The sequence below is a fragment of the Galleria mellonella genome, unplaced genomic scaffold (assembly GCF_026898425.1).
Source record: "Galleria mellonella isolate WM207_F2 unplaced genomic scaffold, CSIRO_AGI_GalMel_v1 utg90, whole genome shotgun sequence".
Lineage (NCBI taxonomy): Eukaryota > Metazoa > Arthropoda > Insecta > Lepidoptera > Pyralidae > Galleria > Galleria mellonella.
In genome coordinates, this window is record NW_026442172.1 from 2,442,949 (window position 1) to 2,564,844 (window position 121,896).

The 121,896-nt window shown below is 31.1% G+C and overlaps 4 protein-coding genes and 1 long non-coding RNA gene across 8 annotated transcripts; 3 read left to right on the forward strand and 2 right to left on the reverse strand.

Annotated features, from left to right (window-relative positions):
• Window positions 1–48,421: 48,421 nt before the first annotated feature.
• On the reverse strand, window positions 48,422–88,908 carry LOC113523526 (leucine-rich repeat-containing protein 15). Of its 4 annotated transcripts, none has more exons than XM_031907588.2 (5): window positions 88,544–88,908; window positions 85,099–85,278; window positions 51,890–51,983; window positions 51,143–51,269; window positions 48,422–49,606 (listed from the first exon to the last, which is right to left on the reverse strand). In XM_031907588.2, exons 3-5 carry the CDS (start codon window positions 51,910–51,912, stop codon window positions 48,542–48,544), a joined length of 1,215 nt encoding a protein of 404 aa, XP_031763448.1. In that variant the 5' UTR covers window positions 51,913–51,983; window positions 85,099–85,278; window positions 88,544–88,908; the 3' UTR covers window positions 48,422–48,541. The 4 variants fall into 4 exon arrangements, with proteins under 4 accessions (XP_031763448.1, XP_031763449.1, XP_031763446.1 ...); XM_031907589.2 differs by having other exon boundaries at window positions 88,744–88,900; XM_031907586.2 differs by lacking the exon at window positions 85,099–85,278.
• On the forward strand, window positions 51,151–62,028 carry LOC128202333 (uncharacterized). The gene is made up of 3 exons (XR_008253719.1): window positions 51,151–51,288; window positions 52,845–52,982; window positions 61,805–62,028. It is a non-coding gene; the product is annotated as an uncharacterized LOC128202333 (long non-coding RNA).
• A 4,567-nt stretch (window positions 88,909–93,475) lies between the features above and the next one.
• On the forward strand, window positions 93,476–99,443 carry LOC113523312 (N-acetylglucosamine-6-phosphate deacetylase). Its single transcript, XM_026909229.3, has 6 exons — window positions 93,476–93,826; window positions 94,043–94,317; window positions 95,779–95,997; window positions 96,634–96,769; window positions 97,814–97,990; window positions 98,153–99,443. The coding sequence occupies exons 1-6, from the start codon at window positions 93,622–93,624 to the stop codon at window positions 98,344–98,346; spliced, it is 1,206 nt and encodes a 401-aa protein (XP_026765030.2). The 5' UTR covers window positions 93,476–93,621; the 3' UTR covers window positions 98,347–99,443.
• A 686-nt stretch (window positions 99,444–100,129) lies between these two features.
• Window positions 100,130–114,624, reverse strand: LOC113523352 (brain tumor protein). The gene is made up of 9 exons (XM_026909286.3): window positions 114,377–114,624; window positions 111,773–111,941; window positions 111,513–111,657; window positions 110,042–111,428; window positions 109,130–109,410; window positions 108,861–109,049; window positions 108,617–108,785; window positions 107,439–107,671; window positions 100,130–107,074 (listed from the first exon to the last, which is right to left on the reverse strand). The coding sequence occupies exons 2-9, from the start codon at window positions 111,883–111,885 to the stop codon at window positions 106,970–106,972; spliced, it is 2,622 nt and encodes an 873-aa protein (XP_026765087.1). The 5' UTR covers window positions 111,886–111,941; window positions 114,377–114,624; the 3' UTR covers window positions 100,130–106,969.
• Window positions 114,625–116,184: 1,560 nt separating this feature from the next.
• Window positions 116,185–116,999, forward strand: LOC113509150 (signal recognition particle 9 kDa protein). Its single transcript, XM_026892456.3, has 2 exons — window positions 116,185–116,563; window positions 116,880–116,999. Exons 1-2 carry the CDS (start codon window positions 116,423–116,425, stop codon window positions 116,970–116,972), a joined length of 234 nt encoding a protein of 77 aa, XP_026748257.1. The 5' UTR covers window positions 116,185–116,422; the 3' UTR covers window positions 116,973–116,999.
• The last annotated feature ends 4,897 nt before the right edge of the window (window positions 117,000–121,896 follow it).

Sequence of the window (121,896 nt, forward strand, 5' to 3'; positions counted from 1 at the left end):
AAAATAATCTAATAACACAACAGACTCGAAGGATTAAAGCACTGAAATACACAAGAAATTTATGACATTGTTATCTCATAGGAAATGCTTACTATAGTGTATAGACATTGCGTCACATCACTAAGGATTATTGGGTTATAATTATTAACACTACAAAATTTTAATTATACTTATACTAACTTTACTGTGTTTTACTTGCTATATTTTATAGTACATAACTATGAATAGAGCTTTTATAGCTGTAATACTATTGTGCTTAATTTTTCAATTATAAAGTTTGCCTGCTTGTAGTTTTATATTTTTAAATTAAATTATATAAAAAAAATTGTGCAAATTTGTCACCAAGTCGCGTGGTCAAGAGATCAACATGCCTTTCTAATTCCTCAGTACCGTATTACCTCTAATACGGGATTTCTCATCGACACTAAAGTTTGCAGATTGAGTTATCGCAGATGAACTAAGCGTAAATTTAATTATATTTGACTGCAGAGGTTCCACTCAATTGATTCGTTTATGAATACTCTACAGTCATAGACTAACCAACGTTCAAAGACCCGGGGAATAGCAAATTTTTTTAAATGCAGTTTACTTGAAAATCGTCATCATCACTTAGAATATACTATGCAAGAAATAATAACCTCATTAAGACTTCTAAAATTAGTCGTACACTAAACTTAAATGTTATCCTTTTACATCTCAATACACACAGTCTTATAACATTACAATGTATTTCACACTTACAATTCTCACCTTTATTACTTTATTCTTAATTAAACTTTTAAATTCAAAATATTTTTGTAATAAATTATCTCACCTTTATTAAAGTAGGAAAAATATTTTTCTATAATTACCTAAAACTTACCTTTATCGTTAGTTTGAAGTTTTTTTTGAAACAATATAAATAATAACTACCCTGAGTCGTACTGTACTATAATTATATGTGAACCACGTTCAGGAACAAGCGTTACTATTGAGTTCGAAACTAATCGAGCATCCTTGAATTTAAAACGTAAGTAAAACCGAAATGTATTATTAGGATACAACTTAAATACTTTCTCATTTTGTTACATTGTAATTAGGTATAATGTCCATACCGTATCCATCTAGGCTCTCTTATAAGATACACATATGTAACTACTTAGTAGGGCTAAGGCCAATTATTATCACAGTGCAGTGGGTTCTCAAAAGTTTCCCGCCCACTTCTCTATAGCAGCGTTATCCCGTATCCCCGTCTCTCGTGTCTAAGTGTTTAATTACTCCGCCTTTGTTGTTATAAACAGTGCCACAAGCCGGCGCTATGCTACCGACCACATCTGTGGCGGCATACCGACATAAATTGCTGACCAAATGCCGTACCCGCCTAAGCAAATTCACCCGACCCCCTCTAATCTGACACTTTTAAATGGATTACTTGCAAAGTTAGTGCGAACACAGATGGCGACGGAGCTCTTGCCTGAGACTAAATGTTCCCGACTTGACAGTCAATAGAACTAAGAACGGCGCTAAGTTTCTTCGTCACGTAACTGCATTAAGCCTCGTTTGCTCGTTTCGAGACTACGAATGGCGGTAATCGCCGAATAACAGATTTCAGGTTTGTAATATTTTCGCAATTCCTACACATCTAATATTATGTTAAGGGAAAAAAATATGTTTCAATAGATTTTTTTTTTATTTTCATTTCATTAAATATAATATCGACTATAGTTAGTGATATTTTATAAAAAAAAAAAAAACAAAAAACAAAATAATTATATACAAAAAAATATAACTAGTCAAATAACAGTTATTTGCTTCTAAACAACAATTACGCACTCAATTGTAAAAAGAATACTAATTTCAAGCCGTTTTTTAAAAGAAACTTTAGCAGCAGGAATTTTCAATGTAAAGGGACTAAATTTCATTAGCAGTTATGATAACAATACAAATATGTGTATAGTGCACGTATGTACTGAAGCTAACCGCAAAGGATTCTATTCGCAACAGATTGAGAAATACGTAATATTAATGAAGAGGGAATGTAAGAAATTAAATTATTAATTTAAATGAATCCTTCTAATTAATAAATACAAAATTAAAATTTGAAAGATCGAATAAAAACCAACAACTGATGTGAAAGAAAGATTCTTAAGAGACGACCTTATAGAGGTATATACAGTGTAGAATGATCCCAAACAAATGAAGCGATAACCTCAAATGTAAAGAGGGTTAATAGATACGAAAAGTTTAAAATCATTCCTTATGATTGTCTATAGGTGTATATAAGCCACTATCCAACTGTCAATATCTAAAATTTGAAATGAAATTAAAAAAAAATTGTAAAACAATCATATTGGTATAAAATAATAACTGAAATAAAAGACTCACTTTGCTCAGAATAAAGTCAATAATTTAACTTAAACCATTTAACTCAAAACATTCACTAATGTTGATGCGTTAACATGCCCTTTATATGGAATCAGGTTAGATAAATGTGTTCTCAATTTAAAATACTTATAGCTACAGATCATTGTAATAAATACATCCCTAAAATCGTTATACTAAGCCTTGAACAAGTATGAGAATTACTTAAAGTTTGTTCCGGATTAAGCACCTATAGAAAATCTGCTAAGCTCATAAAAACTTTGGTTTCCAATAATAGGAGAAAATAATATTACACAACGATGATATTGTTTTCAACTTTAGTAAAATATAATACTATAAATTACATGTATGCAGCTTCCGTCTTAAAATATCACCAAAACCTAACTGCGGTTGCTAGTCCACCTGCTAAATGTGGCAACTATTAACAAAAACATTGAAATAGATATTTAAAACCAAAACTAAACATTTCATTTCCTTTCAATTCGATTCAGCTTAAGCGTCGTTGCGAATAGGTTATTTTAAGTCGATTACCAATACATTGAGCGCATGTGAAGCGAAGCGTACCTATCGGAGTTTCCATTCATCTATTAGTATGTAGGGCAACAAAAAGTGTCATGTGTCAGCTAACCGGCGACGCGGGGCTCAGCCACTGACTGCGAGGACTAACAGGACTTAACCGGATAATCCCGTGATTAGGAAGGTTGACGCCACTCTCGCTCTCATTTGCTCAAACTTTCTTGTTCTGGATGATATAAAATTTTATACAGTTTTTATTGTACTTCTATTTATGTCAAAATATATCCTACCATAATTATCGATATGAAAATTTTAATGACAATAATATTTGTTAATCAATCACGCTTAAATGACTAAACAGAAAGACCACATTTTATATTAATAATAGCTGCCACTTATAAAGAAAATTGGCCCAAATTTTTCCTCTCATTCACTCGCTTACTTTTTATACGGAGATGTTTAACCCACATTTTTCACTTTTCTCTATAACTTTCCAAAGAGTTTCTTTCATTCAAACCTTATCTTGGATTAAAAAAAAAAACAAAATATGCACTTCTTCTATAGGAAGACGCTTTTAAAAATTCGGCAATTGATTTGTATTAATATACTTTATTTTAAGCCCAGCTGCGGGATTCAACTAGTAAATTATATAGAGCACACATCTTCAAAGGTGAATTACAAATGAATTATTATTAAGATCTATGAATACAAACAACTGTATTATGTTTGAAATAAATACATAATCCTATTTTATTCTTTATAAGTGTAATATATTTTGCATTTTACATATTTTTCTGGCAACAACATCGCTAAGAGGACGTTACTTTGTGTAACCTGCTTTGTTACAAATCGTTCATAAAGTTACAATCTTTGTTGTAACATATTTTAATTATAACCGCTATTAAGTCGAGTCTTACGTCGCGTATGTACATAAAACGCCATGTGCATATCCCCCAATCTTATTACGAACACTTCTTAAAGTCGAATCAGTATCTATAATCTCACGATAAAGCGATGGAGTAAAGAGTTTTATCAGCAATCTTAACCAAAGTCGTTAAAACAGCCGTAAAAATAAAGTTTTAATTTCACCCTCTAAAGGTATTTGTTAGAAATTATAATGGTTTTGAAGATTATGAATACATAGTAACTGTACTCGTATAGTAGAACATATAGAATCCATGTGAAAGAACTACTAAATAATACATATAATTACTATTGATATAGCACTCGCTATTTATATATTCAAACTTTCGACGCACACACGCCCATTGGTTACTCCAACAAGGAAATATTTTTCGTCGTCGACGATTTTAATATATATATATATATTATAAGCATAATAAATATATATATTTAGGTACAGCTTTTTCTTTTTTTATCTAAGCGATTGTAACCAATCTATTAAGATGATCGATGGTTTGAGACAGTTCCTTTCATCTGCACCATAAGATGTCTAATATGAAGGTATTTGATACACAAAAACCCTTGGTCGTGAAGCAGCAGTGCATACATTGTCGAGTTTTCGTCTGAGAGGTAAAATAGGTAGCAAATGTTGGACAATGGATGCAAGACTGCATAGCAATGCACGGCTGGTGACACACGATATACTTAGAATGTCGTTGTTCACATAAGTAACGTTACCATTTATTTACATTTGTTACAAGCCAGTTTACTTACCCTACTTAGTTCCATAAAAAATATAAGATACAGAAATCAATCGATACAGTTGTCAGTATCGTCCAATATATTACTTTAATTCTTTATTGTCCATCCAATACTCACCGAACATAATAAATGTAAATTTTATCAATTTTTATATACAGAAAGAGATTAACTGAATTGTACAGAGATACGAATTAACACAACCGAATGGTTGTATAAAATACATAGCTTGATATGGCGATGGATGACGCGGTTGACGACTACTATGTCTACATCAATCGGACGTCCTTCCTGTTGTTTCATATTGTGTCTGTTCGGAAGCGATCTGATATTGAAAAGGTTTAATTGGCTGTAATCCGAATTCGAACAAATCGGGTAGCCACGCTATTCATCTCTGATCAAAGAATCAGGTTTCTATTGAATTTAACTTCAAAACAAGTAACTGCGTTATGTATCCTGTTAATTTTTCTAATTACATTTACATTAACCTAACTTCAATATTCTTATTTTAATACATAAATTCTTACAAATAAAATCACAGACAGACTAAGAGAGGATTTATAGATATTAGCTTTAAAGTATTTTTATGTAAAATGAGGAATCGTGTGTCAAATGTATCTAGAAATGAGGAACATGACAAGCAGGATTTTGCTCCATAGAAAAAACATGGTTTCAGTTGTTGTTTAAAGACAAAATGAATGTAGAAATTTTGTAGAAAATGAACCTAGAGTTTCACTTCATAGTTATAAAAAATCTAAGATATAATGCAATTAACAAGAAAATACTTCTGTGGTTTTCTTTCGCAAGAAATATTTCTTACGTTTTACATTTTTTTTATTTTAAAAAATAATAAAAATGGCTACATGTTTTTACAAATTATATGCTACATTTTTTTATTAAAAATAATAAAAATGGCTACTTTACAAATTATATGAAAACCCTTTTATACTTACAATCAAGTGCATAAGATAAGTTAGTCTTCCTAAAAGCGACATATTTTGTTAAAAAATAAAACCTCTTACGTCTCTCATATTGACAGTGAAATTGAATTAACTGTCTCGCCAAGGCTTCTAGGTCTTTCTGTAATCCTATTGTGGTCGAGACTCGCGCCAGCTTGCTCCTAAAAGTTTGAGCTTAGGGTAGGCGACGCAACAAAACTGTTAATACTTTGGATTTAACTTTAACTACACACTGGCGAAAGTTCTCATTTTATTCTCAAGATTTACTATGTGTATAATATCAACTTTATTGTCGTAATGGGTATAGCAAATGTGACAGCTGAGAGGTTTATTGCAACGAAAAACCAGGTCTTGAAAAACAATCATCAACAAAATATGATATCAGATATGTCAAACATAATGTATAAAAAAAATTATCAAAATACAATATATGACAATATAGGCTGGTCAAGTTTCCAGCAATACTATTCCAATAACCCAGAAACCCAATAATACTCTTAATATGCGTAAAACTAAACAACTTTCTATAAAAAGCATAGTTGAATTCCCGAAATAATTTATGAAATTTTGCTGAACATGGAATTGAACAATTTAATACACAGATGAACCATATACTGGATAAACACATAAAATACATTCACCTAAATAAACCATGGGTTACAATTATGTAGTAACTATATAAAAATAGAAAACTATGAGTTGCGTGGTGTACATAACACGTAACATATGATGATATCCCTCGAGATAATTATTATTTGATATATTTTCTCGTATAGATCAAATAAAAGTTATTGCTGAAACCTTAAAAACTAGAAGCAGTGTCATGGGATTTGACATGAACGTTAACACGAGTACTTCCTGAAAATTCACAAACAGTATGTAGATAACTTAGAAGAAATCAAATCTAAAAACAAAACTACACATTTATCTCTCTCTTTTTCCATTATATAAAAATATAAACATAAATATAAACACTTAACACAAAATAAAATATTAAGTGACATTTTTTTTTACTAGTTGTGACCAGTATATACATATGTATATAATCCAATAAATATGTCAACATTTTGATTATCACTTAACACAAACACCACACGATGCAGGTTAAGGTCACACTATCCCTTTATTATACTCTATTCTATATACAATTGTTAATAGCTATAATAAATCGATAAGTTTAATATGTAAACTTAGTAGCGTGCATGCTAGCAACAACTGACCTATAAGTTACCCAATATCCTCTCTTGCGTTAACATAATCCCCAAATATGTAGGAGGCCGCTCTTGCTCGGCTACAGCTCCAACAAACTTGAAACTCCTGTTGATACTATCTCAACACCGTCGCTGGTAAACATCTACATAATTATATGGAAATGTGCAAACATACGTGCACACCATACGAAACAAAGTCTTGTCCGTAGCAAAGTTATATTGTATTATGGTGGAGGGAAAACCTTTGGTTCTATTACGAATATAGGATACGCAGCGTACAATTATAATAAATATTTTGAAAAAAAAATTATAAAGTATCTCTTTAAAACTAATAAAAAATTGTAAATGATCTTATTTAGATATATTTATTTAGGTTCTATATAAACGAGAAATTAATAACATACTCGTATGTATATTTCACACACAAATTATGTACACTGTGATAATTACAATCTGTATTAAGAAAATATTAGTGTAATTAATAACAAATTTTTAACAAATTTTATTTAATAAATTAAAAATAACACTCAAAATATTTGTGATCATGAAAATAAAATAATATTGAAAATTGATTATAGAAATATTTTTTCTAATAATCACTGAAAATGGAGTATTTTATTACCTTTAAATATTTTGAAAGAAAAATCTAATTTACGTCTATTCAAGACGGGAATTTTATTTTCCCCAATGGCATTATCCGACTCGAATAAGGAGGAGCGAGTACTCGACATAATTATCACGTCATGCTCGTCGTGCTCACGTGCCAGTGTATTGGAAACCAAATAACAAAATTCTGATATTGAAATATAATCTATACTTTCATGTCTGACAAGCTTATTACAAATCATGTTGTATGTAATTTTTATTATCGAATTTTCGCCCTCCTTCCCAAACAAGATTAAATCCCTAAAGAGAGTTGCCAATGCTGCAACGTCACTTCGTCTCGTATTATAAAATATGCAGATAAGTTACGGGAATTGATTCAAAGCACAAAGGAGGCGAACAAACTGTCTATAGGCGGGCGTCGAGATTTCGGCAGTAATTTCCCGAGAGGCTACACCTTTATCTCATGACACTGAAAATATTGTGAATTACTTACACTAAGTATTAAAATATCTTTTAGTCACTAAACTTAACTTTCATATTTAATATTTAATGGACCCTTTTCACCCTTTCAATTCTTGTCCAATTCTCTGCAAAGTACGAGTAACTATTATAAAAGATCTTTCTAAAACAAAATTTTACTATGAAAATACATATTTAGTTAGTTATTTCTTTAAAAGTGAACAAACAAATCAAAACAATAAGTTTGATAGAGACACATTTACTTTTAATATGATATGAAAACGACAAATCGCCTATTCTACTTAGCTATAATTAAGGTCATTAAAAGTTATATATGAGTATAGGTACCTAATGTCATGAATGTTAAATATGAACAAGAAAACATAGCAGTAATGGGATCCTGCGCTCGCTGCAGTTCTAAAGACCAACTTTTATTCATTAGTAAACGCTCACCAACTATCATTGTCGCCTAAATACTAAAATTGTTACCCGTTACAGCCATCTTTATTTAATACATATACGGAAAATTAAACCTAATAATCTTCTAATTTTCCATAAGATATATTAGTCGAAAATGTTATTTTATATGTATTATTAGTATCTATTCGTGATTTGATTGAATACTGCCATAATTTTAGAGATAGTATCGAGAAGGAATAATTGCCGTCACTGAATGCTATTATTATAGGTATTATTGTAATTGCTGGAATAATAACTCTTAACATTAACATTTGATAGTACATCTATTAGACTAATTATAGTATATTCTTTTTCATCCCTAAATAATAAAAAATAGACACGGTACGTGACGGTTAGGGACATAACAACTTTTACAAAATCAGCTAATAGAATATAATATGAGTAAAATACCTTATCAAATTATTTAACCTTAGATTTGAAAAGTAATTTAAGTTGAAGATTTGTTTACATAGCTCTTTGCTACCGACGACCGAGACGGCTCACTTCAACTTGCGTTTAACTTGGTTTCTTTTGTGAATGACATCACGTACAATTGAATTACATTACTCCTTTTAACTTTTAGCGACCTAAATTGTATGCTTGTTAACGACCAATTATGAGGGCTATTTGGTAAATATAATACATACTCTTCACGCTACCCCAATTTAAAGGGTGCGTTTTAATGTTTATTGTACGTTCTACTTAATTACGAATTAAAAACATTTTTCACTCTGATAATATTCGTCGTTGTCTTTTCTTTATCTATATTATTTGGGGTCGGTGCAGTATGTCTTCCTCTGCTACTGATCCTTATCAGCCGTCATACCTGAGCTCACTTTTCTTTTATTCATATCATCTTTTACTCGTACACAGACCTTATGTCTATTCTTTGGTCGTCCCTTTTCTTTACACCCGCATTCATATTCAGTGCTTTTTTTCAAACTTGACTTTCATTCCTCTACAAGACATGTTCATAAAAAGACAATCAGTGTATATTTTGCAATATTTCTTTTATTCAAATAATATGATGTTAATTAGATATTAAAAAAAATGGAAACATTATCTTAACAATTACAGTTCATATCATAAAATAAAATTGTAGTAAATCTTTAAAAAAATTGTGACAATAAAAGTATTTATTTAAAATATTTTTCTGCAACCTGGAATTATTTATGAATTATTCAATATTACACGATGATTAGGCGTTCAATAAAGCAGCAAATTTTGTATTTACATATACTTAAGTACCTATATATACCACAATTTATTGCATAAAAAATTCATGTATTTTTTCTTTAGAACACGTACATGAAAGGAAATTTTTTAGATGCTGTGAATTTCAGAGTATCCTTTCTTAGTAAATGCCTTCGTCATAAAATAATATCCATTCAATTCAGGAAATCAGTCAGGAAATTATTTTATATACATATATGCCGATGTACCTATACTACAGTCACATAATTGTAATTGACTTAATAGAATATTATCATATATTACAAGAGAACTGTGTAATTTTGACGCGTTTCAAACATTGCAATTCACTGGTAATAAAGTTTAATTAATCTTAGTTCAGATCTAAAACATAACCTTTCAGCGCGAATACCTCCCCGCAAAAGGGGACATTTAATAAGACTATTTCCTCAGAGTTCAGTTATTTGTGATTCCCCGACGATTGACTTTTGGTCCGACAACACGCCGAGATAGGCGGAGTTAAGGCTTGAGGCGACGCATTTCAAACTAGGGTCTACGTCAGCGCACCACTATCGGCTTACCTTAGATCCTTTGCCGACATTATCTATATTCGCAATTCCGATCTGTATATTTATAGTTTATTTAAATAGATGCTGTTTGTTCGCGAATTGAATTTATCCTTTAGAATTTATACCTAAATTGTGCCCAAAGAGAATTGCCTCTTTCATGACTTATCTTTAAAAACTATCGATTACATTTAGAAGTATGAGTACTTATATTATTACAAATTATCAATTTTAAACTCTCGAAGCCTATTTATAGAGATAAGTAATAGACGATTTTATAATTTTATTTATCATAGACATGGTTCTATCATCGTCACTCCATTTTTTTAGTAACTGTCGCCTATAGACATGAGCAGTAGTATGAACATAACAGAGTACTAGTATAGTATTATTTTATCTGTGACAGAGTATACTGTTTGTACATACCCATGATACCCCCCCTGTGTGTCCTTTCCTAAAGACTCAGGTGTTATTCCTCTGTACCCTGTAAACCCATAAAATAATACCTCGTCCGGTATCATGAAAATTAAAAGGTTTTCATAAACTGCAGTCATTGGCTTATAGGTAAGCACAATTTTATTTTATCGCATGATAAAATAAAATTGTGCTTGCTATGCTACAAATAATTATAAGTGCCCAATAGGTATAATTTCGGAACTTATACATATTTAGTAACAATAACCAAAATAACAAATGCAACTCATATTTTTAATAACTGCATTTGACAACATGAAATAAGAACGTTTTATAGAGATATTAAAAATATTAATAGTATTCGTAATCAATAATCTATCCTTCTTTCAACATCATCATTATCATACCAACTTTTAACTGTCCACTGCTGAACATAAGTGTCTCCCTTAGGGGGTTTTGACAGTAGTTACCACGCTTGGCAGGCGCATCGGCAACCGCAGTTAGGCTTTAGAAATGTATTAAGGGAGACGCTGCTGCCCATCCCTCGACCTCCTTAGTCGCCTTTTACGACAGATCCACAGAAAAATATGTATGTATTTAGTTATTAATTATTAATTAATTATTTATATATGTTCTAGTATTAGATACATATTTAACATATATGCATAGGATTATATATTGTAGTATGGTTAGTGATTATATATATATATGTATATATATTTTTATTATTTGATAAAGGTACTTTTTAATTATACAGTACTATCATACCTACTTATACAACAATTAGTTCATTACCTTAAGATTGTCTTGAAAAGATCGCTCTTAGCAATAATACCGCCTTACTGTACTTATACAATTGTATAGTTGTATTTGTAAATTGTCTTGCTTATTTCTTATATTATATAATTCAAATAAAGTATACTCATTCATTCATTCATTCAGAAGGTAAGAGAGGCTCATGCTCTATGCCGGGACCACATGGCACTGTCAAGTTTTTATTTATGTTTTCCATTAAATAATAAATAGTACGTCGGTATTCCACCGCGTAATTCGCACGGCTTACTCGCATGCTAAAACAACTACGGAACCGTTAGCGACGCGACTGCTCATGGAACTCAAACACGGAATACTATAATGAATTAAGTTAGCAACTCTCACGGAGACGAACCCTACCCTCCTCATGTCACACTTGCGCCCTATTCTATGACCGTATAAATTTAGTAACATTGTCACCGACGCTAACCTTTGTCTCACTTTGTGTTACCGTGAATTTTGTATGAGTAAGCACGTCAGATAGGTATATCAAAATTGTGAGTGAAAAGTTTGCAAAGCTCTAATGTAATTAATTTGTTGTTCAATGTTGTTCTCTTGTATTGTAAATATATCGACTATTTACGATCTCGAAATACTATTAATGAGATTGAGTTTGTAAAAAAATATCTTTAAGTATATTTAGGTACATTTTATGTGGAAATGAATTACAATAAAGTTCTCACATTGTTAACAAATTTAGCTATAATTTATCTTTGGAGATAATAATTAAAATTTATGTCCCACAAAAAACCGGACTTGAATTGTAACAAAATTATTTTAATATAAAAACTAAACAACCGAACTAATTTTGTAAAAATGTTTCATGATATTTCTATAGGACCGATCTGGAAGAAAAAAAAATTTCATAAAAGAAAAATAATTCAAATCAGTCTAAAATTGATGAAGTTATGAGATAACGACAAAAAAATACAACCGAATTGAGAACCTCCTTCTTTTTGAAGTAATTTAAAAAGATAACTTACTTTTAATCTATGTGAACTATAAGTTTAAAATACCGCAGTATATGCTATAATATGTAACACAATACAGAGAGTTTCAACTTAGACCATAATTAGGTAAATAATAGATAACTTAATATTTGTTCGTTTACTTCGAATACTACCATTTTACATTCGATATTAGTGCATACAATTTAATACCACATATTACCTGCAACTAATATATACCCATAGCATATAGTCAACACTCTATATATCAGTTCGCTCAAATACTTTAAAATATACAAATAAAAAAGAATAGTATCCACGAGTACATATTTCAGAATGCACTGTTCCGGCTAGATTATTCAAATGTGTGTAGGAAACGATCACATATACAGATTCCTTTACATCAACTTTACATCCTAAAGTATTATCGTGTATTGAAACGTGATTTACATTAACAAATCAGAGAATACCATAGGGAGACTTTGTACAAAATCGTTTGCATGGGTACCTCTCTCTCACTCATGTTTCTCGCGCCAAATAGCTCTGTCTGCATAGCTGTATTCGGTTTAAAGGGTGAGATATAACAAGGAAATTACTGGCTACGGAAACATGCATGTAATGTATTTTTGCCCGAAAAGTCGCCACCCAAATTTCGATTCTATATACCGCCTGAAAAATGCAAACAGTTTAATACTCAGAAACAGAGTTGGTTTTCATTAGAACAAGGCAATAGCCTGTTTTCCAATCCAACATAAATAAAAAAAATACACAAGAACAAGAAGTTAAAAACAAAGCAGTCGCGTTTTATGTTTGTATTCTATTATTTATATTAATTATTGTATATGACTAAATGGTTAAGCGACAAATAAACACCAAAGTCGGTTACACACTAATTTAAAAATCGCTCAATAAAAGTGGACGCAGCCACCTGTACGCGTTTGGTACTATCCACATATATGACATTTATAAACGCATTTGTAACTATTTATTCATTTAAATGAAATATTTTAATAATAAAAATCAACAGAATTTAATAAGTAGACGCGTAATACGATCATCAATTACTCACACGTTGATTGAATGATCGGTCAGATTACGAAGCTGATTGAGACTCTCCCAAACGTGAAATTAAATAACTGCTGAAATCATTTACCGTGCGTGGCTTGGCAATATTGCGTTGTAAATAATATCCATTCAAATAATAATATTTCTGGTAAGACCAGAGGGAGACTTTGTACAAAAGTCGATTGCTTGGGTACCTCTGTCCCATTCATGTTTCTACCGTGAAGCAGTTGTGTTTGCATGGCTGTTTTGATTTGAAGGCTGGGATATGGCGTGAATTTACAGGGTACAAAGGAATAACAGCTGAGTCCTCAGGAATGGCAACGCATGGGGGGTATCATGGGCGAAACAGTATACTCTGTTATGTCCATGGTACTACTCATGTCTATAGGCGACGGTTACCACTTTCCATTATTAGGTGGGCCATCTAGTTTGCCATTCTAAGTTGTATAAAAAAAAAAGTAACTGTAAAAATAAGCTTGCTTACAAGGCGTGTCTTAGGAAAAAATAATATTACATATAATGTAATATTATTACAATACATACAATGTACTGTGATGGAAATGTAGGTCTATAATAATTACATTCTCTTCTAATATTATAAATATAAGAGTTTGTAGAAATATCCAGTTATTTGTTACTCAATGTCGTACAAACAACTGGATGCATTTGAATTAAATTTAGTACATACACACACGTTATTTATTGTAGCGCTCGTTTAATCGCACTAGTTTTTTATAAAAATTTATGTCGAAGACAGAGAACAATCAGGTCTATATATTTTTTTTCTAGATTTAAAATAGAATACTTAAAAATTATCTATTACAAATAACAAGCAATAATATTGACTAAAGAACAGCGAATACAGATTCAGAAATTATCAAAATGTTCCCGCGGGCATGTGTCGTGTGAAATATTGACTATGAGACAATGCTTCGTGGCACAGCTGTTGGACTGATTGCGAGAGTACGGGACCCGCCCAAGCTCCTCAGGACAAAACACGCTGCTTTTCACAACTTTTCAATATTTAACGCTAGGTTTTGAATGGATAAAAAGAAACAAGGAAGGAAAGAGGGAAAATTTTATACTAATTTATTCTTAAAAATATATTGGTATACTTAGAAATGTATTGTTTTTAGTGGAACGAAAGCGACTATTGTTCTTGTTCATGAAATACTGTAAAAACAGAATATTTTTATGGATATAAAAGTGAATTTACATGACAATTGATTTGTTTATTATTACTTAGACTCAACCAATGGAATGTAATTTGATACGCTCATAGTATTTGGAATTGAGAAGAACATTTGCTACTTTATATCTCTATCAATCAATACGTTCCCATGGGATGATAATATAAAATGTACGCAAAAAAAAAAACTCATAGCATAACAGCTAATGGCTTTATTAAATAAAAACAAATAAATTTCAGTACAAATACATATCAAAGATTTTTAAGGAGAAAAACGTAATATAATTTTCCCTGGCATTACTTTTTATTTGAAACTTTTAGATGCGACTAACCACTCGATTATGTTATCAACAAAAACCATTCTCTTTAAGTGTAGCGATTAGCTATAATGATTTATACGCGAGAATGGGAATTCTGATTTGTTCTATAATATAGGAGGGTGAGGGTACTGTTATACCACACATTTTATATACTTATAGCATTATATATACGTTATACTGAAATCTAATTATGAACATCCACACTCAATGAAAATTTAATATTCCAGTGATCCGACCTCTACTAGCTAGCAACCTGTGTCTCGAATAAAATTTATTTCACAGGTCAGGGGAAAACATTGCCTTTTTGTGAGAAGATAACTCAAAATATAACGGATTTGCGTAAAATATGTGAAACCTTTTGTATGCTAATACGATCCCATTGTTCGGAGATTGAATTTTCGGGTTATGATGCTTAAGAATTATTCATGACAGATAGGTTACAATTGTTATGATTTTATGAAAGATCAATGGCAACCGAAATAGGCGAGATGAAATGTTTTATGTTTTCTAAACAATAACAGCTATATAAGTGTGTAACTACGAATTTAATATGAAGTATTAGGAGTGATTTGATAATAAAAGTGGCAGTTCTCCAGATAAAAATGGCTGCGACTGGTCAAACATATATGCAACTTCAAATGTATGCTTTAACTTTAGATGTAAAATATAAATATCAATCATTATCACGATTTCAAAATCAAAATAGATAATTGGCATTTAAAAATAAATTTAACTTACATAAATATAATCGCAAATAATGTACAACCTATTACAGTAAATGAAAAATATTTTAAGGTATTATATAAATACTTACAGGCTGTAGGTAAGTTTGTGGACTTACAGTTTTTGAAATTGTTTTTATAATTATTCTAACCACCTTCGAGTATCTCTGCATTACCTGAAGACAAATTCGTATGTTATAAATTGCAAACTACTGTATTAATTTTTTTTTTTTTTTACATTAAAGTTTAAATAAATAAATAAATATTGATATAAATAATGTTCCGATACATCCATTGCGTAGGTCACTACATGATAATGTACCGATCAAATGTGGAACAAAATACGAAAGGGACAGATCAAAAGGGGCGTTTATTTGGAAAGGCACCGCACGTCGGCCTCGGCCTCGGCCGGGCGACGGGCGGCGAGCGCGGGCAACGGGCTACAGACGGTGGGAAATTGAAACTTTATATTTGAGCGTACTTTATCTGACCGACGAACCTGGACCCTCTCTACCGGAAAATACTTAGTCGAAATAAAATAAAGCGCGAACAAATTTCCTCAATACTATTCTACAGCTGTAACGCGATTTTCACAGCGTCTCGTGAGAAATACTTAGCAATTCTATTATTTTTTTGTGCTGAAAGTGCTTTATTGCGCTTTCAAGTGCAAAACATAATAACAGCGTTTTCATGAGTCACGTTTATATTAATACAATAAAATAAACAATTTTAATACATTAGATTGTAGATAAATACAATTACTATTATAAATATAATTCTGTAGTAACTTCTGCATAATTTTATAATACACATACAAAATAAGAACTTCAGTATAAATAAGCAGACGTGACGAAATGAAAAACCTGACTATTAAATTTAACAAATTATAGCAACGGAGTTTTATTATATTATTAATGAGTATTATATTTGTCATAAACAATATTCATACACTATAATCATCACTATAATTAAAGCAATTTACCAGAGGGAGACTTTGTACAAAAGTCGATTGCTTGAGTACCTCTGTCCCATTCGTGTTTCAACCATGAAGCAGCTGTGTTTGCATGACTGTGTTTCGGTTTGAAGGGTGGGATATGGTGTGAATTTACTGGGTACAGAGGAATAACACCTGAGTCCTCAGGAATGGCAACGCATGGGGGGTATCATGGGCGAAACAGTATACTCTGTTATGTCCATGGTACTGCTCATGTCTATAGGCGACGGTTACCACTTTCCATCAGGTGGGCCGTCAGCTTGTTTGCCATTCTAAGTTGTATAAAAAAAAAGCAAATTTAATATTTCATTTATTATAATACACAGATACATTTATTATAATCTATTAAGCCGTTACGTTTAAAATTAAATATTGAAACTTTGACATTTAAAACAAGCTGAAAGATAAAGTTCACTAAACGGGATATACTTTTAATATCTGAACACTATTAACGTCTACAGTAATGTATATTGAAACACTAGCTATGCCTGCGACTTCGTCTAAAGCCTAATGAAATTTAACCTACATTCTTTTGATTTATATCTATATTCAATTTGATAACGATAGATTAAATAATTATGACATCAAGAAATAAGAAATAAACAAGAAGCATCCTACACCCAAAGGTTGTCTGGAAGAAATTGCTTTAGTGATAAGATCGCCTTTTGTACTTAAATAAATTAAAATAGCTTGTACGTCATACACTACAAAATACAGAAATAGAATATTCTAAAGAATATTCTTGATTAGATTTATTAATAGGTAATTACTTAAATAAGTGTTATTGTAAAATGTATTGATTAGGTACTTTAAAACTTGATAGTATACTTGATAACATTAATAATATTAGTATGTGCATACCCACTACTAGAATCCAAAGGAGAAGTTCATTTTTTAACATTATTACGTAGATCTTTAATATAAGTCGATGACTATGATAATTTACTGTAACATCATCATGACGCTTCATAAATTTTTAACAATTATTTCTTTTTTACGTCTACACTAAATAAAAATATTTATCTAAAGTATAACGTTCCATTTGTGAACAACAGCTTTAATTTTCTATTTTCTGAAAATAAATATTAGTGTTTTTTTTTTTTATTTCTTTTTTTTACCGTAGCCACAGAAATTGAATTTAACGAAACAGCCGAAGCACTCTCTCCATTATTGACATGAGAATTGATCCCTCCCTCATACCTACACGTGGCGTGCATTCCGAGGATTTGCCATAAATATTTACACAAAATTTACGATTGGTTGCTACAAAGGGCCTGCTTTCGTTACAAAATCTTTTTATGTACAAAATCAATTATCATTTTAAAAAATATGTAAATGACTCGGCCATTACAACGTTTATTCTGTCTAAAAATACATACAAAAGTATTTACATGAAAATGAGAAAAGTACCATGATTGGAAAATATTTATTTAACTGTTAACCCTACATTTGAAACCGTACTGTTTTCATTCTTTTTCCTATTAAAGTTCAGTAATTGCTCAAAGATTCTTTTTTATTAACTTATTTCATTAATTAAATATGTAAAAATATGTATAAATATCTATCAACCAAAATGCACCTCTCTATCATAAAGTTAATATAGTAAAATTCACCACGAAATATTTCACACTAAGTTCAAAGATAAAATATAGGGATTTTTCCAAACTGTTTTTCAATATTTCTACTAAACTTGTACAGTTTTAGTTGTGTCAAAATTTAGATTACAATTAACTGTAAAGGAATTTTACTGTAAACATTGTAAATAACACACGACAAGTTATAAGAAAGTTAGTCATAGTTATCGTCGATTGTTACCATTGTGGTGAATGTAACACAGGATTTATCCACATTTGTCGACCATATTTCATATCCAACATAGCAGGAAGCAAGTCTACTGCCATCTCTCGGAATAATTTACTTTCTTAATGGTGCTCTTCATCAACGGGGAGTTGGTCAGAAATTTTAATTGTAGTACAAAGTTTTTGTTGTCTGCCAGATTAGAACTCACGAATTTACGATCTATAAATAGGAGTAATAAACCACGATTATCTCATTTCTTAATGAATTTTTTTTTTATTTTATCACGTAGTAACATTCACTCACATATTTTTTATATTTACTTTACTTATATATTTCATTTTTGAACAAAAAATATAGTCTATGTAAGTCACTGCCAATATAGTTTTCTATAGATGAAAGAATTTTTAAAAACAGTTGAATAGTTTTTAAAAATTCTTTTATTACAAATAAACAAACAAACAATAAAATCTTTCCCTTTTACAATATTAGTATATATAATACATTCACCAAACATTTATGACAATTTTATTTTATTTAATAGGATGTATTCCCACGTTGGTGCGATATAAATTTTTTTGCGATTAAATTCGTTATTTCGCGGAGCATAACTTAAATTACATCTGAAGTTGTTACTATTATAGATACGTTCAGTATTTTGAGCGCATTCCAGATGAACGAGATTGAATTTCCGATAGCAAGGTGAGATAGTACTCTAGCTCTTAGCGTGACCTGCAACGAACTTCACAAACACGAGGCTGAAACTCGTTAGCCGACCTCCCTCAGAGGCTTGGTGTGGCCACACCCCCACTATAATGTCTCACTCCAATTGTTGTTCAACCGTAACTCCAGAGGTTTTGCTTCAGTAGTGTAAACTTTTGTTTATGCACTTCATATAATATAGTTTTTGATTAGCTATATACTGCTATATGGGTACTCCAGAAACATACATCTGTTGTTAATACCAACGCTATAAATATATGTCGTATAATACTAGAAATTCCGTAAAATAACGAAAGGATTAATAAATAAATAATAATAATAAATTAAGGAAGATATCGATTTTTTCTTGATTTCGTGATTCTGTTACAATTATATGTTTTCATTATAATTTTATGATATCCTTTCATAAAATCCCTAACTACATACTGTAAAGCCTTTCTGGTAATAAAGTAAGAAACTGTTAGGCCAATTTTTCATTTTGCGTGTTTTTCTATTGCTTTTAATGTCTTCCCTTCTATACTAACTTGATATTAAATAATTGTACAGTTACCTACATATAAGTATTAATTGTTGGTATTTTCATCATCATCATTAATGGTTTATTTCTGCATATAGAGCTATATTAGTTATATAGCTCTATATTAATTATATAGCTCTATATTCAGAAAGACATCGTCCGTGCATGTAGAAATTCTTGTGAAAACAAAAGAAGGTCTATAATGAATTTTGCTACAACACTATTTAAATTTTTTTAAAAATAATAATGCCACTATCACAAAGATTGCAGTAGTCTGTACCTATGTACTATATAATGTCAGTGTGAGTTATTTTTTTGTCTTAAAAAATTAAACAGAATAGCAGTTTATATAATAATGTTTTGTGTACCAAAATGAGATTTCATACAAAAGTGGTCTACAAAAGTGATACCCAATCCTATGTCCTATTCGTGTTTCGGCTATTAAACAGCTATAATTGTATAGTTGTATTTCGACAATAGCTTGCATGAGATTCCATGGGTATTACAGTACATTCTGTCTAGTCCATAGACCTGTTCGTATTTATAAAAGATGGTTACCATTTTTTAACAAGTTGAGGGTTTATCTGCTCGTTTGCCATTTCATACTATATAAAATGAAATCTAAATTTAATTGGAAATATAACGAAAAACTAATTATAATAAAGTTGCAGCCATACGATGGCTGTATATGGAGATATTTAATAAAAATTAATATGAAGAATCTTAATGAGAGCAATAGGTCATTTATAGCTCCTATATGTAATATATCCTCTATCCTAACATATATATATATATATATATATATATATATATATATATATATATATATATATATATATATATATATATATATATATATCCTGTCCTATATCCTAACATATAGTCTCTCTGTCTGTATGTTTGTTCTGGTATCACACAAAAACTACTACACCAAATTGAATTGCAGGGGGGAGGAGGAATTGTTAATGATACAGAGTACTAGTCCCATTGCCAGCAATATACTCTATCAGGTCGACCTCCGCATGGTCCCCCTGGATACCATCGTGCTGAATTCTAGGTGTATTCATCACGATGGGCTACTGATTTGTCTTTTTATTCTCATCTATCATCTCTCACGCCAGCGTATACCGTTAGCGCAGGCGGGATTACCATTCCATTATTATCCATTAAAAAAAATTTTATTGCGACTTTCACTTAAAATTTGGTTTTTGTCTTAATACGCCATCTAAAAGTGATCTATTTTATTGGTTTTCCTACTTCTGAAATCCAGGCGTACGAAGTAGCGGGCAAATAGCTAGTAATAATAATAATAAATATTCATTTGCGTAAAACATGGTATACAGTGATGTTATAATTATATTTAAGAGTGCTTGCTAAAATCATATAGCATGCAAATTTAGTTTCCTATTATCAGTCATTGTTAGATATACAAAAATTTTTGTTAATACCAAATGTCAAAAACGTCTACCAAGGAAATCTCTTATATCATAAAAATTCTGTTCCTTTAACCAATTATATAATCTTTTTCCAAATAAAGTGACATTCAAATCATTACATTCATTTGGAATTTTATTATATATATGAACGCACAGAAGAGAAGAAGTCTGTCCGGATCTCTTTTTAATCTATAGTTCATATCACTTGCTTTTTTAAACAATGTTCTATGTTTAATTACAAAATTACAAATTTCATAGATATACATTGATGGTAGTGGTAGTAAACCAAGGCTCTTAAATAATGGTTTGCATGATACACCAGGCGGAAAGCCACATATAGCCCTGATGCATTTTTTTTTTTTGAGTAATAAATACACAGTAAAATTACACTAGGATTGCATTCAGATTCTAAATTACATAAAAATGATTTTATTTCAATTGTAAATGTACTTTAATATTTTGTATAGCAGCTCTTGTTACATTTGTATCAATACATTAAACGTGGCATGCCCGCGAGCGTCGAAAAAGGGTAAAACGGGCTAAAGGTACAAAGATCCTGTTATCTTTGCCCTGAAACTTTGACTTCACTGATTTTATCAATCTTGGCATGGTTGAGTTTCTTTTGTTTACAATCACAGTACTTTCGAATACGTTACTTAATTTGTATTGATAATAAAAAGTTTTTTATTTAGCTGTAAACATTAAGAAATAATAAAATTTGTTTGCTTGTATGTTTGACATATTCTCTGTAACTAGATAACTGGTCTAAAAAAAACTAAAAGAATTTTTATATTATGATGCATTTCATTTCATAATACAATTTCCAAGTATTATTATGACGCTAATAGAGGCCGTGTATCCTGACATAGAATCGGTCACCCCTTTCATTCCCGTAGGTATCATATGAGGCGACTAAGGGCGGCTAAATAGTCGAAGTATGGGTAGCAACTTCCTTCTTAAAATATCATCAAAGTCTAATTGCGATTGCCAAACCGCCTGCCAAGCGTAGCAACTACTGACAAAACTCCCCTTATGGAAAAATCCTATGTTTATCAGAGGACAGTTTTTTTTATAGGTGATAATGGAATGATAACCCCGCCTGCGCTAACGGTATACGGTGGCAGGGCACCAGTGAAGGGTGATCGATGAAAATGAAAACAGGTCAGTTAGCTCATCATGATGAATTCATCAGGAATTAACCATGATAGTTTCCAGGGTGAACCGCGCGAAAGTCGACCTGATTAGGTATATAGCTAACAATGGGATTCTTAGTCTCACAATTTCTTTCCCCCCATCAGAGTTAACGGCTAATATGTTGATGATAAGTATGACACTAAATATCTGGGATATATAAGTATTACAATTATAATATTAACTTTTTTTTTACAATACAGGGGGCAAACGAGCATGCGGCTCACCTGATGGTAAGTGACTACCGCCGCCCATGGTCACCCACAACACCTACGGCATTGCAGGTGTGCTGCCGGCCTTTTCAAAAGGAATATGCTCTTTTCTTGAAGGTTATGTTGTCGTATCGTAAATATTAAAAATACTGTAGTAAAATAGGTACAGTATTTTTAAAATTAATATATCTTCTCCATCTAGATACTACATAATTGCTAATTTTGTGGCCTCCAAATATTTTTTCCACATGAACGAATTCATTAGCATTGTTAGCAATATATAAATCTAACTATAAAACTTCAGAATTCTAAATATAATATTTACCAAAAAAATATGACTTCTGAAACTTGATATTATTAAAATAGTAGTCTAACAAGTTATCGCCTTTAAAAGAACTTTGAGACATAAATTGTGAAATCAGATGCCAAACTATTAGTCATAACACATTGATAACTTTAGAGATTCAGGATAGTACTTAGTTAAAATTTATTAATTCCATTTATTTGTAAATTAAATCAGGTAAATTTATAACACTTCTATTTTCTATATTTACTTTCAGATTAAAGAAACTTGGTATGAATGGTAGTTCTATTTGCTCGAATACAGATTAATATATTAGAAGTATTTCATGTTAAATAACAGACTCTCTGCGTTCAACCATGTGGCGTGCAATTATTTCATATATTTATTTTATATATATTTATTTATGTGTGTATTTATTTATTACGTCTGGTTTTGCTCTTACATCATTTAGAAGGTAGCTATTTACAATCATCTTGAAGAGTCCGAGGTCGTTCTTTTTCAAGAATACCGAGCAAGTATTCCATGGCAGCATTCACTTCCAAAATTTATAGCATTTTAATTAATCGTACAGTAGGGACGTCAATCAAAAAATACATCTAAGTAGGTATGTATAATCCGAAATGAAATGAAATTTTTCTGTCTGTTAAGTTCAATTATATTAAAATGTATTAGGCAGTTTGTAATTTTTTTTAAATAATCGATGATAAACCAAAGAATATAATTTCATATATATAGGCAGAATTTATGTTAACAAATGTTACTTGTTTGCTTTTCTGACTTTTCGAGTAACTTTTTCATAATATAAATAAATAAACTTGCTTACATTCCAATAACAAATAATTGTCAGTAAAGTAAATCATTCAGAAAAATTTGTAGCTTTTATATTTTCTTGTAGCGTAAATAGATATCAAAACGCTTAGGACCTTAGACGATAACTTGTAAAAGATGTACGCTATAGCCACATGAATATTTTATTTTATTGGAGAGCAGTTAAACACGAGATTCTAACTTGTGAGTATATAAGCCATAGAATGTTAATAAAATCGAGAAAGTTCTGATCCCTCTGTCCTTAATCCCATCCCAATGTCGCTTCGAATTTTATACAACTTTCATAAGATATGATCTTATACTAACTAATTCCCCGAAATTGACTTGAACTTTAAAACAAATTTGTTTGATTGTGTTTCCATACTTAGGAAGCAATACAAAAGTTTCTTGCAAAGAGTATTACTGACTACATATCTACGAGAAATGGATTTAGATTAGTATCTATTTTTTTATTTAACGGTACTTTATATATTAATATCATCGTCGCATGAAATATACCAAGTTCTTCAAATTTAAATACCCATAGAATGTATGACAATTATGTCATAACAGACATTAAATTCTAATAAACACATAAAATTAAATATATCATTTGTTTGCAAATTTAGTAGATAACTAAATTAACTAACCAAATAAAAAATTGTAAAAACCCACAAAACGTCAACAGCAAATTCACATATTTGATACTAGTTTTTTACTAGTTCCATGCACCGCCTTTTACTTTTTTTTGTTTAGCGTAATAATTAACTGGAATAAAAAATTAACAGGCATCCCGCCGTGCATACATCTTTTATCGTGTGTAAAGAAATAAATATTTTTTTCTTCTAATTTTAAGAGCTTTTACCTTCAGGTATATCAGCCCTATCGTACTCTGAACTTATTTCTTAGATAAGGTTTTATCTACTATCCTTACTCACGGAAAGAGATAAATAAAATAAATATACCAAACAGCCAAATCAATTTACAAAAAAGTTTCTGCCTTTTAGTGGTGGAGAATAACAATTTGATGTGATTAGTTGGTCTTTGTTGTGCCTTATCCTGATAAAGAAAAAGCCTGAACATGATTAGATACCTATAGGGGGAAGAGATTGTTAGTAATGAGAACTAGCTACCCCAATGCTAGCAATATACCATGTCTGATTGACCTCCACGTGGTCACCCCTGGAAACGTCGCGGTTAATTCCTGGTGAATTCATTACGATGAACTACTTAACCTGACTTCATTTTCGGTAACTAATCCCTCACAGGTACCCGTTAGCGTATGTGGTGTTTTTGTTCAATTATAACCCATTAAAAAATAACTTATATCTACCAATACCGTTTGTAGTTATGCTATTGAGTTCCACTGTTTCTTCCTATTAGAGGAGAGTATTAGTCTATACTATTACACTGGCTGGACGGCTTTATATAGTTTTGCATTAGTGTTTGACAGTTCATTCAAATTGCTGGAAACTAACATTATTTTATTTTAATTATATCTGGCAACACTACACACTCAACCGGTAACCATGTCTGGACTGTTTACTCGCTCTCAATAAAATAATAATTATTCGCTCCACAATGTTCTTTATTTATTTCACAACCACAAGCGACACTCTACCAGCTATCCATAGATAATTGGTACACCAGTCTCTTCTAACAATCAATACAGACTCAGTATTCTTACTCCGTCATCACAAGAATAACCGCCAAAATGAACAAAAGATTCTCATACGAGTGCTGTGTTTCCAAAGCTTCAGACGTATATCCTATCTCCATAGGAGTGAGGCACTACTAACCAAATCCAGATTCCAGGTGTCGGAACAACGCAATTCCCAATTGTTGTCGCTCACGGCCGACGTTGTACGGAGCCGCCTGTCCCGCTGCTGAGAACGCGTCGCCTTTCCAATTCAACAGACACAACGGATTACAAACTACAATAGAGAATACTTTATACATGGAAAAGTATAAAAGCTGGAGCGCTCATGTCTACAAACTACGTTTGCATGATTATTAGATGATGCTTTGTAGAGATAATTAGTAATTCTGTAATGCATTCGGCCTATTCACATGGGTACTTACCTACTATGATAATAATTATAAACTTGTAAACACGTAGGTTTTTAAATATACACCATCTGACTTTGTATATATTAATATATACCCTTATAGATTATTGTTGCTGCCAATTGGCAATAAAAGGATTGGGACTACATACAACAGCAAAATATTACGCTTCGACCTGCGCTTATTAGACAAATTGATAAAATACAACTTTAAATAGTTATTTCATTAGTTCATTATTTCATTATTATACCTTGATACATGTTTTAACACTAATTCCTTACAGTTTAAATGTTGAAATAGATATATTGTATATAGTTATATTATAACTTGTAACTAATCTATGTAATTGAATAACTACAAATAAAAGAGAGTGAATCAGTTTATTTCCTCTAAATCCGCATTGAAATCCCTAAGCGAAGTTTCTCTTTAACCCAAATATTCTGTGCTGACAGATTTTACATTACTTCCAAAAGGAACCCCAAAAAATTTAAGTGTAGCGGCCGCGTAACTTTGTTGAGAAGAAATTCAGCAAAAGGGAAAAGAAATAAAAAACTGTTGGCTGACGAATTCGACAGAGATTTATCACCTCCGTAAGATTTTAGCGGTTTCTAATTTACCTAGCTACCCAGTGGAATGATAAAAATATATTACAACGTCTTCTTATCTTAATAATTTGATTAGACATTAAGATTTTTTAATATAATTTAAAGACAATTTAAAATTCCAATCAATACTTATTTAAATTAGACTGAAATGAAATGAAATTTCACTCTTGCAATATGTTTATATTAATTTCAAAACACAAATAAATCAATAGATAAACGCTTTTAGATTTAAAATATCTCTTGATATAAGGATTAAGGTAAGTAATATTTACTTTTTATTATCATGAAATGAATAAACTTTTATTTCAACAATCACAAAATAAAACATGATCAAACAGAGTTTCATAAATCATCAAAATAAATAAATGTAACCGATTTGATACTTGTTTATTGCCAGTGGATAATCAATATTTCCCATTTCACAATACCACGATTTCAATCTTTGTGAAATCAACAAAAATTTGCATACAAAAAGCGCTATCTGTTTTGCATAAATCGATTTACCTATCCTCTTTCAAAAAGCTTTTTCCTTCCCAATTTCAACGCCAAGTTTATTTGTAAACAAAGTAGGAATTGCTCTAGGGTATAACCAAATAAAAGTTGGGAATGTAGCTGAAAATTATTCGCTTTTTAAGTTTTTATGGGTGTCAATAAATAAAAGCGTAATGGGATCATTTTTCACTCTCTTTTGGCGTTGCTGAATAATCATCGGTGTTGTTTTGAATGATGACAGTAAAGTTTAGACTAAGATGCATTTACTCAGATTAGCTGAATAGCAAAATATCTTATCTTCTACTAATTAATCGTATCCCATCCATTTCCAAGATAAAAAAAAATCCTAAAGTACTAAACGTAGATTAAATTTAAATGCTTAAAATTATCATAAAAAAAATAATTGCCTATTACCCTAATACTATTCTAAAATTTCTATATGTAAGTAGATCTGTATGTTTTCTTTTATTTACTCTGAAATTATTTCGTAATTAAAAAAAAACGATACGTTCATTGAAATTTTCAATCCTCGACGAATGAACACGTCACTAATTCCCGAAAATGGCATTAATAATAATTACTAGACAATTTTGTTTACATTTTTATTTTTTACAGGACAATTATAATAATTAAAAATATTAACAATAATTTAAAAAATAATACAAATATATAATAATATGTTAAAAATAATACTATTGTCTTAAACAGTTTTATTTCTTTTACCATTATTACGTAATTGTAATTGCAGCTAAAAACTTAACTTTTTTTTTTACAACACAGGAGGCAAACGAGCTCGCGGCTCACCTGATGGTAAGTGATTACCGCCGCCCATGATCACCCACAACACCAGCGGCATTGCAGATGTGCTAAGTATTAATAGCTTGAAGTATTAATAATGAAAATAAACTCTATTGTATCCAAAAACAATATAAAATTTGGTTCAGAATCAGCATATTAGTGTAACATGCTGAAAATATTCAGACAACCTCGTGTACCTTGTTCTTTCGAAAATTGCTTAAAAATGCTCGACTGATACAAGAAAAACTATATACTCGTAGCTAAGACTGGCCCTTATATTGTTACTTATTACGATTCTCAATTATTTCATTTCTAGCGTCAACATTAATGTACCTGTTCTTAATTACACCATTAACAAGAAAAATAATAGCTTTGGATTCCTAGATATACATACATATAGATATACATTCCTAGATAGACATTACATTCAAACTTTATTAATTAATAAGGCTTGGTACTCCTACAAAAGCTATAATATTATAAATATTATTGTCATATATCATTGTTAAAGCAGAGTTGTATATAAGAGTAAACTAGTGTTTATCAATGACAGTTATTTCTGTCAGATGGATCCCCAGAAATATTTATTATGCAAAGTTATTATGCTTATTTCTATATTTGTAAAATTTATTTAGCTCGCAGTATTCTTAAAAATAAAGTTATTATACTTGTTCTAAATGTAAACTAAATATAAACTAAATTTAAATAACATTTAGCATTAAAAATTTAATATACAATGGCAATCATGTCCTATAGAAGGATCTCTTGCAACTTTGAGAAGCTGAACTTTAAAATATTGTTATTTCACGTGATTATTTATGATAATTTCATAAAAAGATTCATATAAAGTATTGTAGTTTTTATCATTTTTCATCCTAATAATAATATATTATGTCGTGGCGGCCTTTAATTGAGGCAGCATTTTATAATGTAACCTTATTATAATGTATTTTAAGTAGATATAAATGTATGCTTTGTTGGTTGTCCTTAAATAAATAAATAAATAAAAACATAATTAAAACGTATTCCTTTCTTTTAAAGTCAATAGGTAGATATAAATTTACAATTAAAAATAAAGAAATGTTAAAAGAAATCTGACATGTTTGTGTTTTAATCATCTTTCTGTAAAACCAGCTCATCAGACTTTAAAAATTACGCTCGTTAAACAGTAAGCAGCTATTGTTTAAAACCAGCTTTTTCCTTTTTCCAACCCGTTCCTTCTTTTACCCCAACAGCAATCGATCTCTCGGAATATTCGCTATCGACACCTCCGACTCTTTACAATAGACTATACCTGTAAGTGTAGCTTATGTAATTTTTTTTAAACCACTTTAATTTGCACAAAATTTATATAAGACCAACATGGAAGTTAAAAATCATCATCTTCCTGTCCTTTTCTCAAACCTAAACGCGGTCTCCTTTATATTTCTTTCTTTTCTATTAGTCTCTATTTACAGTCTGTTTGCAACTATCACTATAATATATATCATCATCATGTCAGCCTTTAACTGTCCACTGCTAAATGTAAGCCGGGGAGGCTTGGAATATTTTACCAGTAGTCACTAACCTCCCCCTTGGGGTGTTTTATTAGTAGTTGCCATGCTTGGCTGGCGGATTGGCAACCGCAGTTAGTCTTTGGAGATATTTAAAGAGGGACGCTGCTGCCCATACCTCGCCCTCCTTAGTCACCTCTTACGACACCTACAGAAAAGGTATTATATATAAATATCATATATAAACATAGTGGTAGTTATAAGTATTCGCTATGCTATCTTTCTCGCTTTCTTTCTAGTCATATTATTTTTCAAGCAATCCATCTATCTTTATTTAGGTTTTCCTCTAGACTTACAATTATCCATATTCATACTTACCCTGCCAGCATATACCGATAATGCAAGCAGGGTTGCCATTCTATTTTTATCTATAACAAAAAATATAATCATTCTCTTAAAAATTCTTTTTTCAATAAGTAATAATTCTCAATAATAATAAATATACAATTACTAACAAAGATGTTGCATACATGCATGTAATATATACAAAAAATTATAAAATGAATTGAAAGGTTATCATTATGCTGAAGATTATCGGGGCATTTATAGTTTATATATATAATCTGTTCTGCCATAATATGAAATTAAAGAAGAAATTTTATCTAAAATTTTATGAGGGAATCTTAAATTGAATTTATTAAAATGTTTTTGTACTCGCTTTACACCTGTAAGTACGTTGTCGTCTTGAGACATTTTCTTTCTGTAAATACTGACATAATTTGTATTGTAATATTCTCCTTTGCCTATTTTAATTTGAACAACCGCATAAAGTAAATACACTCACATATTATCTACCCTTGCCCATTATTTCCTAATGGAGAATGGCGCATAAAATAAATTGCATAGGTATTCGATGTAACATGCCCGTTAAGCGTAATAATGGATTAACGTGTGTTGTTTACGTACAAATATCTACATAGGGAATGTTGGTCATTTTCATTAAATACCTCTATGTAATTATAACCGTTATATAAGAAAATTGCAACCGCAATTAGGATCTCCTCTAGTTGTTTTGTGCAATAGAAATGGGAAAAGTGGAATTAAATTAAATGTTAATTTGGTGTCCATCTATTTAAAATATCCTTGTTATAAAATAAAAAATAAATGTACTTACGACCATATCCCTAATGGAATAGTCTTCATTTTGCATTTCTGATCTTCTACCGTTGTGGTGAACATAACATTCGACATATCCTTTATAAAAAAAAAATACTTGTAGGATGTTAAGCTGTTTTTATAATAATTGTACACATAAAAATATTATTACCGCCTTGATGGTTTAGCACTCTGCGACGTACTTTACCATAAAGGGGCGCGGAATAATAAGTATATGTCATTTTCAACCAACTTCAAATAGAAGGAATTTTTTCAATTCGGTTTTATTTTTTTAATGTTTATTAACTCATAACTCCATCAATTCTAAGCCAATTTGGAAAATACTTTTTTTTTTTTAAATATACTTACAGATAGGTTGTAGAAATTTAATCGAAATCGGTTCCGTAGTTTAGCTTTAGATCAAAATATCTGGTTTTGTCACAATTGAAGTCGGTTTTTTTTTTTGTTGTGAGACACAATCTTTAATTTTCTCTTTATCATTATTTATCGAAACGAGCTGACAGGTAATTAGGATTCAATATAGATACTACACAGGTTTCTGTGCAAGCGATATTGAAATCAATGATGACCTTTTTTTGAGTCCAATACATAGATAGATATTAGACCCGCTGTATCAGGCGTAGAAGATATTTCACCAACCAGTCGTTGAGTGTTAAAACGCTTAAAGGTTAAAACACACTCACTTTCACATTTATAATATTACAAGGCTTAACCCTCAACTTTGTCCGCGTGACCGCGATATAAAAAGTATAAATCATCGGAGTAAAAAGTAGCCTATGTAATAACATATCACATATATCAGTAACAATAATCTAGTATACAATGTCAAATTTAAAGTATTTAATCCCAAACAGGGCTATATACTAGTTTCTCTAACGACTGCTTGATATAGCACCAAATAGTCGTTGCAAAATTTACACAGACTAGATACAAACAAAAAAACTCACTTTCACATTTATTATATTAATAAAGATGAATAATAAGCTTAACATCCTACAAGTATTTTTTTTTATAAAGGATACTTATTCACCACAACGGTAGAAGATCAGAAATGCAAAATGAAGACTATTCCATTAGATGGGAAAACAATTTTGATTTAAAAACTAAACCACAGAATCGATTTTGATTAATTTTCTGTGGTACCTTTATATAGTATATCATATCAGATAAAAAGGATTTTCTAAATCTGTTTACAATTGATAGAGTTATAAGCTAACAAATAAAAAAAAAATCAACCGAACTGAGACCCTCTTTCTTTTTGAAGTCGGTTGAAAATTAAATCGGACAAATCTGATTCATTTTCCATTTCGGCTATGGTTGTAGTGAATAACTCGTTGTTAACGTTAATTACACAAATAAAAACCTTGAATATTATATAAGTAATAAGTTATGAGATAAATTAGAGGTATATATATATATATATATATATATATATATATATATATATATATATATATATATATATATATATATATATATATATATATATATATATATATATATAATATTTAATATGAAGCTGATAAATAAGGATGGACCATATATAGAATAATAATCAATATTATAATTTTCTATATATATATATATATATATATATATATATATAATTATAACATTCCTTCAACCCTTATGAGATAATAAGTAAGAAGAATTATAATAAACTTCTTAGACTGTCTTCTTTCCATCTGAAATGAAATGGCGATGTCATTTCATTTCAAATGTCATCACTCTCGGCCGAACATAATATTCGAGATATTTTTTCACTTTGGCATGAAAAAACGGTTTTGACTGATGTTGATTACCTCTCTTAGGTCGGAACATTGCCATCTTCCATATATTTTGTATAATTCTCATGTTTTAATAAGAAGAATTATTTTAACCTTTTACGATTCATAGATTTTTTTTTTAATAACCGCATTACTATAATTTTATTACCTTTCTTTACATTATAGTGTAGAGTATGACGTCCAAAAAATAGTTTTAAAAAGGTTGGCATTCTAGCCAGATAGCAGTTCATTAGCTTTATTCAAGGTACCTGGCTCTGTAATAGAAATTTATACTCGAGTGTGCAAAATATCTAATATTTTTAAATTGGTATTAAAATTTAGTATGGGGAATGTTACACGTAATTTCGCTAATGTCGAATAGAATTATTGTTATAATAATAATAACATCATTAATACTACAAATGATATATCTATTTAAATATAATGACAAGTTCCACACAACACTATGTATGAGAACTAATTTATTATGTAAATAGACATCGTAAGCTTCAAAAATGAAAAAGGATAATAGTGTAGTGAAAAATAGAAACTTCAATGAAAATAAAATTATATAATAAAGATGAATAAATTTATTTATAATAGTATTTTACAGTTACCTGCAGTTTATAAATAATTAAACTCGATCACACTACAGGCAATTATAGTTTTCGTACATGTCAAATTATTTGTAATATTTAAATGTTAAAACTAAAGTTTCATCCCAACCATCTGGACGAGTGGCGGTCTTTCACCATGCGTTTTCAAGGCACTTTCTTCCACGCACAACCACTCTCTCTTTGGAAACAACTTCCAGCAGCAGTATTTCCGAACCGATACGACATCATAAACTTCAAGAAAAGAGCATATTCCTTTTTAAAAGGTCGGCAACATACCTACAATGTGCCGTTGATGTTGTGGGTGATCATGAGCGGCGGCAGTCACTTATCGTCAGGTAAGCCGCAATCTTTGCCCAATTTAAATGATCAAAAAAATCAAAATTTTCGGCGATTAAATAGCTGTATCTTTGATAAAATGGTCGTATTTGAGTAAAAAATAGCAATTTAAAGCTTGAAGATTCTAATTTTTGGATGTTGCAAAAAAATCCAAGTAACACGTATCATGCAATCTTAATTAAAGACTGATAAAAGAAACACACGCACTTTAGAGAATGAGAGAACAGACACACATTTTTATCAGATACATTGAAAATGTTGAAAAATCGCTGAAAATTTAGATTTCGTTTTTTGTTTTTTTAATTTTTTCCACTACTGTATTAATAAAGTAATTATAAGAGAACAAGATTATATTTTAATTTTATATAATACTATGCCAATTGTATAATTTATATTATAGCAGTAATTAGAAATAAGATAATACAATATCTAATTCTTTTCTAATAATAATATACATGGTTTAGTGAAGCCAGGAATTTATAAGCTGTGTCGACCAATTCTTCCAGTCTATCGGCAAATGTCTATATGATCCCACTGAATGAGCATATCCCCAATCAAGTGTAGTACACGATTTGTAGATGCGTGAGCAGCTTGCCTCATACAGAGTGTGAGCCGGCGACACGGGACTACCATACCGGATATATCTTGTAGAATACATATAGGCACCAATATCACTATATTTCCAAGAACTCACAAATTATTAACCCACCTTTCTATGCAGTACCGATAAGTAATGTCGTATGAGTATCATTTTTCTCCTTGCCCTAAGTGTTACAGGATCTGTCGTACCTATTACGCACAATGATGGATAAAGATAAGAGTAATGGCCATAGTTCTTGGGTATAAAAGTATAAAAAGGTATAATTATACAATAGTTGATGGATCCCATTCGGAAAAATCTTAGCAAGATTTTCCTGTTTGGACGTTGATGAGAAACGTGTGCGGAAATTTGCGCAAAGAAGGAAACTCCATCGCCGTCGGCGTTCCATGTTAGTGATGAAGAAAGAAGAAAAAGACCAGTGACAAAGTCGTACATCTTTTTGAATATTGATAAATAATGGTTATCTACAAACTATTTTGTATATTTTAGACTGATTGGCAGAGTGACTAATTTATTCTGTTTAAAATCTCTTTTTTTCGAGGCTTCCAGGCATTTTTCTTTTATATTTGAATATGAATAATTTAATTTGGAGTTCATAATGTTGCTTTGGTCTTCATAACACTCGTTGTCAGGACCTTTTTGACCCCGCAGTATTAACTACCGATAGCTTGTAACTACTCGCTGACTCGCTATTAGCAATGATATCTAAATAAAGTTTTTTTTTTTTTGTGATTTCATAAACCTTTTTTAATGTCCTCATTTACATATACACAAACTTAAGTGTTCATACTGTTGATTCATTCCATATTTAGACCGTTCTAGTTTCTAATTCCAGTGTGCGGCGTTCAATATTTCTTAAAGGAACGAGTTCTTGTATAGTTTCCTGCTGTATCTAATTATACAGCCAAGTATTTCTCAACAATTCATATTTTCAACGACAATAAATTTTGAATTAAGTATTCGACATCACAAGGAGACACGGAAGCTTGAATTTACATTTAAAGGGTTAAAGATGCTTTTTGCCAACATAAAATATTGAAATAGTATTCTTGTACTTACCCTTGTTTCCATATCAATATGAAAGAGCCAAGAGTACCTACTTGTAGCTTCGTCAAATGACAAACGACGATCAATGCGAGATCCTGAATAATGTCTATATTTTTATCACACTTAGTACCACCCGGGGCTTTTTCTTTTTATTTCAATAAAACGACCTCCAAATTTTTAGGAGGCACTTTGTTTCCTTACTACAAAATATTGTACTAATAAATATATATACACTGTTGTTAGCTATATATTTATTACAATTGTAACAACCATATAACTAATAAATTGTCTTAATGTGTATCTATAAATATTACCTCACATAAACTTCTTATTCGACCGGTCATAATTTAAAGGTCATAATTTAATAGCCCGACTCACGTGTTTATAAATTATACACAGACCAATTAAGAGAACGTATCTAATCCTACGAAGGATTTAGCTTTATACTATGTATCCGCGGCCTCGTCTAAATAGACATGTGCTTTAAATTATCCCATAACATCTCTGTAACAATACTGTGATGGGAATAAGAATGTATACACTCCTTGATTTTATCCACAGAATTTTGCAAAAAGTAACTTGGGCAAGAAAGCATTTCTGCAAGGAATCTTTAAATAAAATATTCCTTATATTAATTAAAAACTAAGCCTATATAATATAATATATGGCTAACTTCATTAAAACTTAGTCTTTTATGTATAGTCAGCAGTTGCAAATCGACGATAAATTTACACCATTACCAAGTAGATACGTGCAATGTCATTGAAATATCTTATTTAAAACTCGAGTATAGTTATCTCCAACCGCAAGACATTATAAGGCGAATTATTCAAATTTACAAAGTTATAAATAATAGCAAAAAATAACACACAAGATCTCAATGGAACGAGTCGAGCAGAAATTGAACCTGATCCCTAATACCAAAATACGTGTTCAGATAATGGCCTTAAGCCTTCCGCAATATTGAAATTTTCTTGTTCCCTGACTCGACACAAGTATTTCACAGCTGACATAAATATGAAAGCATCGTAGCTTGGTTTCTTATCTTGACACTTCAGACTGAGGTCGTGAGTTCGATCTTGTCCAAATAGAACAATGTATAAGTACCTATATACAAATTTAATTTTTTACTAAGTTATCAGTAATGTTGAATATGTAGTTATTCGGGGTATACTGATATAATTAACTTTGTTTATGTACATTCAGAAGATATATACAATAGAAAACATACCAAGAAATAAAAAAAAATGGAATTATGATAAAAAGAGTGCAGGACGCATGTGTTAGATATTTATTTTCTTAAACATCTTATATTAAAATGTGTACCTACATTTATGAATAAAAATCAGACTAACTACTTTAAATATAATAAAACGTTAAAATTGTTATTATACCAAATTTGGTAATAAATTATTCTTGTAATATGTATAGAACACTAATTTATATTTTAATTAACTTTGTTTATTGTCATGATACTTGAATTAAAAGTAATGAAATTGTAAGAACACGGGGTCTCGCTGACTTGTTCACTCGAATTCGACCCTGTAGATATAAAAGGTTGTTATTTGGGTGAGGAAACACTTCTTGTCCAACCGTTGAACAGAGCGGAGCTCCCTGACGTATCAAGAGTGAACAAGTATAGTAAACCACATGGTTATTATATAAAATATATCACAATTATTGTTGATGGGAGTCCTAAAGAAGCTATAGTTAAATAAGTGTTAATGGATTAACAGAAGTTGGGTATTTATGTTATATTATTTATTATATTTCATATACAAAGTAAAATAAGTAAATATATGATTTAATAGTATGATATCTAAATTAAATGAACTGTGAGAACTTGTGCTTCATTTCTATTTATTACCAAGAGGTTTACAACCTTTATATTGCTAAAGAATATATATCATATGTATATATGTAAAGTTTGTATTATCATTATATATATATATATATATATATATATATATATATATATATATATATATATATATATATATATATATATATATATATATATTAAATATTATAAATAATAAATTGTTTTTCTAATACATGCAATCAAGATAGAATGTCTGAATGATAGAGGTGAGGTAACTATGTATAATTTTATTAGCCTACTTCATGAAACATGAAGTAATGATGTTTGCAAGTAGCTGTGAGATGAATATGTGCTATATTTATTTACAGACGTCACAAATATTAATAGATGTAATTCGCCTATTAAACGATAGTAACAGTTACGTTGGTCCAATTCATCAACGTTGGTTTCTATTTAATTGACATAATTTATTTTAGTCCACCTCAATTTTAACCAAATTAGTTTAGAACCGTCACGATGTTGAAGAGTTTTTATCAAGAAATAATCGGTTTATAATAAAATTATCTAATATATTCCTTAAGTGAAACAAAAAAAGAAAAATAACAGTACCGGATGTGTGAAATATTTTCCAATAAAAAAAAGGAGTTATTTTAAACTAAACCAGCATTTAACTGTTAATGATGAGTTCTGGTTTTGATGTCAGTCCTTAGATTTATTAAAATATATCTTATAAATATTTCAAATAGTTTTCTTTGTCTACTGAATATGTAATAAACATAACATAACCGAGATGATATTACTACGAGTATCATTATAACAGATATTTTCTAAGGAAAAAGTCGAATCTGTTATTTTATTAATACATCATCATTTGAGATTGTGGATATTACAGATAAAGAGTAGGGATTATCTTATAGTCATTGTCTATAGTTTTTACGTACATATATAGTGATTGTCTGTATAGTATAATATTCTAGTCAGTTATGTTAAATAAACTATTACACATGAGTACAAGCACATAAATTTATTTTTAAAGTAGTTAGGGATTTATTTTAATTATAAAATGCTCAAAATAGTAAAGCAATTATCGATAAAATATTTGTATTTTGTGGGGATCGAATCCACAATCGTCGAATGTAAGTCAGAGTGTTAATTTGTTACAACACTGTAGTAATAAGAATGTAATAAAAATTAAATTATGTTCTACCATAACGACTCATGTCTCAATATTGGCAATGAGTTTTTTTATAAACGGAAAATATTAGTTCACTATTCATATATTACCACGCAGGTCAAGTAGCTTTTTGGTATATCTATTTATTTCGAATTTTCCTTCTCTTGCATTTGTGTAATACGCTTTGTTTCTTTCTCTTAAGACATTTAAAGGAGATTAAAAGGACGGGCAAATAATTATATTCTTTCTCGTTTCTGTTACCATGCGGATAATTACGTTCTTATTAATTTTAACCTAAAATACTCTAAAAGATTTTTCAATTTTTCCCCTTTATGTACTCCTAGAATTTATCTTTTATTATATAGAAGTAATATAAAATTAAAATATATACCTACCTATTTTCTTTTTTTTTTGTAATCGATATACTACATATAATACATAAAAAAATTTAATTAGCTTGTATATTTCGATCTCAGTAGGATTCCTGAACAAAGCGTGATGTATTCATTAGTTAGATGCCTACTGTTATAAAAAGAAAAAGACCAACATTGTTTTAACGGGACGGTATGCGTTGTATTTCCTTTATCTTTTGTACAGCTCGTCTGATAGGATTTGGACAAATGAGGAAAATCAAAAGGCTCGTTATGGCCTCGTGAGTAACATGGGTTATGTTACCTAAGCATATCTTTTTTTAAGAAAATCCTATCTAAAGAACATTGTAACTACGTATTTTGTGAATCAAAGAGAAATATTTCTGCAAGATTATTTGACTAAAATAAATAGTAAAGTACGTATTTAACTTATTCCCGATTAATATTAGTATTAATATTATAAATATGAAAGTTTTAAAATACTTCTGGATGTTTGGTACTCAATTACTCCGAAACGGTTGAATGGATTTGAATGAAATTTCATGCACAAATAAATTATATCCTAGATTAATACATAAGACACTAACGAGTGACAGCTAGAATACGAGTATATAAAAATTCAAATGATTCTTTTATAATATATATTTAAACAAACTATAAAAAAGTATGCCTTTGTTTTAAGAAGCAGTTTGTTAAAATCAGAATTGTATCGTCTTGTCTTTATCTCACATTTGTTTTTATATTGTATATGTTATATAATAACTTCAATACAATAACAGTGCATAACACTTTCTGTTTTTAGCATTGTATATAGAATTTAATTATAAAATTCCAAGATAACATATGAATACTCTCTTCAATCTATGGAGTACGTTATTCAATTGTTTCTAAGCCTGGGATAATAGTGTGTTTGACCCATAGACGTAGTATAATATACCACCTACGTATTGACAGTTTGGCAATACAATCATAAAACGACACAAGAAAATGGTTACACTAGTATACATATTTTGTGAATGTGTGCACGTGACGGTTCTAAATTTATATGGAATTAAAGTTGGTAAATAGCAAAAAATTGTTTAGTATTTTTTTTTTTATTTCTTTTTACTTTAAAAATTAGTGAGAAAATACAGTCTAGGAAGTGATAAGTTTTTTTTCCTGTACATATCTACCTAACTAAAATATTATATTAAAGTTTAAAAATTTTGAAGATATTTAAAACCAAAAATATTTACAGTTACCTTATCTGTTGTTTGGGTCTGGCTTTTTCGCAGAAGTATAATAATAATTGTAATAAATAACGGACAAAGATAAATACGGCACACGATAACGATACGATGGTAATCCAGTGAGTAAGATTTGTTGATTTATTGTATGTATCTCTCGACTGTATATTTTGATATTTAATACGTACAAGTAGTAATTCGAAGCTTTGCTTGCTTTTCTTATAATTTTAAATATACACTTCATATGAAAAAACGAATCTTAACAATATTTACTTGCTTTCATTTTTTATTATTACAATTTTATTTCTTTTTGGCACAAAATAAATATTGAAATTAAGTTTTTACAACACGAAAAATATAAGGCGTTAATTATAGGAATGATGAATGACGCTCGCCAAATAAATCTTAAACACTTAAGATGTCTTGAATTTTTTCGTTAAGTAATTAATATTATTGTCCTATGCATTTAAAAAAATTAATTGCATTAAAATGAAAATAAAAATTATTATCTAAGTAAATATTAATATTTTAGTATATCTAATTATTTTTACATAGAATCATCATCAATGCTGAATATAGACCTCCCCCATAACTCGCCTGCTAATCTTCTTCGTGGCGACTTCTGGAGGTTTTGCTAATAGTAGCCATGCTTGGCAGGCGGGTTGGCAACTGCAGTTGAAACTAAAGCTTTTTGGTGATGTTTTAGAAAGCTTATTTATTTCCATACTTTATATTTATATCATCATTCATCATCATTTAAGCCATTATCTGTCCACTGCTGGACATAAGCCTCTCCCATAGACTGCCATAAAGAACACCTGCATCCACTGATTCCCTGCAACGCATTTCAGGTAGTCACTCCATCTAGTGGGGAGTCGTCCTACATTGCGTTTGCCCGTACGTGATCGCCACTCAAGAACTTTTCTTCCCCATCGGTTATCGGTTCTTCGAACTATGTGACCAGCCCATTGTCCCTTCAGCTTGCATATCCTTCGGCATATATCGATTATTATTTTGGTTCTTTTGCGGATATCCTCGTTTCGGATTCTATCACGCAAAGAGACTCCGAGCATAGCCCTCTCTATAGCCCGCTAAATAACTTATAGCTTTTGCATACGGGCAATCGTGTAGGACCACGTTTCGGTTCTGTGAGTCATCACTGGCAAAACGTACGCATATTTATATGTATAATCAATTTTATTGTTAAACGTTTCCAAACCGTTACTACAATTTCGCCAAGAATGGGCCACCCCGTGGGTGTTATAAGAGACGATTAAGGGAGAGCGAGGGATGAGCAGCAGCGTCCCTCTTAAAACTTCTCTGAAGCCCTGACTGCGGTTGCCAACCCGGCTACCAAGCGTAGCAACTACTGACAAAACTGTCCTTATGGAAAATGTCCAACAGTGGACAGTTAACGGCTGAAATAATAATAATAAATTATAATTTTAAATAAAAAATAACTGTATTGATTTGCATATTATATATTAATAAGTAGAGGCTGATATATAAAATTACGTAAGTCGTTGGAATAAATTGAGTAATAAATCGTTATGGATACGTACAGGTCCAATGGCTCATCATTTCTAAAGCCTGCAGCCGACAAGTAGGGCGGATAAATTAATGTTAAAACACTTTTTATAGACTAACGGAAGGGACAAAAAGGTACTTACTTCATTATAAAAATTTGAAATAATAATATTGGAACATAATTTTACATACATACATACATATCTGTCACGCCTGTCTCCCATTAGGGTAGGCAGAAACAATGGAACGCCAAATGCTACGATTCAAACAAACCTCTTTCGCTTCTTCCACATTCATCAATCTTGTCATACACGCTCGTCGGTTACGGGTACTTTTAATTTGGCCCTTCTTCAGCACGTCGCCTATTTGGTCGACATACGTCCGTCTAGGGCGGCCCCTACCGACATCTCCATTCATTCTTGCTCGATAAATCTCTTTCGTAATTCTTCTTTCATCCATCCTCTCCAAATGACCAAACCAACGCAACATTCCTTTTTCGATTTTGGTCACTACATCGACTTTCAGTCCACACTTCTCTCTAATCACACTGTTTCTTACTCTATCTTTTAAAGTAATACCACACATATTTCTCAAAGCTCTCATCTGTACAGCATTTATCTTACTTTCATGCTTCTTCTGCCATACCCACGATTCGCTTCCATACATGAGTGTTGGTGTCAGTACTCCTTGAATTATAGCAAGGCGAGCTTTGCTCGATACATTTTTACTTGACATAATCGAGAGCAATGCACCGTTAACACTGTTTCCCGCTTTTACTCTCCTCTCAATATAATATTTTAAAATACATTTCCAATGAATTGTTACTTGCAAGTTATAAATATATGCAATATAAATATGAATATTGAGAAATACTAAACTATATCCAACTCGATGGTTCAAATTCGTAGTTTTCAACTTAAAATAAAAAATAGCAAACGATTTGCTTCTATTTTATCCCTATCAATCAGTATGTGCCAATATAATTAATATTTTCAATAGATAATATAAAATAGTAATAATATAAAAGCAGAACACTATACCATTAATGGTATACATATATAATATACAATAATGGTTTCTTTAATTCATAACTATGCCATACTTTCAATATATTATGTATCCTTCTAATGATCAAAAATACAATCCTCCCATCGACTTATCAATAAGAAACAAACACAACTATTTCATATTTTATTTATACTACTTACAGTATAGATGGGACAAGACAGATAGGTACAAAGAAAATTTTATCGCTGCAATTCAATGTTTCTTTATATTGTTAGATTTCCTATCACGTAGGTAGTAAATAGAGGATCAAATCGCCAATGATGACAAAAAAGAACGATAAAATAGGGTTTTATCGTAGCATAAAAGCGTCGCTCTTTCCTGAAGGTGCTAAATGTAAAACTTAAGTTATTTAACGCTCTACATGTAGGTTAAAAAATATCAATTCACGGTTGGATAATTTATCATAAATTCCTATTAATATCACCACAGACGTAGATGGACATAGATGACGCAGGTAACTCAATCTATATGAAAATTGAGTTCGTTTTTCTAATTACTGTGATGTAGCTATTTCTTAATAACAAACCCTATTCAGCATCAAGTCCTTTTAAATATACCTGCAATTCTTTTTTAATCATTTTACGTATTTCACCATTTTAGCTGGGTACTCCAAACCGAAATTCAGCCGGAATTCAATACTCTGTTTGGCTTACTTATAGGGGAAACTTTAGCACGCAAAGTAGATAAAGTTGCGCCATCTATTTGAATACATATCTGTGGACTTCACTTTTTGCTGACCTTATTACCATTAGTTGCTATAACTTACTCGACCCTCGTCTCTCATCTTGATTACTTGACGTAACGAAAATAAGTTATGGTTGCGATGATGTCACAAAGATAGATACGTTCTGTACTTACCTATCATATAATAACATCCATAGAATTTGTGGAATAGTTATAAAATCCAACTAATATTATAGATGTGATAGTTTGTAATTTTTTTTTATATTATTGTTACTCAATCACACTAAAACGACCGAACGAATTTTAATGAAATTTGTTGTATAGGTAGGTTATATCCTAACTTAACACTAATTTACGTGGGAAAATCCAGATACAGTATACAATATCGTTATATAGGTAGGAAGATGTATCGAATAATAATAGTTTTTGTATATATATATATATATATATATATATATATATATCAACAAATCAAATAATTAATCCTTTGAAGTGAAACTACTAATGAAACTGAACATTTATCTAAAGAACCACAAGTTGAAAAAGGAGAAACTGTTTGACTAATCAACATGCAGCTACAACAGAAACTATGGAAACATGAAATTTTGCATAGAATTTCCTTATAATAACGAAATTACGGAACCTAGTATTAAAAATGAATTTCAGGAAATTCTCACAGGAACAAGCGTAACTGCGTGAAACAATCAGTAAATAATGACTATATTTGCGAGACAATTTACTATCAATTATCTAGAAGTATACGGTCAATATCTCGATTACATGACACTTTTGAACACAAAGAGGAACTTCCAATGCGGAAACCTTTATTGTCACATATCCAAATGGTTTTCGATGAACAAACTCTACTTTATGCCGTCAATCTCTTTTATTAGATGCCATCACGTATCATTGTTGCTTACATAATCAAACCGACACAATGTTTATGGTGCATTTTTACGAAAACAATAAAATAGACCTTCGCACATACGAAGAACTTTTGTCTGGACAGGAAAATTAACCGTCTAATTTATATAGATCAACGTACGACTTACGTGCCTAGATAAATACATACAACAATACATTGATGAAGAACATTTATTGTATTGGGAAATGAAGGTAGTGCCACTTATAGATATGAACAGTAACGAACAATACAGAATGACGCTTCTGGCAACCTTTAAGTGTCGCCATTCCAGAAGATTATATCTAATGCTTCCATATTTTGCAATTTGACTTTTTTTTTTTAGTATTTGTCTACAACCTGCCAAGACATCTTTACTATACAATAGATAAATAAATAATCTTCATTACCAGTATAATATTAAAGTAATAATATTAAATAAAAAATAATAATAAAAAGAAAAAAAAACAATTTATTTTGCTGGTAATAGGACAATCGTATATACTTATTATAATAAAACAAAAAAGTGACTATTTAAAAGGAAAATGAATAAATCAATTTAAATAAAGATTATTTCTATTCTATTTTGAAGAAGTTTTTCACAAATTGTTCTTATTATCTTAGTCTTGAACAGTTACGAATAATGATAATAAAATTCCATTATCATTCAGTTTTACCAAACAACCGCCACTAGATTAATGAGCACTTTCCTAACAGAATATACCTACTCGTATTTTGATAAACAAAAAATTCACGTCTGTCATTAAAACCTCGTTCACACAGACTATCAATATTGTTTGTATTTTGTTTAATTTATTTTGACACAAAATTTCAACTAAGGCAAGTATTTTAAGTACTTAAAGAAATAGCCATTCTAATAATATTTTCTTTTATTCCGTTATCATTTTTACGTTTCGCAGCCGTCAGCTGCAGGTGAACCCACAGATCATTAAGACGACTTGTGAAAACGTTGTGCCGCGCTGCAAAGACTTAAATCGTTCCTATATAACGTAACAAGCGTAGATCTTTCAATCAGCGCCAATGACACACAAATAAACAGAATTCTCTTCTCTTTTATCACAGGTTTTAATGCTACTCAAATGTCGAATCAAATTATTTAAAAACAGTAACCGCGTAAAATTTATGAAATGTGTACATAGAAATTTCAACCAATAAAAAAGTAATTTCTGCCGAAAGACACACGTATACACCGATGAACAATTACGTATTAGATTGAAAATATTTTAATTTACAGTACAAAATTGCACAAACAAATAGATTTTTCTTTTCAACAAAAAGTTTTTCAGTGAATTTTATTGTCACAAAAATAATATGGGAGTAAACTTTATCGATTGAAAAAATAAATGTCCAAATTGGCAAAGAAATCGCGTAAAGAATTCAAACGAATTAAAAGCCTCCTTCTTTCGGAAGTCGCTTAAAAATATAGACGAGAATACTTTCTAATTTTCTTCACAATGGCATCGATATAACAGGCAGGATTACTATGAAATAGAATGGAAAATTATTTCGATGCCTGAATAATTGAAAGTAAGCCATAAAATTGACAAAGCCGATTGTTGGTGTGCAATCGTGACAAAAAGCTTTTCAGTCAATGTGTATTTTGTTGAGAGTAAATGTTGTGCCGATCGCTGTTGGAGTCACGTAGCGGGCTATGATTTAAATGTCAAACTGGTGATGCAAATTGGAGCGGTGTAGTCCCGGGACGAGGGTCGTAAGTTGTCCATGCTCGTACTGTGAGTGTAGTGAGTGCGCCGATCGATAGCTCACTAATGAGCCGTGACGCGCTGTTCCACCATGTGTGAATAGCGATCAGCCACATGTGGCACGCACCGCCAACTGAACATCACATGTACCTGAATGCCAATGAGCGATCCCCCAAAAATTTATTCTACTTTAATTATCTTTCACCTAACTCCCACAAGCGTGCATAATGAATCACGGAGCTTTCAAAACTTGGTAATTTTCAATTAAATAATCGGTTTCATATTTCCATACCAGCTTGCAGTATGTATGATAATTTAAATCATTGTTTTGTTGCACTAAAGCACATGTGACTGGACTAATTAGTATATAAATAAAGACATAAGTATTACATTTACCATATTAAACTAAAATATAAATAATTTTATTATTTAATCCGCCATCGAGTATCTATGCACATCTTAAATGTTGACTGGAAAAGATTGCCTGTATGCATTTACTCCGCCTTTTGTATCATATTTTATTAATCAATAAAATAAAAATAAAAATAAGTATATAAAACATACAGATGATACTATTTTGAAAACTTTAAATGAATATAATACTTTCCCCATTTGTGAATATTCTGGTACGATATACAAATTTTTGTGATATTGCTACGAGTACTGTTATTACATATATTTGAGGCGAAATATTGATTATGCTCTCTTGTCTGACTTGCTGTCAATAATAACAAAACAATAGCTAATCAGTAACAAATAGCAATGAATACGAAATATATATTCTTTTATATCAAATATACATGCTTAAATCACATTCATTACAATAGTTAACTATCAAAATAAACTTTATGTGCAATTAAATATTCTGTAGCTTAAATATTAGAATTTACGGTCGAGATAGGTAGTACATAAATGGATAAAAAGTAATTCACGTAACTGATATTTTAGTTTTATGTGCTACACATATGGTAGCTAGATACTACCATAGCCACCTTAAAATATGAACGCAGCTAAAGTCGCATCGGTAAAAGTCCATACATTTGAAATCTAAAGAAATACTCATGTTTTACTTTCCTTTTAGTAATATATAAGTAAATTTACATTTTAGATATATTTGCACATATTTTAGATTATTTTGTCTTCTAATTAATAAAAAAATCACGAAATATCTTTTCGAGTTACTACATAGATAAATAGAGAAATAATGAAAAATTATTTTCGTAATCAATAGGAATTACTCTTGTGATAGTCACATGAACTTTGTACCAACAGATGTTACCATTTTTAATTTACGGAGCAAAAGTCGACTCGTTGCGAATGAAAAAAAATTGTAGATGTATCTTTTTTTATATTACAAAGGTAACAAACAAGCATACAGCCCGTCTGATGGTAAATAATCATTGCAACATAGGGACCCCTGCAACACTAGAGGTGTCACGTGCGCGTTGCCGACCCTAAAGAAAATTTAATATACCCTTTTTGAAGAACCGCATACTGTAATCTCTATTTAACTAACGTCTATCTACAGTAATCTTGTAAAACTTCATATTCTTAATTTAAATATTTTAAATCTAATGTTTTTAACAAATATTCCGTTATTTTTCAGTAGTTTTTTGTTTTCATAAATGGTCATTACTTTTTGCGGAACAAAATTATTTATTTAATATCTTAATAAAATTACTCATTACCTTCAACATATTACTCTATAACTGATTACTGCAGAATGTAAGCCTCCACCATGGGGGGGGGGGGTTGCCCGTAGTTGCCACGTTTGGTAGGCGAACCGAAAGAGAGGGCTCTCTTAGTTGCATCTTACGACACCCACGGGAAATGAAGGGCTGACCTATTCTACGCCGGGACCACGCTGTCTCTTAGACAGAGTAGTCAATAAAATTATACATAAATAAATAAAATCGTCGGTTGGCATCGTATTATCAGCTCTTAAAAAATTTATTTATTTCATTTCCATACAAGCAATGGCGTATAACAAACTTACACTTTTCTAAACTCATTGACTAAAACCATATTATGTTGCGAACACGGTGGTATCATAGCACACTCCAATTGTAATTGATAATTTAAATTATTAAAAAATAAAATTTCTTTTACAAAAACAATAATTGGTTGAATATATCGAACGATATTCCAGTTAATAAAATTTAATTTAATGTGCTATTGGATTTATTGGATTAATTATAAAAGGCATTTTGGAATCTGGTACCGAACTGTAGTCAGCGCTCTCGGCCGAACGACGCTCGCCTCCCGCCGCGTACCACATTACTCAACCGCTATCTGATGTCGTCTGCTAATTGACTAGAAATACAGATAAACGCTATTTTTATACCCTCATAAATCTTCAAATAACTGCGATTTGTGATTCTGTGTTTTCAAATGTCAATGATAATACAACTGTAATGCTCGACATTAGTCGTTTACATTACCATATAAACATTAGTTTATATGGTAACAATAAAATACAAATTGAGCAGTAATAATAATATACAAAAATATATGAATATTTTTGTATGCGATACACAACTAAGTAATATGACCTAAAACTGCTATATTAATTCGTAATTTCACTTACGAGAATCAATATACTTTTTATTCAAGTCTATTCAAACATTTAATTATGCTTAAATGCCTAATAACAAACATTCAAATAACCTTACAAACTTTATTACTGCTATTGTTACTTTTAAAATGATCAGTACAATTCTATTAATATAATAAATGAGAAAGTTTGTAATGAGGGAGGGATGGGTTGCTGGTTTATAACTTTTTCACTCAAACACTGCTGAACGAATTGAAATGACATTTGGTAGGCAAAGACGGGCAGGTTATGTCCTGACTTAGCACACCTATGTATAAAATATCCTAATATTTTATATACTAATTTACAAAGGTGTAGCCGCGGAATACAACTAGTGACTAATGACAAATTGCAATATGTGCATACCTAATTGAAAAATTACATGACATTGCTTATTCCTTCTTTTAAGTCGTATATAAATAAGTTACCACATTTCTTATCACCATAGTACTCATAAATGGCAATATAAGAAGGATTCCATAGACGACACAGTATATTTTATTGTGTTCATAATTCTATTCATACAAGCGATGGTTACCACGATCCGTTACTTGGGCCGACAGCTTGTTTGCCATTCCAAATTGTATACAAAAATATAATAATAACTATATACAGCCATGATAGATAGAATAAACCAATTTATGATCAAAAAACGAATGATTCTGATAATATTTTTGGATTCTACATCAAATTCAGATATATCATGATAAATATCTTCTCCAATCCCCTCAGAGTGTAGCTACAGTCATATATATGCTTTCATGACTATTATCATTATATAAGACTTTGTACTGATTTGTTATAAATTATTAATCTAAATATTTTCATACTACGATATATTTCTACTATCATGGTCAAGAAAATAAAACATCTCATTGAAAGGCAAATTTTATTCATGGTCCAACGTATACTCAATGAACGGACCCATTCAATGTAAAACTTCGCATCAACTTGTTTAGATATATTACAATATTTACAAATGGATACAATAATAATTGAACACCGAGGGCGGTTAGCTACTCGCTAAAACTGCGAAGGCGGTCATTGTGAGCGCAAAGTGAGGAATTGCCAGCGCCTCTCCGAGGCGGACTGCGCCAGCGCCGGCGGCTGCGCGAGCGCGCGCATTCCCACCTGACTCGCCACGACATGCCGCTCCTGCAGTCGCTGCACTTGCCAAACTACGCCCACGCACTTTTAATGGCGATATGCAATAATTTTCCTCTGCAAATTCCTGTGTTAGAGCTAATGGATTTGCCAGAGGATCCCGTCCGCACTCACATGGTAAGTGATTACCTCGAATTACAATGTCCTCCACTTCTAACACCACTGATTCTGGTGTCTCTAACATGTGGTTGCCCGTCAATCTGAAAGTTGTGACGCTGTTGTTTTGCACTAGTGACAACTCCTCAACAGCATCTATTTTGTTATTACACATTTCGAGTATCTCAACACGTTGAAGACCATCGAAAGCGCCAACTCTAACAATTCCCAGGTCAGATTCCCGCAAAGCAAGACGTCCGACACGAGTCAAACCGCGAAACGTATCAGATAATACAGCTGGAAGGTCCATATAAGCTAACTCCAAAGTACCGATTCCTTCTAGACCTGCAAACGCCAGCGGTTCGATGGATCTGATTCCTGAAGGAAGTTCTATTTGTACGATATCTTTGAGTCCTGAAAAGGCGTGGGCCAATATGCGTTTTATGGGGTTATTCCTCAGAGAAATTTGTTTAATAAAATTGGTACCGGCGAATGCATATCCCTCAATTTGCGCTATCCTGTTATGGGTAAGAATAATGGAGCTGATATTCTGTAGTGCAGCAAACGCGAACGCATCGACAGTGGCGAGAGGTGTATGTTGTATGTACAGTTCTCGTAGGCGCGGTAAACCACGAAAGGCGAAGGGCCGTATACGTGTTAGGTTGCAAGCGTCAAGTGCAAGCCGCCGCAATTGTCGCAAATGTGCAAACGCGTCCGAACGCAGAACCCGCAGATCTGCACGTGAGAGTGACAACTGTGTGACACTAGGACTCAACGCTGAAGGCACACCGCGCAGTGTCGCACTGTTGCATACCACCTGAAAAATAATATTTTTTTTAGAAAAAGCGCTCTAATCTGTCTTATATTGATTGGAATTCCAAATGAAAACGGTAATAAAAAATCGTTACAAATTTTGTATAATTTAAATTTATATTTTTAAACCTTTATAACATTTTATTATTACAGTTGATAGAAAATTCGAATCACAAATAGAAAAAAATCCTCAGTTTCGCTACGTCACGGACTAACCATCGCTTCCCCCTGTTTGGCCCGTCAATAAAATTGATCCTCAGAATATCCCTGTTGACATACGAGCGCACGTTCATATTTTGATTGAATTGCTTCAAACTTAAGCTTCACAAATAATTGACTAGTACAAATACCAATTTCATCAGCTTATTCATATACAATCTCAATGTTGACAGTATAGGTTCAGGTACAGCTTCGATTCCATTTATTCATTTTCATTACATTTTTACATATAAAAAGAACATGTTTGTGAAGGCTTCGCCTGCACAGAATCTGTTATATCTCATTCCCCAGAAAATTTTCATTGAGTACATAAAAAATCTTAATTACAAGTTGTTAAATTTTTCTTTTTATTTAAAATAATTACAATTTAAAGATCTCGAATCTACCAAAAATATTGTTATTATATTATTATCGAACCATTCCAATTACCACTTAAAAAACTTGATAAGTTCACTCAATTCATCAATAAAATAAATTTACTCGAAATACATTTTTGGATCTGTATAATAGTTTCTAATACGTTTTAAAATAGTAAACGACGATTTGTCGGCCTATAGACCTGAACACCACCTCTATCAAATATCACATAATATTCTGTAACGCCATTAGTAATGCTTCTATAGACGAAATTAACACTTAAAAATAGTTTTAAATACGTAACCCTGTATTTGCAAGTCTTAATACATAAATAGATTGAAAAAATACCAAAAAAGTACAAATATGTGAGGCACAATGACTTTTTAGCCCAAGATCCGCTCTGCTGAATTATGCATATATAATTTTTTGATTGAAACTTCATTTAAGTGAAAGGTAGGCTAAAATATAATACAATACGGGTGAGTTGCCTGCTCTTAGTCAGCTGTGACCAGGTTGCCAGGTGGTAACCCTTACTTTTGGCCATTTTTTATAGGTAATCATATATTACCTTTTATAGAAAAGAATAGACTTCCTATTTGATGTAAATCTTTTCAAAGAGAATAAGAAGTTGACCAAATTAGCCGAGACTTTTAATTATCTTTACCTGGCAACCCTAGATTGCAGCTGAATACAGGAAACCCGAGTACATTATTTTCGCTTATATTTTATTTAAATAAAGTTTTATTAAAAAAATTCATACCAACATTCAGCCGCAGAATCTTAGGTTATTATATATACTATAATATATTAGAAAAAAGTAGTTGAGAATTCCTTCCCTGTTAGGGTGCAACACTCAACCCAGACAGCAGAGTCGAGTCGTTGGAAGGTATGTTTCAATCTATTTATAGCTTAAATTTAAATAAATACTACAGAAATTATTCAATTAAAGATAAGAATGTTAAACCTGTGATTGTGAGAGGCAGATGCAGTGCGTCGGACAAGGTGGCGCCAGTGACGGGGCAAGTGCTATGTGTCCTGCTTCACAGAGGGTGCCCATCATCGCTACCGCCACCAGACACTGCATCATCCATCTGGTGAACACGAACTCATGTAAGAACTTTTAATGTCTTTTAAAATTGCGCCTAAATATCTCATATTAATAAAAAGGTTAAAAATGTAAGTATATATTTAAATACTATAGAGCGATATAAATTTAGAATCGATTCTACTTCCTAAATGACAAACTAAAACAAAATCGAAGTACGTGCAATGTGTGATATTCAGTAATGAAAATACAATCTTTTCCTACAAAGGTTTGACCTCTATAAAAAAAAGAGTATATTTTTATACCACGCCTTTTAACTGCAATACCATCTATATGCACGCACTCTGGTTCAAAAATTCCTAGATAATTTAATATATGTATAGAAGCTGGTTGCTACTCGTATAAGTACTTCGTCATTCAAATTTTCGTATAACCATTTGTCTCTTCATATCTCTAAGATCAGCAATGCATTGATCATAGCTCAAATAAATAAGACCTACTTCTTACATCGCCAATAGTACTTGTATACAAAATTTGATGACAATTGATTTAGGCATAAAAACGTTAAGAGGTAACAAACAAATTCACATTTAGGTATAATATTAACAGGTATAAAAATTGCCAGAATATTCCATCGATAAAAAAGAAAAGACCTATTTTATTTACCTAAGTCTGTAAGCGGGAGCCATGGGCGGGCGCAAGCGAGGCGCGCCGCCCGTCGCGCGCCCTCACCTAAGCACTTCCATCACACCACCACTGCCTGGAAACAAATATCTAGTTACATAATTATGTTTATATAGAATTAAACCTCATCGAGACTCGCTGGCTGGAGCCTTTCCGATTGTTCAATTAAGTGCTACTTGTTTCACGAAAGCTATTAACGGTTGAATTAATCTATAACAATATTTTTCTTTCCCGATGATTAATTGGCATCGAATTGTAAGCAAAAGAGAAATTTTGGCGTAATTGAAACGAACTCAACCCGGAAAGCTATGAGATAGGGCTCCGAGTCCCGTTTGGATGGTGTAAATATTTCAGTCTATAGCAGGAAGTTAAGAAATCTATTTACAGGTAAATACAAAATAAAAATAGTCCCAACTCCCAAGACAAATCAATTTAATAATAAAACCATACTTAAAATTTACTATATAATAAATAAAATTAAAATAAAGCATTATATTTAGTTTAAATTAACATTTCAATTTAAATTACCATAAAACAACTGATGTGTATTATTGATTTAAATCTTGTGTTCCAAAATGTCTATATACGAGTACACATAGTGACATATGAAAGTAATCTGTCTCTAGTAAGAAAAAACAACTTCATATTCAAGTCTGATTCAATTATACTTAGACGGAAATTGAATTCGAAGACTTGGTAGGATATAGCGAGCCTGCCCCATGAGAACATACTCGCTCCACTACAATTTTACTTATAATAGGTTCCAGCATTATAAAGACGTTTGTAAAACAATTTAAGAATTTATTAGGTATTGTAATGTATCATTTATTTTGAATTAGCTAGGATATCATGGAAAAGATATTATTTTTATTTTTTATGTAATAACTACCGGTTTAAGTTACGTGTAATTAGATCGAAAAAGCTCCATTGGTTTCAGAATCAATTCATGATCCTTTGTCATGAGCAACTGTGACGCGAGCACGAGCTTGACTGCGTACCTCGACCTGCTGAACGCGAGCTGTAGGCGCTTGCGGCATCGTCACAAATAAGAAAGACGGCATTTAGAACTCTTTAGGTATGAACAGCTGATCTCCGTAGTCTTCCTCTTCGTCTTCTAGGTAGAATAAGGCAGATGTTGCATTCACCCAAGGACTTGGATGCCCTCAATATACCAGGCAAATATTTACTATGATACCTGACTGCGTATCTAGCAGTCAGACTCGTGCTCAGACTCAGACTAAGAATCACGAATTGATTCCGAAACTAGTTAAACTTTTTCGATCTAATTATATGTAAGTTAAACCAGTAGTAATTACAATAAAATATAATGTGTACTTACGAAATTTTTGACAATTAAAATGTTGTATAATTACATATGATTATAAATTATGACCTTATTATAGATAGAGTATCTCCATAGAAATATATATTATAGATAGAGTATCCCATTACAAATTGCTTCGCTAAAAATAGATCAACTTTTTTATCCATGCTGTGTGAATATTGTTACCATAATATATACTTATTACTAAGTATATGAGAGAAAATAAGGTTAATTAAAAATAAAAACGATACATAATTCTTATAATATATTTAAAAGATACAGATAAACAGTTCATAATTATTCGTAATGATGCTTATCGTTACTGAATACTTTGATTTATATTTAAGTATACACATAAAATATGTTTACCTTTTTTAAATAATTGAAAATGACCGTTACTTTAACTAATACATGCATATTAATTTGTAAGTAATACCCACATTTGCATATTTATATTTTATCAAAAAAATAGTTCCCAATTCTATTTTTTATAGTCCTGATTTGGAGGATTATTAATCTAATTTAACAATAACTTGCAACATTAGAAAAAATTACATTTAAATAAAACGTTAATATTTGGCTCACTAAAAGTTGTCTTATTTTTTACACTTGATACTCTATCTATATAATCTAAGGTTATAACATTCTTCTTGTATATCCTTAATATGTTTTTTATTATTGAAAAATATCTCTAAATGTAATAAAATCGAAGCCGTTTATAAGTACGAGAAGAAACAATTCAATGCTAGAAAGAACAAATTTATAAATAAAACTCTTGATATAATAGTCATTAACTAAGGTAATAATACTCAATTATTCAGTTCTAAGAGGCATTGTAGCAATAAAAGGACAGTAACTTTGAAACGGCTATAAATGGGGGCTTACTGTCACAAACATAGCTTTCTCACAAAACCAAACGTCTTGTTGTTTGGCGTATAACGCTACACACCAAAAACTTAAAATTGCAGGAGTATGTTTATCCCCAGTATGTGGAGATTCCCGACGATGCTACGGCTCCCCAGAGCGCCATTACTTTGCCCGCCTGAGACGCACACGCTTTTAAACTAAACCACGCTTAAATTGCACGCAAAAATATTGTGAATACACTTAATTTTTTCTTATTCTCTCTAGGGAGAGATATGTAATAAGAAAATACACATAAACTTATAGATAATAAGAGTGTTAGTCGCCTAAAACACAACGTCTTTATAATACTCAAGGGAATCTCCGCAGTTGCGCCAATGCGTAACCCATTATTATTTCGTTTTCTTAGTAATACTGATAGATCAATCAGGTTATTTCATTTTATCTTTGAATGCAACCGATATCGATCTTTCCTACAAAGATTCGTCATAGCCTAGTAATTTATCATCCGATTTAGACGGCAAAGATCGTTTGTTTGAATTCGGCCAATGTTAAAAATATGGCATCAATGTAAATTATCGTATAATTTTCTGGTGTTATCAAATTGACAAACCAAATTACATTAAATTATATGACGATAGACGCGTTCCTAGTTACGTTTACCTATTTATTTAAACTGCGACAGTCAAGTGTGAGTAAGAGAAACTATTTCCAATAATATTTTTCAAATATTTTAATAGTAAAACAAGTTATCGAAAGATTTGTACCTGTGTTATAAAAAACAACTTATGATATAGGTGTACAGTTTGCAGTACACAACTTGAATAAAAACATAACAAGGACATTGATCCCAGCGTAGTAGACGCTTTTGTGTGTAAAATGTTTCAGCACAAGTGACACAAAAATTGTAGATAAAAAAACAGTACAAGAAAGTGAAATCTATCTAGTGTATTTTTGAAACTAAACAACTAGATATAAAACATAAGAAAATGTAAGAATGTATGTTTTAATTTTTTTTTAATTAAGTTTATTGCTTTCCTGTAAAATTGTTTGGCTTCATGAATAGTTTCGCAGGGTTTTCCATTATAACCCATATATGATCATACTCTATAATCATGATATCATCAACTATAAATCGATTATACTTGAAAAGCTCAGTACAGTAAGTACTAACATTTGTAGACTGTACTCACACTATTAAGTATTCGCTAACATTTTTCCGAACTGAAAATGATATTGGTTTCACATTAAAAGTTTTATTGAGAGTAAGCATACAGCCAAGTCGAATGTAGGTAGTGGAAAGTTTTTAATATACTTAGTTTAATGTGATCGTTTTGTATAATTTTATTTATTTATTGAAATTCGGGGAATAATAAACAAAGGTCTTCTTCTCCTTTCTTCTATGATTTTTTTTAGAATCCATCCTCCTAGTAATATAGCACTTAATACATATTTTATAGACAGAGTAAGAATATAATGTGTAATAACGGAAAAATTCTTTAGGAGACTCCATGAATATCTGATATAGATAGATCAGCATTATGATATTATTAGGTTAAATCCTCCTCTTATACATAGGAAGGTACATGTACCAATTAGTGCAATATTAATAAGTTGGTGTTACAATAGGTATGGTAGCAGTTGTGATGAAGATGCATGTATAATAGAATATAATATATATCGAAGATATTTCGAAAAGTATACTGCCGATGTCATTATTTAAAAGTACATTCATTGTACAATCATTTTATTTCTACGAAAAAGTTATAAGATGGAAAATATTGAGACAAATACTTTCCAATAAAGTCGATAAATTAAAAACGACAAAGTTTTAACAATCGAATTTAAGATCCTTAAAAGAATAAATTCATATTTATTAATTAATTTGTATCTAATTTTATTTCAAATTTTACGTTGTGCAATGTTGTGAACAAGTTTAATTGGTTCCCGGTAGTTACGGATGATCAATCATAGAAGTAACTTGTTCGTGTCATCGGAGATTTATATGTATAAATCTCCGATGACACATATTATATTGCACTAGAGTATTTAATTTTATGAGACACCAAATTTTAATAAAATAGATAGAAAAATATCACGATACTAAATTTCCAGATAGAAAAAACACAACATGTTAGATATATTCTGTGGTGAAGTCATGAATTAGTATATTCAGCATCCTACTTTATATAAGTATGATGATATATAGGATATATTAAGTTAAAGTATGACCTAACATTATACCAAATTTTATTCAAATCCATTCAATTATTTTTGTGTGAAAAAGTATAAAACATACATCCATACACATATCCTCAGGTCAAACTAAAATGTAGTGGTAATAATGCGTCCATAAAATTTTATGCCGATAAGACCTTATAAGTTGATCTCGAGAACAGCTCAGTCGATTTTTATAAAAAAGCATATTTTATACATAGCTAATTCAAAGCCATGTCAAATTCTAAATGTAGGTCCCCAAAATTATTTTTTCTCTTCCTAAACGAGATTTTGGCTTCAATTCATGATGTACCAGGATATTTTTTTTTTATTTTGATCACATTATTACAATACATAGGATAAGACAACATTTCCTGGAATTGTTAATGTAAGGTAATTGATTATTTTTACTGATAATTTTCAGCCCAATTAAAATGATGATTTTAGTGGCACGCTTCTTTCTATAGTTGCGAATTCTATTTCTATATTATAGTGTACCTTAACATACTAAATGCAATCTGTAATAAAAGATGTAAGCATTAGATTCTAGAGGTCTGTGTAAGAGACACTACGAGAAACAGATCAACAGATTTGATAGATATAATCAAAGACTAACTAGGGATTAAAAAAAACTGTGTGAGCAACATGTTGCAAAATTACAATTTATCTTAACTACTATTACTTACTAGCCACTATTACTAAGTACTGACGTACTTACGTACTCACATATTTTATAGAATACAAAAAATTGTAAAAAAAATTAGTTGCAATAATTCTTCCAAAAACGCAGTTATGAATTTAATTATCCTAAATTAAAATTGTAGATTGCTACAAACGTGCCGTTGTTTCCGACGTAATTCAGAATTTAATAACGTTACAATTAATTTTGGATCTTATCATAATTTAATATCGATTAAATTAGTTAATCTACCGTTCCGTTATATTAACAGCAAATGTAAGTACATTGTAATGTAACTACGTATTAAAATTAATAAAACTATCTAAAATGTGTTTAAAATTTATTTATCAGATTTAGGTTAATTTCTTTTTTGTGACAAATTTAGATAGGCATATGTACATAGATAAGTAGTTCTAACATTAATATTCTTTTTGGATTAAGTTTAAAATTAAAAAAAAAAATATTTAAGGTAAATTCCCTCTACTTAAAAGTGTTTTCTTTTAAGCTGTATATTTAGAACTTTAGTTAGTGGTTGTCGATTCTTCGAGCTATGTGATCGGCCCATTACTACTTCAGCTTATTTATCCTTCGTTTCCTTGATTTTGCTTTACGGATTCTATCATGCAAAGAGACTCCGAGCATATCCGTACCCATATGAGGGAAAGGGATTGTTAGCAATGGGGTCTTACTGACCCATTGGCAGCAATACACCTTAACAGGTCGACCTCCACGCGGTTCCCCTGGAAACTATTGTTGTTAGTTCTAGTGGAATTTCTCACGCTAACTGGCCTGCTTTCATCGTCACCTAACATCCCTTAACGGTGCCCTACCAGCGTATACTGATAATGCAAGCAGTGTTACCATTCTATTAATAAATACCCTACCCAATAAAAAAAAACCCTCCCCATAGCCCGTTGAGTTATTTGAAGCTTTTGCATACGGGCAATCATATAGCAGCATGTTTCGGTTCCATAAGTCATCACTGACAACACGCACTGGTTAAAGACGTTCGTATTCTCTAAAGTTTTTAGATGAAAGATGTGGTGTAGTTTTCCGAACGCTGCCCAGCCGAGTTGAATTCATCAGTTGACCTCTCAGTTGAAGTTAAACTTACCTCAATAGGATGGACAATTTATGCCAGGTATACATACTCGTCAACTTCGAGCGTAGTGTTCTCAATAATAACCGATATAGGTAAGATATGGACGTTAGACATGATTTTAGTTTCGCCCAGGTTCATCTTAAAACCTACCTATTGAGAAACACCACTGAGATCATTAAGCATAGTATTACAATCCTCCAGGGATTCCGCCATGATTACTATATCATCGGCAAATCAAAGGTTAGTGATGTATTCGCCATTGATATTTATACCATATCTTTTCCAGTCCAAGAGTTTGAAAACATCTTCCAATGCAACTGTGAAGAGTTTCGGGGATATGACGTCACCCTGTCTTACATCTTTCTGCACTGGGATGGGTTTCATACTCTGGTTCTGTACTCGAATAGACTAGAATTTAATATTAGTAAGTAAAAAAAAGTAAGAAAAGGAATCATCAAAAGCTAGCCTTTTGGTAATTTTGGTGATTATAATCCTATAAGAGTTTTCTTCCTGCAATCCTGCAAATGATGAGGTGAAAGTTTCTTGTTCTGAATAATAAATTTACAATATTATTTAAGTTCAAAAATAAGAATATATTCGATTTTACCCTGAAAAAGTAACCTTTTGATAAACAAATGTTAAACACATGTTTACAAAAAAACATCTATCTTATTAAAAACGAAAGGTGTTTGAAGTAATGTAGAATTTGGTACATAAAATAAACATTATTTCATGGTCTAAATAATCACTTAAACAGAATTTTTCTTAAACACTGTTTAGATAAGCAACATTTTAAATTATTTTCGTAGTAAAACCGATTAGGTATATTTATTTCCAAATACTTTTCTAACAATTCGTATCAAAAGAATAAAAAAAAATACATATTCATAAAAGTAACAAAATTGTTAAAACATTTATCGACTTTCATTTGATCACAGGGGACAATTCTTGTATCAACATTCTGAAACTCGTTTGTGTCGCGTAAAAAAATATTTGCAAATATACTTCAAAGTGTCTCAATTGAACAACATAAGAGAAAATGTTACGTAGCGGACAAAATAGATATCATAAATATACACGAATACAAGCTTTGTGAGACATATTAAAGCTTTATCGATAAAGTAAAATACGTATTCATCTGATGATACATACTGATTTGAATAGATGTCACAACAGTTTATATGTTCTAGAGACAATTTTTGGCCCTAAAGTAGACTCGAATTTAAACACTTGTTTTCTAAATTATAATATGTTCAGAATAATTATACCATAGCAAATGTATATGCCTTATACCTACATAAACGGTTTTGCAAAGAATGACCTGCATCATCTTGTAGGGGTATGATCTTTGTGGTTGTGAATTGGTTGGTGAAGTTTGTTTGAATCTTACAAATTTTTGTGAGCACTAATAAAGGATTTTTGAAATGAAACGAGAGATAACTATCTCACGCGGATGGAATTACAAGAAACATCTAGCATATGTTATAATAATACAGACAATAGCTTTTGTTACGCAGTGGTGGACACTTTGATACAAAGAGTAGAACTTTTGATATTTCGGCTGCAGTCGTATGACCACTTCATAAATTATGAATTTAATACAGTTCTATAAAATTAGTTTGTGAATAACTAGCTCCTATCCCTCGGCTATTCTGCTCTGTTTGCCCCTCTTTGATGTCATGGCCACTTTATATAAAATCAGGCTCTTTATGAACCACAGTTCAAAGGTCGCTATTTCATTATAATATCTCTATCCAATTTGGCCCTTCTTACATAACAGTGTTGATATACAATGTGACATGGGTCTTTTTAATATTCCGCAAACGAATGACCGAAGTGGAATCCTTACCTATCTAATAAAGTCAAGTTTGTCTGGCTATCTGTCTGTATGTCATAGTATTATAATTTTGCTTAAGGTGGGTATTCAAAAAATTTTAAGAATATATTATACCTATATACTATCTGAAGGTACTTACATTGAATGATGATACTCATAAGATTCGAAATTTAAATAAATCGTAGTTTTAGTTTCTCCAAGCATTTAAAAAGTAAAGTGTGTTAAAATTGTATTATTTTTTAACATTGCATATGAAGTCTTTATTATAACAATTCATTAAGGTAGACGAAAGAATGTTTTAGAAATATCTAATATATATTCGTTATTTTCAAGTGTTTTTTAGCCATATCTTATGAGTCTAGGCATATATATATATATATATATATATATATACGAATAAAGGCAATATAGGTATATTGTCTTATTCATACTAATACAAGTATTTTGACTGGCTTTAACTGGATTTTCTTCATAAACAATTTTACTATTTATTTAAATTTTATATAACAATCCAATTTATGAGACAAACGGTACTTTTATTTATTGTTATTTTTAAATATATCTACACATGTATATATAACACGTTTACATCAACGAAAAAGTAATGACATTATTTTTAAAACAATATTTTTACTATAAATAAATTGTTATAATATCACACAAAATACGCGATATTATTTTACGTTATTTCTATATCTTTCCCCAAACACGCCATTCATAAAGAATAAATATTTGATTTATCGATTCTATGCAAAATCAACATCGCTTTCATCTAAATGATGTTCGTGAATAGAATGCCGGTCATTATCTACAAATAAAACAAAGTGCTGAACAGAACAGACCTGTATAATCTTGCACAGGTGAATATAAGATTGCATGTGTCAACTTATATCTCTCGCGTACGGCCTTCTATTAATGTAAGCGTGGCGAAATTTGCGCGTTGATAATAAATTCGGTGAGAAAAAGACGATCCTGACCTGCGTGAGCTACGTAAATCATTTCAATTTATTATACGCACCGCACGGCCATTGTTACGACACAAAAGAATGCGACACGCAAGTAATCATCGCAAAATTAATAACTAAAATGTTTAACTTCTTAAATACATAACATTTGAAATCCAAAATGTATATATAATATTTTACATTGTACGTTATAACCTACAACTTCCACTAAATAAAAAACTAAGAAGACTAAATATTGCTAAAAACGATTTCCCATAACATGGCGAATAAATGAATCAGATAATAGAGCCATAATGTGAAATATAAATGTATTGCATGGTCAATGGATCTAATTGCTCGAGTTCACTATAATTGTTCTTATTATATGGTAAATATTTTCTCTTCTAAAATATTAAAATCTTAAAAACTGCTACAATAATATGTAAACATCAATAAAAGTAATACACAAAAATTATGTCGACCAAAAATGATTTTTGGTAATATTAATAATCATTCTGAAAAAGCTATTAAAAAAATTCTATTAGAGCAGAGCCTTAGCTACCCATGTTTAAAGTAGGGCAGAAGCCTTAACTGACTTTCTTGGAGCCTTTCATGTTCAGGTAGGGCATCGCCCCTCAATGCCCTCCACCCCTCTAGCTACGGCCATATATTAGAAATAAGAATGTTGTCTATTGCCAAAATGCTTTTTATCATAAACAATCTAAGATTCTCTATCGTCATAAGATTAGACAATACCTACTTCATCACTACTTTTTAAGATAATCATTTCCATCCCAATAAATAAATATAAATTTTATACAAATTAAGATTTATCAAAGAAAGTTGATGAACAATTGTGAATACAAATCTACAAGTTATATAGCAACATCAAAACTTTTCACATACTTCATACTTTCGTATATTTTACAGGCGGACTTGGACTTCTGAATGTGCGAAACTTACGTTCGTATAAAGAAAAGCGTACATACGTAAGTTTACGACACCACTGTCATTGTGAACACAATACAAATTTTGGGGATGGAGACGCGCGATGCTCAGATCTTCGCAACGCACGAACGACGCTTTCGCTTCACATTATCATATAGACCATAAAGTTTTTAAAACATATTATAATTTTATTTGGCACATCTCAAGTTACTTTCTTTATTTGAATTTCAATTGTAATAGCAGAGCATAATATATTTTTTATTGAGTAGTGTGATAATATAGTAAAAGGAACTATTTAACTAAGTCTATTTTTAAACTAGCTATTTCCCGTGTCTATATCTGCGTGCATCTAAGTATCATACATCTTAATATATTACGTACCCGTGCACCAAATTTTATTCAAATCTGTTCAGCTGCCTAAGCATAATTCAGTAACACTTGTACTGAGTATATTTATATGTTTGTTACTCATATGTTTATTTGATAAAATAAAAGTTCTTTTATAATAAAGTATTATGAAATGAAATTAAAGGAAATATAATGAAATTTTATTGCTATCACTAAAATATAAACTTTATATATATAAACTTTTGATGAGAAAAAAGAAGATGCAATATATAAACCTCATTTATAATAAACTATTAATAGTATAAATTTTTATAACATTAATAGGACAAATAATATGATATAATATCTACAATCTATATATAAAAAAGTATGTTTTTCTAGTCTTTTGTCTTTAAAACCTTATTCCTTAGATTGTGTTTGGAATGAAGTATGATCTGAACATTATTCTTTTCACTTTTGTCCATTTGTCAATCTGTTTCCGGCAGTGTCACGTGAAAACGACAGACCAAGCTTCATCCAAAGGTATCTTCATCGTGTAACCAGTTTGACTTAATAACGTCAAAACTTAGTCATCTAATTTGCCGTTTGACTGACTAAATTTTAATATATATATTTTTAAATAAAAATAAACACGCTTTCGTTTAGTGATGCAAGTAATTGGATTAAAAATATTTACAGGTCATGTGATTTTTTTAATTTGATATGGAAACTATTTTTTAAATTATAATATAAATATATAAAGGTTACCTGGAAAAGGTCGCTCTTAACGATAAGGCCTATTGTATTCTGTGTGTAAACTTTTCTTGTAATTGTTTGTATTTATAATAAGTTTATAATAAGTTTCCTATGAAAATATGATATGATTATCATCATATCATATTTTATGTCTATACTCAGATTAAATCGAAGTGATCAGTAAAAATTAGCATAATTACGAATCATAATGATTCGTAATTATGCTAATTTACTACTGTTGTACTGTTTAATTTGTGCTTTTTTGTAAGTTTGTGTTTTTTTTTTTATATTTTAATTTAATATTTAAATATAATTTCTCCAATATACTGAGTAAAAAGTGCACATTATGGTAACCCTATTCACGCACACATGGATAAAAAAGTCAACCTGTTTTCAATCTACTTAAAAAAAGGAGGTTTTAAATACGATTGTATTTTTCATAACTTTTTAAAATTTTGATAACTCTGTGAGTTCTAAACCAAATATTTTCTTAATCGATTTAGAAAATTCTCTTTTTGTCTGAAAAGACATGATTCCAGTTCCATAGAAATTTTATCAAAACACATTTAGTAGTTTAGTTTTTAAATCAAAATATAACGTTTTGTTACTATTGAAGTAGGTTTTTTTGTAAAGCACAAACTTTAATTAGTGGCAAAGCATTTGTATGGAAACACTATATAGTTTAAGTAGGTATGTAGAGTATCTTTCATTTTACTCCACTACTAAAAATTAACGACTAAAAGTCTGGCGCAATTATACTTGATTAATGAAATTATAATCATACAAATCGGATAATGTCAGATTTCTCTCATTTCTATATATAATATATTTATGCAAAACTTCAGTGTGACGGTAATCCTTTATAGAATAAATCTGGTGGCCATAAAGTGACAAAAATGTACGAATACTATTTTATTTGAATACTGTGATAGGGCTTTTTGTAATATTGTCACGTTTACGTCGTATTGAGATCATTTAGTGCATCTTACTCCACCTTCTCAGTGATTCTACAGCAATAGTGGGGTCATGGTCATGATACAAAAAAGATATCAAAAGTATAATAAGGAAGAAAATAGTTGATTAAAAATATTCAATCTCATCACTACATTTATGATATACAACTCCATTTTAAATTGACTTTTCTAAACTAATCCTACATATAAAGCAAATATATTTTATTTATTGTTTCTAATGGATAAATTCAAAAAAATGTATAAGCGATTTTAAAAATTCTTTTATCTAAAATAAGCTACTTTATCACTGAATAAAATAACCTGTCTTTTATTTAAAAAAAGCCGGTCAAATCCGAGTCGGACTCGCGTAGCGGACAAAATCATCAAATTTTTTTTATGAAATAATTACAAATATACGGTTTTTGGATTTTGTTTCTTTATTTGTGCTACATGACGTAGCTTCTTGCCAAATTTCATGATTCTAGGTCATCGAGAAGTACCCTATAGGTTTTGGTTCCCTTTGCGAATGTCTTAATATGTGATATAAATTAAACATATCTCGTGATTGCGTCGATTTAATCGTGATTTTTACTGCTTTAAGAGATTGCAAACCTGAGTATATGATATTAATTTTAACTTGATACCTCCACGCGTTCCTAAGAAAAAGAGTCTTGACAGACGGACTGACGGACGGACGGACGGATGGACAGACAACGAACTGATCCTCTAAGGGTTCCGTTCTTTCCTTTGGAGGTATGGAACCCTAAAAAATAGTACAAAGCTAAAGCAAGTCGCTATTATTTGCTATTTAACTATTATTAAAATAACGCGGCAACAAATATGAAGAAACGTACTTGTCTTACTCGACCTACTGAAACTGCGTAGAGATGTTGCGTCTCTGTGCATCTTCTATCGAATTCATCATGGGGAGTGCTCTGAGGAATTGTTCGGATTGATACCTACTGCTGATTTTCATCATCGTACAACCCGCCATAAACTAAAATTTCATCCCAACTATCTGGACGAGTGGCGGTCCTCCACTGTGCGTTTTTCAAGGCACTTTCTTCCACGCACAACCACTCTTTGGAATCAACTTTCAGCAACAGTATTTCCGAACCAATACGACAACATAACCTTAAAAAAACAGCATATTCCTTTTTTAAAGGCCGGCAGCACACCTGCAATGCCGTCGCTATTGTGCGTGATCATGGGCGGCGGTAGTCACTTACCAAGGTGTGCCGCATGCTCATTTTCCCCCTGTGTTGTAAAAAAAAAACGAAATAACCAAATAAAATGATTTATCAAAAATGAGTTTTGTTTGATGAAAATATTATTGTAGATCCAAAATCGCGTATTGATATTCACAAGCAAGTTGTTGAAATATCAGCCGACAAAACTAGAATTTTCAAGTCAAGATTTAGACAAGTTTTGGTTTGCACGGCGTTCTGAATTCAAAAGCTTAGCAATGGAAACTTAAAATCATTGATTCCTTTGTTCTATCTTCAAAGTTTTTCGTATATTGTAGTTTTAAAAACGAAGTTATACTTACAATAATAATTTACATTTAGAAAAACTAAATTATTTTTTATTTTATATCAACTATCCAATATTTTAACCCCAAACCTAGAAACAACTACTCATCTAAAACTAGTTTCTTACAAACTAGCACTAACTTAGTAGTTAGTTCACAAAGTAGGAATTGCTGTTACCAACCCTTACTATGAGTAAGTGGATGAATAGCGAATATACTGTCAGGGAATACCTATTTCAGAACGCAATTACATTTAAATATTAAATTGGAGAACGTGCCCAGAATAAATTGTACCACCGATAAACAATTAGTTACACAACAAGCAGGTATACAAATAATAGCATCAAAGTAACGGACAAAGGCTACGGGTATGGGCGATAGGGCGCTAAAAGAGTTTCAGGGAGACATCGTTATGACATGAATAACTGATGGACGCCGTCCTTTCCCCTTCATCGCTTGATTAACATTCAGAGTCGCGAGCGACTTCAAGCTCGGTATTCTAGCAACAAAGCCCTCGCACAAAATAAAAGCTTTGCACGTCCACTCGCTGAAAGGCGGACTTCCCGAACTTACGTCATCCAATTTTTATGCCGTGTCAAAGAACTTTTAAGAAAATAAAAACAAAGATCCAACACACCTATTGTTAAAAAGTACATACTCCCATTTGCGGCTTAGAAATGTTTATATCTGAAACAACGCTAATCATTTAAATGTTAGAACAAAGGTGGAGTAAAATAAGATTTATTATTCAGGGTTCAAAGAGCACATCAAGTTGTTTCGAGACACCGCACGTTGTCTTGCATTCAAGGGAAACGCGAAGCGGAAAAGGTAATGCCGCTGAAGCATAAACATTCTGAGTATTTCCTCTCTACTCTGATATTATTGTTAAGTAGTAACAATGTATTATATACAAGGTGTAATGAAAATGGTATAACAATTCGAAATCTAGCAATAGTATTTATTAAATCTCCGATAATATAATACGATCGTAGTAACAAAATTTAACTACCCATACTGTATTCTATGATTCCATGACGCTTTTTATATTTACTATATACATGAGGGTTTTCACTTTCCATCAGGCTAACCATCAACTTGTTTGTTATTCTAAGTTGCATAAAAAACTTTTTCAATTTCTACTTTTTCCATAGACACATAATCGATTTAATATGAAATAATATAAAAAATTTCAAATTTATACCCTAGGAAAAAGTAGTGAAGTTTCATAAATAAGTACTATCGCAGTGTTTCTGTGTAGTACGGTTTGTAGAAAACATTTAAATATTATTTTCATTGTGACCCTCATCTTTATCAGCAAAGGCTTTACCCATATATACTATCATTGGACTTCAACACTTCGTGTTATACAAATACATATGCTCGTATACATAAGAATAGAAACAACACTCGAACCCCCAATTATATAAAGTATTTCATATTACTCTATTATAAACATATTTACAACATGACAGTCTACTATCAAGTTATAATATATATGCATCAATTGTATAAAATGTGTTTTAAATTTGATTGAAATACGTTTTCCACTAGTATCAGTTTTACATTCTTGTTAGAACTGCCCTGATTTTCGTGACGACAGTGGTAAATTGTCAGTTTTTACTTCTTTCATATTTCCAATAGATTACGTTATTTTTCATTATAAATAGATGTAAAATTCTTTATATTTAATATCGATGCTATGTATTCATTTAAAATAAGTATTTAAAATTGAGTATAAATACATTTATATAACTGAAATTAAATAAATTATGATAAATAACTATAATATGTTAAATATTTATCTAAAAAATGGGTGTACTTCATCAGATTATAATGGAACTCATTCCCGTTGACGTCATTATGTTATGGTAACACGGAATAATATTCATAAAATTCGTTTTCGCCAAGTCTCTTGTCCCCCTGTATTCGTGACTTTAACACCGCTATTGTCACCCGAAGGCTTATTAGATGTCATTACCATCCTGTGTTTTCACATTTATATTTTAATTAAGAACATCCTGCCAGAAATGAGCTCTGCATTGAGATTTGATGGTATTTTGTTGATATTAATAATATTCCCATCAACTAACCAGTAGGTTAAAATACCGAATACATTCACAAAAAAACAACATTTATTTAGAAAATGCTACAGTACGGGTAAAGTGTTCCATTGAAGAGAGAGAGGGAATATACCAAATACACTCCGCACCTAGCATCGCGCAGCACTGCCGTGTTATATCAGTAATAAAACGGAAACAAAGGTAAAACTTCGACATCGCACAGTGCTCTGTTAACGGGACTTCGCGCGCTTTTATTTTGCTTCCTACAGATATTTAGCAGGCGATAGTAATATTTTTTGTTATTTTTAATATTCATAAACATGTCAATATTTACTCGATATGCTCAAAGATTAATTCCTTAACAAATAGTTTTAGAAAATTTAACCCTATACATTTGTTTATTGATCTCTGTATATGATTTTTTGTTGTTTTAATGGAAATTTTTCTCAACTGTATTTCGAAGACATCACTTTCAGAAGGATAAAGATATAAACTCTTATTTAACATCATAAGGTACACGATATATTGCTCTAATGACAAAGTAAAGAAATAAAATTTGTAGGTTTAATTAAGATAACATTGAGGGAAAAAAAATGTGTAGGCGTATTAAATTTTTCATCAATGGTAAAATTGTGTCGTTGTTGTGGATATACACATATGCACGTTTGTATAATATTAATATATATTATTATATAGGTACTTATTAATTAATTACACTATTTTACCAATTTTATAATTATAAACCAATTGCACCGATGTCGTATTATTAGGTATATACTCGTATAACCAATATAATTTTGCAATAACATAAGAATAACAGAATTATATAAGATTTTATAACAATAGCTAAAACACTTTAATGGGACTTCTTTGAAATCACAAAAAAACAGATAAGTGCACTTATCCTCGTATAAAATCCAATAAAATTATTTATAAGAATAGTTTGCTATTCTGGACAACTTGATCGGATCACAAGCATCATTGAAAGGGGTTTGTTTATCCCTTCACAACAACTTTGATAATTCAGATCGAACTTTTTAATATTTCTCTTTCAATAAAAAAAAAACTACTTCAATGGCATTCATCAATCAATCATTTATATTATCACTTATTACAAATTATTTCTTTATAGAATAGTATAAATAATCTATTTACAACCCATTACTGGACATGAATCTCTCCCCATTGGAGAAGAATATTATACAGACATATACTACTATTATCACATTAGTCAACCGCCTGATATATGGTGCTTTGTCCCTTTAGTAGTCTCTTATGACTTTCTGAAAGTGAAAAAGAATGAAAACAAATAATGTTCTTACATTGTCACCATAAGGACAATGTATGAAACAGTCCCTCAATATAATATCAAAGAAGGAAAATTACCGATTATCAATGAGAATGAAGTTTGACCCCTGAACGATTTTTTTTTTTAATCAAAGTAGTTTTCATGATATCTACGTAATCCTCGAAGAGACACGAATTCAATTTATTTTGCGGTTAATAAAATATAAATACAGTTTATAGATCTATATTTATATACCTTTGTTAATACAATACAAGGTGGGCTATTAGGAAGGGTCAGTGGGGTGAAATTCAAAACTTTAGAGGCGGTCCATTTCGTTCCGAATAACCATGGCGTTAAAATAACAGAAACTAAATAAATTACATATATTTTGTGTATTCTGTGACGTTTATGGCATTTCTGAGATATCTGGTTATATAATGTCATTGTCATAGTACATTACTGCAGCGGCCAGCAACTTAGGCATTGATGGACGAACGTGCAAATGTGGGCCAAGGCGTAGCTGAGGCACACATACGTGAATCCATCAATGCCTAGTTGTGGCCAAGGCTTGTATAGTACTTTTCTCAAACAATGCGCGGAAATCAAAAACACAATTTTACTTTTTAAGTTCAATGACGAATAACAAACAATAATAATTTTTCACGCGCCATAATGTTCCTTTTTTTTTTTTAATAAACAGCATTCTATTAGCAAGCTAGTTCGACATTTAAATAAAAACTTTTATTAGTTACCTCCTTGATAGCCATGTTTCGAAATAAAAGGTCATTCCATTTTTAAATTACAGAACAGATATGAGTTTACATAGTAATTTATCTGGCCGCAAAACACGACAGATATGGATTTTCATACAACTTTTGCCGGCCGCTGCCCGCATGTATCTGGCCAGTACGGCAATTTTGTTTTATCTCGAAGAAGAATGTCAAAATAATGCTCACATTTTTAGAAATGGTACATACTTAAGTATGTTTGAAAAAATATAATTACAGTGGCCTGGTTTTAGAAAGAAACAAAGTATGTTTTCAGCCAACTTCAAAAATAAGGATGTTCTCAATTCAATTGTATATTTTTTTATGTTTATTATCTCATAACTCCGTCAATTATAAACCGATTTCAAAAATTCTTTTTTTATTTAAAGAAATATACTTACAGATTGATCCCATAGAAATTTTATCAAAATTAGTTCAGTACTTTAGTTTTTAAATCAAAATTACTGGTTTTGCTTCAATTTGAGTCAGGTTTTTTTAAACACTAACCTAAAATTATGAATTACAACAGTACATAATTAGAAAAGTATTTATTATTTATTTATTTAACTCTTTATTTCCCCTTACATAAATAAATAAACATTGACATAAAACAGAACATTGACAACATTACCTACTTGTGTCTGTAAAATTTTCAATATACATGTTTTAAACATGTATATATTCGCAGTCCCCGAATTTTACTTAGTTTCTTATTTATCAATTACCTACACTTGATACGATACTCGCTCTCGTTCTATTTTTATATCTAATGAGAATATTATCGATAGAACATCATAACCCGATTCGTGAATCCTCATTGGTAGCAGATTATAATCTGCCTAACACAATACATTTGTCTATTAAATTAAATTTCCCATTAATTCCAGTAAGTCCGGAAACCTATTTAATCCAAAAGACAATACGGTTCACCTCTGCCATCCTCTGCCAATCTGAATTTAAATATGATTAGTAAAATGTGAACAAATCGAAAGGTACCTTATTCACAACCGCCAACATATATACCAATATATATACGCATCACAGATTGCATAGTCATCAACGAATAACATAAGTAATAAATCAGCGTATTCTTTCTGAAGGTGTGTTCAAAGATACTGGTGAGAACACTCAAGAAAATTCACGAATTCACGGGAATTCAATATTGGGTGACAGTGATAATATGAATCCCATAGCTTTAAAATAATTGGACTGTAACGCGATCATAAATTAAATATATTTCCACACAAATTAGAAAAATATATTTAACTACTATTAATTTTATAATTTATTTATTTTTTCTTGATTTATATTTACAACAAAATCAAGTAACAGTAATAAGCTACTAAATTATTAGCTGACTCTTTTCTTACTATAATTAAAATTCTGTTTTTAAATTTCGAATTAATATTTATTTCTATATTATTTAAAAAAAAGTGATTAATGAGCTGCTTTGGGTAATGTTTTACGTATGATTATTAATTTATTACAACTCTAAGATATTATTTCAAAAATCATGAAATATCTCATAAATATTTTTCTTCTTCTTAACAATTTATACTCAGAAAAGTCAAATATAATTCTTTCCTCCGCCTCTAGTCTCTGCCTGATAAAAACAATACGCTTGACCCGGTGTGACATTATAATACAGTTTCCGTTGTTTATTGACATTTTTTAAATAATTTTAAATAATACCTACACATTATCATGAATACATAAAAATAATAAAATTCGTTTACCCACTCGAATTAGAATATCCTTCCAATACAAAAGGCATTGCAGTATAATATGAAACCCTTTAAATATCTGAAAACGTTTTCCATTGACGAGGTGCTTGACGCAAATTAAGGAGAATGAGGTTACCCGAACGTTACGTAAATATATACCGTAACAAAAGACAAACAAGATATTTTTTGGAATTTGGCCGTGTGATCCCGGTATAGAATAGGCCACCCCTTCCTTTCCCGTGGGTGTAGTAAAAGTTGAATAAGGGAGCGCAAGAGATGGGCAGCAGCGTTCCTCTTAAAACTTCTCTAAAGCCCTGGCTGCGGTTGCCAATCCGCCTACAAGCGCGGCAACTACTGGCAAAATTCCCCACTGGGGAGGCTTATGTTCAGCGGTGGGCAGTTAAAGGCTGATAAGAAGATAATGATGATTTACAAAATAGATTAGAAAAATCCGTTACAAATGTTTTGAAAATATTTTAAAACGACTAATTATTTACCTACCTAATATTTTAAACGCTCATAAACTTTGAATTGATACCCCACTCGATATTAATTATACAGTTAACGCCTTCTGCCTCCCAAAGTAGAAACCAAGTTATTTATTTAATTCATGTAATTGGACAATTTATTGCTTTTAAAATAACTACGCCAAGTTTTACTTTTATACCTAACAATGCCTCATAAATAGTTAGTCACATAATAATTGCATTAGTAGATACTAATAGTTATTTTTGTACAATACAAAAAAATACTTTAGGATTGCATTTTAATACATCAAAATCATTGTATCCATTTTAAATGTAGCTACCGGTGATATGTACATACTCGTATATTAATTTACAAACTAGGAACCAATAGTCGTTATTTACGTTTAACTTTTTAGTTAAATAAAAAAAAAATATCTAATCGCTATACAAAATCTATTTTCCTATAATATCTCTTTAAGCTACATAATTTTATGCAATTATTAAAAACATTCGTGTTTCTACTATAAAGCAGTTATGTTTGCTTGGCTGTGTTTCGGTTTAAAGAGCTATAAGGGGTGTAAGGGATATGGCAGTGAATTTACAGGATATAGAGGAATAACACCTGAGTCCTCAGGAATGGCAACGCATGGGGAGTATCATGGGTATTCTGTGATGTCCATGGTACCGCTCATGTCTATAGGCGACGATTACCACATTCCATTAGGTGGGCTGTCAGCTTGTTTGCCGTTCTAAATTGCATAAAAAAAACTACTGAACTTTATACTAACAATAAATTCCTATATACATAATTACTACATCATTTTACACATAAAAAAGTTTAAGAGCTTTTTATAATAATAATTTATTTGAAAAATTGTACTTTATTTACTATTGTACTCAATTCTCTCACAAATTTTTCTTGATTAAACTTTCCGAACTATTATAAAAGTACTATGAAAATCATATCTTTAAAACTCTATTTTCTCTGCCTCGCTTCCTTACAAAGAGTTCGCTTTCTTGATGTGAAGCTAGATAAATAAAAATCATGTACTATGTCCTACAGACTATCATATTACCTACCTCACTTACCATCCCTCACTAGTACACCGCCAGCGTAAATAACGCAGGCGTCTAATCTATTCCATTTTTATCTAATTCAACTGAAAATATTACGAACCTTCTATACAAACTTATTCCAAACTGAAACGCTTAGTGAAACGCTACTGTGATTACGATTGATAGATTGATTCAGTTAAGATAGTGTGAATCTGGAAACTAGACTCGAAACCTGTACCTCGGTATCCAGTATCATATGGTAGAATTGCATATTTTGTGGAATTTACAATTCAACTACATTAACATTGAGTATTAGTATGTGTGCGTGTGTGCGTGTAAATATATCCCACATAAACGAAACATAATATAATAATAATATAATCTGCATATCATTGCTATGCATTAGTGAGAGACTGAATTACATTATGTATCTGAACTATGAGACTGAATAACTAATTTATTTCTACAGAAAAAGGTGAATACATAGTCATAAATTAAAATTATTTTAATATTTTTTCTAAAAGTTAACTATCATTTTTTTAAACTTTATTATAGAGATAACACTCACTGTTACATAAATCTCATTTCCGTTTATGAGGAAAACAAATGGTAAGCCATAATTTTGCCGTTGTCTACAGAATATATGTAGCACATAGTTAAATGGCTATAAAAAATTCGCATAGATCATCCACGAGTGACCGCTCCGCCCTCGGTCTGCATCCGGCGACAGGGGAAGGCTTTTTCAAATCTCATTACGACCCATCCGCATATAAACTGCAATTCCTGAAGGTATAAATTAAGTATACTGCATAAATGCAGGTGATATTGACCGCACTGCTCGAACCACAGATTAAAAAATTCTTCGTATCTCATCATTAACTTTATCTATTGTTTCACCTAAAAAGAGTATATTCACCCTTCGTGAAAGACTTTTTTGTCATATCTTGAGCTTAATACAAATAAGAACGACGAAATTAAAATATATGAGTAGGATATAATATTAACTATGTACCAAATTCGAAATTTTTATCGTAACAAAAAATCAGTAAACCCAGAATCAGCATAACAACAGTTTACTTAGAAATAAATCGTCGTTAACCACCTACACACATATTATAAGCACCAAGAAAAGGTAAATTAAATAAGTTATAAGATATGTTGACTAGAAGTAAAAAGAGCAATATTTTAGTACGAAAGGTAAATGAACTGTGCCCTAAATTAAGATAACCTGAAAATATATTTGACCATTTATAAAAATGAAAGCCTAACAAAATAAATGAAGATTATTCTGTTTCTGCCTACGTATTTGACTTCGTGGCTCTCAAATTGCCGCCGGTGGGCTTTACCTCATAATTGCCTGATTAAATACAAGTAATATAATGACAATCTCATTATATTATGTTTTAAATCTATATATAATTAAATGAAGAATATATAATTATACAAAAAGCTTGTTTTTGTATCATATATGTATATAGTCATAATAGTCATGTATTAAACTTGTAAAAAAAGACTGACCGATTTGGGAACGTAGCCAATAATGGAATCTTGTAGATGTGCTGATTTATCTTTTCAATAAATTTTATAACTTAGAAACATAAAATTGTAAACGTTCCGTCTTGGCAATAAAAGCGACGCCAGTACCGTTTCTATTCAAGGTAAAATAACCAGGTTAAATTACGCCAGCGCTTTAAAGGTTCTACTACATAATTCACAGGTATTATATAGAGATAGATGACGCAAATCGTGAACTAAATTCTTGTGATAAAATCCTGACATTCAAAGTCGTCATCACCAACATTTAAGCTATTATTTGTCCACTGCTGAACATAAAAGCTTCTCCATAGACTGCCATAAAAAAACAGAACTGAATAATATTGCATCTCCTTGTTTTTAAATGAACAAATCAACTTCATTACAGAGGTGTAAACACTTGGGAACATTTTGACATTTGAAATTCATCCACTAATAATGGATTATACTCTTGAGGCTTCAGTGCACAATTAATGTCCACCATCCAATTTTAAATCTCTACAAAAAACAAATGTTTTATAAAATGTTTTCCCTCACCGGAATACAACACCTGATAAATGATAGCTACGGGCGCTTTATATGAGAACGTGTAGCGATATAACGCTACGTCATTTTATACGATACAACTGTACATATCACTGAAATGTGAATTTATTTAATTTTTGAATCAAATGTCAGTTGACTTACTTTGTGGAAAATTTATTTAATACAATTTTAATATATGTTTTTTATCGTCATCATTTCATACGTTATTTGTCCATTGTTGAACATTGTTTAGTAGACATTTAACATCCTATATTCAATAAGAAAAAAAGGCCTGTATATACTAACCATACCATACTATAAACTTGCTATATGGAACTATCGCGAAGCATCTACATCCATTGACTCCTTGCAACATATTTAAGGATGTCGCCCCATTTTGTGTATTATTTGTCCTATTGTATCTGGATGAGGTCACCGCTCAAGAACTTTTCTTCTTCTTTGACTGTCGATATTTTTAACTATATGTGGCAGGCCCATTGCCACTTAAATTGTTTATCTTTTAGATTCAGTATACTCGTATCAGTCTCTTTGATTCTTCGGAGAATATCTTCATTTCGGATTCAATAACAAGTATCAAATATTGAGATAAAATGTCAAATTCATTCTGTGCCTATTTTAATAGTGTATCGTTTACACGTGATTAATCTAAATATTCAATATACTCGTAAGATACATATATCGTTTCCAGCGCTAACAATAATCACTTTATTAAATATTTTGAATTATCTCAGTTGCACAATATTGAAACAAGAAATATGAAAAAGAGAATAAATTGAAATAAAAAATAATATTCATACGGCTACAATACCACATAGCAAAATATTTTATTTTACCTATATTAATTTTAATTTGCATGTTTGTTATCTATAAACATAAATATACATACACGGACCGTTATCCCAAATGTCACATATTGTGTTAATCACTTCCAATTCAGGATACTCAATAATGGTCGAGTTTTTACGATTCCATGCAATTATATTTTAGGAAGATGCGTTGTATGTAAAACGTATTATATTCGTCGGTTATTGAACAACCTCACAACTTTACTAATATATAAATTATGAAAGTGAGTTTGTTTGTTAGCTTTTAGAACTTTAGTTTTAAACAATCAAAATGTAATTTTGTATACAGGTACGAAGAAAAACACGGGCCACTTTTTATCCTAATCAATGAATATGTTCCAGTTACGCGGACGAAGTCATGGATAAAAGCTAGTTTAAAAATAATGTCAAAAAACAAAGTGTATATATAATATGCTATCAATGATGGTAAATTAGATTTAAAAAAGACTAAATGCATTTCTAACTAATTTTATTTAAAATAAGAAACTTAAAAAATATAGAAATAGAATGCCGGCCCAGTCATATACGTAGAGTTAAAAAAAGACTTGCCCGGGAATTCTAATTTCAGAAGACAGAGTGGTTAATAAAAATTATATGGAATAAAAGCTTATTGAAGTATCCGATTCAATAAATGTAACAGGACTCCAGAATTTTACAGTAGATCGCATGTAATCGATGCAGGAAAGATTCAAATATTTGCTAGAGCGACGTATTGAATTCAATCTTCTCTGTGGCCATTTTTAGCTAGCTGTTATATTCCGTAAAGTGTAACTTGAACAAAAAGATAAAATTAGACTAAAGGTATATAACTGAGAGAAGGAAAAACATAATATTTCTAGTACTATTAGGTAATTTGTTCTTACATCACCTACGAGTTTCTAGTTATTGTTGCATTTAAATAGAACTATTATGTAATCATACATTTATCTGTTAATATACCACAGGGAGACAAACCTAAAAAACTTACCAAAAAACAACCATCCTCTTACCAAAAAACAACCATCCTCTTTTTATATTTTTACTTTTTATTTTGACATTATATTTGTCCTTCTCTTCCTGCGGCTTTAACATCCACACATAACAAAAAAATTTGAACCTTAACATATGAAAGATACACGAGATAAAAAATAAAAATGTTATTTCAGGTTTTATTTTTTTATAGCTATATCTTGTCCTAGCTGGATTCAAAACCTTAATGAATAACTAGCCTCCTATAGAACCAGTAACACAAAAAAAATCAAATCCTAATAGTGTAGGATCTTTGAGTTACAAGCTTCTCGAGTTTTGTACTTATTTCTAAAACTATAGAAATAAGTACAACTCTAAAGGGTTGTACTTATTTCTATATATAATAATATATTAATATATAAATATATTTAATTTCCGTTATTTTCATGTTTGAAAATGTTTTTAAATTATTGTGAGGAATTTAAAATACAATTAAATGATGAAATATGGCAGTGAAATTCATCATTAAATTGGCAGAGTACGAAACCAGAACACCGTAGTGTCCAAGAATGACAATAGAACATATATATATATATATATATATATATATATATATATATATATATATATATATATATATATATATATATATATATATATAAAATATAGTTCGTATAAGAAAAAACAATTTTGGAAATTGGGCATTAACTGTCGAGTCAGCTAGTAAAAAAGTATCTAATAAAGGCTAGAGATAATGTTAAGATTTTTTTTTATATTTAAGTTATATGTTAGGTGACCCTTAAATTAATTTGCAACATAACTCACGGCTGGTGAGTGGTACGAGCAGCGAAAAGGCGGAGGTCACATATGTCACAATCACAAGTCGTGGCCGCACTGTCTTTTTATCTGAGTGACCCTTATTTACGCTTACCGCTCTAAAATACTACTGCACTTTATTTAAATTAGATAAAAATAAATATGTAAGAACAACTACTTTTCTCAATGGCATCATGGTTTTTATAGCTAAAAAATAATAATCCTTTAGGTATCGTGAATATATGGTTAAATTATTAAGTAATGTAAATAAATATTATAATTTAACATTCCCTAAAAAAACTTTAACTATAAGATAGACACTACATAGACGTAAAACCTATTCATATCAAATTCAAAAATAATCATCAATCATATTTCAAAATCAGCAAAGATATCGCATATTATATTTACAAAAAATGTGGTGAAACCTCGTCATTTATGAAAATAAAAAAAACATATCCATTATTATCATCCTAGATAATATATATGACTTTTAAGTTCCTATTTCATTTCAAGGTAATTTGCAACATATGACAATCGTTGTCACAATAATGGGACGATACCCTAAAAACAATGTGACATGACAACTCACGACGACTCTTTGTGTACCGACTACAGCAAAGCGAAAACGTGTTTTAGTTGAAGCCTCAAAATAAATGAGCTTGTTTGAAGCTCTTTCTCTCTGTGTTGAAAATAGAACTGTCTTCAGATAAACACAGATAACAAACGACAGGGAAACTGATGTGAACAACTTAAGTGTTTATTCTTCCCAACTTTGTCTGTTGATTTTTATATGATAATATTCATAAAGGATAAATGAAATGTGTATGTGTTTATAACTGATTAAATTAACTTTTTCTCTCAATTTGATCGCTACGAGATATATATGCATATTTGCACAGCTTATGGGAATTTCTTTTAAATACTTATTATCAACGATATAATACACTCATAATCACCATCATCATTATATCAGCTTTTTACTGTCCACTGCTGAACATAATCCTCTCCCTTGGGAGGTTTTTCCAATAGTTGCCGCGCTTGGTAATCGCATTGACAACAAAAGTTAAGCTTTGAAGATGTTTAAAGAGGGACGCTGCTGCCCATCCTTCGCCCTCCCTTAGTCGTCTCTTACGACACCTACGGGAAACGAAGGGGTGATCTATTCTATGCCAGGACCACACGGCGAATATACTCGTAATATTAATAAATACCTATAAGATATTCCCAGAGGTTCCTTACGTACAAGAGAAGTAATGTCTTGACTGATTCATTCAATAAAACTTTATTGTTTAGTCCAAACCTCTAAGGATAGAAATTTGAAAATTGGAGACGACTTTCTTGAAATTGAAGCTCTAAAAATGTGCGATTGGCAATGTTTGAATGGAAAATAATATTTTTCTAGTAATATTTACTTGATCTTATGTAGCAAGCTACCTAGCTTGATACCTAATGTATACATGTACCCACATACATATATACTTACATATATACGTATCTACATTTTGTTTCTTTTTATTTTGCAGTTTGTTACAAAAAATAAGCTCCCTACTGAGGTTCTTTAAAAAGGGTATATTAAAGTTTCTTCAGTTTCGGCACCCCGCACGTGAAAGCCCTAGTGTTGCAGGTGTCTATGAACTACAGTAATCATATATGACCAGACGGGCTATATACTTGTTTGCCACCTTCGCGGTATAAAAAAAACCTAGCTTCACATACCTATCAGTAACTGATAATCGCCATTTATAAACACGAAGCGTACGCATCGTAGAGTACACTCTGATATATAGATATCACATAACAGATAGATAGTTCCTATCGTGTGATGATATTCTTATAGTCTAAGGGGATGGCATATCCATAACTAGTAATTTTATTTTTATATCTTAACACTCAAATCAAAATACATCCATACAAACACAGATGCTTGACATCAGAAACAATGCGACGGAAGTATCCAATCCATGAAAACAAATTTCGTACAAAATCTCCCTTTATTATACATAGTAATAAAAATGAGCAAATACTATATATAAATAAATTAAAATATTTTTTTTTCATAGTGAGAATTCAGACACCTCCTGACTTCTTTCCTGTAGTAATAGTTAGCATTACATCATTATTTATTTACTTTCAAACAGCATAGCATTGTATACAACGTTCCCTTGTCTAACCCACTAGCGTACTCCAAGTTAAAGCATATTTTTATTAAGAAGAGAATAAAATGAATACATGTCGGTTATCTGTGTGTATGTAATAACGGTTTCAATCTCATCTGAAATGCGTTCCAAAGTGGTCCGGGAGGTCGTTACGGCACAACGATCGCATTGCCCCGATTCAACTTTGATGAAAACTTATATTGGGTTACTGTTTTATATAGCCTTGTTATACTACATATGCGACATCAACTCCGCAATGACATGGGATGAATTAATAATGTTGAAGTGCTTTTGTTTTCAAGCGTCTTTATAAACGAGGAGATTCCCATTACGGCACGATTTTTGGTTGGTATTTGGTCTGATTACAATCGATAGAATTTACTTTCATTTTTATTCTATACCATTTTCTAAGTAATTACTGGTGAGGTAGGTACGGCAATTTTTTTACCTTTTTACATCATAAGAAATCAATTAATACAATTTTAAAGTTGTTGTGCTTCGATTTGAATCTTTGTATGTGATATAGTCTCTAGTATACAAGGCACACGCAATAGATTCTACGATGTTCATGGTATTGTTTATATCTATAAGCTACGAATACCACTGTCTTAGAGTGGAGCAAAGAAAAGACTTCGTACACTAATCGTCTGAATGAGTAACTCATATCATTCACCCTAAGCAGCTGTGTTTGTATTACTTATGTATAAAAAAATATCATTTTTTATAATCATAGTGAAGTATCAATGAGCCTACCACATAACTCAAAGATCCGATAATCGACAGTGAAAAAAGGCACTTGGATATAAGCAAATGTAAAACCGGGCGACCCTCCAACAAATGGAGCGACAAACCTTAAATGTGTTACGTGGAGTCGATAGATGTCTATGGGGAAGGTCTATCTTTTAAGAAGGATATAATGGATAGATAAAAAAATGATGATCTTTAAAATCTTTGATACCTCGTTTCTGCTTTTCCCAAATAAAATTTAATTGAATTTATACTACAAATAAATTCACAAAACTATTTATTATATTATATTACTGCCATTTCAAAAATCTTTAGTCAATGCAATGTAGGTCATTACTAGGAACCGGGGAAATTCACTCTCTGATTTGGCGTAGCCAATTATCTACGCTATATCAGTGTCCCACCAATTAACAACATTTTAGCACTGGACGTACTGCTTTTCACTTTGTTGTCTCATTATTATTTTTACGAAAATAACAGAAGGCATAGAATAATAGCACAGAAATAATTTCTATTCCAGTAAACTTAATTTTAAGCATTTTTACAGTCACTTTTATGATTCTACTGCCCAATACGGAATAAAAGTTCAGCTAAAAAGAATTGATACAATAGTCTTGTTGTATTTTTTTTCTAACAAAAGTCGATTTTTATAATTTATAAACTTGTAAAAACTCACATATTACAATATATTTTAAAATTATTTAATAAATAAATCAAATTTATTAACTTTTTATGCCGGCCATATAAATGTAGAGTTAATAAGAACTGAGCTAATTAGTATATGCCATAGAAACTATATTTATTATTATATATATTTTTTGTTATCGTATCTAAGGGATTATTTATAAAGATTGTATTTTAACGTCTCAAAATACATAATAGTACAATGTGAACGTATGGTTCACTATTCAACAATTATTATTTTAGAAAACATAAGCTTTCAAAGGGCAACCTTTTCAGAATGTACTCTACCCCATCCCGCCGGAAAAGGTGCAGTTTTAAGGGTACGGGTACGATGGATCTGGAGCGTCAGAAGAGAAAGTTTAAAAAAAACTATAAACGTACCTAATATTTTTAACCCATTTTGAGTTGATAGTTAAAGATCTTCTGATGCTCTTAATTTTTTCAACATTCGACCATTCGGTCGAGTTAAGACAAGATTTTTCGAAATTCGATCCCTATAGCTGCAAATACGTTGGACACTCAAAAAGTTTTGCGACACTAAAAAAATGTTCTATAGGTAAATATATTTTTATTACATCTTTTCAAGGTGGAGCAGTAGCTCGCGGAGTTTGGTCTGTGTCGCCTGTGTTTGGTCGCTTATTGCTCACAACAAAGAAAACTTCTGCCAAGCATTTAATAGTATACCATTCGGCATTGATGCTTCTTTGGTTTCGTAAAGGATTTGACACCAAGTAGCCAGTCAAATTGAAAAAGCTTGCGATCAAAATCTTCCCCCCGCTTCTTAGTCGCTTTACTTTGGTAGGCGTTGATTCGTTTTGAAACACCCAAACCGTCAACTGGCGCTTTATTTCTAAATCGTATTGATAAATCCAGGAATCATTACCTGTAACGATGGCGTAAACACGCCGAGACGAGCCTGCTTCAAATTTGTCTATCAAATCATGGCACCATTCCACCCTTGCCTGCTTCTGAATATCGGTGAGGTTGTGCAGCACCCAGCGTGAAACTATCCTCCGCACCCGTAGTTGCACGTGTAGAATCTCGTGACGGCTTCCTGATCCAATCTGCAGTATATGCTGAATCTCTTGGTATGTAACTCGTTTATTGTCTTGGATAAAATTTTTCACTGTTACTCGGTTGCCTTAGAAGGGCTTTCATCCATGAATGCCTTTTGAAATCTATCGTACGATTCGTCCGGTTTCAGGCGACACTTAAAATCGCAAAAAAATCATAGCGCGAAAATGTTCTCGACGCAAATCCATTTTTCAATGAGACACGGTAATTTTAATTAGCTCGCAAAAAATGTAGAGGTAAGTTTTGAATTAAGAACGTACCTATTTTTACATATAAGTAATCATATTTTTAATTTTTTTTTTATACAACTTAGAATGGCAAGCAAGCTGACGGCCCACCTGATGGAAACTGGTAACCATCGCCTATAGACATGAGCAGAACCATGGACATAACAGAGTATACTGTTTCGCCCATGATACCCCCCATGCATTGCCATTCCTGAGGACTCAGATGTTATTCCTCTGTACCCTGTAAATTCACGCTATATCCCACCCTTCAAACCGAAACACAGCCATGCAAACACAACTGCTTCACGGTAGAAACACGAATGGGACAGAGGTACCCAAGCAATCGACTTTTGTACAAAGTCTCCCTCTGGTAAATAAATTATAACTGGCCAGTCTCACATACATAAAAACTTTTTCTTACCATACTTTCTTAATGATATAAGGGTAAAAGTTCGAATACAATTATTTTTTAACCGATAGATACTTGAAATTTACAATTATTACTCTTAAAAATTATGAAATTAATTTTCTGCATCTTTTAGAATTCAACCCCTAAACGTGTTCAAAAAGAGATGAAATAAAGTTAAATGTGCTAACTGACTTTGAAATACTAAACTTTAAATCTAGAAATACCAAATTTAACAGTAGATTTTATGACCTACACATGCAATAAAAAGAGCTTTTTTGAAATTCTGGCCCCAAGGGTGTAAATAGGAGTAAAAGTTTATACAAGAAAGTATACTCTATTAACCGCTTATATCATCATCATTTCAGTCATTGTCCATTGCTGGACATAGGCCGCCGCATTAACCACTTTAGTTAAAGTTAATCACAATATCACTTGCATAAAAAAATACCTCAGCTTAATTTCAGTATTTCATATAATTCATCATTGTGTTAAATGAAGAATGTAAGCTAATGTAAAAAATACTTTTCTACATTGTTTAAGAGTAAAATTAAGAAAACAAAAGATAAAGATATTAAGATTTCATTGAAATTTCCTGTATTAATTAGGAGATAAAAATTAATATGAGAAATATGTTTTTAAAGCTAATTATATAAAATCAATGAAATCGATGTAAGGAATATATAACAGCGTACTTGCATACAAACTAAATTTTATCCTCACAACAAAAATGAAAGTTAATACGCAGGTAAATGGGTCTTATCCTAACTTAACACATAGGTAGCATACACTAATATACACTAATACACTAACTACCTGACCCGGCAAACGTTGTTGTGTGTATAAATTATTTTTTCTGAATTGAAAGACCCTAATCACCTAGGGGTATGAAATATATTTTACGACCTATTCTGTTAGCTGTAAAATATATATAAAAAATATCATAAAAATCGATCGAGCCGTTTCAGAAGAGTGCGACCACATACACTGTGACACGAGATATTCATATATACATATTAACGTGAGCAAAGCCACGGGATAGACCTAATGTACAAACAAAAGAAAAAGTTAAGAACCCACGTCTTATTTTTTAAGATACATATAGCAGTAGGTATACCACAGTCAACTATAAATACTACGAGTCGTTTCAAAGAAAAAAAAAGCATTTTATCTCTATAGAATGTTACTCGAAATATTTTTATAATTTTGCCTCACTGTAGCAGCATTTTTCTCTTTTAGTGCTTATGCTAATAGTTACTTTTGAGACTTCTTTTTATATTATTCTCCAGGTATTTATTACTTCCAATATTCTCATGAATTTACAGAACCTTAAAGTACCTACTATTTAGTTTCTTGAAATTGTTTACTGAAAGCATCTTTAGTAAACGAATCTAAGAGAATAAGCAGATATAATTTTGTAGAAGCGGCGAATGGGCTTACTGCACATAAGTCACTGTCACAACCCGTGTCTGCTGACACGTTTATGTTATTTTATGGCGTTTATATTACAACAATGATTAAAGATAACATATTAACGCTACTCCACCAGTGTTTCTGGTTCCATTGCATTCAGTAGGTAAGTTTATTTGAGCGTTTTACGTTATTAAAAAAGTTTGCAGGTAGTCTGCAAATAACGATGCGAGTTCAACCAATATTAATATAATGTGGTGTGTTTTACTAAAATTTGTCTGTATAAATATTAATTTATTAAAAATTCAGTGTGCAGTTCATTTAAGCTGTTCTTTATTCACTATTGTCTTTAGACCTCTCCCATAGAATACCATAAAAACGTTCCTGAGTTACCTGCGTCTATTAATTTTATGTAACACATTTGAGTTCATGGATTTACTGGAGGTTGTCTTACATCACATTTGCCTATACAGGATTGCCTTTCGAGAATTATTCTTTTCCATCGATTGTCAATCTTCTTGGCTACATAAATGAACCATTGCCACTTTAGATTGCTTATCTTTGTAATTATTATATTACTAAATAACTAATAATCTAAGTCACGTCTGTAACTATCAAATCACTGTATAAATTAACGATTTCTAGAAATACTTATATACATTAATATCATACTACTATTTCTATAGATAGATCAATAATTAAGCTTAGTAAAAAAAATATGCTTGTGATAAAAGGGATTTAGTATGGTTTTCTGGTCTATATTAATATTCTGGTCTAAATGAATATATGTCAGAACTTTTACCCAACATATGTATATGTAACGTTGAATATATATTGCTCTATATCATATCGTGACAATATAAATAAATACAGCGTCCATAAACTGTCAAAAACAAATGTCACAGTCGTGTTTTTGTGACTTTATCACGATCACGTGTTTAGAAATACTCACGGGAGGGAGATATCGAATTCAGCGCAGGTGAAACCGCAAATTTCCTCCTTGTTGTTCAACAACGGAACATCTGAGCAATATTTTCCAAAGTGCACCGACCGAATAATCGGATCCTGGAACTTGTTTTCTCGCTTGTAAATTCCGCAGCTTCGTCCACGCGGAACCCGTTAACTCCCATTCCTGCGGATATATCCAGTAACATTTCTTTGCGAATGTCTAAGACATATTATGGAACCTACACTTTTAACTCAGTATTACTATAAAATTACATTTAACAATATTAAGAAACATTATTGGGCATACTCATATAACACAGCGCTATACAGTAAAAAGAAACTAATCAGACTCTATATGTATATAAAATATTTACATTTGTGCTTAAAAATATATCTAACTGTTGTTATTGTACAAATCATACAAATAAGAAAGTACATACAATCTGTTTTGATTTGAAACAGCTTGAATATTGAAAAGTATTTTGATTGCCAAAAACTTTATCAGAATACAGGCGAGTAATTTTAAAATCGAAAGATGAAGATTTCTAAGAATACATTAAAAGTTTTAATGTAATGTCTAAAATTACAATCTTTGAGATCCTTACCAAAGTTGTCTCTGGAAATAAAGTATGTCGACAAGCAAGGTGCCATCAAAACGTTTAAGTAAACGTTTGTAGGTATCTTAATAAAATATTTCCATTAATGACTTGTCAAAAACAAACTGTTTTAGAAGGTGCTCAAAATGTTTTGCCATTACCGGCGGCTCATTTTCAATGTTGTTATAATAAGAGCTGTTGAATGCTGGGGGCGTCAAAATACAAATAAAAGGCCAATTAAGTAACTAGAAATAGCAGAACTGGATTAGTTTTCACATTGTTTTATTCAGCCCTGAGGCGCCAAGCTACCAAAATCTCAATTTAAAAAGATATATAAAAACCGTTTAAAAATACACTTAGATATGTGTCAACTTACTGTTTGACAGTACTATTAATATGTACAGGTATATACTTGTATATTAATATCATCGTCTAAAGAACTGTTATTCTTTGCAGTGTGTGTAACTTTTAATACGGTATTTTTTAAAAGGTTGAAAAGAGAACGATAACGTTACCGCTTGAATTACAATGGCAAGGCACCAGTGATGGATAATGGATGAGGGTGAAGTCAGATCTGTTAATCCATCGTGACGAATTCACCAAGAATTAACCATAAGAATTTCCAAGTCGACCGCTTGCAGGCCAACTGAAGAATGTATATATTGATAACAATAAGTCCATTCTCAACAATTGTCCTTACTAATAATATTATTATTATCATAAAAATGAAAGAGAGTACATTAATTTGTTTATTACCTCTTGGTACCTATCTTAACCAGTCGTTATGAAATTTAGTACACATGTTTTATATGTGATGAGAAAGAACTTAGGTTACTTTAAATCCCAGTCAATGAACATATTCCTAGACACGCGGACAAAGTTGCGTGTAAAAGCTAATTATAACATTAAATATCTTTGCCGTCAACGGTAAATCAGTGGACATTGATGTATTGTTCGCAACAAGACATCAATGTCCACTGATTTACCGTAGAGATGTGACAAATAACATAAATAACTTCCGGCAATTTAAGATTTTTATCCGACAGAATTGTTGAAGTGGTACATAATTGGTGCAAAATATACTAATTTGAATCTACCGAATTGAAAATCTCCTTTTTGAGGCCACATAAAAATAAAATTCTACACTTTCATACAAATTTTAAAGGTAATATTTGATAGAGAATCATTTATATGTTTTAGTGTTAAAGAACATTATATTTGATTAAATCAATATTTCAAATAATATTTTAAAGGTGATTAAACCTTCTAATAATGAAATGAATACCTTAAAATAATACAGTGAAAGAATACATACATTTTAATAGGAAATTCTCGAAAGTTTATTCTATATATAATTTTTTATACAACTTAGAATGGCAAACAAGCTGACGGCCCACCTCATGGAAAGTGAAACGTATCCATCGCCTATAGACATGATCAGTACCATGGACATAACAGAGTATACTGTTTCGCCCATGATACCCCCCCATGCGTTGCCATTCCGGAGGACTCAGGTGTTATTCCTCTGTACCCTGTAAATTCACGCCATATCCCACCCTTCAAACCGAAACACAACCATGCAAACACAACTGTTTTACGGTTGAAAGACGGATGGAACAGAGGCACCCAAGCTTCTGTACAAAGTCTCCCTCTGGTATGGGGGAGACCTATGTTCAAAAGTAGACAGATAATACCTGAGATGATGATGATGAAGTTATTGCTTATACAAGACTAATTCTGGTCAGTATCGTCTACTGTAGATACGAGTATAAATGTCGCATACAAATACATCCAAGTTGGAACTATCAGCATACTAAATTACATGGGGATCCGATGAGCTATTGATACGCTGTGAGCTTAGTAAACACTATAAGGGGTAGTTCGTATTTGCATTCATTAAAAATGCTTTTAAAACGCTTAATTCTAATTTTAATATTTAAAATGGTTTCAACCGCCTTAAATAGAAGAGAATATTCTTAATTATGCAGTATGTTTTTATGTGTATGTTACACGATGTCTGCACCAATTGTAACGTAATTTTTTATAAACACTTTAAAACCTTCATTATTAATGCGACCCTGACGTTGATTTTGTTCAGCTACTTATATATATGACCGTATTTATGGATATTGGAAATCTGTAGTTGTTCATTGACTTTTGTTACTGACTATACCCCATATTTACCAATTCAGGTGATTCCTGAAGATAGTTTTTTTTTCAATGGCTAGTGATCCATGTTAGTCCCGTACTCGATTCGTCATAACAGAAATTTATTTCTAAAATTAATAATTTTTTAAATTATAGAAATTAGAACCAAACTCCATTTTAAACAATTCCATATCTATTCTATTATTCTTAGTTATTAAAAAATTGTCATTAGTTATAGACATTATATATATATATATATATATATATATATATATATATATATATATATATATATATATATATATATATATATATATATATATTTGATTCCAAAAGTACAAAACTTCCATTAAACTGGTGCGTTCAAATCATTTGATCCCACTGTTTTAAATGTGGAAGTTTCAATGTTTCAAACACGCTTAAAACAGTTTAAAAGCAGTAGCAGGATTTAAACGAAATTTACTACATATATATAACATAATTATGCCGGATTTACATAGAGTACTAAATATGCCGAATAAATTATAATATTACTTTATAGAAACATAAAAATAAACATAATTTACATAAAATAGGTAAAATAAATAAGGTCAATAATAAAACAATATTATTTAAATAAAAGCAAACAAAGATTATACTGCCAGAAAAATAAATAGGGAATTCATATTAACATAGATAATTGTAGACAATAAGAAGTTCACTTACACCATTACGCCAACACGAATAAAGCCTCGTTAATTATATCATAAAAAAAATCCCAGCCATTACGTGCAAAAAGTTGATAAATAATCGTAATATAGGCCGAAACTTTAGCCCCTAGGGACTAAGATTTGTATTAAAGAAATCGCATACGTAACAGGCACGTTCGACATACTTGTAAACAATTAAACATAAACAAAGTTCACCTGTTTTATTGTTAATATTAATCACTTGAGCTGTCACTGTTAAGTAGCGATAATCATGCGATCACGCGTCTGGGAACATCGCTTTTCGCGGCGTATTCCAGAAATGAAACGTAGAAGGTAGCGCGCGCCGTAGCCGCGGCAACCAGACTGGCCCCCGTACTACGGGTTACGCTCTACGTTCCTGACGCCCTACGCGTGGAGGTTCGCGCAGTCGCAATACTTCTAACAAAATCCATCAAGTGTAGGCGCTGTTAAACAAAAAGCTTCAGTGTTATATACTAGTAACTACTGTTCCATTTATTTAAAACTTTAATTGCAAATTATTGTATTATGATTGTCTCTTTTATAAATGTCTTTTCTATCATTAAATGATCTTAACATTACGCAAAGGTAAAGTATTGTGCTTTTACTTATTTGAATTATTTTGGCCTCAGGCTTGTGCACAATCGCAATATCTTAAGTTGTAATAAAATACGACGTTATCTATTAAACTTCGTATAGATCAAAACTTATTTAAATCTAGACAACAGTTATATCGAAAATAATCAGCAAAAATTTAATAATTTTGAGGCTAGATTGTTAAAAACAAATATAATAAATGCAAATTTTCTCACTATATTTATCATTACTAAATATTAATACGTTATATTAGAAATGTAAAAATTTCTTTGTTTGTTACCGTTTGACGCCTTAATGACTCAAATAATCGTGATGAATTTGGTATAAAAAGACAGAACCTGAGCTTTTTGCCAGTCGATCGATATCATTATATTCTAGAGAGTAGGTATTTTAATTAATAATTGATTGTTTTATAATAATATAAATAATTTCTTTTTAACCATTTTAATAAAATTCCACATAAAGAAAAGTAAACAGAAACATAAATAAATGGATGTTTTATAATTTTTCATGTTGTTTTTAATTCACCTACAGGTCTTTCAAACGTGAATTTAATTTTTCAGGATGGTCGATTTGCTTAGCAGAATTCAAAGACGAAAAATATATTATATGACTACTTATTTATTTTCATCACCTTATTTTTCGGTTTCATACAAACAAATATTGTACAAAATCCATGACAATAAATGAGCAAAGTCGATAAAAAATTAACAATATTAAAAATTGTATTAAAAACAAAAATCCCAAATTAAACGTGGATTTAAAAAAAAATTGTGGTAAAGCATTCCCGTGGAATAATTTACGATCATATTAATACAAGAGAAGAAAAGGGAGCAGCTAGTCTTCAATTTATACCATATTCTCAGATAAATTATTTTTTTTACACTAAATGGTTGTCTTATTAAAGATGTTTAAAAATTGAGTACGTATCAACTGTAAAGTTATAGTGGAGTGCAGAGTGCAAAGTTGTAGAACTTTGCAACTTTTCAAATGTTTTACTGAGACACTTAATATAAATTATTTTTGCATCTGAACAGATTACATCTTTTTTATAAAAAAAAAAAAATTATAATTTTAATAAAAGCAGTCGTCATTTGCGTTTGAGCGATCATCACATCATACCAGCCATTTACTGACCACTGCTTAACATAGGCTAGGCAGGCGAGTTGGCTAATGCAGTTAAGCTTTGGTGATGTTTTAAGAGGAACAGTGCTCTCCATCACTTAATCCTTAAGTTTCCTTAGTCGTCTCTTACGGTACCCATGGAATGGAATGGCTCATTCTATGCCGGAACTAGGCGGCACATTTAAGAAATGCGTTATATTATTGTTATTGTAAACCTACTGCTACTCGAAAAGAAAAATAAAGGCAATAATCTTTTTACCAACAGCACACCTGCAATTTAGTCTCCTTTCTCCAATATTGAGAGTACATGGGTAGTGAATGGGTAGTAGACACCAATTGTCGCTAGATGAGGTGCAAGCTCTTGCCCTCTGTGTTCTAAAGAAACTGCTGAACCGAAACTTTGTAAGTACATTTAATTATAGAGTAAGTATATTTATTTTAAATAATTCATTACATTTGTTGAATTTCGACACATGGCAGAGCGCCCAACCAAGTTCAAAGAAAAAGGGACTGGCGACACAAAAGCCTGGTGTAAAATTACTTAAACCATTTCGAGCTTACTTTTGACCCCTTCACAACTCGAAACCTATTTAATAACTATCATGAGTTATACTGTATTGTAATTATTTATATCAGTTTTACTCGCATTATAATATTTGTTAAACAGAGCCTCCTACCCACTATTCTCAGAGATTCTAACAGTGTAACCGTTTAGAGAATATCACAGGATAGACTTACTATCAGGATTCAGGAAGTATACTTTAGGTAAAATAAAACAGTAAACTTAATACGAGTCCCTATATTAAACCGAATGAATAACTTTTTGAAGATAAAAGATTTTTCTGCTAATTAATAAATAGTAAATACCCTCTGATGAATTACTATACATATAGACGTGCTCACCATATTGTGGTAAAATTTTAATCATTAGCGCTCTTTTAAAGGAACTGAAAACTAACTAAACAACTAAACTGAATATTATTTCCAAAGCAACATGGGTCGATAAATGACATAAAATATTGAACTTCCCATAATAACACGGCGCGTCCACCTGTTTTAAGAGGCTTCATTTGTCCTTCGACCTTGGGCCGTAAGATCGTAGCTTTACCTTTTTCCCCTACTACCTGCTAAAAAGTATCGCGATGACAGAAAGTAATTGTTTTGTCTGACGAAAGTGCTTATAAATATATTCTTTATTTATTTATTAACTCTTTATGGCACCACGTAATGAATAATACAAAAATATATACACATATAAATAATTATTATTAAACTGAATGTAAACATGGGTCAATAAATGATATGAAATGTTGAGCCTCCCATATTAACACGGCGCCTATATAAGGCTCACAAAATTTCCGCCCTAATAATTATATTCTATAGCATAAATTGATTCTTTGATTTATATACTGTCAGCTATTTCACCTTGTATAAAATATATATTATATATTTTTGGATACATATATAACAATTTCAACTAATCAGTAAATAGTAACAGACTATACGAACACAACTAATTATCTCTAGATATACATATATATATAAACTAAATATAGTTCAAAATATAAAAAATAACAATATAAACTTACCATTCATATCACTGTGTATCATATTCCATTAGCAACACACATAAGCTCCAAAATTTCAGAATTACGGAAAACCTGAAGAAAAAGAAACCTACAAATAATAATGTATAAAAGCCTCCGAACAATGATAACTTAATTTTTAATTAAATGCACTAAATACTTCGTTTCAAGATCTGTAAAAAGTGTCGTCTAAATAAGACGCATTCGGGCGATAATTTTGTTCTACGAGAAATAAAGAAGAATAGAATAGATAATATTTATTGATCACAAAACCGTTGTACAAAAAAAAACACATAATCATAATTACAAAAGAGAAAAAATTACCAAAGGGTCCCCATCGCGCAAGATTAAAAAAGTAGACAATTTTATAATCTTGATAAAATTAACGGTTCATCATCGGAACAAGAGAGACATTGCCAAAATTAGTTTAGAAGTGGCTAAAATGTCGCATAATAAAATTAAAAAATGTGATAAAAATAAAAATAAATCCGTGTTAAAAATAAAAAAATCGAAATAAATTTATTAAATTTTTCGTATCTTTTTTTAAAGTAAATTGTAATCCCTATGTATGTTACATTAACCTACGTGCATTAGCCTGTTTTTTTTTTAAATTTATTTCCTTAAGTAGTTTTCATTCTTTGAGTGGCGTCAACGTACATAGTTTCTGATTTGGACAACATACTCAAAGAAATGTATTTTTCTGATGTCGATTTTTGAATTCTTTAATTTAATTGAAGAATATAGGATAGGGTTTTTTAATGATCATAAATTAAACTTTTACTGGTTTTATACTATTATCCTTATTAATAATATAAATGTGTGAGTTTGTTTGTTGTTACCTTATAGCGTTTTAACGATTGAACCAATCACTATAAAATTTAATATAGGTACATGTACTATGTGAAGTATAAAAAGATATAGGCTACTTTTTATTCCGCTCTGTGAACATATGCCCATTACGCATACAAAATAGCGAGTGAAAGCTAGTTACTAATAAACAAGGCTAATGATTTGTAAATAGAATAAATAGCATTGAATGAGTTAATAAACATAACATAAAAGTAGAATATCAAACTTTCAAGAAGATAAGAGAGTTTATAAATAAAGGACAATCATAAAAGGAACAGAAGAAGAAAATACGATTTAGATCTTGTTTGCGCCACACTCACATATATTTCTGTCTATTCTTTAAAATTCCGCCAAATGAGCAGGAATATAAACATGGCCAATACGCATACGAATTATTAAGCTTGTGACAATGTTATTGAAATTTAAAGTAAAAAAAAACAAGGTTTTAAACGAATTGATAGTTGAATTTTATAGGTAATAGATAGATAGATACTCTTTATTGTTTCCTCCAATGATTTTTTTTTTTTTTTATTTAATCATACCAAAAGTTTTTGTAAATATAAATATCTCCTGAATACTCTTACTTCGTAACTAAGCTTCGTAAATTTATTTCAAATTCCGATTCTAACGGATTCAAAATATCCTCCAATCGAAACTAAGAAACGTTCAAAGACAATTATTATGGGTTTAGTTAATATTTTGACTCTTGATCGGGAGTCAATTTGACATTGACATTAACAGTTTGACAGCCAGCCCAGCTGGTTTAATTCAAAAGTCAAAACAAAATGTTTACTTCAGTTGATACCTATCAGCAACATAATTTGCTTTACTCTCTGGCTTGCATTGTTTCTTTTTTTTAGTATCTTACCGCTGTATCTTGAATGTAACTTAGTGTTCTTTTATTTTTAAAACTTTTAACATGAAATCTACTTCAACATTAACGCGATTTCACAATTGTTACATTCTACGTGATAATAAAATAATCAAAGAAGACCTATGGATTCGTGATGGAAAAATCGAAAATCCTGAGCAAATATTCTATGTAGAGCAACGTGAAGCAGACTTAACTGTAAATTGCGAGGACTTACTCATTGCCCCTGGGTTCATTGACATTCAAATAAATGGTATGTTTCAATCGTACATAGAAAATACTTACTTTTGTTCATTTTTCTTGTAATTATTTATTGTTATTAATATATATGCTATATATTATAACGATGCCCTTATATTTTCAGTGTCACTTTATGCTACTATTTTTATGTGCTTACTACACACTAAACAATAATTACCTTGTCAGTGTTAATTATTACTATAAGTAATATTTGTTTTGCCTTACAAAGGTGGCTGGGGAGTTGACTTTTCATACGATTCAGAAAATGTTCAAGAAGGACTAAACAAAGTTGCAAAAGAGCTATTGTCACATGGAGTTACCTCTTTTTGTCCAACCATGGTAACATCAGAACCTGAAAAATATCATAAAATCTTACCACAAATAAAAAAGACTCCAGGCGGTAGACATGGTGCAACTATCCTTGGTGTTCACTTAGAGGGGCCATTTATAAGTCCAGCCAAAAAAGGTGCTCATTTAGATGAATACATCAGGGTACCTGAGAAGGTTAGTGGTACATTTGAAAGTAATCCAATTAATGCCTTATTAATTTATTAGAATATTACCTGCAGTTTATATATGATGATATATTTATAGATGATAAACTCCAACACACTAATCAACATAAATTTTTTTAAAGAAGTTAAGTAAATTATAAAATGTTACACTATCTCTCCATTTAACACATACATTTTAATTATTTTTTAATGAATTTCTACAATTGAAGTCCATATACATGATAATATAATTTCGATTTAGCTTTGACTTTGTCTGAATATGGTTATGCAGACAGTCACAAGAAAGTCGAAATAATATCATCCTGATGTATATGTTAATCAACTAGAATAAAAGAGGCTTATGTCCTTTGTGATGATTTATTGAGGTATTAACATATTTTTTCATTAAATAAAAATGAAATTATATCTATATTTTCTATGTTGGCATGATACCAATTAATGATGATAAAAAAAGATAAATTTAAGTCAGTTGGCCCATCATGACGAATTCAATGGAAATGAATCATGATGGTTTTCAAAGAGGACCATGCAGTGGTGACATTATATTGCTATCAATTAGGTTATTAGTCCCCATTACTCATTAGTAATAATTTTTTTTTCTCTGACTTGCAGTGTCAAGAAGTAAAAAATAAACTCACACTAATTTATAATTTTAGAAAGGATTTTATTGTTTATTTCAACTTCCATTAACTAGGTCAGTAACTTTTTTTATTGTTTTTGTCTGTTACAACATTTATCATTACAAGTTTATCATTAGCCTACTTTTCAACAAGAAACTCTGTTTAATGAACCCTTTATCTACCACTATCAGTTGGTATTGAACAATATATGCTATTGAACTTTTTATAAATCATTGTGATAACTGTCTGAGTACCTATGCAATATGAAAACATATTTTACTATTATACATTGCATATTTTTTTTTATTTTATATAAGCAGCTATGGTTATTCATTGTATACAGAAAATAATGTGTACGAGTATGTCCTTATTAATATTTTCAAATAGTGACTTATCCTAACACTGTTCAGTTTTTAATACAATACAGCCTATATGTATGTTGATATTATTATTTAAAAATTATTAAAATCAATTAAGAATTTAAGTATATTCATCACCATAGGCATATTTAGAGAGCGAGCCGGGTAGGCATTGCTCACCTTAGCATCGTCCAGCCAACCCCCAAAAAAATAAGTTTAATCTTAAATACATCAATATTCAAACAAAAAGTCTCTCCTCTTTATAATATCAGTTTAGAAGTGATAGTGAGTTTGTTTATTACCTCTTGGGGCTTGAACGATTTGACTACTAAAGCCCAAAGTTAAATAATATCTCAAAGTTCTAAAAGACAACCATAGTATTAAAATTAATGTAATCTTTCTGGTATGTTTTTATATACATTCAGTACATTTTTTAATTGAAGCATTTGTAAGTATTAAAAAAAATTTCAGGGTTTAGAAACAATGAAGCAAGTGTATGGAGCTTTAGATGATGTGGTAATTGTAACCCTTGCACCTGAACTGCCAGGGGCAACACAAGCTATAAAAGATCTGACCAAATTAGGCATAAAAGTAGCTGTCGGTCATTCGTCTGCCGGCCTAGCACAAGGAGAGGATGCAATAAGAAATGGTGCCAACTTGATTACACACTTATTCAACGCTATGTTGCCAGTACGTATAACTATTGTCTATTAGGTTTCAAATATTTTTTTATGCTGTCTCCTATAGCAGAAATGAACAGCGCCATGAATATCTTTAACTGAGTAAACTGTATTCAATTTTAGAAAATAGGTACAATTTTAATATTGCATACAAGCTTTTACTCGCAGCATCGTCCTGGTAACCTAGATGTGTTCACTGACCATTCCCATATAATATTTATGTATATACTAAATTTCATATTAAGACGAATTTGCAGATTTATAATATATATTCTGTAGAGTTAAGAATAAAGAATACTGGAAATAGACTGTACTAGTATTGATTCTTTATTCTTATCATATCACTACCTGACGAAATAAAAAATATAACTTATTGTATTTGTATTTTAATTAAAAGTTGAAAAATAAAGATGCCTATTAGAGAGTGAATAACAGAAAATGATGAATTTGTAGTAATTGACAGCTTTTACGCTTATAGTTCCTATAATATAAAAATTTATGATTTAAAAAAATTATCAGCTAAAATATTTAGTAGATAGATAGATACTCTTTATTATTTCATCCAAAAGATTACAATAGTAGACTTATTATTTATACTTAGTTATTAAACTTTTGCCCCTTTTAATCTTTGTGGCACTATTTTTAGTTCCATCACCGTGATCCTGGTTTAGTTGGACTTTTAGCATCAAAAACGGATAAACAAGTGTATTATGGAATTATATCTGATGGTATACACACACATCCATCGGCATTGCGGATAGCATGCAGGGCTAATCCTGAAGGTAATAGACATTAAAATCTTAGTAATAATATAAATAATGGTCAATAAATTTAAAATTAAGTTACGCAGTGGCAGGTCGATAAATGATATAATTTTTTGAGAGAACTCAAAAATATTAAGTAACAATCATATAATTATTTACACAATGACATAATTTGTACTTTTCTATTAAATAGAACTGGTATTGCATCTAATTTATTTTTATTGATTGATTTTATAAATACTACTATAATTTTATTATTATTAACCTAATGAATAATTAACCTAATGTTAAAATACTTAAGTATAATAATAAACTTGTACTTAACAATCAACGAGTTTGCAAGCTTTATAAGGCGAATATTCGTACTTCACGATAAATCAAGGTCTGTAAAAACAATGTTCTGGCAAATAAATATGTATATCTATCTATTTAATTATTATTATTATAAACTAACTTTTTGCTCACTACTTCGTACGCATGAATATCAGCCATGGAAATAAAATACTTCTTGATATAAAGGACTTCTAGATGTCATATCAAGATAAAATATATGCACATCAGTTTTTAAGTTAAATCTTCTAAAACACAACTGTAAAAACATGCATTCAATTTGGTGCAATAGCCGTAATGCCGGACCATATAGACAAATAAAACTTTAAAATTATTATTTTAGCATCTATTACTCTTATTAAGGTCCCTTATATTAATTTTTCTTAAATATCTACCATGTACAGACTTCGTCAAATTAAAATTTTATTATATTAGATTATATTTTTTTTGTGATGATGTTTGTTGTCATTCACACTTAAAAGGGTGATAGATTTGAATGAAATTTCGTATATAAATTGATGGTGAAATAAATTATTTCCTTGTACCGTCAAATTCTTAGTAACAAATAAATATCTACACATACAACAGCCTTGACTTGGCTGTCCGCCATCTCTTTAATTGGCGACAAATTATAATTGTACATTTGCAATACTTAATATTGTAGATACTGTAAATTTACATTCCAACGTAAAAGTCACTTAAAACAGTAAAATAAAATCCTTTATTTTTCAGGACTGGTGTTAGTAAGTGACGCCGTAGCAGCTCAGGGATTAGCTGATGGTAACTATCGAATAGGACCACAAGCGGTCACAGTTGAGGAAGGCCGTGCATACCTTACAGGAACGAAGGTCTTATGTGGCAGTACCACTGCTTTAGACTCATGTGTACTTACTTTTAAAGATTCTATAGGTAAGTTATTCATCGTATTTTATATGTATAAAGCGTTCTAGATCGTTATTTTATACAACTTAGTATCAGTTGCATGAGAAAGAATACCTATCTATAAACTTATCTTTGAAATTAATCAGATGTGCTAGTTATACTCGTCTCACGTTTTTCGGTATTTTACAGAATGCTCCTTGGAGTATGCTCTGCAAGCAGCCTCCTTACATCCAGCACGTGCACTCGGTATTGACAACAGAAAAGGAAAACTTAATTTCGGATATGATGCAGATTTTATTATCTTGCATCCTAAAACCTTAAAAGTTCTATCTACATGGATAGCAGGTGAACGCGTTTTCACACGTCAAGGTGATACCGCATAACGTACAATGTACTAATGAAATTGTATTAATACACATATATCTGTCACGCCTGCCTCTAAAATTGTATATATATACCATTTTTTCAAAATAAACTTATATATAATACCTATCTTATTTGACAACTTTTATAGTGCTGTGACAGTAACACAGAAACAGTAGTTTGAATAAAACGTTTCGTTTTCATATCTTAATGTAACAAATTTTAGAAATTTTATAAATTGGCTGATGTCTTGGTGCTCTGGACTAAACCCCTAGATTTTCGATCGCTGATCTATTATAATATTCTTAAATTGGAAATCAGGTAATTGATGTGATTATGTGATACTTCAGAGTGCTTTTTAGTTGTGCCTTAAATTTACCGTGATTGAGATAAAAATGCCTGCTATATGCTCTAAGGCAATGCACGAGTAATATCTGACGAATGGTTAAGAGCGTTTGTAACTTTAGCTTACCAAAGTGTGGCAACATGGAAATTGTCTTTATCTACCAACTTAGTACAGATAAGAAGAAAACGAACGCAAACCGACTTTGGTCTACCATAAATTAATACACTGAATATCAATGAGTCACAATTTTAGTAGAGTGGCGATTACGATTTATGAGGTCTTAATAACAGTAAATAAAATATAACATATACATTATTTTTGATAATAAAAGTCATCGCACATTATATATATTGATGACAATAATGTACTAGTCAAACTAGTACATGTTTCTTTAAATTTTTGGTTTGGACCTTAAATTTGGAGACACTGGGGCCGATTCTGAGGCGCTATTTCTCTAATCCTATCTCTTTAATATTTTAATTTGATAATTTCGAATTTTCTGTTTTATGGACCATTGTAAACTAAATTTATAAGAAATTTTGTACATATTGATTCTTAAAAGTTTCGGTGCTATCCCAAAATAAAATTTTAAGAGATAGAATTAGAGAAATGGCGTCCCAGAATCGACCCTATTGCTTGTAATTTAGTATGTAAACATATTAATCAATTTTATTCAAAGTGAAGCAAAAAATATGATTTGTTTGCCATTACTACGAATAGGTAAATATGTTATTTTTTGTTAAAAAATTATAATAAATATGCATCATATACTGTTATTTTTTTCTTGAGAGTTCCCCTTCACAAAACACCTATCAAATATCTTATACTAATATTATGATATATACGATAAATATATGTAATCACAGATTTTTTTTTTTCGATTTCTGAAGCTATAAAGCACTGGATATTTTACAGTATTGATTTCTGATAATATATTGTTGACCAACCTGCATTGAACAATATAGAAAGTTAATATAGTTTTTAATATTTAAATTGCTGAAATATAAAAGAACTTGATGACAATATTCTCAAATACAAGTTCCTTCGTATCTATCCAAAGCTGTGACAATTTCAACAATCTACAAACTATGAAATAGTTATCTAATACGAAGTGTTTTTTTTAATTGGTATTAGCATTATTAAATGCACTTCTCGAACAGAACTAATTGCGGTGACAGTAGCTAAGAGTAGTTCATAATAATAATTTTTAGTTTCTAATACTCTCTACATAGAGTCGATGCTTTTAATAATGGCGTTTATTAACATGTGAAAAATTAAGGATAACTAAATAGCAAACAAATTTCGTCAATAGCAAACAGTTTATCCCAATCCGTTACGTAGTTTAGAAGCGAAGAATCAGCCGCGCATAGACAGCGACTTTATCTTAGTTTAATTAGATTTAAAATAACAAGTCCCGTCAATTATCTAATTAGAAACGTGAAACAATCAAAACCCCATTTAGTGGCATGGAAAATCTTTATTGAAGTAAATATATTTATAAAGTCAGTACAATTTAAGTTCAATAGTTTCCAAAAATATTAAAGTGCAGGTTGCTGATCACCTGGCAATGTTAAATATGATTATTTCTTAATTAAAATACAAGCTAATATTGAGAAAACTGTAATATGTGAATAATAACATGTATATACCTAAATAAAATCATGACAAAAATATATTTTAGGCAGGCTCTGAATTACACTGCTCTATGCTGTTGTTATCCTGGCCACAGTTCACAATAATAAACTTATAATTATTAAGACACTGCTGAGATCACATGAAAACTTGCACTCACCATAAAACAAAAGGAAGAGTGCAACAGACAAAATGTCCTCAATTCTCAAGTAACTTCAGCGGTGTATGAATTTGGTCAAAGTAAGATGTGCAACTAGTTCAAATAAATTTTATCTCTGTCCACAAATAACATGGATAACAAATATTCTCCGGATAAAATGTCTAGTATGGCTTTAATTTATACACTCAATTCCGCCACATTTTTCGAATGGTGGACAGACAACCAGTTGGGCATCTTATTTTACAATAAAATTAAACATCAAATTACAAACCACGCAATGTATATTCATGTATACAATAATATTACTAAGTGTATGTATATAATGTAAATACATTTTCATGAAAAACAAAATAATATCATGGAATATTCAAAGAGCCAAAATACTTGAGATTAACTCTACCTTGATACCACATTAACTTCTAAGATCTAGGCACAATGCAGCAGAGACTCCTGTATGGATTACATAACAATTTTCGTTGACTGTGGGGCAAAATGGTACAATTATTCAGTAAACACCATCACACAAGATGTGCTGAAAACATTATCTACAACGGTCGTCTCGCTATATTATTTATACTCGTAGTGGTACATATGATAAAATGTTGAACTCTGAATAAAGCTTACAGAGTAATCTATAGCAGGCGAGCAGTATACGATAATGGTTTCAAAGGATTAATGATACTCCTATGTGCTGATGCTACCGATGCCCCTGCAGCGTGCACTCAGCGGCATGCTGCCTCGAAGGCAAACAACTACATCTAATAAAACTTCAACGTTTACAATGTTTTCAAATCTTTACGGAGGGTATTGTCTGTTAGATATATAATTTCTTGTCGCTGAAGTCCACAGTCACACAAAACACGTCCGTGTGGACTACTCCTAAGTTTAAAATACTTTAACAGAATTAAATTATTGAGCAATATATTCTTAAGAGAATATAGTAGAGTAGAGATTTGCTCGGCTGCACCAACTCTACGGAAAAATCATGACGTTAACCCTAGTATCAAATACCAATGCACACTCCACAAATGTCATTTTCAAGAAAATTAATAATAATTAAAGGAATTAACAATCTTTGGATCAAAATTAAAATACGCATTTGCAAAATGCACCTTTCACGCTAAATTACGATAATTTTCTCATTTTTAACAAAAAAAAGGTGACAAGAAACTTAATTCAGACCTATAATAATATACTTAAATCTAATTTTAAAACAAAAAAAAAAAATAGCCATTTTAACGTACACCTAAGCCAAATAGGAAAATTCCGGGAGTTGCGATCACAATTTTTATGAAAAACCAAATTGATTCGGTATGATATGTTTTGTTATTTACTGAATAATTTGTGAGATGAAAAATATTTAAATGGCTGCTTATGTGAAAAAATTATGCTTACAGTTATAGAAACAATTAAAAATAAGATCACTACAATACGTAAATACCAAGAATTGTATATTAAAATATTTGTACTTTTACTGACTAAAGGAAAAACATTGGCAACTGCTAATAATCCTACAATTGTAAAAAAAATAACTTGTATAATGTAGACTGAAAACGGTCGTCTCAAATTCGTTCACTCTAAGATGTGGAATGCAATTAGAATTCTTTAACAATATTAAAAGGTATAATAATATATTAAATTTTTATATCAGCTCAACAATGTATATAATCTATAATAATTTAAAAGCCTAGATCCAAACTGTGATATTTATTGCACAAGCACACATGTGGCTTAAAATTCCAATGGGAATAGAGCTCACAACCTTATTATTATTTATGTTGTTTTTTAAAAACAGTGGAGACCAAACAAATAAGGTGGGTAAGAATTAAGTCACCATCAACCGTTTGAGCATACTGTTTTATAACATAAAGGAATAATTGATCAGATGAAAATACAAATTTAAATCCTACCCACAGTCAAGTAACACGGTCTATAAGTAATGAATTGAATCGTTAATGCCACAATACTCCACCAAAACCATCTAGCTGTGCTTGGTGCCACAACATAGGCAATACGCCCACCTCCAATAGGGAGGGTAACATTAGAGCTCACCTTGTGCGCTGCGAACCCTACGACTATCACCTTACTTGGCACCGCGTGCTGACGTTCTTGACATCTAAGCCCACAGGTTGGGTAGCTACCTCGCTACCAAACGTTCACCTATTTATTTCGCCTTCCAAAACGGACGTTCGTGATGTCAAGAAAATAGCGATTCTCAGCGCCATATAAAGCGATACTACACAACTACTGAAGTAATTTATTGCTGGATACATAAGGGAATATAGATTCAAGAGAAATATATTTACCAAAAATTGCTTTAAAGTGTATATAGGTAACTTTTAAGATTCCCGAGAAAGGCTACTGTAATGTACTCTAATGATACAATTATTATCAATTAATGTCAATGGACAATAAATACCATTTGACCTGCCATTATCTCATGACATAGTGCTTACTTGCTACGGCAAGAATATACAGCCAAGCAGACACGGCGAAAATCCGCCGTGACCGCGCCAACCACTAATAAACATTTCTAAACAACACCACCGTATAGGCAAACTTGTGATACTGTTATGTTGTGTATAATCAAATTGAAAAATACTAATTCCTACAAAAATTCTACGCTGACGCATTCTACATAAGATATATGGCAAGAACAAAAGGAAACATTGTCAATGAGATATCACCAATTAATTCAAGATGTAAATAATATAAACTATAATACTTTAAAATATAAGAATATCAATGTCATTGCAATTATTTGGAAAGTTACATATATGTATGTATTTATTATAATAATAATAATAATTATATAATGACATTTTCAACTTTTAAATTTATTAATATTGGAATTCACACATAAAATAGTATAATTTGTAAAATTATCCAAAACTTATCACACCACTTTTTTAATATTTTATGCAACCCTAAAGCAATATTTATTATTAGCGTCAAACGCTCCCTTTGGGGCAATAATAAGTTCTATTTCGGTTAATTTTACTTCACTAACACACAATAATTTTGATCAATGACAACAAATTAAAAATGAACATTATATATTAACCCTGAATATTAATAATAAAACAAAAAAAAATTGGCAACAATTAGTGACTAATTTTTACAAATATCATACAATAAAATAATTACTATGTGCATGCACAAATATCGTAAGAAAATAATTTGGCAGTAAAAATTCGTAACTCTAAAGGCCTAAAACACACTGGCCAAAAATACTATTCAAATATAGGCCCAGAACATATAATTAAACAAAACAGTAAAATGAAAAATTAGAGTATTAATCACACCTACTCATCCGCGAGGGGTATGTAGACTCGTATTTTAAACCTACTTAAAATAAAGAAAATAAAATTCCCTAATGCTATCGGGACAAAAATCCTGAAACAAATAACTTAAAAACAATATAGAAAATAAACCCAAAAATTACTCACTAATCAATAGAGGATTCAGACTCAAACGTCAATGTTCAACTTATCACTGGTTCTCCATCGACGGACCCACGGCGCTACGCCCCGTTCCCACGTCCAATACCGCGGTTACGACTCATAATGTCTTTGCAAATCTTAAATTGTTGTTTCATTATGTTTCTCTATTATTGCTCATATCACATCAAATGTTGCAAATATTTCAAATATTGATAATCTGTTCCAACAACAAATAAAATAAATACCCTATTGCTAATTAAGTACAAGTATTAATTTTAAAACTATGTTTCAAACTTGTTACGATAATAAATATGTATATTTAATGATAATAATATGGCTCAGCAACTACGATTAAACGTGCCAAATATTCTCTGTTGTGTTTAATATATTATTTAAATGCATGATAATGTAGGTAATCGTCCAGCATCAAAGACAAGGCAATACATTATGAGAAGTATCATAGTAACGACTATAACAATATTGTGACCCTAAACAGAAGAACATGAGGCTTCCCCGACAGTGAAATACATAATATTCGCTATTAGTTATAATATGAAAAGATTTTTTTATTTTTCAAGCACTAAATTGTACAGGGCTACGCAATTTGATAAGTGCAATTATTCTTCTACATCTTTAGAGCGTAATGCATAGATTTTAAATATTATGAAACTAATTCTAGTCTTGCCTTTTTAGTTGAACGATCTACCAAACCATGCATATGAAACTAAATTTATATCATAGTAATTTTTTATCACTACATTTCGAAGCTAAACGCATAAAATTTAGAGAGCTTTGTAAAAATATGACAAATTAATATAGGCTATAAAATATCACACTTAATTTTAGGTGGTCTGAGTTAAGTACTATTTCGAAATGTTTTTGCAAAACAAAATAATGGTCACGTACAACGTATCATGATATTTAGATATGTTATAATATATATATAATGAAATATTTAATTTCGTTGGCTCAATTTTGGCTCAGCATATCCGCCGTGGCTACTAAAATCATTGTTGTATATAAGAAAAAAGCTATAATGAGAAAATATTAAATCTTTTTTGAAATTCCTTCGAAAAAGCCTAATTACAGTTGGAAGACTATGAGTTTACGCAATTACAGTGTATTTTTATTTAAATATAAATTGTATCTGACCATTACTTGTGAATTACAAATTAGCATAGACCCTATTACCATATTATTATCGATGTGTCTACTTCGAAAAATGTCCCATATTTAATTATGATAGATCTATTATAACCATTAAACGGGACGCTTTTAATAATGTGAAGATCTAAATATAGTGTCGTATTCTGTGAACCGCAGATCCATAATATTCATCATTTGTTTACCACCTAATACTATAATTTCCAATTTTGAATTTAAATGTGGATAGTTATAAAAATATGTATATAAGTAATATTTTAGCGACAATATAGTGTCGACTTTTCTATAGAAATAAAATACCTTTTTATTAGCAAATTCATGTATACAGCTAAGTTGGGATGATTATTAAAAGACTGGGTGCGGTGGGTAGTGTTTTCATATATCTTTACATATGTGCAGGTGCTAATGTATAGTTTTTCAAGAAAAGCTGTAAAAGTTCGTGTCAAAGAAACCCTACACTTGTTTTGTGACAGATGTTGTGACAAACAACATTACTGCACTAAACGAACAAATAATGTATCATTCCCAACAGATAAAAGTAACAAAAAAGTTCCAATAATATTCTTATTGAGCTATATACACGAAGATGCCACAAAATGTTAAATATCTTACTTCGTTTAACTATCCCAGATACATTGTACAAATTTATTGCAAAGTTATATAGCGGCTTCCCCATACCAGAGCACTGTGGTTCACTACTAGATAAATTTATAATGAACCGAATTTTAATAAGTATGTATATCATAATAGCCTACTCATGAAAAATCTTTCAAATATGTAATAGGCTCTCAAAACAAGAGTACATGAAAAACATTTTGTATAGACACAAGAATTCTGTAAATGGTAAATATATTTTAACGGACAATATATAATATTGTATACGAGATTAACCTAAACTAGATGGCACGTAATAATAGTGTCGCCTCCTTTGGTCTTAATAACACTAAAATTTTGTTACAATGAACTCAAATTGTGCGTTCGTATTTGTTCACTATCAAGCGAATTACTAATATCTAAAAAAAAGTGGTCAATTATTTTAAAACAATATACGTATATCGGGCGACAGTAAGTTTGATGAGGCGACACTCCCACGCAGTCCCCTAATTGACATGTGTTTAAACTTCACTCGAACTAGGAACCACCATACCAGCTGCTAATTTAGAAACGTAATATTTATAACAGTCCAGTCAATAACTATAGATGTTACATTTCTGGTAGTAAATTTGGTAGGATGGTAATTTCGAGTCCTAAAATAATATAAATATTCCCATAAATATAGTGTAATATAATAATATTGTCAATATATAATTAGGACTAACATTAAAATTTTAAAAATTAGCATTCGTTTTCATGTCACTGCCACTTTTAGTACAACTTTTAATTGTTGCTCTACTATAAAACAACGATAGTGACACATATATCATATTTAGGACCAAAAACTAAGCACCCAGAACCAAATCAAGTAAAAATTAACTCTTGATAATTGCCTGGACATTAAAATATAAGACAAATAATATTACACTAAACTTTGGATTTCCCGTTACTATAACTAAATGCAAAAATGAAAGAGGAATAAAACCCAAAAATACACTCATTCAGTACTTTGGAAATAATGACTTGTAAAATCTATCCACAAGCAGTGATACAATGCTGCTCACTAAAATGCCACAAATAAAATATACATATATATATGAAGCTTAGAAAAATGGGATCGCTATGACTCACTGCACATGGACAGAGTGTAAAATCAGACTAACATGAATTAAACATAAAATAACGAAAAAAAAGTAGTCAAATACTGGTTTAGCAAAAATGATAAGCTTTGTAAAAACAGTAATATAAAAGGGAATAAATGTGAGATCTTGTAGTATGCAGACTTACAGCCATCAAATTACTCCTCAGACAATATAAAGAGTGTTGAGGACTAGAACGTGATGATTATTCTTAGCCAGAGTGACAATATACCCCTCCGATGTAATCTTCAAACCGCAGCAGCGAGAAACCTGTAATTAATCATTTATATCCTTCAAATTTCAAATTAAATATAAAATTATCACAAATCGTAGTTTTATAACACAAAAAAATATGAACAAAATGTGTTTTGATATTGTGGACATTAATAATAAACCTTCAAATATGACATAATAATGAAATTCTATACAATCGCACAATTTGTTTGATCCTCTAACCAAGTTTTGTTGAATGTGTTTTTGTAATGTTATCTACCACTCGACGCCTTAAACTGCTCAACCAATTATCATGAAATTGGGATACCGTAGTACTTGCATTGAAGAAGAACACAATACACTTTTTATCTTGATCAAACTGTGTTTACTTTGTGCAAAAAACAAATTTAATATATATTACCTTTACATATGGGCATTCAAACTCTGTGACCAGTACACCGTCGCGCGAAAACACAGCGACATGGAACTTGTTACCGTGCGAATCACCAATGAGTACATCGCCGGCATCCGAAACGTCTATGCCGTTCGGGAAATTGGTCACATTCTCGCATCCAATGCGCCGCAAAAACCTACCCTCGTCGTCAAATACGACAACACAGTGGCCTTTAAAATCACACACGTAGAATTCTTTGCCTGAAATAGTAAAACACAAGAAATAGTAATAAGTGTATAGGGGAAATCAATGTTCAGCAGTGGACAGTTAATATGATGATGATAATGAAGAATAAAAAGTAAAACTAAATACGCTAAAAAAAAATCGATTACTTTACAGGTTATCAAAAAGTTATTTCAAATTAAAATATTAACTATTTACACAAGTCCTTTAATTAATATCCCAAGACCATAAGATATAAACATATAGGAGTAATAATTTTTAAAAGCAGTAACTATCTCCGACCTTAGGATGTCGTAACCGTATTACATTTCGTTTAAATCTTTGTGACTATAATATTGTCGATTCAATAATAGACTCTTAGAGAACTTTTTTTTAAACAACTTAAAATGGCAAACAAGCTGACGGCCTACCTAATGGAAAGTGGTAACCATCGCCTATAGACATGAGCAGTACCATGGACATAACAGAGTATACTGTTTCGCCCATGATACCCCCAATGCGTTGCCATTCCTAAGGACTCAATGTTATTCCTCTGTACCCTCTAAACTCACGCCATATCTCACCCTTCAAACCGAAACACAGCCATACAAACACATCTGTTTCACGGTTGAAACACGAATGGGACAGAGATACCCAAGCAATCGACTTTTGTACAAAGTCTCCCTCTGGTGACTCTATGCAAAATAATTATTGATATATTTAGGAAACACCAAAGTTATCCTCACGTACTGGGCACGTATCTAAACGACAAGCCATTGTCCAGCAAAAATAATTGGTGGAGTCGGCTAAAAACAAAGCACTTTATGTCTCAAGGACACGCAACTGACATCTAAGTTTCTTTGGACAATATAGACAATACTTTGTTATTGTAAAGGATGGCAAATGTTATTATGTGTACTCAAAGAAGTAATATGGCTATGTACATAAATACAATATTAAATGTACTAATACAATCAACTTACCACTAATTGCAATATCCGAGGGCTCTCTCATACATTCACTGCAATCAAACCACCTCATCAGATCACCTTCCTCAGATAAAATAAAAACAGTAGGTGTCACACTATCGACCGCAACGATTAATCCTTCAGCAGTGACTGCTAGACCCGCCACAATATCAATGAATCGCACCTACAAAAAAGATATATTTTTATAATTAAGATTAATAAAAAAAATTAATAAAATTAATATGAGCAAAAGACTTACAGCAATCTTCTTTAAAAAGTGGCCATTTTTTGTAAATATTTGCATTCGCGACCTTTCATTACCACGATCACAGACAACGAATTTTCCAGTAGCCCGAACTACAGCCACTTTACGGGGGTACCACAATTGACCTTCTTCTTTACCAGCCACTCCAAAATTGAACTTGTGATTTCCAGACTTATCAAACACCTACAATTTTTATAATTTGTATCAAATATTTAATGTTTTATATACAATATTAAGAATATATATTAATGTATAAAATGTACCGTTATACGATGATTATTTGTATCAGCAACAATAATGTCCTCATCATTTCCAAGACAGAATCCGTGCGGCGAATTAAATTGTCCCTTGCCTCCACCAAGTTGACCAAACTTAAATCTTATATGCATAGGTGTAGCCTTAGTAGCACGAACAAGCGGCGCCGGTGGTGCGACAAGGGCTGCTTCTTCAGCAGCAGTCAACAATGGTCTTCCAGGTGATACACCACGGGGCCCCACACCCCCAATTCCACCAACACCTCCAACTCCTCCAAAGCCATTTACTTCTACAAATAAAAAAATAAATATTCTTCTTTTAATTAATTATATAAACATTACATACATATATACAAATTGTTGTAGATTCTGAAGTGCCAGTTCTATACTTTAATATTTTTATTTGGATAGTTTAGCGCAGTTATTAGGGGGCGTTCAAGTATAACAGTGTAGCAATTTGAGTTTCGGATCAAACAATGCAATATGCAACATTGTCTTTTTTTTTTATTTAAATCAGAAACTGTTATAAGTAAAAAAAACACAACCATTTATATTTTACAGGGAATCTATAACGATACAAGATCGTACATGCCAACCTGTATTGTACGTCATTTTAATTTTGTTTTCATTGTCGGTATTCATTGGTGTAGTGATTCAGGTATTACGTAAGAATATTACAGCATTACAGGGTTATGGAAAAATGTTCTTTTCATCATCTTCAAAAATTGTGTTGCATAATACTTGAACATACCCTTATATTACAAGCTACAGAAGACTAGTAATTCTGACTCAATTCTATTATCAATTTATGATGCTTCATTCTGGATATTTAGATTTAATATATTATCAAACTGAAATTTTTATTTGAGAGTTTTGCATTTTAGAATGGAACTACATTATAATAATTTAAACTTTACCTACCTGTATTCAATCCTAGCTTAGCAAGGGCTTGCAAATTGTTGTATGCTTGGGGAGAATTTAAATCTCCAGCTAATAATTCAGCAAGCGTAAATGAAGAAGCTGGTGATGCATGAGGAGGTGGAGGCACTTCCTTTTCTGCAATGCTGGCCAGTTGTTGTAAATTATATTCTACCATAGATGGCAAAGCTGGTACACCGCCTACTCCAGGAACAGGGCCAACACCAGGAGCACTGTTAACATTCACTACTCCAGGCATAACACTGGTATTTGGAACCGTATCTACTCCCGGCACAGCGCCCACTCCAGGAACGCCTATAGTCGGTACAGCACCCACACCAGGAACCCCCACAATACTAACACCAGTCACTCGACGCACATTGCCCAAAGGATAATCATCAAATACAGGTGCATTGGTTACAGATACAGCAGGAGAATGAGAGTTAGATGCTACAGATACAATAGCAGAAGATTCGCTAGCACGTTTGCGCTCTTCAGCTTTGGTAGCTTCTGTTCGAAACACTCCAAATGTTTCTTCTGCAATAGTGTCAAACTTATCCATCTTGGTTACAAACTCCAATGAATAATCCACATCGAATTCTGGCGCCCCTTCGAGTAAACGTGCGAACTGGGAAGCAACAGTTTTCTTCAACATTACTATTTCCGTACCATCACCCCGACGGAGTAGTCTTGCTGCAAATTTACAAGCACAATCGATGCGTTGAACAGTCTTATCGACGCGATCGAACAAATCCATTACTTTAAGCTCTCTTTCTTTGTGTAAACGTTCAAGTTCTTCAAGGGTCTTTTCACGACGCCTTTCTAAAGCTGCTTTATATGCATGGAATGCTTCATTGATGATACTTTCAGCTTCATCACGTTGACGTTGTAAATCGCCTAAAGCATCATCAAGCCTCGCAGAAGCACTACCAGCAGCAGCTGCACGAGCATTACCTTCCATGATAAGATTTCGTAATTCCACGCGCAAGTTCTGTTCAGCATCAACTATTCTTTCACAACGATGCTCGCCAACTTTATGGTCCACAGTTAGACATTCAGTGCATGCACCGACATCACATTCGCAACAATAAAATTTGAGACTTTCTCCTACATGACGGGTGCAAAAAATCGGCTTATGCACGGCTGCCTTTTCCTTAGAAGATCTGAGGGCATCAAACGGAACTACGCGATGATTTTCAAAACATCTCATAAATTCATGAGCTGAGTTGCAATTGGAACACAAAAAATGAGAACAATCAGTGCATCTAGCAACAGCCGGTTCTTTACTCTTACAGCAAGTGCAAACAACAGATTGATCCATAGCAGAAACATCTAAAATGTTGGTGATGAGATAGTCGGAAGGAAGTGATGCTGCTCCACCCCCAGATATCTGAAACATTTGACAAATTACCTACTTAAAAAAAATGTGTATAAAGTGACAAACAAGTAAAACTACTCTATTTTTTTTTATTACCTTGGTCTCTTGTTTACATATTGGACATTCCACTGCCAAATCATATTTTAATGAGTCACCTGCTTCATTAACCATCAACTTATCAATGCAAGCTTCACAGAATACATGAAGGCATGACAAAACTCGAGGACTGCATAACTTATTGCTAAAAAAGTATGTCAAATTAATTTCTTTATAATCATAATGATAATAATAACAAAATAACAATTATAAAAGAAAATAACAATTATATAAAAAACATTTTTTTACAAAATACTTACTCGCAAATGTTACAATTTTGTTCTTGTTTCCCGTTATCAATAGATTCTAATGAACCCTCATCCCCCAGGCTGACCAAGCCATCGCCATAAAGCTCTCCATTCATGTCTTCCATTTTAACTTATAATTATCTTGGTGTATATTGTAATATTGACCTTATTCAACAAAAATCTAAAACAAGTAATATCTAACATTATTTTAGGTTGATTTAGGTAAAAGAAAACAGGAAAATGTTTTAATGTATGATAAACTTTTTTATATATGATATACTAACAGTATTCAGATAAGTATTGATTCATAGGCTTTTTTAAAAATGAATGTGTGACAATTTTGTATTCCATAAATGAAATATATAGATTTACAAAATTTTATAGATATATTAATGTGTTGTTGAATAGATGTTCATGATGACAAAAAAAAATATTCATTAAATTTTTTATTAAGTTCATCTATGAAACTTAAGCATTCTAAGCATCATAAAATTAGAATTTCCATCTCATCTTGCTTTTTCCAATATGTGTGTCTAAGATCTGAATTATATAGATCATTTAATCAATATAAAGCATATGAGTGAGCTCTTTTATGCACTTATAAACATGAGTTGTATGTAAAGCATGACCATAGTAACAAAATAAAACAAAATCAAATAAAAATGCATAACCAACTGATTAGCTTATGATTATTGTCAATTTTATAATATAAAACTTTTTAGGCATCACACATAACTTTAAACTATCTTTTTATATCTGCCATTAAACTTTGTTGTTGTGACTATCTATTAGTTTATATTACTTTACAAAACCCTATTCTTATTAGTTGACTATGAAACCCTATTCACATGTGATCAAGATATTAGTGGCAATTTTTTCCTCTGAGAAAAATGGCAACTTCTTTAGTCACAAAATTAAACTTGAACCAACACAGGATTTAACTGATTCCAAATTGATAACACAATTGCTTAACACAGTTGCAAAGAAAATTCAAATGAAATCTCTTTCTTTACTAAAAATTTTGGTCTACTATTTTGGTGGAATAAAATATAATAAAATTATTATTTAGTTAGTATCCTAATGAGAACACATTTTTATTAAACATGGCCTAAATTGTCTAAAGTTGTAATGACTAGTAGTAATAACTGAAATTGTACCAACCATAGCAAGTACATTACAAGACTACTAAATGATATTTTTTTAAACATTCATATCATCCATTATATGTCTACTGCTGAACGTAGGCCTCCCTCTATTAAAGGGGGAGGCCTACATAGGTTTTAAGAAATGAAAAACAGCAGTATAGCCAAAAGTTATTTTGTATTATTATTGACAAATAATCAAAATCAGATTAGTACTGGAAGAGAAAACTAGAATATGAAATGATAAATTTAGTTATTTTGCATAAGTATTTATCAAACAGATATAGTTGTTCCTTTTTTCCAGGACCTAAACACAGAATGAAAGATTTACAAAATACCTATTTATTAATAGTCCTGGCCATATTTCCTCTTAACTGCTCAATTAGATTCACAATTTTATACATTCTTATAGTATTAGTAAGTTCAATTTTCAAAGTTCAAAAAAAAAAAAAGTAGTAAATATAATATTAGTAAGTTATGATTTTTGTTTTATGCTCTCCATTAATTCTTTTATGGTGCTGTTCATATCTATAAACAATAGTTACCACTTCGAATCAAGTGGACCATCCAGCTTTATTACCTTGCTAATATCATTAAAAATAAAACTAAGTTTCAAAGTTAATAATCTACTTTGACAACCAACAGGCTTAAGAAGATTCTTATAAGGAACACTCAAAATTATCTACCCAAAAGCCAAAAAATTCTAATTCAGAAAAAAAAAAATTGTTTCTAATCTTCTTTAGATTTCAATTCTAGCCTATATTTTAAAGTAGCAGAAAGTTGCATAAGTATATCTAAACAAATTACAGACAAATTGATCAATAATTTTCTATTTTCTCAAATTAGTTAATATGTGCACCAGTACTATATTTTATCCATAACATTTGCATTCAAGCCTATCTCTATATCCAAATAACTACTGTAAAAATAAATGCCTAAATGAAATTAACTATTTAAATTTTTGTTTTTTTTTTTTTTTTGGATTGTAGTTAACTATTTTATTTTTAATTACAGAATAAACAGAAATAGATACACAGAAAAATTTATTATAAGAACTATTGTTCTCATTGTTACATTACAAATTACAATATATTATTACACAAGTATAAATTTACATTTAATGTGCAAAATATGCCGTTAATATCTTATAAATTTGATTAATGTTTAGTTTTTTCTCCTTTTTATCATAATAACAATTTTGTACAGAATTTATCCAATTTTAATGTATGTATATACCAAACATTTTTATTAAACGGACTAGAAATTAAGTAATTTACAAATTAAAGCAACGTAGACAGCTTAATCAGCAATATACTAAAAATTGTTATATACCTACATAGCACAAACGCAATGCACCATGCAGACAATGGCGAAGGTCGATAGTTCGTTATCTAATTGTTTAGCGAATATTGTCAATTTTTACTAAAAAAGTAGCAAAAAGTAAACCGAAAGAATATAGAAAGAATTTACTAACCTTTAACAGGTATATTTTGCAGAAAAGGCGATTAATGAAACGCGCAGAATGTTCTAACACGCCGTAACTATGACAATATCCATCACTATGTAAATAAATAAAAAATGAGCATCAAATCTCAACAAATATTTTTTAAATAAAAATGGTTTCTTCGATGAATTAAATTAATGTTTTGTCACGTTCTCATTTTAAAAAGACGAATACATCACGGTATATTGATTTTCTGCGTTAGTTGGTTGCGACATGAAATGTTGCCAGTTCATATAGGAAAAACTACGATTATCTACTACAAGTACTTGATAGTAAAAAATTACTAGATAATTTGAAATAAACGGTTATATAGTAGAATTCGTTTGACATGTGTGTACCATGTTGCTACCTTACAGGAATTCTGGTTGTTGAAGGATTATTAACACATTTCCAATGTGTTAGCGCAGGCAGGGTTACCATTCCATTTTCACCCATAAAAAAAAATATATATAAGCGCTAATCATGTAATATGGTCATAGCTGGGAGGGGGGGGGGGGGGGGAGCATTGTACCCCTTAATATACACTACCTTAAAATGAAAGGCCCCAAGAAATTTAGCTTCATTTTTTTTGTCACTTAGATATGACACCTACCCCGCCAAAAAGTTCTTTTGATCCAGCTCGAGTATTCTCCGGAGCCATGAATGGGGCACGGAATTGAACGCCTTTTTATTTTAATTTTTTGTAGCACCATGCTGCAGCTTACGCTGACTGGGGACGCGATTAATAGCACATTTCTTGCCCTCTTTTTGCTAATTGAATTAGTGTAAGAATAGGCTACCATATTTTAGATTTACTGTTTTTATTTTATTATTTCATGGTTTTAATTTGTTCCATAGATTTCGTATAATGTTCGGCTATGATTTGCTCTACGTAAGTTTTTGTTTTGTTGAACAAATTAACTAATTACATCCACATTAAAATAAAGGCAGAACAAAAGTAATTTATTTGTTGCAAATGTTTAATTCTTGTCGAATTCATCATAGTAGGCCAACTAATTTGGATTTATTCTCATCTATCATCTTCCATTGGTACTTTGTCGGTTTATATCAATAATGTAGGAGAGCTTACGATTACATTTGCATCCATTAAAAAAAAATTGTAGGTAATTGTTCTCAATCTACGGTAAAGTCAAATATGACAGAACATGGAATAGGCTGTAACAGTCAAAGTCAAGAAAACAGGCTAGGGTTACTTTAAGAAAAAAAGTGTTTAAATATAATATGTGCAACTTGTTCATTGAGTTTGGATTTTTTTTGTTCATTGAATTTTACGCTATGCAATGAATAGGTTGGTTTATGATAGATTTATGTTATATAATAGTTATATGGATATCATATTATATTATAACCGATACGGCATTCGACAATGGATATTTAACTTATAGTCACTGTCATTATAAAATTATTCTATATTCGGTTTATATCAATAATTATATATTAAAATTATTGTCTCGCCAATGCCTAGAATATTCATTTATTTTATCGTGACCATACTTTTAGTCATCGTTTAATATTGTATTATCGACTACTAGTCCCATTGCTAGTAATATACCGTCAGGTTGAACTTCACGTGGTTTCCCCGGAAAGCCATTGTGATTGATTTGTTGTTAAATTCATCACGGGCCAATTAATCTGCTACACTCTTACCTATTATATCTCACTGGTGTCCCGCCAGTGTATACCGATAGCACAGGCGGTCTTACCAATCCATTATCAAATATTAAAAAAAAAAAACTAGTTCCATAGATTCATTTTTCACCTTCGTCAATATGAAGGGGAGTGCCATTCCTTAATGGAATGATTATTTCTTGGATTGGTTCGTGGAAGGGAATATTTTAACGTCATTCATCTGTCGGTCAAATTAAATTACGAATTAACTTTCATAAAAATCATTTACTAGAAACAGGTGAAAATATAGGTATTAATTAATCAAATGCTCAGTAGCAATAATTACCTTATTAATAAAATTCAATACAAGATTTTGTTTTTTGTTAAGTTGATCATAAAATTTTAATTATGACATTTATACCTAACTGGGAAGAATTTGAAAAGTCTGCAGAAATGTTGTACTTACGGGATCCGCTCAATACTCGCTACAGTACTAAATACTCGCATTCAAAAGGAGTATTTTTGGTTAAAATTACAGACAATAAAAAGGTAATATACGATTAAAATAGCTATTTCTAAATAAAACACTACTTAGATTACTACTATTCTTTGTAATAGCCTCTCTTGTATTTCATAATCGGATTGTAAATATATTAATCTTAACTAAAATTTAAAATTCTGTCTTCATGTCAGGTATGTTTCAGAAATACATTTATGTATTCTCATAAGGTGATTTACATTCTCACATGGTGTGAAAATTCTTTCAATTTAAAATTCTATTCAGTGTTTAAATACTCAATTCAAAGGTTTATTTAAGTACCTATGACATATTACCTCAAAAGATTAATGTTTTTTTTTATTTCAGTGTTTGCAATATAAAACAGAAGTGCAGCAAGATGTGCGGAAAATTGATAAATTTATAACAAACCTGATGAGGCATATGGCTTCTGATGAATAGATTAAGTAAAATAAAATTATTTTATAAGATACTAATTTTATTTTAAATCATTTCTATAAGTACTAATAATAATAATTGATATAAATGTAAGTACCTAATGTCATAAGTATTCTTGTTAACATCTGCAGGTGAATAGAATGAATTGTTAATATTAGGAACTCATCACCATTGTTAGCACCATCATCATTATTTCTCAGAGTATGGGGTCACTGGGGTTAGGTTGGTATGGTTTTTTTTTAATGGGTGAAAATGGCATTGAACCCTGCCTGTGCTATTAGTATACACTGGCAAAATACCAGTAAGAGATGATAAGTGAGGATGAAAAGGCCGGTTATTATGACGAATTCAACTATAAATCAATCACAATAATTTGCAGGGGGAACTGCGTGGAGGTCGACTTGATAGGGTACATTGATAGCAACGAGGACTAACCTCCCTTACCCTTGGTTGGGTTGTTATAGGGTTGTCAACTCTACATCCAAAGCCCATCATGGGAGGAATGGAGACCGAGAGTGGGCGTGCAGCATATACCTTGCGCGCCTATAGGGAGTCACCCTTCGATGGGTCTCTGGTGGTGTCTCAGTAGACTTCAAAGTGGGAACCCGCGGAACCGTCGTTATTATGAGATAGAAGGTATATCGTCAGGTTATTTATCCGGTAGGAGTCCGGCAGTACCCACACCTACCTAAGCTGTGTGGGTCTTCATGATGCATTTTTCCTGACGTAAAAAAAAAAAGGGTTGCCAACTCTTGAAAGGACCAACCTGGGGGAAAGGGATTGTTAGCAATGGAGTTTGACAACCCCATTCGTAGCAATGTGTCTTATTAGGTCAACTTCCATGTGGTTCTTCCTGGAAACCATCATAAACAATTCTTGTTGAATTCGTCACAATGGGCTAAGTCCTACTTACCGACTTCATCCTCATCTGTCATCCTTCACTGGTGCCCTGCTGATATACAAGGATGGCGTGTGTGGGGTTAACATTTCATTATCATATTTAAAAAAATGAAACCTGGAAAAATTTTATGGTTAAGAATTTTATCTAAGAGGGGTGGAGTATTTCAAAGACAATCATTAATTAATTTTAAAATTTATATTTTATTTTTGAAATCATAAAAATGTATTCATGTTAAATTGAAGTTTGTTAGTACTTGTAACATAGCTTTTACTACAGAAATACTCCTTTGGTTTCTTTCCTTGCTCTATCATGCTGAATATGTGCTCGCATGAAGCATTAATGACAGGAATGGTAAGAACAAACATAACCAATTTTTTCAAATCAAGACAGTAATTTCTGACTTTAGATTTCTTAAATAAGTCAACCCAGTGTAAATCTACTGATTTTTTTTTCATGAAGCGAGTGATTAGCAATGGGTGCACTTAATTATTAGGTAATTTTTAGAAAAACCGAAGAAATTATTGCACTTCAGGATGTCTGGAGGTTAATCATTATTACTGGAGTCTCCTGGGCATTCCGGGAGGGTTGGCAACCCTAGTCACTTCTGAAGTATCAGTTCTATAAACATATCTGTTAATCTAATATTTTAATCTTAATTTTGCAAATTTTATAGACAATTAATAAGCTAAATTTATAATATTTTTTTAATTTAATCTACTGGAATTGATCTTTAAAAATTTTACTGTGATGTCATATTGAAATATTAATTTTAGAGATAGGTTTAGACAAATGGCACCTCAGAAACAACCCCACTATAACTCAAATTTATTAATTTGAAGAAATTTAAGACCTAAGAATTATGTGTTTGTCTATCCAAACTGTATATAATGGCGGAGCACCAGTAGAGGATAGAACAATGAGAATGAAGTCAAATCAGTTGGTCCATTGTGGCGATTTCAGTAAGAATTACAACAATGTTTTCCAAAGTATAAGTAAAAAAATATCTTGTTAGATGCGGGCTGCATGGAGGTCAATCTGACAAGATATATTCCTAGCAATAAGAAATAGTGGAAATTATAAAAATTTTATAATTTCATATTTAAATATGGAATGCCTATTTTTACTATTCGATTTTAAAAGCATTCCATATTTAAATATGAAACCTGTTTTAGTACTACCTACTGGAGGAAAAAGGGATTGTAAGTAATGAAGATTAGCAACCCTATTGCTAACGGTATATCCTATAAGGTCGTCATCCTCGTGGTTCCTCCTGAAAACCATCGTGATTGATTTATTGTTGAATTCGTTACGATGAGCCAACTGACCTGCTTTATCCTCACCTATTATCTCTTACTAGTATACCACCAGCCAGTGTATACTGATAACGTAGAATGGTTTTTTTCATGGGTGAAAATGGAATGGTAACCCGCTTGCGCTAACGGGATACGCTGGCGGATCAGTGAAGGGTGATCGATGAGAATGAATACAGGCCTGTTAGCCCATCATGGAGAATTCATCTGGAATTAACCATGATAATTTCCAGGGGGAACCGCGAGGAGGTTGACATAGTTGGGTATATTGTTAGCAATGGGATTCTCAGTCTCCATTACTAACAATCCTTTCCCCCCGCGTAGAAAGGGTTACAATTCCATTATTATCCTCAAAGATTTTAACCAGGGGGGAGTATAACCATTTCATACAAGCTATGTAAAATGAAGTCATTTTACCGTCACGAATATTTTACCAATATAAACAAAAATGCTCCTTTTTTCCCGTTATGTTGGCCAGCCTAATGTTCAAAATGGAACGAATAGGGTTAGTTATTCTTTAGTTTGATAGTAAAAACGCAAATCATGTCATATATACACACATCAAAAAAGTCTAAACAACACATACTATTTCAAATTATTAATCAATTATTATATCATTTCTTACAAAGTAGGTAATACTTATGTAAACTTATTTGATTTAGAAGGCATACTGGCTGGTTGTAAAAAAAATTTAGTATCTAACATTTGTTTTTTTTTTTCACAAATTCAAAAGCGAATGCATTTGTTCGAATTTTATAACGTTTTCTTTGCTTATTAAAATTTAGTATTCTGTATCAATTTTATGATTTAAACAATAATTTGAAAAAAGTTTTTAACAAATTTGGATTTTGAGACATTTTTTACGTCATAGAGCGATGTCATTTAAACGCAGATGAAATTTAAAGAGCTGTAGAGATGTTGCAAGCGGTAAGAAGTTAATCGGGTATCTCGGTATTTTGGTGTTAACAGAAGCGTTATTTGCCGTCTTCATCAGTGTTATACTAACACGGGATATCCTGCTGAGCAGCACCCAGGTCGAGGATGGTGTACAACCACGCGGCAAGATCGATAAATACAACTGACTGCAAGACGCCAGCCGATGTTAATCACCCGAGAGATAGTTTTAAGGCTACAAAATTCAAGTGGTATTGTTGTCAGCAGCTAAACTGCGAAATCGACTGTATGAGTATGGCCTACGAGCACGACGGCCAATTAGGTGCCCACCGATACGTCACGGGAATCGCGCTCGTTGAAATGAATGGTATAGGGAACACGTTACATAAACCCGGGAACAATGGGATAAAATTTTATTTTGCAATGAGTCTTGATTTGGTTTCCAAACCTGATATTAAAAGGGTAAAAGTGTACCGTCCTGGAAAAACTGAAACACTGAGGTGCGTTCAGGAAGTGCATCCATATAACGGCTCAACAGTTATGGGCGGGTATTATGAAGAACAGACGAACTGAGCTCGTTTTTGTAAATGGTAATATGAACGCTGTAAATAACGTTGAGGATGTTCTAAGACCTTATGTCCGTCCATTCGCACAAACGCTTGGCTCCGATTTCACGTTGATGCATGACAATGCGCATTCGCATATAGCTTTGCACACACGGGAGTACTCGACAAGGGAAAACGTCCTGGTATTGCCTTGGCCTGCACAATCGCCAGACCTCAACCGCATCGAGCATGCATGGGACATGCTCCAGAGACGTGTTTTAAAGGACTTGGATGGAATGATAACAACACAACAACTGATGAAATTACTAAAATTTCATTGGGAGCAATTGCCGCAGGATAACATTAACAGTTTCATCGATTCTATGAATAATCGGTGCCAGCAAGTTCTTCATAACAGAGGAGGCCACACTTTGTATTAATTTATGCAATTTTTGTACAACCATTTAATTTTAGTTTAAGTTTAGTTGATTAGGCACCTTACTTTGTACTACGTACATACAGTACTTACTCGTAATTATTGTTAATTAAGATTATTAAAAAAAATGTTGTTTAATATCAAAAAAGCATTAAAATATAAATAAGAAAATACTAAAAATTTAATGCGAAAACACATTGTAAAATTGAAATTTGTATGTTGCTTAGACTTTTTTGATGTGTATATATATATTACATAGGAGGGCAAACGAGCATGCGGCTCACCTGATGGTAAGTAAATACCGCTGCCCATGATCACCCACAACACCAACGGCATAGCAGGTATGTTGCCGGCCTTTTAAAAAGATTTTTTTTTATACAACTTAAAATGGCGAACAAGCTAACGGCCCACCTGATGGAAAGTGGTAACCGTCGCCTATAGATATGAGCAGTACCATGGACATAACAGAGTATACTGTTTCGCCCATGATACTCCCCATGCGTTGCCATTCCTAAGGACTCAGGTGTTATTCCTCTGTACCCTGTAAATTCACGCCATATCCCACCCTTTAAATCGAAACACAGTCATGCAAACACAATATGCTCTTTTTTTAAAGGTTATGATATATCGATTCGGAAATACTGCTGCTTGATGTTGATTTCAAAGAGTTGTTGTGCGTGGAAGAAAGTTTCTTGAAAAATGCACGGTGGTAGACCGTCACTCGTCCAGATGGTTGGAATGAAATTTTAGATTATGGCGGGTTGTTCGGTGGTGAAAATCAGCAGCAGGTATCAATCCGAAGAATTCCTCAGAGCACTCCCCATGATAAATTCTGTAGAAA

Excerpts from the sequence above, each read along its gene's own strand:
- LOC113523526 (XM_031907586.2), bottom strand. The coding sequence starts at position 51,912 with ATGGCTCCCGCTTACAGACTTAG. Across the intron at positions 51,270-51,889 it reads GCTCCCGCTTACAGACTTAG|ATGGATGATGCAGTGTCTGG; the intron begins GTAAATAAAATA and ends CGTGTTCACCAG. Across the intron at positions 49,607-51,142 it reads TCTGCCTCTCACAATCACAG|GTGGTATGCAACAGTGCGAC; the intron begins GTTTAACATTCT and ends ATTATTTTTCAG.
- LOC113523312 (XM_026909229.3), top strand. The coding sequence starts at position 93,622 with ATGAAATCTACTTCAACATTAACGCGATTTCACAATTGTTACATTCTA. Across the intron at positions 94,318-95,778 it reads ACATCAGGGTACCTGAGAAG|GGTTTAGAAACAATGAAGCA; the intron begins GTTAGTGGTACA and ends AAAAAATTTCAG. Across the intron at positions 95,998-96,633 it reads TATTCAACGCTATGTTGCCA|TTCCATCACCGTGATCCTGG; the intron begins GTACGTATAACT and ends CACTATTTTTAG.
- LOC113523352 (XM_026909286.3), bottom strand. The coding sequence starts at position 111,885 with ATGGAAGACATGAATGGAGAGCTTTATGGCGATGGCTTGGTCAGCCTG. Across the intron at positions 111,429-111,512 it reads TATGTAAACAAGAGACCAAG|ATATCTGGGGGTGGAGCAGC; the intron begins GTAATAAAAAAA and ends CAAATGTTTCAG. Across the intron at positions 108,786-108,860 it reads ACTTTTTAAAGAAGATTGCT|GTGCGATTCATTGATATTGT; the intron begins GTAAGTCTTTTG and ends TCTTTTTTGTAG.
- LOC113509150 (XM_026892456.3), top strand. The coding sequence starts at position 116,423 with ATGACATTTATACCTAACTGGGAAGAATTTGAAAAGTCTGCAGAAATG. Across the intron at positions 116,564-116,879 it reads AAATTACAGACAATAAAAAG|TGTTTGCAATATAAAACAGA; the intron begins GTAATATACGAT and ends TTTTTATTTCAG.